Source organism: Equus caballus, chromosome 15 (assembly GCF_041296265.1).
Source record: "Equus caballus isolate H_3958 breed thoroughbred chromosome 15, TB-T2T, whole genome shotgun sequence".
Classification (NCBI taxonomy): Eukaryota; Metazoa; Chordata; class Mammalia; order Perissodactyla; family Equidae; genus Equus; species Equus caballus.
Genome location: NC_091698.1, coordinates 27,628,394 through 27,746,672, shown reverse-complemented (window position 1 = coordinate 27,746,672; position 118,279 = coordinate 27,628,394). Strand labels below are relative to the sequence as shown.

At 45.6% G+C, this 118,279-nt stretch overlaps 4 protein-coding genes and 1 long non-coding RNA gene across 6 annotated transcripts; 2 read left to right on the top strand and 3 right to left on the bottom strand.

The window, feature by feature from the left end:
- Positions 1-17,038: 17,038 nt before the first annotated feature.
- STARD7 (StAR related lipid transfer domain containing 7) lies at positions 17,039-47,099 on the bottom strand. The gene is made up of 8 exons (XM_005600263.4): positions 40,346-47,099; positions 28,463-28,671; positions 28,069-28,118; positions 26,404-26,514; positions 26,241-26,323; positions 25,478-25,577; positions 19,813-19,897; positions 17,039-18,974 (listed from the first exon to the last, which is right to left on the bottom strand). The coding sequence occupies exons 1-8, from the start codon at positions 40,648-40,650 to the stop codon at positions 18,790-18,792; spliced, it is 1,128 nt and encodes a 375-aa protein (XP_005600320.2). The 5' UTR covers positions 40,651-47,099; the 3' UTR covers positions 17,039-18,789.
- On the top strand, positions 41,093-47,410 carry LOC138917645 (uncharacterized). The gene is made up of 2 exons (XR_011425929.1): positions 41,093-41,217; positions 47,090-47,410. It is a non-coding gene; the product is annotated as an uncharacterized lncRNA (long non-coding RNA).
- A 5,892-nt stretch (positions 47,411-53,302) lies between these two features.
- TMEM127 (transmembrane protein 127) lies at positions 53,303-65,355 on the bottom strand. Of its 2 annotated transcripts, XM_023618677.2 has the most exons (4): positions 65,046-65,355; positions 64,317-64,634; positions 56,516-56,680; positions 53,303-55,732 (listed from the first exon to the last, which is right to left on the bottom strand). In XM_023618677.2, exons 2-4 carry the CDS (start codon positions 64,558-64,560, stop codon positions 55,425-55,427), a joined length of 717 nt encoding a protein of 238 aa, XP_023474445.1. In that variant the 5' UTR covers positions 64,561-64,634; positions 65,046-65,355; the 3' UTR covers positions 53,303-55,424. The 2 variants fall into 2 exon arrangements, with proteins under 2 accessions (XP_023474445.1, XP_070091225.1); XM_070235124.1 differs by lacking the exon at positions 64,317-64,634 and having other exon boundaries at positions 65,046-65,280.
- CIAO1 (cytosolic iron-sulfur assembly component 1) lies at positions 65,258-71,155 on the top strand. Its single transcript, XM_001492911.6, has 7 exons — positions 65,258-65,638; positions 66,184-66,332; positions 66,508-66,619; positions 66,734-66,822; positions 67,065-67,266; positions 67,931-68,018; positions 68,866-71,155. Exons 1-7 carry the CDS (start codon positions 65,272-65,274, stop codon positions 69,104-69,106), a joined length of 1,248 nt encoding a protein of 415 aa, XP_001492961.2. The 5' UTR covers positions 65,258-65,271; the 3' UTR covers positions 69,107-71,155.
- Positions 71,156-71,854: 699 nt separating this feature from the next.
- SNRNP200 (small nuclear ribonucleoprotein U5 subunit 200) lies at positions 71,855-99,845 on the bottom strand. The gene is made up of 45 exons (NM_001308369.2): positions 99,684-99,845; positions 99,009-99,172; positions 97,555-97,726; positions 96,618-96,810; positions 96,078-96,133; positions 94,622-94,720; positions 94,102-94,254; positions 93,902-94,001; positions 93,588-93,724; positions 92,659-92,742; positions 92,389-92,562; positions 91,952-92,089; positions 91,561-91,716; positions 90,807-90,977; positions 89,417-89,610; positions 89,100-89,223; positions 86,593-86,742; positions 86,240-86,350; positions 85,543-85,674; positions 85,185-85,373; positions 84,629-84,826; positions 84,064-84,216; positions 83,870-83,950; positions 83,503-83,586; positions 82,740-82,846; positions 82,278-82,396; positions 81,818-81,972; positions 81,517-81,706; positions 81,138-81,311; positions 79,970-80,130; positions 79,425-79,652; positions 78,881-79,072; positions 78,615-78,793; positions 78,261-78,412; positions 77,292-77,400; positions 76,362-76,470; positions 75,430-75,619; positions 75,168-75,332; positions 74,817-74,938; positions 74,400-74,543; positions 74,128-74,304; positions 73,681-73,841; positions 73,499-73,580; positions 72,402-72,494; positions 71,855-72,297 (listed from the first exon to the last, which is right to left on the bottom strand). The coding sequence occupies exons 1-45, from the start codon at positions 99,726-99,728 to the stop codon at positions 72,154-72,156; spliced, it is 6,411 nt and encodes a 2,136-aa protein (NP_001295298.1). The 5' UTR covers positions 99,729-99,845; the 3' UTR covers positions 71,855-72,153.
- Between the last annotated feature and the right edge of the window lie 18,434 nt (positions 99,846-118,279).

Below are 118,279 nucleotides of genomic sequence, written 5' to 3'. Positions count from 1 at the left end.
TGGCATAGTGAGTTAAGTTCGTGTACTCTGCTTTGGCAACCCAGGGTTTAAGGGTTCAGATCCTGGTGCGGACCTACACACTGCTCATCAAGCTATGCTGTGGCAGTGACCCACATACAGAAATAGAGAAAGACTGGCACAGATGTCAGCTCAGTGACAATCTTCCTCAGCAAAATCAGGAAGACTGGCAACAACTGTTAGCTCAGGGCCAATCTTCCTCACACACACACACACAAAGAAGATTTATGTTTCCATAACAGAGTTAACAGATAGGTGATAGATTGGGAGAAAATGTTTGCAACGTCTAAAACTCACAATAGTTATTGTATATATGTATTCATTTAATTTCATAAATAAAATAAACTATTAAGGAATTCTAATTTAGCATATCCCAGGAATTTTTGCAAATCAAGAAGAAAATAGAGGAATTACAGAAAAATATCAACAGTAAAATGGATATAGCCATAAAAGGCAATTTATATAAGGGAAATCTGAATGATTGACAGGTGTGTGGAGAAATACTGAAACTCCATAGCAATTAGAGAAATCAAAAATAAAACTATGAGATATCCATTTACACCATCAAGATTGGCAGAAAATAAATAAAAATTTAAAAAGCCAGATAATACCAAGTGTTGACAAGAATGTAGGGTAAGCAACGTGGCAGTATTGAGTCGAAAAAGTATGCTCCATATTAGCAAAATCTCTCTGCATCTTTACTCTCAAAATAAGAAAAAGCAAAAACCTTCCCTCTAAGGGGTGTGAGACACGGTGAGGACGAAGGACTCAGAGAAGAAGGGGAGTGACACTCCCATCCTGCCTCATATGAAATATGAGACAATATGCAATGAGGAAACACGTGTAAAATCCTCGTATGAAATATGAGACAATATGCAATGAGGAAACACGTGTAAAATCCTCGTATGAAATATGAGACAATATGCAATGAGGAGACACGTGTAAAATCCTCGTATGAAATATGAGACAATATGCAATGAGGAGACACGTGTAAAATCCTCGTATGAAATATGAGACAATATGCAATGAGGAGACACGTGTAAAATCCTCATATGAAATATGAGACAATATGCAATGAGGAGACACGTGTAAAATCCTCATATGAAATATGAGACAATATGCAATGAGGAGACACGTGTAAAATCCTCATATGAAATATGAGACAATATGCAATGAGGAGACACGTGTAAAATGTAGAACGAGGAACAATTGGAAATATCTTCAATGTCAAACATGACTCTTACCTCACACCACATATAAAAATTAAGTTGAACAGATCACTCACCTAAATGTAAAACCTAAAACTATAAAATGTCTAGAAGAAAACATAGGGGGAAAATCTCTGTGTCCTTGAGTTAGGCAAAGGTTTTTTGTAGAACATAGAAGCACAAAACATAAAAGAAAAAAATTCATAAATTAGGCTTCATCAAAATTATAAACTTGTGTTCTTTGAAAGATACCATTAAAAAAAAACCCCAGCAAACCACAGACAGGGAGAAAATATTCCCAACACACATATCGGTCAAAGGAGTTGCGTCTAAAATATATAAATACACAACTCAACCATAAAATGACAATCCAATTTAAAAGTGAGCAAGGTTTTGAATAGACATTCCTCCAAAGAAGATACACAAATGGCCAATATGTGCATGAAAAGATGGTCAACATCATTCGTCACGGGGGAAATGCAACTCATAACCAGAATGAGATACCACTTCACACCCGATGAGACGGCTAGAGTGACAAAACAATAACAAATGTTGTTGCGGATGTGCAGAAATTGGAACCCTCATAAGTTGCTAGTGTGAATGTCAATGGTGCAGCTGCTTTGGAAAAGAGTCTGGCACCTCCTCAAAAAGTTAAACATAGAGTTTCCACCTAACCCAGCAATTCCACCACCAGGTATGTATGTACTCAGGAGAATTATAAACACATGTCCATACAAAAACTGGGACATGAATGTTCATAATGGCACTATTCACAGTAGCCAAAAAGTGGAAAAATCTCAAATGTCCAGCAACTGATAAACAAAATGTGGTGTTATCCATACAGTGGAATATTATTCAGTCATAAAAAGGAATGAAGTACTGATTCATTTTATGGCATGGATGAACCTTGAAAACATTATACTAAGAAGCCAGTCACAAACAACCACATATTGTGTGATTCCATTTACATCGAATGTTCCATAGACACAGAAAGCAGATTAGTGGTCGCCAGGGGCTATGGGGCAGGGATGGGGGAGCGATTGCTAATGGGTCTGAGGATTTGGAGGAGAGGGGTAATGAAAATGCTTGGAATTAGATAGTGCTGACGGTTGCACACCTTTGAGAATATGCTCAAAACCACTGAACTGCACTCTTTAATAGGGTGAATTTTTAGTATGTGAATTATAACTCAATTTTTAAAAAGAAGAGAAAAAGTTTTTACTGTAATAAATTCTTATTACAGTATAAGACAAACAACCCAATAAAAAATGAGCAAATGATTTCAAATGACACTTCACAGAAGATTTATAAATGCTAATAAGCACATAAAAAGATGCTAAACATCATTAGTCATTAGGGAAATGCAAATTAAAAGTGCAATAAGAAGACTGGCCATAGCAAGTTTTGGCAAGGAGATGGAGCAACTGGAGCTCATACAGTGCTGGTGGGAACATAAAATGTTACAACCACTTGGAAAACAGTTTGGCAGTTACTTAAAAATATTTAAACAGGGGCCAGCCTAGTGGCGTAGCAGTTAAGTTCCTGTGCTCTGATCTGGGGTTTGTGGGGGATCCCAGGCGCAGACCTACGCACCACTTATCAAGGCCTGCTGTGGCAGGCATCCCACATATAAAGGAGAGCAATGTGGGCACAGATGTTAGCTGAGGTTAGCTCAGTCCTGTTCAGCAAAATGAGGAGGATTGGCGGTGGATGTTAGCTCAAGGTGAATCTTCCATTAAAAAAAAAAAAAATTAAACATACACCTACGGTATGACTCAGCCATTCCACTCCTAGGTATTTACCTTTAAAAAAAACCTCGAAAACATATTCACACAAAGACTTGTACATAGATGTTTATAGCAGCCTTATTTGTAATAGTGAAAAACTATTGTTCCAAATGCCCTCAACGTGAATGAATAAACAAACTGTGGTACATCCACTCAGTGGATACAGTCCTGCGTCGCTTGCTGATGGGGATACGTTCTGAGAAATGCGTCGTTAGGTGATTCTGTCCTTGTGCGAACATCACAGTGTCCTTACACCAACCCAGATGGTCTAGCCCACTGCTCACCCAGGCTCTACGGTTCAGCCTATGGCTCCTCGACGACAAACCTGCACAGCACGTCTCTGTACTGAATACTGGAGGCACTTGTAACACAACGCTAAGTGTTTGTGTGTCTAAACGTAGAAAAGGTACAGTAAAAATACAGTGTAAAAGATAAGAAATGGTACACCTGTCTAGGGCACTTACCACGAATGGAGCCTGCGGGACTGGAAGTTGCTCGCGGTGAGTCAGTGGGCGAGTGGTGAGTGAGTGTGAGGCCGGGGACCCTACTGCGCACTCCTGGAGACTCGACAACACCGTACACTTAGGCCACGCTAAATTTGTTTTAAAAAGCTTTTCTTTCTTCATAATGAATTAACCTTAGCTTACTGTAACTTTTTTACTTTATAAACTTTTTCATGTTTTTAAACTTTTTGACTCTTTTGTAATAACACTTAGCTCAAAACACAAACACATTGTACAGCTGTACAAAAATATGTTCTTTATATCCTTATTCTCAGCTTTTCCTATTTTTAAAATTTTTAATTTTTGTTTACTTTTTAGGCTTTTTTGTTAAAAACTTAGACAGAAATACACACATTAGCCTAGGCCTACGCAGGAGCAGGATCATCAACATCGCTGTCTTCTGCCTCCACATCTTCTCCCACTGGAAGGTCTCCAGGGGCAGTAACACACATGGAGCCGTCATCTCCTCTGATAACAGTGCCTCTTCTGGAACACCTCCTGAAGGACCTGCCTGAGGCTCTTCTTGAGGAGGTGCCACTCTTTTCAGAAATATGTCCTCAGGGGCTGGCCCCGTGGCCGAGTGGTTACGTTCGCGTGCTCTGCTGCAGGCGGCCCAGTGTTTCGTTGGTTCGAATCCTGGGCAAGGACATGGCACTGCTCATCAAACCACGCTGAGGCAGCGTCCCACATGCCACAACTAGAAGGACCCACAACGAAGAATATACAACTATGTATATGGGGGGCTTTGGGGAGAAAAAGGAAAAATAAAATCTTAAAAAAAAAAAAGAAATATGTCCCTGGTGGTTGGCTTGGTTTGTTCTTTTTTTCATTACAGAGTTACTTGTAAGCAGATAATGGACCACGAACATTTCTCTCTGTTAATGAAAACCTTTCAGGGTTGGGGTCCATGTTTTCAAACTTTTTAAGCAGATGGTTAAGATCTGCAAAGGCTTCTGCTAAGACTTTCGCTATGAATTTTCTTGGGGGTTCGTCTTCTCCTCCTGCAGTTTCCTTCTCTCTCGCCTCTTCTTCAGCCGAGTGCTTCTGTTCTGGTTCCATCAACTCATTCGTCAGTTTCTCAGAAACCACCTCAGAGTCCTCCTCAGCCACAGCCAGGGTCAAGTTGTCTGCCCTCTCAGCCACAGCCTTGTCGCCTTCTGCAGCCTCCTCATCTTTGGCAAATCCTTTGAGTCATGGACAAACCTCTTGAGTGTCTCCTTCCAGATGCCATTCATGCACTCCTTGGTGACATCACCCCAAGCCCAAGCAAGGTGCTTGATGCAGTCACAGATGTTGTCATCCTTCCAGAATTGCATCAGTGTCCTCTCAGTTGCAGCAATAGCCTGGGCAAAGGTCCTCCTCAGGTCGTAGGCCTAAAAAGCTGCGGTAACTCCTTGATCCATAGGTTGGATCAAAGCGGTGGTGTTTGAAGGGAGAAACACCTCTTTGATATTGGGATGAAGATCACCAATAAAAAGGGGATGTCTGGGAGCATTATCAACAATAAGCAAAATCTTGAAAGGTATGTTATTCTCCAAACAGTACTTCTCCATTTTGCTGGCACAGCAATTCAGGAGGGCATCTTGGAAGAGGCGCTGGGTCACCCATGACTTCTTATTGCTCCTGTAGCGCACTGGCAGTGCATGTTTACTGATATGCTTGAAGGCCCTGGGGTTCTCACTGAGCCAGATCACAAAGGGTTTCAATTTGTAGCCCGCCACATTGCCTCCAAGCAAGACTGTTATCATGTCCTTAAAAGCCTTGAAACCTGGGAGCAGGCCCGGTGGCGCAGTGATTAAGTTCACACATTCCCCTTCTCAGTGGCCCAGGAGCCCGGGGTTCGCCAGTTTGGATCCCCGGTGTGAACATGGCACCACTTGGCACGCCATGCTGTGGCAGGTGTCCCACATATAAAGTAGAGGAAGAAGGGCATGGATGTTAGCTTAGGGCCAGTCTTCCTCAGCAAAAAAAGAGGAGGATTGGCAGTAGTTAGCTCAGGGCTAATCTTCCTCAAAAAAAATTAAAAAAAAAGAAAAAGCCTTGAAACCTGGCACTGACTTGGCCTCCTTACAGCTGAAAGTCCTTTCAGGCATCTGTTTCCAGAATAGGGAGGTTTCATTCGTATCGAATATTTGCTCTGACAAGTAATTTTCCTCCACAACCAGATTATGTAGAGTTTCCAAAAATTCTTCAGCTGCCGTCACATCAGCACTCGCAGACTCACCGCTCACTTTCACATGATGTAATGAGCAATGATTCTTGAATTGTTTAAGCCACCCAGAGCCGCAGTAAATTCAACATCGTAGTTGGGTCCAGTCTTTTCTTTCAACATCACAAACTTTCTGCTTTGGCCATGATCGTCATAGCACTGAGAGGGGTACACTTCTGTGTCTGGTCTTCAATCCAGGTCATCAGAAGTTTCTCCATGTCTTATATAGACCCTTCTCTAATTTTTTTTTTACATTTTATGTATTTATTTTTAATTCCTTTTTTATTGTGGTAATAGTGGTTTATAACATATAAATTTCAGGTGTACATCATTACATATTTCGATTTCTGTGTAGATTACAACATGTTCAACACCCAAAGACTAATTACAATCCATCACCACACACATGTGCCTAACAACCGCTTTCGCCCTCCTCCCTCCCCTCTTCCCCTCTGGTAATCAGCAATCTAATCTGTGTTTCCACGTGTTCAAATTTTTGTTATTCTCGTTGCCTTCAATAAAGCAGATCCTTTAACAACTTTTGTCACTTTGTTCTTGTTCTTTTCTTTTTTTTTTTTTTAAAGATTTTATTTTTTCCTTTTTCTCCCCAAAGCCCCCCAGTACATAGTTGTGTATTCTTCGTTGTGGGTTCCTCCAGTTGTGGCATGTGGGACGCCGCCTCAGCGTGGTCCGACGAGCAGTGCCATGTCCGCGCCCAGGACTCGAACCGACGAAACACCGGGCCGCCTGCAGCGGAGCGCGCGAACCCAACCACACGGCCACAGGGCCAGCCCCACTTTGTTCTTGTTCTTTAAGATTGTAACTATGGTGGAATGGGACATGCCTGACTGGCGAGCAATAACCATCACAGATTTTCCACCTTGTAGTCCTTAATCACTTTTTTCCCCCAGGGGAAGATTTGCCCTAAAGCTAACATCTGTTACCAATTTTCCTCCTTTCTCTTCCTTTTTCCCCCTAAAGCCCCAGTACATAGTTGTGTATAGTTGTAAATTCTTTAGCTCCTCTATGTGAGCTGCCACCACTGCATGGCTACTAACAGAAGAGTGGTCTGGTTCTACACCCGGGAACCAAACCCAGGGAACTGAACCCAGGCCACTGAAGTAGAGTGCACTGATCTTTAACCACTAGGCCATCAGGGCTGGCTCCTTAATCACTTTTAATTTCATTTGCAGGTCAATCACTCCACGTGGGCTCCTACTGGCAACATTAGCAGTGGATTTTGTACACTTAGGGGCCATGCTGAACAAAACAACGTGAGGTTAAATCAAGCACAAGAGAAATGATGCAATCAAGAGACGTGGTAAAGATGAGACGTGACGCTGCTACCAGCGTAACACGGCATCCTGCTTCACAGAGAACTTTTTTTATAAGTAGAAAGAGTACGTTCTAAAATAATGATGAAAAGGATAATATATTAAATACACAAACCAGTAACATAGTTATTTATTATTATCAAGTATTATGTACTGTACATGACTGTATGTGCTACACTTTTATACGACTGCCAGCACGGTAGGTTTGTGTACACCAGCATCGCCACAAACACGTGAGTAATGTGTTGCCCTAGGATGTTAAGATGGCTACGATGTCACTAGGCGATAGAAACTTTTCAGCTCCACTATAATCTTGCGGGACCACTGTCATACACGCGGTCTGCTGTTGACTGAAACATTGTTATATGGCGCGTAACTGTAATAGCAATATAAAGGAATGAACCATTGATAAATGCACCATGGACGAATCTCAGAATCATGCTGAATGAAAGAAGCCATAGAAAAAATAGCACGTACTGTATGATTCCATTGATATAAAATCCTAGAAAACGTAGGCTATTTTATGGAGACAGAAAGCAGATCAGTGCTTGCCTGAGAACAGGGCTCTGGTAGAATCACAAAGTGCCACAAGGTAACCTTTGTGGAGGATAAAATCTTCATTATCTTAGTTGTGATAATGATGTCACAGGTGTATATACACGTAAAAATTGATTCAATTGTGTTTGTTTTTTTTTTGAGGAAGATTAGCCCTGAGCTAACTACTGCCAATCCTCCTATTTTTTTGCTGAGGAAGACTGGTCCTGAGCTAACATCCATGCCCATCTTCCTCTGCTTTATACGTGGGACGCCTACCACAGCATGGCTTTTGCCAAGCAGTGCCATGTCCGCACCTGGGATCTAAACCGGCAAACCCCGGGCCACCGAGAAGCAGAACATGCAAACTTAACTACTGCACCACCAGGGTGGCCCCCTCGATTGTGCATTTTAAATACATGCAGCTAAATGTATTTTGATTACACTTCAATAAAATTGGAGGAATAAACTACATAAAGAAACAAACAAGAACAGAGCTGGGTAAAAATGTTGGATTGAAGAAACACATTTACTTCTGCTCCTTCCTAAAATCCCACTTCAACAACAGCAAAGGAAACAAAATTTAAGGCAAACCCCACACAATCAAAGAGAAAGGAGAGGAACAACAGGAAAAATGTTTTGGAGACTGGAAAGCAGTGCACCAAATGGTAAATGGCTTAGGGGAAACAAAAAATTGAATTCTTAACCAGTAGTGGGGACAAGAGCCAATCCAATTTACAAAACAAAATCCTCAAAAGGCTCAGGATAAGTGAGGCACCAAGTGGATTAAAGAGAGGGGCTAGAATCAGAACCAGTTGAAAGTCTGTGTAATACACAGTCAGCCCACCCTACAGTGAAGTTCATAGCCAGCCGCGAACACGTACACGCTCAGAGCCCCCAGTCCGAGTTTCTTCATATGAACAAACCACCAGTGGCTTTTAGCCATCCAAGCAAAGCCTCCATCATGCAGGAGAGGGACCCAATAGGAAAAAGCAGCTTGGACAAAACAAACGATGCAGGAAGAAGAAAACATTAACAAAAATCACTAACATCCTTAGAAGGGGAAGATACTGCACCCATGGAACAAGGAGAGCTACCACAAAAAGGGAACATTCAGAAAACAGATCTCTTGGGTAAGAAAAACAAGAAAGCAGAAATTAAAAACTCAGTATCAGGATTGGAAGATAAAGATGAGAGAAACTGTCAGAAAGTAGAGTGAGAAGACAAACGGTTGAAAAACAGGAGAAAAACGTTAAGAAGATGAGAGGACAAGTCCAGGTGATTGAACATCTGAGTGACATGAGGGCCAAAAGAGAGAAAAGGGAGAATGAAATAATTCAAGAAAATTCTCCAGAACTGAAAGATGTGACTTTACAAATGACGTCCCAACGACAGCACAATAGATAAAAACAACTCAGACAGAAGACCAGGAGCAAAGAGAAGATCTCAAGCTTGGAGGCTGGAGGATGGGGGAGGCTACACCTCAGATCAAAGATCAGGAATCAAAACATCTTCTGCCTTCGCCAAAATTCTAAAGGAAAAGTATTTTCAACTAGTTTTTCTCTACTTGGCTGAATTATCCAACATGTGAGGATCTGAAAAATTTTACCTCCTGTGTACCCTTTCTCCTTTGACAATCGAAGAGGAAATAAACCAAGCCGGAGGAAGAATGCAGTACAGAGAACACGGGATGGACATGCAAGGAATCGCAGGCGGAAGGAGCAGGGAGCTCTCAGGCGCCAGGTGGGCACCCAGCGCAGCACCATCTGCCCAGATCTCCTCAGGGAGGAGAAACTGTTAATACCTGATGTGGCTGAAGATCAAGAGATCACAACCGACACAGAGGGTGGGGTTAAATTTGTGACAAGAACATGGAAAATGAAGCAAACAAAAAACCAAGTACTCACTTTGGGAAAATAAAAAGGTGTTCAAGAAAGAAGTAGTCGTGGTGTCTTATCTTGTCCCCGAAAAATATTTCCAAGCTCCTAACAACATAAATGCTAAATAATGCTGCAACTGAAATTCGATATAACCACTTTGGGAGGATGAGAGGATGGGAAGAGTACAGGAGGGGGAAGGAAGAGAAGAATTTTCAGATAATGCCTAAGATGAAAAGTCAAGGTGTGGTAATACGAGCACATTATTTAGAGACCTGGAGGAAAATACCAACACGATCCCCCGTGAGAGGTGAACCTGGCTGTCCGTGAGAAGGGAAATGGTAGGGAAGAGGGTTCCACAACAAACCTTATAAGAACTATTGGACTTTTTCAACTATGTGCATGGATGCTTAGATAAGACTACAAAAAGAAAGAAAGAAAGAAAAATGTTATATACAGACATAAGTATAGAAAAAAGATACTGATTCTCTGGCTTGCAAGGATTACAGATAACTTTTCTTTATATGTTTATGTATAAAATAAATGCATTACCTTTTTAATCACATAATTATTACTTTAGAAAACAAAAGACTATGAAGGCAAAATCCAAGAGTATCAAGAATGCTCTCCTATATCAAATTAAAAAGCTTCTGCACAGCAAAAGTAACCATCAACAAAATGAAAAGACAACCCACCAACTGGGAGAAAATATTTGCAAATAATATATCCAATAAGGGTTAATTTCCAAAATATATAAAGAAGTCATACAACTCAACAATAAAAAAACAAACAACTTGATCAAAAAATAGGCAGAGGCTCTGAACAGGCATTTTTCCAGAGAAGATATACAGATGGCCAACAGGCACATGAAAAGATGTTCATCATCACTAATTATTAGGGAAAAGCAAATCAAAACTCCAATGAGATATCGCCTCACACCTGTCAGAAGGGCAATTATTAACAAGACAAGAAATAACAAGTATTGGAGAGGATGTGGAGAAAAGGGAACCCTCATACACTCCTGGTGGGAATGCAAACTGGTGCAGCCACTATAGAAAATCATATGGAGATTCCTTAAAAAAATTAAAAATACAAATAGCATATGATCCAGCTATTCTACTTCCAGGTACTTATCCAAAGAACATGAAAACACTTATTTGAAAAGATACTTGCTCCTCTATGTTGACCACAGCATTCATTATTCATAATAGCCAGGAGGTAGAAGCAACCCAAGTGTCCATCAAGGGATGAATGGATAAGGAAGATGTGGTGTATATATACACAACGGAATGCTACTCAGCCACAAAAAAAGATGACATCGTGCCATCTGTGACAACATGGATGGACCGTGAGGGTATTATGCTAAGTGAAATGTCAGACAGAGAAAGACAAATACCACATATGAGTGACAATAACCACATATGAGTGACTTCACTCATATGTGGAAGATAAACACACACACAGATATGCAGACCAGAGGGAGATGGGGCATGGGGAGGATGAATGGGGTAAAGGGACACATTTGTATCCTGATGGATGGAAACTAGACTTTTGGTGGTGGGCATGATTGCAGTTTATACAGAAGTTGAAATATAATGATGCACATCTGAAATTTATATAATGTTATAAACCAACGTGACCTCAATAAAGTAAATTTTTAAAAAAGAATGTTCTCAGTGATGAATCAACACGACACTATCTTAAATATATTCCAGACTGCTCGCTGGTCTTGTGAATGGAGAGTTCCACTTCACACCGGCCTGCCCTATCCTCGCCACACACAAGTGACATTCTGTTTGTCCTCACTGCTGTGTTGTTTAATTCTGTCCTCTTCAGTGTTGTCTCCCCAGCTGCTTCGTAATTCTTTTGAAAGTCATGAGGCACATAGTGGGCCTTCCTTGCTGAATATCATCATCATGCTTTCTTTCCTAGACACAAAAGTACAGCAAACAAAAAAAAGAATTACAAGAGGAAATGCGGGAATTGTAATAGGAGGATTGGAACATCAAACAGCTGGGTCCTCCACTTAGCCTACCAGTCCTGGCTGGATCTGGCGGGGGCAGACCCACCTCCCTGGACTGGGAACTGGATTGGCCACCAGGAGCCTCCTGCTGCGAGGGAGGAAGCAGCAAATCACAGCTGCTACCTCCTTATCTCCATCTCTCTCTCCCACGCACACACTCCTGGTCACCCGGCCGGGGGCCTGTGACTCTCCCACTTGCCCTCGCCTCCTCTTCCCACCAACCTACTATATACGCCCACACAGGCTGTGGTCGTCTGACCCATTTCCTCTCTTGTTTATTCATAGGTCTTGATGCCACTTAAGGCTTTGAGGAAGAGTTGGTGGTGCCCAAATAACCACACTGAACTCTCAGTTTTGTGAGCTGTAAAATCCTTCCAGCAGCCAAGGGCGGCCTGAGGAGAAGAGGCTCCTAGCAGGTGGCGCAGCCCTGCCCCCTGCTGCTGCCACACAGAAGCTACAGGACAGGCGCCTGCGGCCAGGCAGGAAAGTCTTTCCAGACTCTGTAAGGAGCCATTTCCTTTGGAAAGTCATTCTCAAATTGAGTTCTCTGTGATCTCCTCTTGTTACAGTTCGAATTGTGTCCCCTCAAAATTCATATGTTGAAGTCCTAGCCCCCAGAACCACAGAATGTGGCCTTACTTGGACAGAGTGCCATTGCAGATATAATTAGTTAAGTGAAGAGAGGTTAGTAGAACAGAGTGGGCTCTGACCCAATGACTGGCGTTCTTACAGAAGGTGGAAATTTGGACACAGACACACGCTCACAAGGAGAAGCCATGTGAACTCGAAGGCAGAGATCTGGGTGATGCATCTACAAGCTGAGCAACGCCAAAGATGGCTGCCAATCACCAGGAGCTGGGGGAGGCGTGGAACAGTCTCTCCCTCGCAGCCCTCAGGAGCAACCAACCCTGCTGATACCTTGATCTCAGACTTCTAGCCTCCACAACTGTGAGACAATGTTTCTGATGTTCAAGCCACTCAGTTTGTGGTGCTGTTACGGCAGGCCTAGAAAACAAATATCTACTGGCATCTTTGCCTTTTTAACTGAACCCAGAGCCCCTGAAGTGATGCTTTTTAAGTTGTAGGTGAGTATGTTTTAGCTATAATTTGGCAAAGCCAGCCTGTGGCCCTCTATTTCCATTCTTCCTCAGCAAAACTACCTCTGAATTTTAACTGGGCACACGGCTGCTCAAAGTATAGACTATTTCTCAGAGGCTGGATGTGGTCTTTTGACTGAGTTCTGGCCACTGGGCTGTAAGCAGAAATGGTGACCATTCTGGAAAGTGTCCTCAAGGGGAGAGTCATTCTTTTCCCCTTTGCTCCTGCCCCCTGGCAGAATACAGACATGATGGCTGGAGGTGGAGCTGGCCCCACCTGTGAACAGACACAGTCCCTGTCCTCACAGTGCTCACTGCCATGGAACAGAGTTGGGGCCAGCCCTGGGCCCCACATTTTAGGAAGAGCATTGACAAACTACAGTATATCCAGAAATATAACACAATGCTTGAGCCTCATCCTGAGATCCTGATGTAACTGTGATTCCACCTACGTGTGACGAAGTCAAGACCAGAGCAGGAGCCTGGGTCTTGGAGAACTGAGGAGCTACCACACCAGCCCCGGATTGGCTACATTCACAAGAGAACATCAGTGTTAGCCTTGTTTCAGCCATATTGTGGGTTTCTGTCCCTCCAGGCTGAACATAATTCTATCTCACGTACACACCAGTTTTGTTTGTTTGTTTGTTTTTGAGGAAGATTAGCCCTGAGCTAACTGCTGCCAATCCTCCTTTTTTTGCCGAGGAAGACTGGCCCTGAGCTAACATCCGTGCCCATCTTCCTCCACTTTATATGTGGGACGCCTACCACAGCATGGCTTGCCAAGCGGTGCCATGTCTGCACCGGGATCGGAACTAGGAAACCCCAGGCCGCCAAAGCGGAACGTGCACACTTAACCACTGTGCTGCTGGGGCCGGCCCCCACACCAGTTTTAAGATATGATAAAATGCATTAACCATAAAAACACCCAAATATTACTACTTTCCAACATTCACCCTATCTTTCTAGTTGTGGTTAGGCTCTTTAAAAGTAGATGATGAAGTTAGGTCATTTATAAGTTAGCCGTTTGAAAATCTTTTGAAGTGTATTTGTGGATCAGAATCAACCATGAGGTTATTAAAGCAATGTGACAGTGTGTGGCCTGGGGGTTCTTTTCGAATGATGCTCTATCAAACTGAGGTTTGTAGGAACAAGCACATTTTACATTAAGATCACTTCCATTCACACACTATAGTTTATTTATTCATTTTGCTGAGGAAGATTAGCCCAAGCGTCTGTGTCAATCTTCTTCCACTTTATACATGGGTTGCTGCCACAGCATGGCTGACAAATGGTGTAGGTCCACGCCTGGGATCCAAACCCATGAACCTGGGCCACCAAAGTGGAGCGCACCAAACTTAACCAGTACACCACAGGGCTGGCCTCTAGTTTAATTTTTTAGACACTTTCAAGTTTATTTGTTAGAAATCAGAATTCTCAAATTTTATGAAGAGTACTTTCATTTTGAAAAGAATTTCCAAACTCCCATCCTATCATGCTGGTACAGAGACTGGTTACTTTGTAATTAAACACTTTTAGAAAATGCTACCTCAAGATGTCCCCAAGAATACTACCCCCTCCCTTTGTATTAACCCACGCCATGCTAGTGGTGTACATCCTTAAGTTTTCTGGAAAGAAGTGATCTTTATGCTTCCAATACTCACAGAGCCCCATCAAACAACTGGCAATTGGATGACAGGACTAGGGGATGGGGAGGTTTAACCACATAAAAATTAACAAGGATGGATAAAAAGAAAGCCTATGATCCAGGTTCCAAAATAAGTCCACCTCCCTGGGAAGGAACCTAGCCTAACAGCATTTATGAGAAACTAACCTGAGGTTGAAGCCATGCTGCCAGAGGTGTCTTTGGAGAGGTCAAAATTAGGTCTTTGTCCTGGCTCCATCACTTCCTGTCACCTTGAGCAAGAAAATTACCTAACCTCTGAGGCCATTTCCTGGCCCATAAAACAACGACAGCTACTCACAGGGCTGTTGTAGGATTAGATGAGATCCTGCATGAAAGCACGTACTGGTGCACAGCCCAGCAAGTACTCAGTAACAGTGGCCATACTCGCTGACCCCAAGCCCAACTAAGCCAACAGTGTGACAAGAGTGGTGACAAATTAATGACACCTTAGCTTCTATCAGTAGTATGCAGATCAAGGGAGACTGCAGCCTATTCCATATCCTTGTGATTGCATTACCATTCACTACTTTCACCCCCAGCAATTCTGACATAATTGGTCTGGGGTGGGGCCCAGGCAGGGGAGTTTTCAAAGCTCCCAGGTGCAGCCAAGTGTGAGGATCACTGCACTCCCCTCCACAACCTGAAGCACCCATGGAGCCACACGACAAACAAAGGGCAGCCTACCGCTGACTTAGTTACTCAGCTGCTGTTGACCAAGACACAAATGCAACACACGCTTAATTGGATCCTGGATCGGGGTGGGGGCAACAGTGGAACTTGTAATATAGATTGAATTATTAAATTAGATACATAACATTATTTGTCTGTGTGCTAATGGTAGAGTGGTTACACAGACCATCCTTAGTACAAAAAAGCATGCTCAAGTGTTTAGGGGTAAAATATCACGTTTGCAACTTACTTTCAAATGGTCACGAACAAGTGTATTAGCCCACTCAGGCTGCCATGACAAAATACCAGAGACTGGGCGGCTGAAACAACAGGAATTAATTTCTCCCAGTTCTGGAGGCTAGAAGTCCAAGCTCCAGGTGCCAGCCGATCCTGTTCCTGGTGAGAGCTCTCTCCCTGGCCTGCCCTCAGCTGCCTTCAGCGTCCTCACATGGCGGGGGTGGAGAACAAGCCAGCCTCTGGTGTCTCTTCTTCTAAGGACACTAATGCCATCCTGGGGCCCCACTTTCACTACCTCATCTAAACCTAATCACCGCCCCAAGGCCGCCCCTTCCAAACACCACCACACGGGGGTGAGGGCTTCAGCATACTCACTTTAGGGAGAGAGTCCCATCAACAGCCAAATGTATACAGACAGAAAAAGATAAAGAACACACTACAGCAAGTTGTTAACAACCAGCAAGGGGAGGGAAGGGTATACAAGGTTTTATTGTCATCACTCTTGCAACTTCTCCATATGAAAATTTTCAAAATAAAAAGCTAGGGGGTTTTTGAAGTTGCTAGTGCCATAAAGCCTAGGAAAAGCTTAGGGTCACATGAATTCTGCCTTCAAGAACATGAAGTGCTATCCCATAGAAGTGTTTCCCGGGGGCCGGCCCGGTGGTGCAGCGATTAAGTGTGCACGTTCCACTTCAGCAGCCCGGGGTTCGCCAGTTCAGATCCCAGGTGTAGACATGGCACCACCTGGCACACTATGCTGTGGTAGGCATCCCACGTATAACGTAGAGGAAGATGGGCACAGATGTTAGCTCAGGGCCAGTCTTCCTCAGCAAAAAGAGGAGGATTGGCAGCAGCTGGCTCAGGGCTAATCTTCCTCCAAAAAAAAAACAAAAAAAAAAGAAGTGTTTTCCCTGTGTCACTCCGAGGACAGGGCTGGACCCACGGGTAGACGTTGTCAGGAGGCACATTTAGTCTCAACGTAAAGAACTTCCTGAAAGCCAGAGCTGTCCAACGACAGAGATGTCGCTTTCAGTTAAGAACTCAGGTGCTTCTCAGCGGAAGTGTTCGCACAGAGCCTGGAGAACCACGTCAGGGATGCTGTGCAGGGGCCTCTGCAGCAGGGCAGAGGCTGGCACAACCAACTCTCCACTTTGAGACGATACAGACACACACGCACTCACAACACACAGCCTCTCACAAGCAGTCTGTAAGTCTCTCCAGTGATCAGCTCAGAGCAATTTGGAGGAACAGTGGTGACAGTTTGGATGTGTATTTGTGTTTACCTACTGTTTCCCACAGGCAAAATCAGGCAAACTCAAAATTCACGTTATGCTCCAAGTATCTCTAACACATCAATTACCTGAGACAAATGTGCGTTCTAGCAGAACTGCCTCTAAGTGTGACCCAACTTCCCACCATGGCGAGTGGGTTGAGCTCACAGCCCTCACTCTCCAACCAGGGTGCTGAATTGCCCTCCACAACTCCAGACCTAGGCTGGCTCCAGCTCCCTCCTCTCCTCACTCCCTCCCAAGTTTTACCATCAGCATAGCTCTAACAGTTTCCTCAAGTTGATCCTTCTTTAAAAGCCAAGGACATGGGTTAATAGATCAAGATGAGGAAGTAGAATAGACAATTTGTTTTCAGTTGCCAAACTGGTCACCTGGAAAGGGCTCGCAGTCTCGACCAGGTGGTTAGCTGTGTGTCAGCACTACCAAGAAAGCCCAGGCCCTGCTACTGCCACGCACCAATGCCAGGGGTAGAAACACTCTTCTTCACACCGGTATCATCAGGAAGAAATGACAAGCCCAATAGGCAAGATTTCCCCACCACCATCTGTCCAAAGACAAACACTCTCTCGTACCAATCTTTATGTATTTATTCACACATTTGATAAAAATGTCACAGTTAGGAGTGAAATCATTACAATGACATAAGTAACCACAGATCAACCCCAAGTGCAGAGTCAAATTGCCAAAAATCAGAACATGAGCAACACACAGCTCCTTAACACCTGTGCACTCATACACACTCCTGCCCACACCCATCCACATCCCAACAATCACAGGCCCTAAGTTCAGACACAACCCAGGGACTCTTCCCTGGCTTCTGTCAGGTCCTGGGGATGAGAAGGGAGAAATGAGCAATGGTTAGAAGCCGGGACTGTTCAGTGCAACTCTCTACTCTGCCGACGACTCAGAGAAGACAAGACATGAAACACCGGGCCAGTTACTTCGTTGGCACAAAACTTAACAGGCAATGAAAAGGCCAGGGGCTTAAGTTAGTCTCAGGTTTAGATACCTTTTTCGACAAGACAAAAAGGTAGCAGGTAAGGAAAAAAGGGAAAAATCCAGCCGTTTAAATTCTAGGAAAAAAGAGAAGGAAGGAGGATTTAAAACTTGATCCCTATTCTCCCGTCACATTGCACCATGACCATAAGCAAAATCAGCTAGGCCAAACTGCTGTCATCTGATGGTGACTTCATCCAAACGGCATGGTTTGCTTTTATTTCAGCTCTGAAGAGAGGAGGAAAAACTTTTCAGAACAAGAGGGTGACATAAACCACATCCCCACTGTATCAGTACTTGAGGCAAGATTACATCTGTTTGTTCACACAGCTTGTCTACACCTCTGAGAGCTCCGGAGTGGCCCAACCCCCATTCCTCTGCCTTTAGCCTTCCAAGACGGACAAGTCCTCAGCATCCAGTCAAACCTGAAGTGTGGAAAGTAATGCCTGAATCAAAATGGTGTTTTCTACACAGTGGGACTATGGAGAAATCCTATTCAGCTCCCCTAATTCCTACTTTTAGACACAAAGGTTAAAAAAAACCGTGCAGTGTGATGTTTTGAGCATCTCCACTGACGCTATCAAAACACTGATGATACAGAAAGCTGTCTAAAAGGATTTACTTCCCAGTGTTCTTGGTAAATATGCTAAGGAAGGAGCTGATGATCCAAATTAATGCAGTGCATGAATACAGAAGGACTGGCCAATTCAAAGGAAACTGCTTTGGATAGGGTGAGTCAATTGGGTGATATCTGGGAGGCAAAGAGAGAAATTTCTTGGTACAAACTTTACATCCTAAAGATAGAAGCAAGGGGAGGACAAGGCACTTACACTGCCAAGCAACAGTTCACATCCCTCCAACACTAGGACTGTTACCAAGAACACTCCCAGTGACCCTCACTGAAGACTCAACCAGCGCAATGCACTTTCCAGTTGGACCTTCAGAACTGAAGGGAATCCAAAGGGCTGCAGAACCGATGATGGGAACTGGAATGTTGGCAGAGGAAACAACTCAGAGGAAGCAAAAGGAAGTCATCTCCTTCTGGCCTGAGGTGAGAGGTTTGTTCCAGATTAGCTCAGTGAAATACCGAATTTCAAAATGCTTGGCCTGAGAATATGACACGCCCCCATGGATGCCTCTTTCTTCTCTCTGTTTTGATAAAGAGCGATAAGGGCTCTGAATGAATTCGGACACCAGACATTGAATTATCTTGCACTGGTGGTTACAGCAGATGCCTTCTAATACACGTTTCCGTTCTGTAGCAGAGTGATAAGGGACCAAGACAGGGCCAGAAGTGACCTGTCCCTTCTTATCCCAAAGCCCTTCAAGCGTACTCGATCCGGGCAGGGCCACAACTACCCTCATTCTTCCGCTCAGAAGATGAGGTGGTGGCCTTGGCTTCACTGCTCATTTCCAGAGGCTTAGATGAGATATAGTCCTTAACTTTGATCTCCATGTTCTTGGCTTTCAGAGTGGCCATGTGCAGCTTCTCCAGGAAATCCGGCATGCCTGTTGGGAGAGAGGGAAATTTGGGTAGGGCTAACATACAAACCAATAGCAGTCTCAAAATTAGAAGGCCCTATTTCTTTTATGGTAGGGAGCCAACTCCTCCTTATCGAGATCAGAGCCTGGGCAACAACCTGGGACAGTTGCCCCCCAAAATGCGTAAGGCATGAAAACAACCACTCTTTGAGAAGGGGTACTGATCAAGCCACATAAGCCCCAAAAGGCTTTCTTTCAGGTGATTAAACCATCACTTATCAGTAGCACAGCCTAAATATCTGCCAATTTTATTTAGACAAATGTCAAACATAAACACCTAATGTCCTCTCCATTCTCCCCCTGAAGTGAGAAGAAGCTGCCTATGGAGGACTAGAAGAAAATCACATGAAGATGCTTCTTAAGGCAAGCAATTGGAAGGGAAAGGTGCAGATACAGCCATGATGTACAGCCTTTGTTAAGATAGTTGGTGGCCCCTTTCTCCAGGCAACTGTCCTATAACCACATTTTCTACGCCCTATTTTATGGCCTCCAACACTAAGAAGAAATTTTTTTTTAATGCATTAATGTACACAGTCCATATTTAAGAGATTAAGCATATGTCCTTCTCAAAACTCCCCTCTGGGCACAAGTTCCTTTCTGGGGCTCCATAACTCTCACTCCTCCAAACCCCAGCTGCAAGCTTCAATATCTTCACAGTCTTCGAGAAAGAACTTGGAAGGCTGTTTAATTCCCCCAGTAGGGCTCCAGTGAGACAAGTACTGATTTTCTTGCTGCCATTAGAAAGCTAGAGAAAAACACAATGCTCGACCCAGGTTCCAGACCCTGTTAACAAGGGCTCACTCACCACTGGAAACCATCCAACTAACGCAGTAACGAGGAAACACAGTCTGGGGATTGTCACTGTATGTCAACAAGTAGTCAAAGCCATTCTGGAAAAGAAAAACAGTAAAGATGAAGGGATTGGAATTACCCACCAGAGCCTCATATCCAGTACCACAGAATAACCATGATCTGATTCTGACGCAGAGAGGGGCATTTTTTTGACCCTGTGCAGAAAACAGTTAACACTGAAGACCTGAGAGGCTGCTGTCCGCAGAAGGGCCTGCGTGCAAGGTCGCAGCTAGGCTGCTATCTGGGACCTCAGCTCCCGGAGTGCCTCAGTCAACAGTTAACTGCTAAGAGTAGCTCCCTGTGTCTCTCTGTGCGAGCCACATGGTTTATGCTGAACACCTGCTTTCCTTCTGCGGATGTGCAATTTTGGTATGTGCTAGGCAGAGGGTGCCTATGTGACCAGCCCCCAATAAAAATCTTGGGTGCTTCCCTGGGCAGAAACATCACACACACGCTGCTGTATTTTTGTTGCTGGGAGAAGAACATGCTCTGTGTGACCCCTCACGGGAGGGAGAGAGCATGAGGACACCTGCATGTGGATTCCTCCAGACCCCACCTGTGTCTTTTCCCTTATGATCCAGCTGTATATCCTTACTACACCACTGTAGAAAATCTTAGCCATGAGTACAACTACATGCTGAGTCCTGTGAGTCCTTCCAGTGAATCTTCTAATGTGGGGTGGTCTCGAGGACCCAAACACATACCCCCAATGTTTAAAGATCTTAATCTTTACCAAAATAGTATTAACTCTACCACTAATAACAACAGCAAACATTTATATAGCACTTAACTATGTGCCAAGAACCGCTTCAACTCCTCACAACAATCCTGTAATAAAGGTACTGTTATCCCTCATTTTTACAGATGAGGAAACTGGGCACAAAGAGACTGAGTAACTTTGCCCAAGGTCACCCACATCTCAGCAAGAGCCACGATGAAGCCAGAATTTTGAGTGCAGGGCCCGTGCACCCACTCTTTCTGGCTCTGATACGGTGAAGAACATTTACAGGGGTCCTGCTCCTAGGAGAGGTCTGAACCAATTACGCTCCACCCAAAGGGGTAAGAGAACCACTACTACATCTGCACTTTGTAAAGCAGACTGGCCACAACTCCGGGTGGCAGAGCTAACGACTTTAAACTCTCATGCCTCTAAACCAAAAGCCATCTTCTTTCTTCCCTGAGTGAACTGTTTAATCTTTTATTCATTTACTCAACATATATTTGATTGTCCGCTATGTGTCTGGTACTGTGCTAGGTGCTATAGAGGAAACAAAAACGTGCTAGTCCTTGCTCTCCGGAGCTTCCAATTAATAGGAGAAACAGGTGCCATACCAGAGATACAGACTGAACATCATAGGAGCAAAGAGGAAGGAGAGGTACAGCCTCTAATGGGAACAGTGACAATACCCACCACAAGGCTGGTTATACAACTAAATGAGTTAATGCATGTAAAAGACTATTCTTCTCATAAAACACCTGGAGTGGGAAGTCAAAAGACCTGGGTTCTCATCCGCTACTGCTTATACAAAAAAAAAGAAGCCCAAACCCAAAACAACAGTTACCTATAGAAAGAAGGAAGTGGACAGAGCAAAGGGGATATGAGCTAAATTATTCCAAATACTTATAAATCTGACTTTGGAAACATAAATTTTTTTTCATAATTTAACAAAACAAAACTAAATTTAAAAAGCAGTATCTAAAAATCAAAAGTAAAGTGGAAAACAAGGAACCTTACTATGAACTGAGTTGGTAGGAAAAACCACAAAGAGGGGATTTATTTCAACTATTTTGTACACAGTGCACATACCCTAAGAACAAAAAGACAGACAAATTTTTAGTTATCACTTATTGGTGATCTTGTTGGTATTATTCTGAGGCTGGTGTGTGTGTATTTCAGGCTAAAGCAAATGAACAGTTATGTTGAGGGGTATGAGAAGTGAGCTTTTTAGCACAGAAAAAGATGATAGACATAAGATATAGAATATAACTAAAAACACTACAACCCTGAATTTGAATTAAAAGTATTAGCATGCACCCAGGATTTACCTTTGAAATAAACAAACAAAACTTATTACTTAGTTTTATCTTCTGAAGGGGCCTAAAAGCAACAAGTACGCCAGTAGCTATTAAGTACTCCTAGAAGCCAAATTGTGGTATTTAAATGACATTTCCTTAAAAGGAACCAGGGTTCCCTGAAGAAATGCTAATTTCCAGGTTTAGAACAAAAACTACACAAGATGAACCTGGAACATCATCTAACACCAGAAAACAAGAGAGCTCCTGAGGTCAAGTCAAAAGGACTCAAGCCAGTAAGATGAGGCTCCTAATGGCCAAAAATGAGATAATTTGAGAATCAGTAAGAATAACTGTAATGGATTAAAGCTAACCAAATGTTTAAACGTGTGAGTTTCTAATGGTATTCCTTTAAAAAATAAAAATAAAAACAAAACCTTTACCTTTGGAGGATCCCTAGTTGAAAAAACCAATTCATTATTTTGAAAACTAATAAATAAAGGAAATGAATCAAGCGTTTCTCTTATTTCCCTTTCAAATATAAACTACAGGAAACCAAACAGGTGATGAGGAAAATTTTCCCTAAAGTATTTCAACTAACAAATGGAAATAAATGAAGGAAAAAGGAACTACAAAATCAGCATTTTGTAACCTATAACGAAATAATGGAGCCGAGCAATAGTCATCGATTGCTTCTAAATTCACAAAGAAAGGGACCATCAGACATTATTTGCCTTCTAATCAAGTGATCTTCCCCAAAACAAACAACCTCAAGTTATTCAAGTCTCTAGATCTAACTACCAACGTGCAGGAGATACAGGGCACAGAGGAACTGACACTGTGGACACTGTGGGGATACAATCAGCAAGGTCTAGGATCAAGAACCCTGCTCTTCAAATACAACTGCAAGAAAAAAAGAGGGAGAACTTACTGATTTCAAGAGACTCAAGAGATAGTAGGAATAAATTTCAATGTCCGAATCTTGTTTGGATCCTGATTCAAATAAACCAACTACAAAAATTCATGGACAATCAGGAAAATCGGAACACTGACCAGATATTTGATATTAGGGATTATTATGATATTGAGGTTATATTTTCAAAAATGTCTTTTCCTTTTGAGATAAATACTAGAATATCTATAGAAGAATTCTTCTATGGGTTCTTCTACAGCAAAGCTAAAATCTGCTTCAAAATAACCAGGAGAGTGGGAAAGGGTACAGATAAAACAAGTTTGGCCATGAGCTAGGGATGGATACACAGGGCTAATTATACTATTCTACCTTTTTTTTTTTTTTAAGATTGTCACCTGAGCTAACATCTGTTACCAATCTTCTTTTTTCTTCTTCTTCTCCCGAAAGCCCCCAGTACACAGTTGTATATTCCAGCTGTTGGTCCTTCTGGTTGTGCTATCCTCTCTACTTCTTTATCTTTTTTATACATTTCAAATTCTCCATGGCAAAAAGTAAAACAAACAAAAACCATACCGTGACTCAAAGATCTACTTTCCATCTGGCAAATCCAAACTTAGCTGCCTGGTTTTCAAGTACCCTCTGTACACGGTCAATGTAATTTACACTCGTCCCGAACCTCCCCCTTCCTTTCCAGGCAGTGTGACTCTGAACGGAACCGTGGCTCCCTGCCATCTCCATCCTTGTCTTTGGTTGAAGCATGTCTTCCACCTCCAGTGCCCTTCCTCTCCTCCTCTATCCACAGCCTGTCTTTTCACGAGAACCAACTCAAGTCTTACCTTTTTCATAAGCGCTTGCCACAAATATACTAAAAGAATTATACAGATTATTCATATCGGTCCCCCACCCACCACAAGTGAAAGAAATTATTTATTGGGTGCCTACTAAACGCAACACACTCTGCTAGGTGCTAAACTACGCCTTGGCAGTCTCATGGTCACAGTTTCTAAAGGCAGCAATGCTGGAACTCCAGTTGCTTTTTTTCAAATAGGAAATACATCGGCACAGTTCAAATTTCAAAAGGAACGCAAAGGAAAAAGAGTGAGGCATTAAGCCTGCCTCCCACTCTGTCCCGGGCCGGCCCAGGCTCCCCTTCCTAAAGGTAACTAACCATCCACAGCAGCCTTCCTTGTCCCCCCCCCCATCTTCTCAAGCAGGGGCTTTCAAACATTTCTAACTACAACACACTGTAAATAACCCTTTTCACATTGCAACCCAGTTCTGTCTCTCATACACACATATTCATACATGCTTATGGAACCAAACAAAAGTCTCATGAAATACACTTACACTCAGTTTCTATTCTGTTCTATTTACTCTTTTTTTTTTAAGTTGGTCATAATGCACTAAATTAATTTTGTCTTCCACTAATGGGTAGTAACCCATGGTTTGAAAAATACTGCTCTAAAAATAGAACAGATGTAAACACACAGATCATCTAGTAAAAGAGTCAACCACACACTGGCTGAGGTGAACCACCATTTCTCTATCATAGTTAAAGTACTGCTTCAGGTGGTATGAAGAAAACAACTTGAGGAAAACAACAAAACCATACTAAAGAACACAGTTCATACAGCTCTAAAACAAACAAAAGTGATAGCGCGAAACAAAGCCATCATAAAGAGAAAGAGAGCCAAAAGCAGCAACTACTGGAATCGATATGTACGCTCATCGGAGATTTGGCTAAAAAACAAAAATTAAACACCCCACTAAGTCAAAGACAATATTCTTCTCCAAGAAAGGTCACAGAATTTCAAAGAGGCAGACAGCATTAGTCTAAGCCTCTCCTTTTACAGACAAAGAAAGAGAAGTCCAGAAAAGTTTTAAGTGCTCTGCCCATTGTAGTGAAATTTTTTTTTTTCCTTTTTCTCCCCAAAGCCCCCCATATACATAGTTGTATATTCTTCGTTGTGGGTCCTTCTAGTTGTGGCATGTGGGACGCTGCCTCAGCGTGGTCTAATGAGCAGTGCCATGTCCGCGCCCAGGATTCGAACCAACGAAACACTGGGCCACCTGCAGCAGAGCACGCGAACTTAACCACTCGGCCACGGGGCCAGCCCCTGTAGTGAAATTTTGACGGGAAAAGTACTCGCTCTAGTTCCTAAAGAATGCTGCTGGGGGGTTGCCGGTTCGGATCCTGGGCGCAGACATGCACTGCTCATCAGGCCACAATTAGAAGGACCCACAACTATGTACTGGGGGGGATTTGGGGAGAAAAAGCAAAAAACAAAAAGATTGGCAACAGTTGTTAGCTCAGGTGCCAATCTTACAAAAAAAAGAATGTTGCTAATGATAAGCTGATGTGTCAGAGGCTATCATCTCTCAGATAAACGGGGGCCAACAGGTAATCACTACTTTGTCGCGGGGGATCTTCTAGGTACATCACACTACAGCAGGGGTTCCCAAAGTATGGTTCCCGGCAGCTTGAGCCTCACCTGGGAATTTCTTAAAAATGCAAATTCTCAGGCCATACCTCAGCACTGTATTTTAACAAGCTCCAGTGGATTCGGACCGTGCCAATTTTGAGAACCACTGCCAGAGACCAACTCACGCCTTCCCCAGATCAGAAAAAAGGTATTCCCTGAGAAAATTCCAAAGCCACTACACATCACCTCTTGGATGATGTAAAACTCACCTCATCAAACGACTTGTGGGGACGGATAACCATTTGGGATTCGTATGATCTGACCCTTACAAATTCTGGAGACTCTGGCACACTAGGGTGCTCCACAGCACTGGTAAGGAGAAAAGTTAAGGAAACTCTTAGTAATGTCTATGTAAAACAGCACAGGAGCTAAAGTCGAGGGAAATCCAAAAAGCTGGCTCTAATTTTTTAAATAAAACAGAGTCGTCACTAAGATGAACGAATACAAACTAAGTTTTAAAAACAAAGAGAGGAGCCGGCCTGGTGGCGGCAGCGGTTAAGTTCATGTGCTCTGCTTCCGCAGCCCCAGGGTCCACGGGTTTGGATTTGAGGCCGGGACCTACGCACCACTTATCAAGCTATGCTGTTGTAGGCATCCCACATATAAAATAGAGGAAGATGGACAGAGATGTTAGCTCAGGGCCAATCTTCCTCCAAAAAAAACACAAAAAAACAAAGTGAGTTCCCTGGGTGATTCCTGGCTCACTAGGCTTTGTGAAGAAGAAGAGAACACTTTTTTATTAAATTATCAACATTGAGGAACTGAAAAAACGGCATAATGAAAAGCTTATATCCATCCCATCTTCCCAGACAGTCATTAGTCACAGCTCACCCACGTTCTAGCTGGGATGGATGGGGCCCTGGCCTCACATATAAGGGCACTGCAAACGTGCAAACTCCCACCAGACAAAAACGAATGAAGGACACAGCTAAAGGGACCCAGCAGGGGCCACAGGTAATGATACGTACGTACCGTGACACCAACACCATCACGTTGTTTTCCTGATCCACGCTATACCGCCGAACATAAACATAATCCCGTGAGTACATTGGATACTAAGGAAAAGAAGGGGCAGGATTAGTGTTCTGCCTCACATGGACATGACAAAAGTAACATCAGAAGTAAAAATACTCACAGGAAAATGGGTTACCCAGTGAAGAACCTCAGAACCACTAACCACATCCCTCTCAATCACTTCCAGCTTGATTACCAGGGCATCCCACTTTTTTCTGTACTCTGTATCCAGCTGCACAAAGAGAAAAGACCATGAACACCCAAGAGATCCAAAACGAAGCTGCAGACGCTTCTCCAGATGCTTGGCCCTCTGACCCAAGGACCTTATTCTGAAACAGTGATCCGACCTAAAAGACAGTGCCAGAGGCCAGCCTAAGTGGTATACCAGTTAAGTTCATGCGCTCCGCTTCAGCAGCCTGGGGTTCACGAGTTCAGATCTGGGCATGGACCTACATGCCACTCACCAAAGTATGCTGTGGCAGCATCCCACATACAAAACAGAAGAGGACTGGCAATGATGTTAGCTCAGGGACAATCTTTCTCAAGCAACAAGAGGAAGACTGGCAACAGATGTTAGCTCAGGGCCAATTTCCCTCACCAAATAATTAAATAAAAATAACAGATCGTGTCAAAGTATGAAAGACATGGCTGTGTTTACTACAGATGAGTTTTTTTAAATCCCTTCTTATAGGCCAATACCATTACCTTGAAAGTGAATCTTAACAAGAAAAAGACAAACCAAACAAAAGTGTGAGAAAAAATATCATAACAGACACGTCTGGGGAAGATACAATAGATAGTGATATAAATGTCTAACGGTGAAACAATTCTAAAAAGTTTTTTTGGGGGGGGTTTCTTTCTTCTTTCTTTTTTTGCTGAGGAAGATTGCCCCTGAGCTAAGATTTGTTGCCAATCTTCCTCTTTTTCTATGGAAGCTGCCACTACAGCATGATCACCGACAGAAAAGTGGTGTAGGTCTACCCCTGGGAAGCGAACCCGGACCACTGAAGGGGAGCACACCGAACTTAACCACTAGGCCACCAGGGCTGGCCCTCTAAAAAGTTTTAAACAGACAAAAAGTCCAAAAGTATAAGTCCGGCAAAACAAATGAAAAATCCAGGAAGGAAAAAATTTTTTGACTAACTCTGGGTGATCCCACCTCCCCCTTTCACGCGTTTCCCCCAAAGGAGGAAGGCAGCCTTTGAACAGATACTCTTCATCTTTATTAAATAAACACCTTCACTATGGAAATGTTCCAGATTACTAAATCCTAACTGGCTCTGTACTGAAGGGGAAAACGCTATAAAGCATTTTAGGCCCAACAGATAAAAGTGGAATATAAACAGAAGATACAAGTCCCACATCAATGTTAAATTTACTGACTTCGATAACGGTACCATGGTTAGTTAAGAGAATATGTCTAGTTGTAGGAAATACACATTGAAGGATTTTGGAATAAAGGGCCATGTATGTAATTTACCCTCAAATTGTTTAGGGAAAAAAAATGATACAGTCTTATAAAACATACTAAAGCACTCAAATCCATTCCTCTATTTGATCTTCCCAACAGCCTGCGAGAGTGTAGAATCGGTTTCATCCCCACTGCACACAGAAATTCTAAGTCAAATATTTATCCAGACGCTATTTAACGTGAGATGAGAGGTACAGAGATAGATGGATGTACTGAAGTCAATGTCTTCTGAGTCAAAGAAATTATTCATGTGGACAGCGGTAAGTGGATTTCTAGGCTTAGAGACTCCAAATCTGGGAAGAAAAATTTACTCACCTGGACGTTGAAGAACTGCCGGGGTGTCACATCTGTGTAGGTGCCGAAAACTAGAATGACAAGAAAGAATAAGGGGTGTTTGCCACACTCTCATCATTCACCTTACTCCTGTCTCCTCATTTCAATTATTGAGTCCTGATAGATCTTAAAGGCAGATTCAGCAATTGGAAGTCATACTGGGGCAGCAAAGTAAGATAAAGACGACCTATAGCAGAGTACAGCAAAAAAGACACTGAGACTCGTCAACTGGGAGACGAAAAATAACAAACAGTAAACGGTGGCAAATTTTCTGAGAAACCACCAGAACAGACCAGATTAGAGAGTCTAAGGAACAGAAGCCCTGTGCAGCTAGGCAACCATAGACCACATAACCAGGGAGCCAAGCAGGGCTCACCTCTGTACTGGTAAAGGTGGGTGCCTGTGATAGGGCGCCGCCACAGCTTAAAGTGTTTCTTATCCATCACCATTTCCCAGGGTTGCTCTTTGCCCCCTGAATCTTCACTCCCTTCTGTTTGGGATTTTGGTTCTGGAGGGTGGCGTTCAACTCCAGAGCTCTGAAACATGTTTGACATTTCTTCCAACCGTTTCATCTCATCAATGGATCTGGAAAGGAGAAAAACAACAAGCATGGCACAGGTGGTCGGAGTCAGCCCTGTGAAAAGAAATGTCCACACAGACTTGCGTAAGAATGGTATTAAAACAATACAGAGTGTAGTGAACAAAAACATGAGTTCCCGAGTCTGAACCCAGTCCAACATTCATTAACTAGAGTACTAAATTACTTAATTGGTCCCTATTTCTTAATCTGTGAAATGGCAATAATAATAGTACCTACCTCAAAGCTTGATTGCAAAAATTAAATAAATTTCTATGTAAAGTGCTTAGTACCTGGCACATGTTTAGCCCTCAAACATTAACTATTCAGGTTTATGACTGTGAAATGTCATTTGGTATCTTTTTTTTTAAAGATTTGCACCTGAGCTAACAACTGTTGCCAATTTTCCCCCCCTACTTTTTCTCCCCAAGTCGCCTCCCGTATATAGTTGTATATTTTAGTTGAGTCCTTCTAGTTGTGGTACATGGGACGCCGCCTCACTGTGGCAACGAGTGGTGCCATGTCTGCGCCCAAGATCTGAACCAGCGAAACCCTGGGCCACGGAAGCACAGTGCCAACTCAACCACTCGGCCACGGGGCCGGCCCCTCATTTGATATCTTTTGTCCATCTTTTACTGGGTTGTTTGTCTTCCTACTACATTATAAAAGTATTCATATATTTCTCCTCTGCTTTTAAAGAGAGATAATTCGCATCCCATAAGAATCATCCTTTTACAGCATACAATTCAATGCTTTTTAGCACAGTCACAAGGTTGTGTAACCATCATCAATTCCAGAACATTTTCACCACCCCCAAAATAAACCTATACCCATCAGCAATCACTCTTCATAGCCCCTGACAACCACCAATCTACTTTCTGTCTCTATGGATCTGCCTATTCTGGACATTTCATATAAATGGAATTATACAATACATGGTCTCTTGTGTCCGGCTTTTTTCTTTTCTCTTTGAAGACTGGCGCTGAGCTAACATCTGTTGCCAATCTTCCTCTGTTTTATGTGGGATGCTGCCACAGCGTGGCTTGATGAGCAGCACCAGGTCTGTGCCCAGGATCTGAACCTGCAAACCCTGGGCCACCGAAGCAGGGCGCGCAAACCTAGCCACTATGCCACGGGACTGGCCCCACGTCTGGCTTTTTTTCACTTCGCATGTTTTCAAGGTTCATTCCTGCTTTATTACTTTTTTGGCTACGTAATATTCCACTGTATAAAGATATCACATTTTGCTTATCCATTCATCAGGTGATGGACATTTAGGTTGCTTCTACTTTTTGGCTACTATGAATAAGACTGCTATGAACATCTGAGTGCAAGCTTTTGTGTAGACATGTGTTTTCAGTTCTCTTGGGCAGATTCCTCGGAGTGCATTTGCTAGGTCACGGCAACTCTGTTTAACTTTTTGAGGAAGGGCCAAATTATTTTCCAAAGCAGCTGCACCATTTTGTATTCATACCAACAATGCATGACGGTTCCAACTGCTTCACATCCCTGCCAACACTTGTTACTGTCCATCTTGATTCTAGCAATCCTAGTGGGTGGGAAGTGATATCTCACCGTGGTCTTCGATTTGTATTTCCCTAATGACTAGGGATGATAAGCATATTTTCATGTGCTTATTGGCCATTTGTGTACCTTTTTTGGAGAACTATCTATTGAAATCTTTGCCTATTTTTAAGTTGGGTTGTCTCTTTATTGTAGAATTCTAACATTCTTTATATATTCTGGAGACTAGTCCCTTATCAAACATATAATTTATAACGATCTTCTCACATTCTGCGGGTTGTCTTTCCAGTTTTTTGATAGTGATCTTTGATGAACTAAAATTTTTAATTTTCATGAAATCCAATTAATCTGCTTTTTCTTTGTGTATGTTTTGGGTGTTATATCTAAGAAATCACTGCCTAATCCAAGGTCATAAGGACTCATGCCTATATTTTCTTCTAAGAGTTTCAGTTTTAGCTTGCATTTAAGTCTTTGATCCATTTTGAGTTAATTTTTATGTAGGGTGTGAGATAGGGAGTCTAAATTCATTCTTATGCGTGTACATCTCCAGTGATCCCAGCATCATCTGTTTAAGACTATTCTCTCCCATTGAATTCTCTTGGCAGCTTTGGTGAAATCAACTGACCACAAATAGAATTTATTTCTAAACTCTCAATTTTATTCCAACAATTTATATATCTATCTTTGTGCCAATACATTATCATCTTAATTACTGTAGCTTTGCAGTTAAGTTTTGAAATCAGGAAGGGTGAGTCCTCCAACTTTCTCCTTCTTTTCCAAGATTGTTTTGACTATTCTCGGTCTCTTTCATTTCCATATAAGTATCAGGATTAGCTTGTCGATCTCCACAAAACAGCAAGCTATGATTCTGATAGGGATTGTATATTGCCATCTTAACAATATTAAGTCTTTTAATCCACGAACACAGTAAATCTTCCCATTTATGTCTTTTAAAACTTCTTTCAATAATCTTTTGTAGTTTTCAGTGTGTCCTGCACTGTGTTTGTTAAATTTACTCCTTAGTATTTTGTTCTTTTTGATGCTATGTAAATAGAATTGGTTTCTTAATTTTATTTTCAGACTGCTCATTGCTAGTATATAGAAATATGCTTTTTGTATCTTGATCTTATATCCTGCAACCTTGCTGAACTCATTTATTAGCTCTACTAGGTTCCTGTGGATTCCTTAGAATTTTCTACATACAAGATCGTGGCAGGGGCCAGCCTGGAGGCACAGCGGTTAAGTTCCCATGTTCCGCCTTTCAGCCACCCGGGGTTTGCTAGTTCGGATCCTTGGTGCGGACATGGCACCGCGTGGCAAAAGCCATGCTGTGGTAGGCATCCCATATATAAAGTAGAGGAAGATGGGCATGGATGTTAGCTCAGGGCCAGTCTTCCTCAGCAAAAAGAGGAGGACTGGCAGTAGTTGCCTCAGGGCTAATCTTCCTCAAAAAAAAAAAAAAAAAGGAAAAAAGAAAAAGATCATGGCAGCTGCAAATAGAAACAGTTTTACTTCTTCTTTTCCAATCCGGATGCCTTTCATTTCTTTGTCTTGCCTAATTTCCCTGGCAAGAACATGCAGCACACTGTTGATTAGACATGGGAGCAGACATCTTTGTCCTTTTCCTGATCTTAGGGGAAATGCTTTCAGTCTTTCGCCATTAACTATGCTATTAGCTGTGTTTTCCGTAGGTGCCCTTTATCAGGCTGAAGAAGTTTCCTTCTATTCCTAGTCTGTTGAATGTGTTTTTATCATGAAAGAAGGCTGGATTTTGTCAAATGCTTTTTCTGCATCTACTGAGATGATCAGGTGGTTTCTGACCTTTACTCTATTAATGTGGTGTGTTAAATTGATTTTATATGATGAACTAACCTTGTCAGTAATTTGTTTAGGACTGCATAAAGCTTTAAAACATTCAAAACAATACCATATATCATACTATGTGTCATTATATACCATTTAGGGATGTACACATATGTGTAAAGACAGAGATGGGAATGAAACACAACCAGCTGGATAAACTTGGGGAGAGGAGATTTTAATTGGAAAAGGGTAGAGAGGAGGTTTAAATTGTATTTATAATATTTTACTCCTTAAATATAACTGTATTTGTAACATTCATGTTATTCTTTAAAACTTTTTATAAACATTTTATAATACTTTTTTAAAAAATGGCTTGTATTTTCCCCTTCACCTTCAAACAGCAGATCAGAAAGGTTGCTAGCTGTCTATGTCATATACAAGTCTCCTGTGAGCCAAGACTGAAGAAGACACCAACTACAGATACACTCTGAAACGCCCTTTCACTCCTCTTCAACCTTCAAAACCACACGAGGTTCAAGGTTAACTTCTAGGCAGAGTTAACCACGTACATTGACTTTTATTCCTCTACAGAAACACATCACACTATATTATAATTAATCTATCTTTGTGTCTGCCTCCCTTACAGAACTATGAATTCTCTAATGGCCCAGAATCAGTCTTTTTCATGTTTCTATTTCCAGCTCCTAGCAAGTGCCTGGTCAACATTAGACGCTCAACACATGTTTACTGAATAAGCCAAGTAAATCAATAAATACAGAAGTAGGCCTCAGCAATTCAAATTCTTATTAAAAGATTATACTAATACATTGCTTAATTAAAAGCCAAAAATTCAGTGTTATACTGGTAATGCAAGATTAAAAGTTTAGAGCAATCCAAAGTGGTGGTAAGTGTAGAGATCTGTGTTCTCATCTGGCTCTGCCAGCTAGCTGTGCGATCTTATGCAAGTCATTTTACCTGTACAGCCCTCCCTGTTTCCACGTGTAAAGTGAGGACATTATTTCTTGCAGGCTTCTATTAGCTTTAAAATTCCAATTTTCTGAATTTTAAACTTTGGACTTAAACAAAAATACTTATATAGGGAGACACTTGCTATTTTGACTGCTTGAAATCTTTTCTTATTTGGGGAGAATCCCAAAATAGGTGGGATGCAGTAAGCCCTAGTAGTTAGAGCACAGCTCCTAATTTAAGAGAGGTTAATTAGAGACTTCTGGTAGCAGTTCTGAATCTTGAGAAAATAATGCAAGGCACAGGATCTTTTAGAAATTATTCTCTGTGATCTTGGGAGAGCGTAGAGTCCAGCAGGGCAACTGATCCAGGGGAAACAAAACCAGCAACACTGCCCAAAGAAGATTACTCCCGTAGCAAGTCTTGGCTGTTCTCTTGGCCAACCTGTACTCTGGCCTTCTCGTCAATGCTTTGTGACCTAACATCTTTCTAATTAATTCCTTTCTGGCTTAAGTTAACCAATATCAGTTTCTTTATTTGTAACCAAGAACCCTAGCCAGTAGAATTTATAGTGCTGTTCTGATGAAAAATGTTTAACCATTTTTTGAAAGTTTTAATTTGAATTAGAAGTGAGAAAACAGGATTGCCTGCTACCACTGCCAACAGTATAGAAACAGGGAAGGAACTTCAGAGTAAGCAAGAAGATCTCACAGGAGAAAGCAAAAGCAAAACCAGCCAAACCAATCCTGAGAAAAAGGAACAAAGCTGGAGGCATCACACTCCCTGAATTCAAAATACACTACAGAGCTACAGTAATCAGGACAGCATGGTACTGGCAGAAAAAACAGACACACAGATCAATGGAACAGGACTGAGAGCCCAGAAATAAGACCACACACCTACGGACAAAGCTAATCTTCAACAAAGGAGCCAAGAACATACAATAGAAAAAGGAAAGTCTCTTCAATAAATGGTGTTGGGAAAACTGGATGGCCACATGCAAAAGAATGAAAGTTGACCATTATCTTACACCTTACACAAAAATTAACTCAAAGTGGCTTAAAGACTTGAAGGTAAGACCTGAAACCATGAAACTCCTAGAAGAAATTATAGGCAGTACACTCTCTGACATCGGTCTTAGCAGCATCTTTTCAATTACCATGCCTATTCAGGCAAGGGAAACAAAAGAAAAAATAAACAAATGGGAAATCAGACTAAAAAGCTTCTGCAAGGCAAAGGAAGCCATGAACAAAATAAAAAGACAACCCACCAACTGGGAGAAAATATTGGCAAATCATATATCCGACAAGGGGTTAATCTCCAAAATATATGAAGAACTTGTACACACACAACAACAAAAAAACAAACAACCCCATCACAAAATGGGCAGAGGATATGAACATTTTTCCTTAGACAATATACAGATGGCCAACAGGCACATGAAAAAGATGTTCAAGATCACTAATTATTAGGGAAATGCAAATCAAAACTACAATGAGATGCCACCTCACACCCATCAGAATGGTTATAATTAACAAGAAGAGAAATAACAAGTGTTAGAGACGACGTGGAGAAAAAGGAACCCTCATACACTCCTGGTGGGAATGCAAACTGGTGCAGCCATTATGGAAAACAGTATGAAGAATTCTCAAAAAATTAAAAACAGAAATACCATGTGATCCAGCTATCCCACTACTGGGTATTTATCCAAAGAACATGAAAATCAACAATTCAAAAAGATTTGTGCATCCCTGTGTTCAATATGCAGCATTATTCACAATAGCCAAGATGTGGAAGCAACCCAAATATCCATTAACGGATGAATGGATAAAGAAGATGTGGTATATATAATACACAACGGAACACTAGTCAGCCATAAAAAAGGTGAAATCATGCCATTTGCAACAACATGGCTGGATCTTGAGGGTATTATGCTAAGCAAAATAAGTCAGACAGAGAAAGACAAATACCATATGATTTCACTCATATGTGGAAGATAAACACAGAGAAAAGGAGAACAGATCACTGGTTACCAGAGGGGAAGGGAGTGGGGCAGGGCAAAAGGGGTAAACGGGCACATATATATGGTGACAGATAAAAACTAGACTTTCCGTGCTGAACACAATGCGGTTTACACAGAAACTGAAATATAATAATGCACACCCAAAATTTACACAATGTTATAAGCCACTATGACCTCAATAAAATAATTTTTTTAAAAAAGAAGTAAAACCAAAACCACAGCTAGACTTGCTCAGAGAACAATTCAGGCATCATGTGGCACCAATTATGGCACTTTTCAGCGCTAGGAAACATCATTCAATAAAAATTAAGCACCACTCCTGAATGTCATTCTTATCACATAATGAAGAGGGGCAAGAATGTCTTATTGAGGGGCTGGCCCCGTGGCCAAGTGGTTAAGTTCGCGAGCTCTGCTGCAGGCGGCCCAGTGTTTTGTTGGTTCAAATCCAGGCGCGGACATGGCACTGCTCATCAAACCACGCTGAGGCAGCGTCCCACATGCCACAACTAGAAGGACCCACAACGAAGAATATACAACTATGTACCGGGGGGGGGGGGGGGGGGGGGCGCTTTGGGGAGAAAAAGGAAAAAAATAAAATCTTAAAAAAAAAAAAAAAAAAAGAATGTCTTATTGAAAGCACATCACAGCCAGCCCTGTGGCCAAGTGGTTAAGTTCACCCATTCTGCTTCAGCAGCCCAGGGTTTCTCTGGTTTGGATCCTGGGCACAGATCTAGCACCACGCATGAAGCCATGCTGAGGTGGCATCCCACATAGCAGAGTCAGAAAGATCACTGGTGGGCTTTGGGAAGAAGAAGAAAAAAAAAAGAGATTGGCAACAGATGTTAGCTCAGGTGCCAATCTTCACCAAAAAAAAAAGGACATCAGAGGCTCATAAAATTACCTAGTAATAATGTTTTAAGAAAATTAAACTATATGACTACAGGTAATATTTTTAATGGCCTTCTGAAACCCAAGAGCTTCTGATTCACTGCTTAATCAGTCTCTCCTATATAATTAAAAGTCACTAGGTGGCCTTGTTAAAATTATGAAACAAAGTCCCTAGAAGGGGATAGAAATGTCTTGTGAAGTTACAACATTCATTCTTTGAATAGCACCATATGAATGCTGGAGCAAGACTGCATCATGATAATGCAGGTTCAAGAATCTCTGAAGGGTCTCAACCTCTAAAGCTGACATGGAGACATAATCAGCACACAGGTACACAGAGTCACTATCATATGTGTGGAGGAAGGAAAAACCTATCACCATGGATCTCTCTACACTGCTGTGCCAAATCTTGTCTGGACGGGATGGGTGTCTAAACCTTATCATCTTGTTATCTAAGTCTTAAACAAGTAATAAGAGCAGAGGAAAGGACAAAGGAGATTATTCCCAAAATAGTAACAGAAGCAGATTAGTAAGAGGATCAAGGAAAGACAGTCAATGCTTCCCTTTCTCCAAAACTAAACTTATTTCAATATTTGAGAAAGGCTAGACTGAGAGCTACAGCTACTGAAGCCACAAAACCATGAAAACAGAGTAAGAAGTATAATCACGTTTGGCTCCTCCATGGGTCCTCCCCTCCGCGTAGAGCTTGATATAAGGCTCCAAAACGATTCAAATGAAGCCATCCTTGTACTTAGTAATTTCAGTAAACAATTGCCTCATTTCACACAATCCCCTGTCAAATTCCAAATTACTGTCAAACTTAGAGACGCTGAAGTACAACAGCTATGGGACACACCTAGAAATAAAAGACATCAACCGGCTCACTGCAATTCTGGGCCAACTGGTTAATGGTAAAATAATGAAGACAATCTCAAAAACTTCAAGTCAGCTTTCACGTAGTTCTCAGGCTCTAAGAAGGGCATATCAGTAAAACACCCTCAAGTGACAGTGGGGAAGAAAAAAGTTCCTTTAGGCCAAAAGGATTTCTTGTTGAGCATTTATCTAGTTGGTAGCATACTGAAAAGGTGAAAGTATTCTGAATGCCCCGAAAGACAGAAATGGGAAAATGGCCAATTTTCTTTATGAAACTTTACTGGCACTTTATTTACTCAAACTTCCAGAGCAATGAACTATGACTTTATAAAAAAGAGGGGAGGTTAATGGAACATTTCCCCCTAGCATTTCATATTTCTTAACTTCCTTCCTCTTTTTGCTCCTATAATTTTTTTTAATGTTCCAGGGCAATCAAAAACAACTACTGTATTTTTCCATAAGATTTGCCCTCGGCTCAAGAATGCCAGCTAGCACCAAGAATAGTGATTGAAAGTCCTTTTGTTTGACTGTTTAATTGAAGACAATTGGGTAAGAATACTAGACCAAGCATTAAAAGACCCGATTTCTACACCTGGTCCCATCAGTGAGTCAAAGTCACTTTGTACAAGTTACTTCTTTTCTCAAATTTTCTTGCTATTGCTAGATTAATGAGATCCTACTTGTCAAGCACAAGAGAATATAAAGCAAGGTTATTCTTTTTCATTCTGACTAGACCCCCAAATAATATAAGAAAAAATGCATGCCACTTCAAAGTACACATTCAAAGAGATATCCTGCACACCCCATCACTGTTTAACCAAGACAGCAGTATCAGAAGTAGTTTGTACCAGGACAAGTTGGTACAGAAACACCACAGAAGAGTCAAAGGCTGTAATTTAGGGGCCATGGGACAATCATGCTCTTCTTCCACTAGTAAGAAATGCACTTGTCCCGAGGCACACTCAACTGTGCTCCATTATGGAAGCCACTTGAAATCTTCTCACTAGAACAAACAAAATCTAAGACATCTTCAGCAGCACCTCCTTTAAAGCAAATACGTAAACACCCAGCAAAAACAGTTAACCTGTACTCAGAATATTTTATTCAATAAAATATAAACGTAACAAGCCATCAGAACAAAGACCTATGGAACCACTGTACAATCAAGATAGTTGAATAGCATATTATTTGCCTCCCTATCAAGATAACAAATATATTTTTAAAAATCCTCAAAATGGACAACTTCATCAAATTTTAAGCACATGACTGATTTCAAGCATGAACTGGACAATGAAGTGTTAAATGAGGGCCTTCACTGTAACAACCCTGGAGAGGGTCAAAAAAGGCCTTCATCTGGCCTACTACTTCAGCTGGCCTTCATCTAAGCTTCTGAAATTCCCAGAAGCTTCTCTGGCAGATTAAGCCCGAGCAACACCTCTCCAGGAGTTGGATTAGAACCAAGAGTGTTTCAACTGCCCCCAGGGCTCAAAGACAGCCCAGAGAGAGGGAAATAGAATGGATACTGGGTCAGTTCATCAAGGGGTCTGATCTCTTTCCGCCACAGTGGGTAGTGACTACTGACTCCAATATTTACCACATTCATTTCCTATCTTGTTTTCCCCTCTAACTCCTGCAAGTGGGAGACCTATTAAACAGAGGCTCCAGGCCATAGTGTCCACAGCAATACATGAAGTAAGCCAAAGAATGTCATCCACCACCTAGGCCTCAACACTATTCAACTCCCACCCCCAAAACATCTTCCCTCTCTTTTGCACCCAGGAGCCCTTTTCTGGTCTTTCTCCTCTTCCCCAAACAGATCCAACTGGGAATTTTCCCTTCAAAGTTCATCAATGTGGAACCTAGGTATTTCATCGTTAAAAACAGAATGAGGGGCCAGCCCCGTGCCAGAGTGGTTAAGTTCAGGCGCTTTGCTTCGGTGGACCAGGGTTTCACCAGTTCGGATCCTGGGCGCAGACATGGCACTGCTCATCAGGCCACGTTCAGGTGGCGTCCCACATGCCACAACTAAAAGGACCCACAACTAAAATATACAACTCTCTACTGGGGGATTTGGGGAGAAAAAAAAGAAACACACAGAAGGAAAATTCAAATAGTTATTTCTCAACTTACAAGTTTCCCTCCCATAAATTCTTTTATTTCTCACACCTGAGACTGCTTCATTAGAACAAAATGAATAGCAAAAGAACACTAACAGAAACTAGACAAACTACCTATCATGTTTTGACATCTTAACTTTTTTGTGAGTAAGGTTGTTTGTGAATATGATGTTAAATTGCATTTATAAAGTATTAGAGTATTAGCAGTTCTTAAAATACACCTGCATTTCCCCCCAATCCAAAGTATGGCACAAACAGCTGCCTGGCATCTGGGTGCTACATCTCCAAACAAGTCACAGGGTTAATTTTTTTTTTTTTTTTAAGATTTTATTATTTCCTTTTTCTCCCCAAAGCCCCCCGGTACATAGTTGTATATTCTTCGTTGTGGATTCTTCTAGTTGTGGCATGTGGGACGCTGCCTCAGCGTGGTCTGATGAGCAGTGCCATGTCCGCGCCCAGGATTCGAACCAATGAAACACTGGGCTGCCTGCAGCGGAGCGCGCGAACTTAACCACTCGGCCACGGGGCCAGCCCCCAACAAGTCACAGTGTTAATTTTATTGAAGCATTTCTAATTTTCACCTAACTAAAATTAAGGAACAAGAAATATCTAGAATAAATAGATTTGTGTGGCATTTATGAGGGAGAGGGGACTGTCCCAGGTTCCTGAAATCAGTTTCAGAGTTTAGGGGACAGAGTTTGTGTGGAGAGAGAGCAGAGTTTAAGAATATCTATTAAAAAGAAAATACAGAGACAATATAAACAGTAAAGCATTGTTTCTCCAGATTACATATCAGGGCTGATTCAGAACCACAGATAAACAAATTCCATCAATGGTACTGCACTTTTCACACAAAAGGTTTTGATGATAACAAGAGTGATTTCAGAGCTTACTGAAACAGCACCCCCAAAGTTCTAGTTAAAGTAGCAAAACAGTGACCTAATTCTTATAGGTTAAACTGTCTGGGCTACTGGTTTGAAGGACGAGAGGAAAATCCCTTCCAGCCTAATTCTGCCACAAGAGTCACAATGACAAAGAGAGCTTTCCTGGTATTTGTTACGAAGTCCCATTTGGAATGAAGTAATTTTGCAAATTGCATAACTATACCTGTAAGTCAAGTTAAAACCCGTTTTGAATTTGACCTTTCTGGATGTATTAAAGATTACCTGCATAATGGCCTACATGCCTTCAACATCGTATGTGTTTTTCACAATGTAATTTCTGTAGTGTCATGCTCCCCATTCAAAGTCGCCCTGCTAGACTAACCTACACTTCCAGTTATTTCTAACCCGACAAACGAAATTAACAGAGACAATAAACAACGTGGTTTGCTGAAACAGGATCAAGCTGGTGCATCGCCAAGTCAAGTAGCCCCGGGGAAACGGGAGACATCGGCTGCACAGGCAGGCCCCTGGGTCCGATGTCCCAACCTCCCCACCCGATCGGCCCCCACCCCGGGGCACAGGAACGGCCTCGCCCCGGGCCCACCTCTGCAACTCCTCCTCCTGGATCCTCTCCTCGTCCCACACGAAGACGCCGGCGAGCGCCGCCATCAAGGCAGAAGCATGGCCCGGGCGGCCGCGCAGCCGGCGCCAGAGGCGGCCGAGGAGGACGCGGCGGGAGCTCTCCGAGTACAGGCGGCCGTAGAGCTGCGCGATCTGCTGCGCGCGCCGCACGCGCAGGCCCGTCACGAAGCGGCACTGATTGGCCAGCAGGGCGAGCAGGCCCCCGCCCCGCGCCCCTGCGCCCGCCAGCCAGGCTGCCAGGGCGGCCGGCGGCCTCCGCGGGAACATGCCGCCCGCGCCCCGCCCAGGCCCCTGCCCCCCTGCGCCCGGAGGCGAGCGAGGCCTCCCTCACGCGGCGAAAAGAACGAGCCCGGGAGGGCGCAGGCGGCCCTAACAGGTCCCCCTAATTGGCCGGCCCCGAACTTGTCTCACTGTCCAGCAGGCCCTTCATCTCTCTGCAGCAACCGCCGAGGAGGAGTCCCCTTTGCGGAGAATGTGGGTCATGCCACCAGCCGCGGACGCTGCAAGACGCGCTCCTGGGCTCCGGCCGCGGGCGGGCGCGTGGGCGGCCGGTCGGCACCGTCGGCCGCCTGCCCCCTCGGCGTCCTCACGCCGGCGCCAGGGGCCGCGGTGCACAGCGCGCGGGAAACGACGAGGCGGCCCGCTCCGTTCCGGCAGCCGGCGAGGTCCCAAGCGTTCGGCGTCCGCCACATGCACAGCCCGCCTGCAACCTACTCCTGTTTCGGCCTTCCGGGCCCTCATTGGGCACGGCCCGGGCTCCTCGATGCTGATTGGCGCCGCCAAGTGCTTGTCACCGCCCCCTCGCGCCGCGCGCCGGGGCCCTTCGCTAGCAAGGTAGGTGGAGCGGCGGCGAGAGCCAGTCAAGGGCGCCTCGGAAAGTGACCATAGGACCCCGCCGCCTCCGCCGCCGCCATCTTCAGGCCCCCCCCCGACCCCGCCCCCCAAAGGGGCGCGGCCAGGTGCGTGTTAAGAATCCAGCGCAGTGCTCACTTGTCCTGAGAGGCGGGGACCGTCGCCTCCTGCAGTAATTTGAGTCTAGGGTGCGATGGGGTCTCGGCTTTGCGCCTGCGGGGCCCTGAGGGCGTCCAGGTGGGGCGGGGCGGGACAGGTAGCCCCCGGGGTAAAGAGAGACCACGTAGGCCTGGCGGCTGCTGCCATCAAAGCTTCCTCGGCCTCCCAGGCTGGCTCTCCCGGGTGCGCCCTGGAATATCCGGGCGCCAAGACGGTCCCCGAGACTCGGAATCTGAGCAACTCGTCTTCTCTCTGCGAACCCCGCGACGCGAGAGTGGACCCGTGTGACATCCTTCAGCCCGGGACACTTTCTAGAGAGCTACGTGAGCAGGTGGCCCTCGGTAAAAGGGCAGCAGAGTGGAGTTCCTTGGGGCAGATATCGTAGTTCGAGCAGTAGCTGTCCCTCTCCCTTTGACCACAAGGTGACAGCGTGAGAAGGTAAACAGGTTTGCACCGCCCACGAACAGCCTGGCTAAATGATCTCAAATAGCATTAAATTACTACTCTGTGCCCAGCCTCGTTAAAACGAAACTGCTGGAGGTCCGACGGGAAAACTTTACACTAAATGGTTTCCCTTTTTTACGCTTATGTTAAGTACCTTACTGAAAAACAAAAAAATATTGTGGAAGGCCGTCTTGATGAAAGGGGCCGTGCTCATTCCAAGGCAGTGCATTTAGATTCTTACTGTAGATTCCATTCTTACTGTAGCTATTTGAGCAATTTTCGATGTTCTTAATAAAAGATGTTTCTCCAAAAAGAGAGAAAATTATGCTTTACTGGGAGCTGAAATTTAGATCTATGTAAGCCAGACTGTCTGATTTTACTTTGGGGATTGTTTCTGATGTTTATTTTCCTTCAAAAGCAGGTAAGGAAAAATAGGTATATAACAGAAGATAGTATTTGACACGTTGTTGAGCAGGCTTTTCTCAGTGATGGTAGGATGGCCAGGGAGGGGTGGGGGGAGAGGTTGAAATTTCCTACTGTTCTGCTTTCCTTGATTAAAAGGAGCTTAGCACTTCTGCTTGGTTTTTTGGTTTTGTTTTGTGTAACAAAATGAGTTCTCAGAAACTCCAGCAGAGCCCCTCTAATCAGGCCATTTTTCCCCATCACTACTTCCTCTTTCCCCTCAGTACATAAACATAAGTCCATCTTCAAAAAAGCTATGGGAAAAAAAAAGAGGCTTTAACTCTTCGTATTTCCAGGTACTACCCCTTTCTCCTTCCTTTCACAATGATTCTGTTTTTAAAAGGATGGCATAAATATGCTTGCTGTCTCCATTTCTTTACCCACCTATCAATTCTTCCTCTTTAGAATTTTAAAAATCAACTTCTTCTCCACCATTCTCTCTACCACTTTTTTGCTCAGTACTCTCTAGTCTAACTTCCTTTCCAATCCATTATTAAGAAACTTTTTTCACTTGTGTATCCCCAGAACAATGTTGAAAAACTTTATTCCCTTTGTATATTTGTAAGTTGCTCCAAAATTCTTCATTATGAGTTTGTCTTATGTAAGTTTGGTTCTGGCTATCACACCCACCAAAATTTAAAGCTGAGTAGGCCCAGCAATAATCCATAGTAAGACAGAAATGGTACATCCAGAATGGGACATGAGCAGGGCCAGGGGCACAAGTAAGCTAGAGAAGTAGGTGGTCTAGACATCCGTGTCACCTACCATTTGTGCACCAATGCCTCTCCCTCAGCTCATACCTATGGCTGCATAGGAGGGGGGTCCCTTTATGACCAGCTGACAAAGGCAGGAAAAAAAGCAAAGTTTGATTCACAGATAGATCAGAATGGTTTGCGGGTACAAGCTGAAGATGAAATGTGGCTGCACTATAGCCCCACCCTGGGGTGATCTTGAAAGACAGTGGCCAGGGAAATTCTCCCAAGGGATAAATCCTCTCACTGGTACACCTGGCCATTCACTTTGTGTGGACAGAAATGTAGCCACGGTTAGAATATATATAGACTCATGGCACTAGCACTTGGCTAGCTGGTTGATCAAGGGCCTGGGAGGAGAAAGATCAGGGACAAGGAGATCTGGGATAGAGGCATGTGGATGGATTATGTGAGTGGGCAAGCAGTATGCAGATGCCCACCAGAGAGCATCTACCATGAAAGGGGCACTGAAGAACCAGGTAGAGAGAATGACTCGCCAAGTGATGTCAGCCAGATGCTATCAGCCACCTCAGTACTGGCACAATGGCCACGCGAATGGAGTAGCCATGGTTGCAGGAATGGGAGCAATACAGGGACCCAAGAACATGGGCTCCCATTCACAAAGGCTGCTGTAGCTACTGCCATGCTGAATGTCCAACCTGCCAGCAATGATTTCAGTGTTGAGCCCCCAAAATGGCAGTATTCTCCAAGGAGAGCAACAAGCCACTTGATGAAAAGCTAACTACATTGGATACCTTCCATCCTGGAAATGGTGGTAATTAATTTTGACTGGAATTACTACATTCTGGGTATAGTTTACCTTTTCTGCCTGCAGAGCCTCAGCCAGCACCATCTTCAGTGTTTATTGAGTGTCTGACCCATTGACATAGGATCTCACACAATGTCCCATCAGACCAAAGGACCCATTTCACAGCAAAGGAGACATGACAGTGGCACATGATCATGGGATCCACTGGCTTTATCACGTTTTGTACCATCCAGAAGATGCCAGCATGAAAAGAATGGCCTGTGAAGGCAGAGCTGAGATGTAGCACAGAGATGCTGCCAACTAAGGATGGGACACCATCTTCCAGGACTCAATAGACACTCTTATCAACAATCAGGATGGTGCTATGTACCAAAAGGAAGAAGGGATAGGTCCAGGAACCAAGGAGTTGAAGTAGGAGTGGCTCCACTTACCGTTAATCCCAGTGATGCCATTGGGGTATCTCTGTCCCCACAACTCTGAGCTTTGAGGGTTTTAAGGTCCTGATTCCCAAAGAGGAAATATTTCCATCAGGGGATATAGCAAAGTCCCACTGAACTTTAATTTACAGTTTCCACTAGGTACTTTGAGCTCCTTGTACCCAGGGACCAGCAGGCAAGAAGCAGGAGTCACCATCCTGGCAGCCAGAATTGACCCTGATCATCAGGAGGAGGCAGGGCTGCAGTTATACAATGGGAACAAAAAGGAAGATGTTTGGTACCCAGGCGATGCAGCTGGGTGCCTGTTACACTCTTGCTCAATTTTGATGGTAAATAGATAGGAACATGGCCTAAAAAGGGCATGGTGACCAGGGGCTCAACAGAGGTGCTTCCTGAGGGTGTTAAGAATCTAAAATGCACAGTAGAGGAGAGAGATGATGAGTATCATTTGGGGCCTCAAGACCAGATGCAGGAGTAGGGACTGTGGTTTGTCCCATTAACTATCAGTTTCCCCCAGGAAAAGTAGAGCTGCTCCCAGAACTTATACAAAGAAGTGGATCTGAGTAGCATTAGGAGTAGCAGGACCTGCCACCCAGGTCCACCTTCATGACTGAAGGGCTTGGCCTCTACCTGCTGGCTAACAGCCCTCAGTTATCAGCCCTCTTCAGGAATTGCCCCCCAGGGAAGAGAGCTTCCTTACCCAAGGTCACATTCTCCTCTCTGAGAACAGCATGCATCCAGTGATTGGCTGAAGCTGCGGTATAAAGGCCTGGTTCCCTCACCCCGACTCAAGACAACTTGAAAGGCCATCCCTGCTTCAGAACTCTCTGTGGGGTCAGCTGAGGCCTTTGTTGAGACTACTTTGCACCACACCTTCTCCCTCTGACCAAGGCTGCTTCCTTCCCTTCCTCCGTAAGTGTTGAACCTGAAAGCACCCTGAGTACCACATGCTAATCATCTCAAAGTCTGCTGCCCAGGGAACCCAACCTGTAGCAGACTCTGTCATTGAGCTCAGTAGAATATGCCTGTCCAGAGCTGGTACTGGGAGTGAGGACATGAGCTCTCTCTCTCTGCCTGGAAAGTGTTAGGGGCACTGCACACTCCCCTCTCCAGCCATCCTTCTCTGGTGTCCCTTAGCAGATGCACTTGCCCTCTGTCCTCCCCTTCCTCTTGGCCTGCAGGTTCCAGGTCCTAGACTGGACATCAGCTCTCCCAGTTTGGGGATCTGACAGGGTTAGGAAGCACCGATTTGTTGGCTTAGCAGTGGCATGTGTAGAAATTATTTCTCAGGCATTACACCTGTGGATAGGTATTCCCCAGAGGGTTACATGGCTCTACTCTAAGTTAATCAGGGTTAGCTTTGATGCCTATGCTTTGGTCCTTTTTCCCCAAGTACTTGGAAAGTAAGTTGTCTGAGTCTGATGCAACCCACGGTCTCCAACTGTCAGGCCAAAAGGCAGCAGTAATTGCCTTCTCTTCCCTTCTAAGTGGTATGTAACCCAAAGCTCTATTTATCTATTATTCAGAATGGAAAGTGTTTACAATATTCATCCACTTACTCATCAGTACGTGAAGTCTCCTCATAGCAGTCAATTGCCCACTAATTCATAACCTAAAAACAAGTCATGAAAGCATCTGTTGTGTCATCAAGGATGGAGCTATACATGGAACTTTCAGGCCAAAGGCACCTCTTCTCAGAATCAGATCAAAATCTGTGGTGAAAATCATATTCAGGCAGACTCCACCAACACCCCGCTTCCAGAGAGCAAGGCTTTCCTGCCTCATGTAGGCAAGAATTGCCCCTGTTTTTCCAACTGGGCAGTAGAGCACCTGGAGCCCAGGGAGTGAAGTAGTGCACATGACTCCTACTGCTTCCTTCCTTCCCTGTGGTAAGTGCTTTTCTGGCTCAGCTTAGGTTACTATCATATCTTCAGCCTGGCCCAGTTCAGAATGGGAAGAAGCCCAACAGCAGGAGCTGCTGCATCTGGAAATGGACCCGCTCAATGCAGTGTAGCAGATGCAGAGGAACCAACCCAGCTGCAGCAGGGAGAGGGTCTTAGGGTACAGAGATGCACAACCACGTATGAGCAAGTTGAGACCCAAGTACCAGGGTCTAGAGGTACTACAACCCAGGCCGGGAGGCAAGCAGGACAGCCATTAGAGCCATGAGACAAGGGTAGGGCCACAGTGGGGGTGACAAGAAGCTGCATCTAAGAGTGTTAGCCTGAGGCCTCTTCAATCCCTCCTACTTAGGACCTAGGTAGACCCATCTTAAATGCCACCTTCCATAAACCTTTGGAAACCTTACCTGTTTCCTTCCATTTACAAGGAGCTCCACTAGGGGTAACACTCCTATCCTCTCTCTACCCCTTTATTTACTTTGCCTCCTGGAAAGTAAAAGATGACTACTCTGGTGGGGTAGGAGGACTGGTCATGCATGGAAGTGTCAGCTGCCTGCAGGTACAGAATCCTACTGCTCTTGCTGAGGTGGGTTCTACCCCATAGGGATCAAGGGTCAGGGGAGGCTTTCTCTGGTCTAGTGCTGTCTTGACTAGGTGGGTTAGTCAGCCTCATTATAGGATTGTATTAGCAGTCTACTTAGCAACAGACCTAAAACTACGTCCTCCAACCCAGCCTCTCTATCAATAGTAAAGGAGACACTTCGGCCTCTGGCTGCTACTCCTTTATTTCTCAGGGCCTCAGAGACCCTACAAGAGCTTTCCTCACCCCTTCAATCTTACCCTTCTTTGAATTCCCATTGTGGCTTTTGGTATATCCTTAGTAGGATGGTTCATAATTTGGGTAACTACCTTATTTCCTTCCCTTACTAGTTGCAAAGATCTAAGAGAAGACACTCTGGAGGTCAGCTGAATAGACAAAGATGAATGAAGAAACTAACTTGAGGAGACAGACATGGAAACAAACAATGACTACGCCATGTGATGAGCTTGCTAATGGGGGTTGCAGGCAAGGCTCTGTTAGTAGCACCAGTGAGGGGAGCCCACCTCTGCAGGGGAGGGGAAAGCTTAGCATGTGTGACAGCTTCACCAGCCCAGTGTCCTCTCCATTTCTGGGAGACATTTGTATTTCAGCTGCTTAGCATCCATACCTCCCTGTTTTAATAAAAATACTTTGCTTTCCTTTTCATGGAACCCTCCTTTGTCTCATCCATGTGATTCGATTGCCAGCATCAGGGGGAAACAAGGGACCCTAGACCAAGCCAATCAGGGCATTGAATCCTTATGGCTGCAGGGACTCATTCAGGAACAAGGTCAATCCCAAGTTGGTCAAATCAGAGTGAACCCTGGAACCTTTGTAAACTGCAAGGAAAGAGAGCTCGCTTTGTTTTCTGCTGAACTTAGTGCTCTGACGAAAGCCTGGAGCTAAGCAGCCCTTTTGCCACCATTAGGGAACAGCCTGGATAGGAAATGGAGCCAGCATCCAGGAATGGAGCTGAAAGAGAGTAAACAGGTCCAGATAGCACCTCTGGAGCCCCTGAATTCACTGCAGCATTTGACTTTTCTAGTACCCAGCCAATAAATGCCTTTCTTGCATGACCAATTTTGGGTTTTTAGTCATTTTGCAACTAAAGTGTACTGACTAATACCCTCTTAGGTAAGATCAGAAAAGAGGTTTCAACATGTTTCCTTAACCCTAAGGTTTGGTGAGGGTACCTAAAGTTCTATTTGTTAAAAAAAAAAAAAGAAGAAGAAGAAGAAAAACGTTCTATTGCAATGGAAAGTAGCAAGCCATATTTTTCTATTTCTCCAAATTGTTTTAAATGTGTATCTCTTGGGCACAGATTTTAGATCCCCTGCCACAGTCACTCTGCCACCTTGATAAGGGTCTAGTATCCAGAATATATAAAGAACTCTTACAACTCGACAATAAAGACAAATAACCCAATTAAAAAATGGGCAAAGAAATTTCAATAGATATTTCTCCAAAGAAGATACATAAATGGGTAATAGGCACCTGAGAAGGTGCTCAACATCTTTAGTCATCAGGGAAAGGCAAATCAAAACTACAATGAGATACCACTTCACACCCACTAGGATGACTAGAATCAAAAAGAAGGACAATAACAAGTGCTGGTGAGAATGTGGAGAAATTGGAACCCTTACACATTGCCGACAGGAATGTAAAATGATGCAGCTGCTTTGGAAAACAGTCTGGCAGTTCCTCAAACTATTAAACATAGAGTCACCATGACTCAGCAATTCCATTCCTAGGTATATAGCCAAGAGGACTGAAAACTTATGTTCACACAAAAAGTTGTACACAAATGTTCATAGCAGCATTACTCATAATAGCCAAAACATGGAAACAACCCAAATGTCCATCACCTGATGAATGGGTAAACAAAATGTGGTATATACCTACAATGGAATATTATTCAGCCATAAAAAATAATGAAGTACTGATATATGATGCAACATGGATGAGCCTTGGAAACATTATGCCAAGTGGCAGAAGACAGATACAAAAGGCCACATATCCCACTTATATGAAATGTCCAGAATAGGCAAATCCATTGAGACAGAAAATATATTAGTGATTGCCAAGGGGTCTGGGGGAAGCAGGAATGGAGAGTGACTACTGATTGGTACGTGTTTCTTTTGGGGGTGATAAAAATGTTCTGGAGTTATTGGTGATGGTTGAACAACCTTGTGAATATACTAAAAACCAGTGAATTATACTTTACAAGGGTACATTTTATGGTATGTGAATTGTACCTTAATAAAAAGAAATGTAGCAAAAATGTTAGCAATTGGGAAACCTAGCTGAAAGGTGTATGGGAACTCGTTGTCCTATTCGTGCGACTTTTCAGCTAGTACAAAATTTTTTCTAAACAAAGTTGTCTTTTAAATGCTTAAAATAAATTCAAAGTCATTCCTTCTTGATCCCCCAGAGTGAAGGGTGGCATTCCCCACTCAGGAAGTCAGATGGCAGAACTTTCAAGTTATCTAGTTCAGCTTCTCAGTTACAAATGAGGAAACTGAGTCCCAGAGAGAGATGTCTGCCAACGCATCTAGTTGGTAACTAATTATCCTCTCACACATTTCAGATTGCTATTCCGTCCTTTTCTCTAGAGCTGTTTATTTTTCTTCCACTTAGAATGCTCATCTGGACGCTCTCCAATTTCTCAACATCTTTCTGAAGTATGTAGGTTGGGGAAGAAAACCCACCATAAAGACATATGTTAGATATTGAACGTGTGTAAGACATCATTCCAAGATCAGAAGAAATTTCAGTATGGAGGAATTAATGCAAAAATGTACCCAAATGGTGGCACATGGCATCAGCCCCACTGCCTTCTGCTCGTCTGCTGCTGCCCGCTCCCTCCTCATCCCATTGGGCTGACTTCAGAATGGAGACGTGGGGATGGGACTGGAGTTAGGTAGGCGGTTCCCCAAAACAGCCAGGATGTGTGCAAGCTGTGTCTTCAGGAGTGCCAAGCACTACCCAAGCAAAGCACTGAGCTCAGAGTGGGAAAGAAAAACAAAATCGGGGAAGTCAGAAGCTGGGCGGGCATTGGAATGGAGCTGGAAGAAAGGGGCAAGCAAAAGAAACAATTTCCAAGGATAGGGCCAGTGTAATGAAGGCCCAGTTTGCCTATTTGAAAGTGGGCAAAACTGATTTCAAGGCTCAGCCCTGTTCAAAGATAGGACACACACAACTTCTGTGAGAAAGCAGAGCTGGTCAGTGGCCGATTGCCCTATTATCACAGTAAGGAGGGCTGAGGGAGAGACTATGGGAGTCTCATCTCCATTTCATAGGCTCATGCCAGCAAAGATCTCTGATTGGTGTAGGCCTTGCCCTTGTGCTCCCACATCCCAGTCACCATTAGTGGCACCATCTCTGAATCCAAGACCACACATGTAACCAACCTCATCCTGGGCCATGGTATGAAGCTGCAAGTTCTTGGCCACAGTTCAGGGAAAGGGACATGATCTAAGTTGAGCCAAAGTGACTCATCTCAGGCCTTAAACAATAGGTTAGTGTGAGCCTGGGGCTGCTGGTGGCCATCTTCACTACCTTGAGGGAGACTGCCTGAGCCCATGAGTGGAACAGACAGATGGAGAGAAATCCTGTCTTCACATCATCATTTGAGTCCCTGGATCCAGCCAAGTTGCCTTTTCAGTTACATGAACCAATAAATTCCCTTTAATTAAGACAGTTCTATGTTGAGTTCTGTATCTTGCAGCTCTAAGTGTTCTGACAATAACCCTGGCATTCCAGGCCCTCACAGGCTGGGCCCATCCACCCAAGCACTCCCCTCTAGTGGGTATCACCACTGCTCAAAATACTGACTCAGTGTTCCCCAAAGCCCATCCCTTTCTTTCGTGCTTTCACACCATTGATTACACCATTCTCTCATGAAAGCCTACCCATTTTTCAAGACCCATATAAAGTCTCTCCTCCTTCATGAAGCCTTCCTGGACCATTACAGTCTTGAGGGGCATCAAGTGCCCCTTGTCAGGTTTCCTCTTTCCTGACAGTTGGATCGTTAGGCCCTTGACGGCAAGGACTGTATGCATTAATATCTTTGCATCCTTCACAAAGCACATTGTGTTCAGTGTATTTGGTGAGTGAACACTGCATAAGAAAGCATGACTCCCTGGCCCAAATGAACTTCTAATGTAAAAAACAAGAAAGACATAAAACCTGTCAACATAATAGAAATAGTATGTATGTGTATCTGAGTGCACACACACGCAAATTTCCCTCACCACTCTGCCAGAGCACAAAGAGGCAAACAGGTGGGAAAGGATGAATAAGGGACACCCTCCCTCTTATTAAAACAAAACCCACCCACCACCCCAAGGTTATTCCAGAAGGAAACCCCCCACCAATAGTGGTGGCACTAGAAAGCTAGGTGAGAACCCCAAGAGGAAGGTAAAGCCAAACTGGGGAACTGGGCTACAGGGTCTAGCCAGACGTCACCACGAAGAAAAGGTCTTTTACTGGATGCTACTGCTATTTTGCTAGAGAGACAGAAAACAGGAAGCTTCCAAACAGGCACACCTTCAGGCCCTGTTCTCATAGTGCCGTACAAGCCCTTAAACAAGATGGAACCACAGACACCTCTTTGAAAGTTCTTTCATGACTGAACTCTTCAGACTCATGGTTGGGCTGAGAGAGAGATCTCTCCTTGAACACCTTACGGAGGCCCTCATCCTCCACTGTGTTGTTTTCCCACTCAGCTGAGTGGGCTGACCAGGCCAACAGAAATCCTTCCTGAGGAAACCGCCCCTCCCTCTGGCCCCAGCAACAAAGCCAAGCATTTTCTCCAAAGCTTACTGTGAGGAACTGGTATTTTAATTCTCAAACTGTGTCCCTAATAGAGTGTCTTCACTTCAGGTGGACCCACTCAAAGAGGAGACATGTTCTCCCCTAAATGCACCTCTCAACCCCTGTTAAAATGCCATTCCCACAGAAAACACAGGGGAGGAGGAAAGGTTCCTGGCTATTTGAAAACAAGGGCCACAAAGTTTATTAATTCCTTTGTGTGGTCTCACAAAACCTTGTGACCCATTAATTTAGTGGCTGTGTGTGTGGACATTTAAGGGTGAGATGTCAGCTGAAAGGATTCTCATCTTAAGATAACTTCTCTCTCCCAAGACACAACCACCTCTTCCTCTGTTCCCAAGGCTCTCTCCTTCTGCCCTTCACATCCCACATCTCATGCAGGAGCTCCTCTAGGCCTGTACCACTGGCTCCTCATCCATCACGTGGCAGGCACCGGGGCTCCCAGCTTCCCTACTCCAACACCTGGCTGAGACACACCAGGTCCAGAGGACCAACTATGACTGCTCTCTCCTTCCTCTTCTGCCAGGTCCCAGGTCCTCCACACCATTTCCCATCTGTCCCCCACTTCCCACGCCCTCAGACTCTTCCACTTACCTCCAGGCTGACCCTCCTTTATACTGTCATGAGTCATTAAAATAAACCTGGGTCCCTCTTTTCTCAAAATCCTCCCGGGGCTCCCCACTGCTTTTAGTGCCTTAAATGGGCCCCTGTCACCTTTCTAACCTCTTTTCTCACCACGTCCTGGCCACCAGTTGTGCTTCTGCTCTTGCTATTCCCTCAGCAGGAAGTCCCTCCACCCCACCTCCAAATACTCTCACATAAACCAGCTCAAGCTGCTTCCTCCATGAAGCCTTTCAGAATCACTCCAGTCAGAACCAGCCACCCCTCTTGGCACAGCACTTTTCCCAGCTGTCCATCAGACCACTCACTTCACTGTGCCTTTTCATGGACAAGTCCCTCTCCTGAACTAAGAATATAAAATCCTTGGAGACAGGAACCCTGAAGGACATTCCTCTCATGGTGCCGAACAGTGCTTTGTACCCAACACAAGGCACCTTTCATAAATGTCTGAAATGAAGTGAAATGAGAGAGAACACATTCCTAGCACCCAAGACATATGCTCTTCCCAGGAATAAAAAAAGAACACTGAAATGGGCTGCTCCTCAAAGGGAGCTCCAAGCTCTTACCACAATACATTTGGGGCCCGGTGAGACGACTCAATGTATGAATGAATGAACGAAGGGAATGTGTGTAACCGTTCGAGGCACTGACACTGAAAAGTTCTTCTACAAGTTATACTCCCAGAACTGCTTCCACTCACAGGCCTCTCCCCGTAAGTAATCATTCCCTGTGGTTTCAAAAGAAAGTGCGGTTTCTTCTGCTAGCCCTAGCCCTAAAGAAGTCTGCTTTTTCCCACGCAATGGCTAGTGCTCCGAAGCAGCTCTCTTTTCTGCAGCTAACCAGCAGATGTAGAGAGAGAAGCTCAGGGTGAGGTCAAAGGCCTGGGCAGGAAGCGTCCATGGCTCCTAGCTGTGGCCCTTGGTGTGGAAGTGGTCAGGATTAGGAGGATCGTACAGGTGGGAATGCCTTGCATGGAGTAGGCACATGCAAGTCCCTTCTAACTTTTTTTAAAATTACATACTTCATCATTTTCTCCTGCTTCTCTAAGAGGAAGGGAACAAACCAAATCAGGGAAACTGCAACAAAAAAACGACAGGGAGCCATTGGCATTTACATTCTTATTTGCGGTTTCTGGTTTTTTGTTTTGTTTTGCTTTTTAATTTTTTTTCTAGAAAAAAAAACACAACCAGGGGAATTTATATGACAAACTATCAGTGTCAGGATGGCAGGGGAAAAGAGAAAGAAAGGCCAGAGGCATGGGAAGCTAATAAAAACCGGGCTCCAAATCATGTGGAACGGCCCACAGGGTCACGTCCGGGTCCTCATGAGATGACCGGTCACATGGCATGCTTGTTCAGTGCCCGGTCTCCTGGTCTGCCCGCTCAGACACCCATGGTCAGAGAGAGCTGACCACACCCTGGAAATCTCACATAGACAAACTCAGGCTTTACAGAAAGACAAGACTTAATTTAGCTCCTTGGCTTTGTGCTCAGGTATCATATGGCAGTCTTTCTTGCCTAAGAAGAGAGTCTGGAAGAGTGTGAGAGTCAGCATGGGACACACTTTGGCATAACAATGAACTCCAGGCAGCCGCTCACTCATGTGTGGATATGCTCTTCACTACCCACACACCTATCTGTCCAGACATCCCCAGGCAGTCTGCCAAAGAAGGACAAGGGAAATGACAGTCGCTTTCTAGCCACAGTTCAACAGTGATGTCCATTCTCCAGTCTTGCTCTATCACCTGGGGGAGGAGACTGGGATCCATCTGCTTTTCAACCCAGCACTGGACACTGATTCCAAAGAAACTTGGCCATCTGGATCCACACTGAACGTCTCAAGTTTTCCCTCTTTATGCCCCAGATGTCAGGGCAGAAAATTCAGCCAGATCCAGAGCCACACATGTGGCAAACAGGATAGCCAGAGTGATGGCTAGGCAAGAAAGAGCCAGTAGCACACTGCGAGACCAGAGTACATTCAAGAAGGGGAAAGGGGCATGCAGCAAGCTGTTGCCCCAAGTCATGGTCTAGGGGACACACTGAGCCTGAGGGACACAGGCAGGTCCACTAGTCTGGCAGGGTGGTTCTGACACCTCACGCAATGGGGCCCCACTGGTTGGGGTTCCTATGTGGAGAGTGGTGGGTTTCCCGCCCTGCTGTGGCCCCTGTTCCTGCACGGAGGCCAGGTTACATCTCAGTGCCACAGTCCTGAGGAGCACCACGCTGGCCAGCCAGCCAGGCAACAGTCCTCAGCCCCTTGGGCTGACAGGGCTCTGGGTTCCACAGGAAGGCCCCAGGGAGCCGTGGTCACTGGGAGGGAGGGAGCAAGGGGATAGGGCTGCATTCTGCAGGGAGAGATTCAGAGAAGAACTACCATGGGCTGGAAGGAGCTGCGGCCCAAAACACTGCAGAGCCAAAGGGAACAGGATAAATATCTGAAAAATGACAACAGTCTTGTCGCTAGTTTAAAAAGAGAGTATTGTTGCTGTTGCTTGGTTGTTTTTTTTTTCCTTTTAAAACCACTCACATTTTAAAAGGTGAAGGGGCTGGGGAGATTCAGCCCCCTTCACTCTGATCCTTTATGGGCACCAGGTGCTGCTCTCCTTGCCTGGGCTCCAGACACCCAAGCAAGGGCAGGACGGGAAGAGCACCAGCTCTGCCTCCCAGCAGCAATTCCTTCTCCCCGTAAAACCAGAACACACTCAATGGGAAGTCCAAAGACTAAAGTGCAGAGAATTCCACAGAGTGCGCGGCCTGGTACTCGGCACTCCAAGAAGGAATGGGGGGGGCCGGGGTCAGTCCAGAGCCACAGCTGTGGAACACACCGTGACTATTATGAAGCATGCCTGCAGGGCACAGTCCCTGTTCCCTTGGGCCCTGTTGACACTTCTTCTATCTGGGACTGTCCACTGTCAGCAGCTCCCCAAGGAAAGTCCTGGTCTCAATGAAGGGAGAAAACTCGTAAGACCATCCCTGGTTGGTAATGTAGTGACTGTGAAGGGAGGGGAAGGTGGCAAGAGGGGAAACAGTGCATTATATAAAATCAGTGAATCCCAGGTTTCGAGAGCAGGGATCATGAACAACCCTAAAGGCAGAGTCTCTCCTGGGGAAGGTTTGGTAAAGATGGTCAGGATCCTACCAGTGAGGCCTGCTGGGGAAAGGAGCTCCTCAGGGTGTGAGAGGCGCTGCAGAGTGGGGGAGGGGTTGCAGAGGAAGAAAGCCCAGGCTGGCATTAGGGTGTGTAGGCCGGAGGCGGCTGGAATTGGTTGATGACTTCATACTCTGCTGGGTAGGGCTCATTCTCCTCCATCTCGGACAGCAGCTCCAGCGCCTGCTCCTCTTCCTCCGTGGGGTAGTGGCGCAGGAGGTTGGCTGCTGTAGCCAGGATTGAGGCTCCACCAGCTCCTGCCACCAGGTAGAAGCTAACAGCAAAGGTGACATAAACCTGGGAACCATGGTACTTCTTATGTTGCTGTTGCTGGGCCAGGATGAGTTCGGAAGCCCAGTAAGAAAAACCGATGACAGTGGCACACTGCAGGACTGGGGGACAGAAGAACAACACAAAAAGGGGGTTAGCAGGCACCCTGCAGCCGGGATGCTTAAGGAACCAATTGCAGCCTCGCTACTCAAACCCCATTCTCAGAGAACCTGCCTGGCCCCAGGCCCTGCAAGGGGGAGCTCTCTTGGCCATAGGATTCTCAGGCTGGGGCTAGGGACGGATACCTGACCCTGTCTGGGCCAGGCAGATTCTGTCTGTCTTAAGAATCTGGAATTGGGCTGCTAGAAGTCACGGGTGCTTGAAAGGAAGAGACAAGGTCATGCAGTTTGGGAGGGCAGTTGGCACCACCGTAGTCAAATCAACACACCCGCCCAGTCCTGAGCGAGGAGAGAAGCCATGTACAAGCAAAGACAGCTGGTCTGCAGGGAAAGAGGAAGGGGGAGGAGAGAGAATCCACTGAGAGCAGGCTTTCCAGGGGAGATACAGTGAGATACTCTGGTTCCTTCCTTGCTCGTTCCAGGACCCACGAGCCCGGCTGAGCTTCAAATCCAGTTCTTAGAGAGCCATGAGATTTCTTGTGCACTTCTAACAATATTCCCTCCCTACAGCTGGGCCAAGTGGGTTTGTGGTCCTGGCAGGCGTACATGCAAATGACGGAAGCAAGCTGCTATCACGCCCCAATGCTCTGTGAAAGGCTAGAGCTGAAACGAGCATCTGGAACTGTGTCTGCTCATAGAAACGCCTTCATCCCCAACTGCAACTCCAGGCAGGATGCCCCCACCCTGGGGTAGTTCCTCCCCCATTGAGAGCAGGCCCGGGTTTACCTGTGAGGATGTGAGCGAAGGCATAGCGACGGGTGATCTTCAGGGCTGGGTGCTTGGGCCCAAAGACATCCAGAAGGAACGCGGAGAGACTACACAGGATGCCCAGGAAGCAGAAGGCAGCAATGACCCGCAGGAGCAGTACTGTCTGAGGATTCATGCAGAAATCTGTATAGGGAGAACCAAATCTTCAGGGCCTCAAGCAACAGCCTAGTGTAGGAAGTCCTCACCTGGGAGAAGTTTGTCTCCCTCTGCCACAGTCCTAGGGAGCCAGGGAGGCCCGGAGGGCGCAGTCTTAGCGCCTGCTCCCAGCTGCAGGAGGAGGTGGAACAGCCTCCGTATTAGCAGACAGGAACCCTGGGTGGCTGCTCCCACGTGCCTCAAGTCCTTCTCCCCTTCCAAACAAGACAACTCTAAGTGCACGATTCCACTTCATTGTACTTGCCACACTCTTCTAACCATTTTTAAAGACCCTGACGATCAAGCCAACATGTTAACCCATTTTGCTAAAGCATGCTTTGGGCTAGCAGAAAAAGTCCATTGACTTCTGAGCTGAGGCAGCCAAAGAGGCTAAGGGCAGAGGCTGATTAACGCCAATTCTCTATCCAGTCACTCATTCATTCACTTTTTGTTCAAAAAGAAGCTGAAGCAGTTTAGAGAAATGTGTAATTACAAGAGAGTACTAACTAAATTAGGAAAGGTGGCAGACTGGACCTTCACATTTATTTTTGCTCCCTACCTAAACTCTACGAAAACCAAAGAAAAAAAAATTTTAAGGCATAAACCCATACCAAGAGGAGAAAAGCAAAACAAAATTCTGGAAACTGGAAAGTAAAGGGACTTAGAACTACTTAGAACTGACTTAACAGACTAGAGACGCTGAAGTGTACGCGAGAAGTAGGAAAAGCGAAGAAGCAACTAGATTTACACCAGAAAAGCCTGAAAGGCTCAGAAATTGACAGTACCAAATACCTTCTAAAATGAGGGCAAAGCCATTAAGGGGTGTGTGTTCTACCAAAATGAGGGAGTCAAGCAAGGGAAAGGAAGATGCTCAAACAGGGCACTCAACATTCAAAGAGTCCCCAGGGTCATGGTGAAGGGAGGTCCCAGGACAACAACTGTACACCCGATACCTAGAGCAACCTATATTTCCTTCTAGGACTTAATACCATTTTTGTTTTTTTAAAATTTCATCTAAACAACACTGTCAGTTCCCTCTAATATCTATGCAAACTGCCATAGTTCCCAGAAACACACAGACAGAATAAAGGCTGATCCAAAAAGAAACCACTTCAAGCTTTAATAAAAAGTAGGCAACGGGCCTTAACTTCCTCTCCTTCCTCTCTTCCAGCCAGTGGCAAGCTCTTCTTTCATTTAGGCCATTGGTCACCAAGTGATTTAGGAAAATTTGGAAAGGGCTGGCAAGAGTTAGACTATAGGCTCCTTCCCTGAGTCTTGATCTCAGGCTGAGAGGCTGTGGGATGGTAGGCATCTCTCTCTAGTGCACATCCAGAATCACTGGGGTGCTGGTTGAAAGCATGTTTCCAGGCCCCAGAGATTCTAAGCTCTCAGTCTGGAGCAGAGTCTAAGAATCTGGATTTTAACAAGCAGCCCAGTTAATTTCCACGCAGGTGGCTCAAGCCTTACACTCCAAGAAACACTGATCCTGGACCCAGGGGAAGGTGGGTCCAAGAACCTGGGGAGGGGGGACCTGGACCCCACAAAGCAGACTCAAACCAACAGACATTGGCATCATGGGGTCTTGGGCAGAGGGCCCGGCCTCGCACACCAAAAGAACCAGACATCAAGAGGCCCTGGGCCTTTGTGACAGCATGCATTCCCTGCCTCAGGCTCCGAATTCACCAGGCAGATGTTGGCTGAGCCCGCACAAGACTCATATGCTTCAGTCTGGCTTCAAGTCAACCACTATGCTGCCCTCAGAGCTGCTCTCTGTCACTCTCTTGTCAACTGACCGTTTTGGGCCCAATCATCCAGCCTGGGTGAAAGCGTACAGCCAGGAGGCTTGCCTGTGCTTTAGCTCTGCCAGCAACCAAGACCAGCCTTCACTGAACCCGGCCCTGCCCAGCCTAAGACAGCACTGGGCACCTGAAAGAGTCTAGAAACCCACGGGGCTCCCAAAGACGGGGGCTGTCTCCTGACTTTATTTTGAATATTGCTAAAAGCTCTCTGTGATAGTTCTTCTTGACGTCCACAGGGCATGTAGCAGGGACGGGGCAGGACGAAAGTGTTCTTTTAGTGCTTGCAAGAATAACCTGGGAGCAGCAGAGCGTGAGGGCTTACATCACAGTGCACTCTGCAGCAGGCTGTGTGCAGATTCCACCCGCGTTACTCACAGTGGCCAGGCACTGGGGCGGTGCTTTAATTGTGGTTCTGAAAAATCAACTCAGTTTTAACTGAAAAAAGTACTACATGAGGGCTTCAAAGATACTTTCTTCAGCTGCACTGTGAGTACAAGATTTCCATTCTATTAGCATCCTTAAAAATGTACATCTTTCGGGGCTGGCCCCGTGGCCGAGTGGTTAAGTTCGCGCGCTCCGCTGCAGGCGGCCCAGTGTTTCGTTGGTTCGAATCCTGGGCGCGGACATGGCACTGCTCATCAGACCACGCTGAGGCAGCGTCCCACATGCCACAACTAGAAGGACCCACAACGAAGAATATACAACTATGTACCGGGGGGCTTTGGGGAGAAAAAGAAAAAAATAAAATCTTAAAAAAAAAAATGTACATCTTTCATATACACTATGTGTCTGATGTTTCATAATACACTTATTTGAATAATAAAGACTTGCATATGATACAAAGCTTCAGAGAGGACGTCCTTCCCCTTCCAGATGTCCAACCACCCTTCTTAAGAGACAATCATTGTTGGCAGTTTCTTTTGTACCCCTCCAGAATAGCCTGTGCACGCAGATGGGTCAAATGTTATTTTAGTCAAGCCTCACTCCGCTCTGGGGGCTTCATCACACAGCTCAGATGAGAAATCGGAGGCTCCTGGAGGTTAAGTGACTTCCTCCAGGTCACACAGCACAGAGCCAGACCCCAAACTTGGGTCAGGCTCCCTTGCATCATGATGCTAGGAATTACCAAGCACCAGAGTTAGCTATTTTATTTTTCCCTGATGGAGATAATCAATCAAATTCTGAAGAGGTGTACTTGAATGAAGGGTCAAAAGCTAATACGAATGCTGTCAGAGCCACCCTCAGAGCCAGCAGCTGCTGAGCTCACCAAGGGAACAGCTGGAAGCATGAAATCTTTTAGGCAAAAGTTTTAGGTCATTAAGCGATGAAAAGGGCTCATACTGGGAATTATTGGGCAAAACCTGCTTGGTGTGGTCTAAGTTTCTGCAGGCATCAGAATCTGGCTCTTAGAAACAGGGGGGACACCAGAAAGGCACCAGACTTGGCATCAAATCTTAGACCTACCACAGACTACATTACCTTGAGCAAGTCACTTAATTGCCCTTGGCCTCTGCCCTCTCATCTATCAAATGAAAGCAGTAACACCTGACCCTTCTACACAGGGGCACACGGGGAGAGTCAACTCAACTGGGCCACAAATGAGCAGCCACTTGTACTGTTACTGCCCCACTACCTTTGCATGGGGCTGTTTCAGCTGGGCCACAGCAGTGTCACCCATGGTGTGCCTTTCCTCCTTGCACCGAGACTCCCTCATCCACACATCAGTCAGTGTGGGCCAGAGAAAGAGCCCACTAGAGCCAGACTAAGGATGTGCCCCACCAGAGTGATGACGCAATACAGAGAAGGGGCTTTTGACCCCAAATTCAAACAGGTTTTGTTTCAAAGTGACTGCCTTTCTTGACTCCAAAGCTGTGAGTAAACCCTCAGGCTTGGTGGGGAAACCAAATGTAAACTTCCACGGAGTGATGCTAATAGACACCCCAGAAGCCTGCCCCACATCCTAGGCGCTCTTTCATCAGAGGGTCTCGGAGCACACAGAGAGGACAGCCAGGGCTATCCCACACACGCTCAGAACCCAGCGCTGACTCTCCTGGGGGCAGGATCTCAATGTCTCCTCCTCTCCTGCCCTGCCGGACATCAGCATGACAGGCAGGGCAACAAATATCTGCTCCCTTGAGAGAGCTGCTAAAGAGAAACAAAATTCTCAAATGTTATGTATGTATTATTTTATTTGTGGAGAGAAATGGCACCTGGGGCAGGGTCCTAATTTGAAATTCAAACCAGTGGTGCAGTCCACTACACTCTGGTAAGACGGCAAGCACATCCTATCCTCCAATTGTGCTGTGGCCTGTTTATTTTGGTAAGTATTGCTTGACTGTCCCCTTCAGTCACCAGGGAAGAAGGCAGCTGCTGTGTAATAGGATCCCAAGAAACTGACTTTGCCCAAGGTCACTGGTGAGTCACTGGGCTGGATTTGTTTTGAAGGCCCTGGCTCTTCCTGTGTACCTGCCCATCGCCTCACCGCCTCCTGACCCAGACAGGCTGCAGGCAGGAAGGTTAAAGTGGCTTCTGGCCAGTTTCCTTCTTCTGTCCCATCCCCCCTCCCTTCCCCCACTCAATGGAGTTTCTGTGAATTAGAGGAACTTCCACAGCCCCAGTCCTTCTCAGAGCTCATCGTCCCCACTGTGACTCTTTAGCTTCCAGATAGGTTCTGCCACAGGACTCCGACAGGGCCCTCTACTGCCCGGCTGGGTCTTCACCACAGATACCAATGGTCTTGGCTGAGCTGCCTCTGAGGACAGGCCCCACAGGATGCGGAAGTGCCACGTGCCTCAGTCACCACCCTTCAGGCATACCAGCCCTCCCTGGAAGGCCCTTGATCTTCCAGTGGCTTGCTGTCAATCATGCTTCACCTGACTTCAAATCCCAAACTTCCTCATTCTCCAAAGATGCTTCCTGAGGCTGTTGTCAGTGCTGCCCTTTGCTGGCCATACTTGAGAGGCAGAGAGGGATTGGGGCTCCCCCTCTTGGGGCCACTAAATGTCTGAGGATGTCTCTGGACTTGGGCCAGGCCAAAGAGCTATGTAAGAAGCAGGCACCCCCTGGGGAGTGGAAGAATTCAGGACAGGATCTTTTGAGCTGGCCTGCATTTGCTACAGGCTCTGGGGCTCTGCAAATGGCAGAGGGAGATGAGTGGCTTTGCCTTAGGATCACCAACTTGAAAAAGCACAGCTTTGGCTAGGCTTGTGGAAAAACCTCAACTAAAATGGGGAAATAAGCCTTGGACAGCTCTGACAGAAGGAAAAAGAAACACAGAGCGCACTAAGGTGTGGTAGTAAGAGTGGAGTCAATGCCACACAGATCAGCTGTGTGCCCCTGAGCAAGTTAACTGACCTCCCTGAACCTGAGACCTTTGTAAAGTGGGGCTGATGACAGTGTCTGCCAAGTAGAGATATTGCTTAGGAGAAATTAAGCCAGGCAGGGAGTGTGCTTAGCACAATGCCCGGCACTCAGGCAGAAGGCTGAGAAACGGGAAGGCACTACTGCAAAGCCCGCTGGCCCTGCCCACTGCCCCACTCCCCATCACCTGCAGAGACCTGGCAGTGTCTGTTCTCCCTCTGGATGCATCTAGAGGCACCAGATCTGTGCCCCACAGCTCTGCTCCCTCCTGAGATGGGGAATACGCCAGGCTTCCACGCTAGGACATGTTAGGTCCTGAGGATCGGCATAATCGCACAGGATAGCATATGTCTGAAGGCCCACTGGGTACCAAAAAACAACAGGTACAGAGAAGCAACCAGGGACCTCCTGATTCTTCCCTTCTGTGACAGCTCTTGAGGTACCACTGTCAACTCTCCTATTAATGGACAGCAAGTGTTCCTAGCTTGCAACGGCCAAGAGATGGCCACAGGAAAGCAGGTTGAAACCATCCATGGATTAAGATCCGTAAACACATGTGCAAACGTGATGTAAAGGTTAAGGCAATCTGCTTTATAAAAGACAAAACCTGGCTTGAATAATTTCTCAGAAAGGATAAATATATATGTGAACAAAGGAGAACCGGCACCAAGAATTCATTTTTATTTTTTACACGCCTTTGACGAGAATGCACACTAAAGTGGTATCATTGTGAGCTCATTCCTTATAACAGCTGAAGTAAAATAAAGGTTAAGAAACATAACATCATTGTAAAACGACAGCATCATTTTATACTGGAGTCAACAGATGTGACCTAGACTCAGCTGTGTCACCCCCAGCTGTGTGGCCCTGGAGAGAGCACTTCACTTCTCTGAGACACAGCTTGCTGGACCTCTGAAATAAGGACATGGGATCAGCTTGCCTCTCCCTCCATCACACGAATTTTATGAGCCTCCCCAGCATGATCTGAAAGGGAGAAGCATCGTGGACTCTCTCCCAGTTTGTAGGAGACACCAAGCTCTTGAAACACTGAAACACCAGCGCATCAACTATAAAGTCTAGATGAAGTGGTGGAAAAGTAGCAGCTGTGCTTCAAATAAAGCAAAGGCAGGGGGATGCGCTGAGGGAAAAACCACCCAGACTCAACTCAAGCTTGATAGCCTTTCTGCCATCAGCTACACGCCAGTGAAAAAGTGGCATGTCCCAAGGCCTCCATCGTGTGTATAATTTGGTCTTAATGAGGCAACCCAGAAAAGGCTATCATCACAGTGAAACCTGGAGACAAACCAGAATGTTTCTCTACAAAAGCATCCTAAAGCCTCAGAAACTCCAGAGAGACGCAAAACAGTACGAGAACTCTCCGAGAAAGACAACATTAGGCTACAGGATAAGGCTTTTCAGCCTAGACCTGCAGAAATGGTACATGATCCAAGGCACAGAGGAGAACTTGACCTTTTTACCAAATCCCAGGGCCTGAATCCTTAAAGAGGCAATGTGAAGATACCCAACAGAAAGGGCTTCTGCTATGTGGGGCTTTAAACATCTGGAAGGCATCACAGCCGGGGAGTAGCACAGGGAGAAAATATGAAGACCTTCAAGACTGGTTCAAAAGACCTTGGCAGTGATGAACTGTGCTGTTACTAAGGGCTGTCTGGGGTCTGCTGACAATTTTTTGGGTAAAAGCCAGGCAGTGCAGTCCTGCCCTCACACCACACAGCCCTTATCACTGGAGACAGGGCTGCGCATGATAAGCTTCGGGGCTCCCTGGGACAGGCCCCCCTATAGGCCTTGGCCTCCCCTGTGTCCAGTAAAGAGAGCAGTCCTTTTCTCCTTTCCTCTGTCTACCTGGGTGGGAAGCACGACGATGAACAAAGCAACCTCACCTCAGTCCAGCAAACCTCTAATGGCTCCAGGAGCCACATTCCGATTGTTTTACCGAGGGTGGCAAAGGATCTGACTGCTGGTTACAGAAAATGCCATAGACTCCCTTTTTCTCTAATGAAAATCCGACTACTATAGAACTAGAAAATATCTCTTAAAATCTAGCCATATTAAAAGTTCCTTTTTCTCTATCAATCAGGCTGCCCCAAAGAAACTTTCCTATATCCCACAGGCTGCCTAGAAGGGGACAGCTAATTGTGATGCCTAGCACCCCATCTTCTCTGGATATACAGCGCCCTTCCTCCGGCAGAATCCTAAAATAGCAGCAGTTCAGATTAGCATGGCGTGAGGAGTAGGTGCTTGGCTGAATAACATCAGAATTAATGAGAGGCCGGACCCCAAACAGAGCCACCTGGTGGGCAAGAACACCAGGCAGGAATGGGGCTGTTTCCTTCAACTAAGTGCCTGCCCCCGGCTATCTCAGCTCCAGCCCGGACTACATCCTGCTCCCCGCCAAGGAGGCCCTGTCGCACAGAAGGAAGAGGGCCAGCGCGCAGCGCCCTCACCTTTCAGCAGATCCGGGTGCACGTAGCCCAGCACGTCGGAGACCCCCAGCTCCTGGCGGGAACAGGTGCCACCGTGGATGTGCAGCCAGGCAGGCTCGGCGAGGGCGGTGCACAGCGCCGTGATGGACAGGGCGCCTGGCAGCGCCGAGGCCAGGCTACGCTCCGGCTGCTTGGGCAGAGCGCTGCCTCCCGGGCTCCTCCGCCGGCGCCCGCCGGGCAGCCCTGCGCCTCCGGGGGCGTACATACCCGGGGCCGCCCGCCGTTGCTCCGCGGTCGCTGCTGGTCGCCGCCGACCTCCGCGGGGCGCACAGAGCCTGCCTGTCCCGGGGAGGAGAGCAACGCGCTGGGTTCGCGGCAGGTGAGGACAACGCAGTGCTGTCAGGGCCGACCCCGGAGGATTGGGGGTGGGACCTGGGGCCGACAGGGACTGGAGGGCTGCAGGGATTCGGGGGGGGCGGGGACGGGGTCCTTGAAATGGGGCTGCGGAGATGCGGGATGAGGACTCGGAGAGGACTGGGGGCCGGCTGGGATCTAGGTAGACTCAAAGGGGAGGGGGGCGGAGGTATCGGCTACTGGTAGCGGAGAGAGCGGGGGTCTCGGCCATCCGGTGCCGAGGGGCGGAGGAACAGGCTGGGCCGCGGGGATCGGGGACCTGGCATCTGGGAACTAGATCTGGGGTGCGACTTGTGCCCAGAAAGGACCCTCCCCACACTGACTCCTGTTCCTCACCAGTCAGCAGGCCTCAGGGCCGGGATGGCGCCGCTCCGTCCCGTCACGGGCTCCTCAGCTGCCCCAGGCAGAGTGATCCCAGGCCCCAAACCCGCAACGCCCGGACCGACCGGGCCCCGATCCACTTCCGGCTTCCTCCACCTCTACCTCCGCATCCTCCGGTTCCCCGCCCCGTCGCGTCACAGCGCAGGGCCTCACGGGACTGGTAGTTCAAGGCGGTCCCAAGATGCTTTCCGCTGGGTGTGGGTTAGGAGGCCGACTACAACTCCCAGAGGGCAGCGCGGCCACATCAGCGGGCGCTTCAGTTCCCCGCACGAGCTGGGCCTCCGGGAGGAAGGGGCTGAACCCGACAGCAGCGGAAGGCCGGAGGGGCGTCGCGGGGGTCTGCGTGGGGGCACCCGCGGTCGGCGCGGCTGACTCTGCCTGGCTCCTCCACACCCTGCGCCAGGCCGCCATGAAGGACTCGCTGGTGCTGCTGGGCCGTGTCCCGGCGCACCCGGACTCTCGCTGCTGGTTCCTGGCCTGGAACCCCGCGGGAACCCTGCTGGCCTCGTGCGGTGGCGACCGTAGAGTCCGCATCTGGGGCACAGAAGGTCAGGCCTGGCCTCGCTGCGAGACCCCTGCCGCCGAGGGTTCCGCGTGCGCATGGTGTGGGGGGCAGGCGGGCAAAGGAGAGGAGGGAGAGGCTTCCCTCCAGTTGAACGTTGGCCGCTCTGAGAAAGACTTTTCAGGCAAAAGTGTAGGCAAGTGCTAGAAGCAAAAACGTCAATGGATAGGCTGGAACTGTTGAGGAAATTGTGATAGTTTCTACAGGAAAATGAGGAGAGAAGGGTGGTAGGAAAGTAGCCTGCAGAGTAATTTGCTGCGTGATGGTCAAGTTTGAATTTTATTCCGAGGGCATTTGGGAGCCATAGACAGTTTTAAATCAGGAGGGTGACTCCTCAGATTTATTTTAGAATGATGCTTCCAGAGGAAGTGGAGTCAGTTACCTCTTTCTAAAAGCATGTTCAATATGAGGCTGGAGCGTGGTCCCCCAGCTTGGCTCCAGTACTAGCCCCCGTTATCGAATGACGTTAGTAGTGCTTCAGCACCTTCTTGTGCATCCAGCTCCAGAGCCTGGCCTGTCCTCTGTTTTTAGGTGACAGCTGGATCTGCAAATCCGTCCTTTCTGAAGGCCACCAGCGCACTGTGCGCAAGGTGGCCTGGTCCCCCTGCGGGAATTACCTGGCCTCTGCTAGCTTTGATGCTACCACTTGCATTTGGAAGAAGAACCAGGATGACTTTGAGGTAACTAGCTTGGATGGGACCAGGATCACTGCCTGTGTCATCCCCATCCCCATCCCCACCCCTACCCGGGCTGGTTCAGGAACCTTAACCAACCCAGGCCAGTTTGGCTGTACCCATGAAAAGGACCCCAGGGGTCTTAGCTGCTGTTATTCTTGTCTGTCTTACCTTTTCACAGTGTGTAACCACTCTGGAGGGCCATGAAAATGAGGTCAAATCAGTGGCCTGGGCCCCATCTGGCAACCTCCTTGCCACCTGCAGCCGAGATAAGAGTGTGTGGGTCTGGGAAGGTGAGTCTGGGTCCCTCCAGGTAAAGTTGGGAGCCAGCAGATGGACATCGCCCTGTGTGTCCCTCAGTCCCTTACAGGATCAGCTCATGGGCTCCTTTCTTTTTTCTCCCACAGTTGATGAAGAAGATGAGTATGAATGTGTCAGTGTCCTCAACTCCCATACACAGGATGTCAAGCATGTGGTTTGGCATCCGAACCAGGAGGTAAGAATCAGGCAAAGTGTCTTGGTGGAAAGGAATTCTGGTGTGGAGGGTTGTACCTAGCCTTCCTCCACTTTTCAGCCTCAGCCTGACTTTTAAAGGGATCTCTGTCTGTGACCAAAGGACATTAATCCCTTTATAAAAGCAGACCTCTGGGACTGTCCTGTTCTAGCAAGGAGAGATACTGGAATCACAGGCACTTCCTGGGCCATACAGACAGGTGCTGTGTTTTCCCTCCCCCCCAGCTGTTAGCCTCTGCCAGCTATGATGACACAGTGAAGCTCTACCGAGAGGAAGAGGATGACTGGGTGTGCTGTGCCACCCTTGAGGGCCACGAATCCACTGTGTGGAGCTTGGCCTTTGATCCCAGTGGTCAGCGCCTGGCGTCTTGCAGTGATGACCGTACTGTGCGCATCTGGCGACAGTATCCACCAGGCAACGAGCAAGGTGAGGGGCGAGTTGGAGAGCTAAAGGAGACTCATCTCTCATGAGCTTTACAGTCTACTAAGGGGCCAAGACACCTACATGATTCACGGCAAATTGGGGTAGAAAGGGAGATGTGTCACAAGAGGGCTCCAGAGAGAGTGCTGGAAGAATGAGGGACACCTGTGTGGAAGAGAGGCCATTTCATCCAAATGTGAAAGGGTGCGTAGGATTTTAACACAAGAAGAATTGAACCTGAGAAGAGAATTCTGAATGAAAACAGAACAGCGTGAGCAAAGGCAGTGAAGATGGGAAAGCCTAGACTTAGACCAGGAGCAGTGATTCATTTAGATGGAGCATAGGGTCTAAAGGGGTTGGGGACAAATAAGGTGGGTTGGGCTGCTGGTGGGTGGCCTTGAAAGGCAGGCTAGTCAGACATAGACTGCAGCAAAAAGTTTTTTAGGGAATGGGACATTTCCTTCTCAGAATTCTGCTGTAAAAATACCAGTCTGGCCAGTGTGTAAGGCAGATGGGCAAGGATGGGGACAGAGGCGTGAAGATGAGACTCATGATTGAAGGTGGGGGCGAGGGTGGACAAGTTAGGATCTCCTCTGCAGTGGGGCAGTTACTCCCCTGAGCTGCCCAGGACACAGACACGTGTTAGGCTCAAGAGAAGTCTGTCGTGCAGGGGTGGCATGCAGCGGCTCTGACCCCAGCTGGAAATGTATCTGCACCTTGTCGGGCTTCCACTCCAGGACCATTTATGACGTCGCTTGGTAAGACCTCCATCTCCCCCCCCACCCCCCCACCGCCACCAGTTTGGAGAGATTTTAGAGAAGGCAAGACCCTGTGCTGCTCTCTGCCACCTTTGGGAGTACATGGGAATGGAGAGCAGCCACCTCATGTCTTCAGTCAGGCCCGACTCCTATGCTGGCTTAGAGCTGGCAGGTCTGGGCTTCACAAGAGCAGGGAACAGACTTAAACCCAGGCCTGCACCTGCGTGAAGATCCCAGGCTGTGAGGGCAGCACCTGCCTTTGGGGCTCACAGAGCACCATACCATCCAGAAATATTATTCAAACTGTGGCTTCGTGGTTGGGTTTTTTATGGTTTGGTAACACTGACTCTACCCTTATGCAGTCTAGAAAAACCACACTATTTATATAGGAGAGTCAGGCATAGGAAATAATCCTAAATAATGAAAAAAGTTGATGTGCATCTAAACTTTATATTAGCAAACATTTGGGAATAACAAAAAACAGACTTAAGGATGGTAAAATTCAATGGCCTACTATATCACTGTGTAAAAAAATGGTGACGAATACTTCGTGACAAGGGAAACTGTTTATGCTAAGTGAGAACAGTGCAATTCAGAATCATATGTAGTTTTCTAGGTTAATTATATTGGGGGAAAACCTAGATGGCAGCACTTGAAGTCTCAGGGGGCTCATGCTTATGGCTGTATATTATTTAGGGAAGCTCTTCAGTAAGAGGCTTTTAGCTGAGGCCTGAAGTTTGGGAAGAGAGCAGGCCAGCAACTGTAGAACCAGTGTCTTCTACCTAATTTGCCAGGTTGGGGAGGGAGGAGCCACCTGCATACACATTGATGCACGTGTTCCTCCCAGGTGTCAGCTGACAGGGGCCCTGGCTACAGCTTGTGGGGATGATGCCATCCGAGTGTTTGAGGAGGATCCCAGCTCAGATCCGCAGCAGCCCACCTTCTCCCTGACAGCCCACTTGCCTCAGGCCCATTCCCAGGATGTCAACTGTGTGGCCTGGAACCCCAAGGAGCCGGGGCTTCTGGCTTCCTGCAGTGATGATGGGGAGGTGGCCTTCTGGAAGTATCAGCGGCCTGAAGGCCTCTGAGCCACCTCAACTTTGGACAGCATCATGGTTCCCCAGAAAATGTCATAAGACTTTTCCAGCCCCTGAGAGGACCTGGGGGAGCATCCTTGACCTTCGTTGCACTTGGCTCTCTTCCATTCAGACTTGGGTAGAAGGGCAGAGCCACAGAACCACTCGCTCTTCCCCTCCTTTGACACAGGGCCCTTGGTAAAGAGCTACAGAACATCAGCACATTGTAGTTATGCCACAGATTTTGCTTGCTTTAGGGCACAGAGTTAAATTTTGGAGAGTGAATATACTATTTATAATCACAGCATCTATATGTAGGAGGAGTGTATCTCAGACCTTTCTGAAATTGTAAGCTTTTAGAAATAATCCATCTGAGTCCCAAGTCCTGTTTTATATTATAAGGACATTCACAGTTTAAAAGAATTCCATAGTGAGTCTTTTCTGAAATAGGTTCTGCCTTCCCACTGTTTGGGTAAATCCTTGCATTTAAGACATTCAATCAACATTGAAGGAAACTTTTTAATGTAGGCTGGTTTAAAGTAAGAGACACCTCTGCTTTCCCTTAGAAACCCTCATGTATCTTGTGTGCCATTATGCTGTGAAGGCAACTGGGGAATGCTGGAAAATAAATGTGGAAGGACATGAACCCTAAAAGGGAGAGTTATTATTGGCCACAGGCCATACATTGTCAGTGGGGATGAAACTGGGTTCTTGGGTAAAGGGAAGAAATCTTGGAGACAGTAATTTGTGGCACTCTAAAGGACCACAGTACATAAACACACAGTATGACCATGGTATTAAATTTTCATGGTGGGAGCGAGTAGGACAAAGATGTCTAGCAAGGCTCCTTAGGGGAGTGATAATGGGAAAAGGTTGTGGTAGGCAATCAGTTCTTCAGCCCCACTCAAGTTGTCTTCTGACACTCCCTTCCAAATGGGTTTCGACTTCAAGTGAAGGCTGCAGCTTTAGGAATAGCCCTCTAAGTTTTCACATCACAGAAATCATGACCTTAGATTTTGGAAAGACAGCTGGGACAGTACCTAGAGCAGTGGTTCTCAAAATGTGGTCTGCAGATCCTGGAAGTCCTGAGAGCCTCTCGGGGGCATCTGAGATCAGCCGTTCGCACCTTGGCAGGAATCAAGGCAGTGGCACCAAATACTAGTAGTCGTCACTGCCTTGATCTCAGTAAAAATATTGCCAACTTCACTTAGAAATGCCTTTGATAGAATTAACATCCTTAATAAAATTAAATTGTATTAAATCTTGACCTTTGAGATTGCTAAGATCCTGTGACAATGGGAAGCATGTATTCATCATTTCTGCTGAATGATGGAGTAATGCTGTCTTGAGGAAAAAAAGTTGTGCGATTGAGTTGCAAACTGAATTAGCTGTGTTCTTCATGGCATACCATCTTTACTTGAAAGAACTAGCAAACTCTGGTATTTAGACTTGGCTATTTGGCAGACATTTTCTGGAAAACGAGTGGAATGAGTCTTTCACTTCAAGGGAAACTGAGTGTTGCCAATGATAAAATGAAAGCTTTCAAACAAAAATTAGTTTTTGAAAACCTGTATTGCCACCACAAGCTTGACATCTTCTGAGTGGACTTTTCTGAGGAGATTGGTGGTGATATTAACAAATGTGATTTGTATGATGATATACATGCATTTGGAAAGTCTGCATAATTCAGTGAACCAACATTTCCCAAATGACTAATGCAAGATGTTACAAAATCATTCATGGGCAAGAGACTCATTCCAAGTGTGAGACAGACCAGTGGATTTTAATGTAGCAGAGTACAAAAAGCTTATTGATAAGGTTTCAGATTCCACACTGCCTGTAAGAAACAACCACTTGTGGAGTCTCAGTGTAGTATCAAATAGCCACAATTACCTGAAAAGTCTATTTAAAAGCTCCTCCCTTTTCCAGCTCCGTATGTGTGTGAAGTCAGCTTTACGTAATTTTACTTCAACTCAATATTCAACAGATTATAGAAGCAGCTGTGAGACTCCAACTGTCTTCTATTAAGCAAAACATTAAAGAGATTTGCAAAATGTAAAATACCACTCTTCTCCCTGGATGTTTTGGAAGTTATTTTTCATAAAAAGTTAACATAATTAAGTTACTGTTTCTTTAAAATGCATTTAAATTGTTTTAATTTTTAATATAGTAAATATCAATGGATATAACTTAGATAATAAAAGCTCTTTGGGGTCCTCAATTGTTTGTAGTATAAAGGGGTCAAAAGACCAACAAATCATTTGAAAACTGCTGGCCTCAGGAAATTATTCTTCAGAATTATCTTCCAAATGTATGCATATTCCTAAAGAACACAGAGGGCAAGAATTTGAAGAGGAAAATTTGTAGATCTGGATTGCAAAATTGGTTTACCAAACTCAGCTGGTGCATTTTAATCCCCCTTCTGGTGCTGCCTCCTTATGGGAGGAGACCCTGCGGATCTTGAGAAAGTTGCTCTCTACCAAAGTTCAGTCTTAGTTCCTGCAGTAGTGCTGATCTCTGCATTATATACAGAAGAGGTGGACCAAGGGAATAAGCCCGACTGCAGAGAAGCTGCCGAACACCTTCCTTCCTCCACACTGACTGCAATGGCTACAGATGACAGCCCAACTAAAAAGCAGCCTTGTCCTCTAGAAGTGTTTATTATACCCAAGTTCAAAGGCTAAAAAACCCAAATCTTTTTTGGCCACAGGCCTTAGGTTGAAGAAAGGAAACATAATTTGGAATCATTGCAAAGACAAATGGTTTCTCCAAGTTATTTTATTAGAACGTCTGACAAAAGGAACTACAAACGACATGCCTAAAAATGCTATGGACAGTTTATGCTTGACAACTACATGACACCTGCAGACACAAGATCCAAAGTTTGGATGGCAAGGTAACAAGAGGGAAAAGTAGTGGAGGTGGGGTGGGACAGCACCTGCACTGACCAGCCAGACCTCACACCAACAGACCTGGTCTTTCACAACTGAGATCCCGCAGACCTGTGCATCTTCCTAATTCAGGTTCAACTCCTCTACATGAGAGTAAATCCTCTGGACTCAATCCGAGTCACTGTCTGTCTCAGCTTCTTTCACATCCACGCTGAATTTGTATTCCTGGTCACATCCCATGTAAGCATCACTCATGAAGTACAGAGTGTAGTTGTGGGCGCCAGTGGCTGGGGCCACAAAGTCAAGCTTCACCTAGAAAAAGCAGGCAGAAGTCAGGGTGAGCACAGACACAAGGGCAAGAGTTCTCACTCTGCCCCCGTCTCAGAACAAATGCTGGGGCCAGTGGACACACTCACCTTGGCCTTCTGCTGCAGGGTCAGCCTCTTGATGGAGATGAGGCTATTGGACTTGGCATCTCCAATCACCACCCACCAGCCCTCTTCACGTTTCTGCAGTGACCAAAAGCCAAGAATTTCAGCATGTAAAACTTGATGGCCAAATGAGACCATGAGAATGGTCATAAAAGTAGGAAAACAAAAACCAGATAGAAGGGTTTCTAAAATTTCTTCCTGAAATGCAACTTGATATAACTGAGATTTTCAACTGTCGATGGTGTCTCAGATGAACTCAGTTTTTAAGTAGGTAGATGAACTCATTTGTTGGTTCTGGTTCATCTCCTTATCCCAGAGTACCTTCTCCTATTTAGTACCTGCCACTGAATCTAAGCTTTCACTATTAGAGATCTAGTCTTTGGGGCCTGGCAGTGTTGGATTCCTCAGAGACCCTTTTAAGTAAAAGGCATATATGCCAGATGAGAAAAACATGTTAACAGGCCAGGAGAGAATATCCAAAGTAGGCCTTGCCTCTATCAAGAACTCCTCTCTACTGGCCACTCCACTCTCAGAAAGCCCAAGTATTCCAGTTTAAAGTGCTCTTTCCTCAGAGCCTATTAAACAACTAGTTTGTAAAATTAAACATTATAGTGTATGTAATTTCTGCTTTCAACCTTCAATTATTCTCCCACGTATCAGATTTTCTTTCTGGTGGTAAAGAACCAAGCAACTGGAAGCAGAGTAAGTGACAGTGAGAAACAAGAGAGAAGAAACACCAACTAGAAAAGCCCAACTGTCCTGGGGCCACTTAGGGTTACAGAGAAATGCATCCTAAACAGTCACAGTTACAGACATACTGCACAACTGAACTGATGTTTTCACCCATCAACTGGATGGTTTTGTGTGTGTGTGAGGAAGATCAGCCCTGAGCTAACATCCATGCCAGTCTTCCTGGGTTTGCGGGTTCACATCCTGGGTGCAGACCTATACCACTCATCAGCCACACTGTGGTGGCATCCCACATATGAAGTAGAGGAAGACAATGTGCCCCTGTACCCCAACTCTAGCCAATGAACAGGGCCTCAAGTAAACAACAAGTAAAGGCAGCTAGCAGGACATACCTGTGGAAAGAGAGGTGCAATCACGGGGCCTGTGACTTCCTCCTCTCGCTCTAGCTGCACCAGCACCACAACTGGCCCACCACTGTGGGGGAGAAAAGCAGGGCAGCACATTAGTGATGTGGCAGTGGGGTCACAAATCACACCAGCATGCTGTACCCAGAAGGGACCCCTCTCCGGCTCACCTGCGGATGCTGTCCTTATCCACCACTTCGTAAGACAGCTCGATATTAGGGTAGCGGTTACAGAAGCGGGCCACATCCGCAATCTGGCTGTCAGACAACTGAAGCAATGCATTTCGTTCTTCGTCCTCCATCTCCATGATGTCGAAAACACTCTCCACTCCCTGCAATGGGTATTCAGAGGTCAGAAGAAAACACATACTAATAGGAAATGAAACTGGCTCCAAACAGCTGCTACTTTTACTTCCTCCCTAGAAGACAAGGCTCCAGAAAGAACACAGCCCACAATCATCAAGCTCGCTAGCATCTCAGTATCTCAACAGCACCTCCACCTTCAGAGGAACCAGAAGTTTCCCTTACTGTGACTCACCTCCCACAAGCCATCCCCAATCTAGGACACTCGGCTCTCAGGCTCAGCCACTCAACACTCTAGGTCCAGACCCAGCTCACCTTGTCTGTGCAACGTTTGATATGCTCTGAGGTGAAGTGTGGCAGCTGTTTCAGGTAGGAGTCCTTGGACCACATGGCTTGGGTGACCATCTGGGCCAGTTCCATAGCTGCCAGAGCAGGACTGAGCCACCCATTGCTGGAGAGGACATCTACGCAGGCCTGGATGAGCCGGATTGCCTGCACAGGGACAGGAGTGCAAAAACAGGCAGGGTTGGAACTACTTCATAGGCCACCACTGGCCCCTCCACCCCATACCCACACCCACACCATACCTTGCTAAGGATTTCCTCTGTATCTGACTGCAGCTCAGCACTCAGCTGCATGCGGGACAGGTGAGCCTGCAGAAGCAGGTTGGTCTTGACGTGCGGATCGTTGAACTTAGGGTTATTCAGCTTGTGGGGCACCTTCTGAGCCAACTGCAGAGTGGAAGAAAAACAGCTGGTGACTAACAGGTGACCCTGCCTAAGATGAGCTCTCAGGCTAACAGCACCACCTGTCCAAGGCTAACAACCCTTCAAAATGCAGAGAGGTGTGGGTGGTGGGGGTAGAGATGTGTGTGGAGGTGAGGGAGGTATGGAGGTGTTGGGAGGGGATTGGGGTTGTCCTGTGGTGACAGGGATACCACGTGCTCTTGGCACAGGCCACATTTGAACTCCAAGGATGTTCTCCTGAAGCCCAGACGTCCGCACCTGCCGCAAGAGGTTGTCTTCATGGTGCCGGATGGGAATGTTCTCATACTCTGCTGCATTGGAGATGATCTCGATAAGCCCACGCACCTTGGTCTTGGCATTCAGGGACATGCTGAAGAGCTCTGACAAAAAACGAGAAGGAGATTTAGGAGGAGTCAAAAGCAGGCAGGAAAGAAGCAGGGAGGAGACTGCCTGGGCTACCCTAGCTCCACCCTGCAATATGTCCCTCTCACAAACATGGGGGCTCTGGAATCCCCATCATCTCTCATCCCTGTGGGCCGCAGACCCCTGTAAGATTCCTTTAGCTTAGGCTCCCCACAGACACAAACCTAGCCCCTGCCAGCCCCTTACCAATGGTGGTATAGTTGATATAATAATAGGCAGCAATCATGCCCAGGTTCAGAGGTGCCACATCCATCTCATCCTCAATGCTGATGCACTTGGACTGCTCCAGGTCACTCAGGGTCTGCTCCACGAGCTCTGACAGGTGGTCAGACAGGTGACGATGGGAGATGCCTGTGAAGGTGAGAGGTAAGTGGGGAGTCACAGGGAGATGACCAGCAAGGGCTGTGAAAACCACAAAAGGATAGTGTGTACTCCAAAGTCCACTGACCCTGCAGGTTGTAATAATTGGGGTTCTGTGTCATGCGGCGGTACAGAAAGGTCCAGGTGAGGTAGTCCACAGCGTCCTGCTTATTCTCAATGGTCTTGGTGACAATCTCAGCATTGAAGTGGTCATGCATACAGTGGTCCAGATGAGACTCTACTGGCAAGGGCTCATATAGGAACTTTTTGAAGAAATCCTATGGATTAGGGGAGGGGAGACAGTAATAAAGTTCATGACAACATAATCACAAATAAGGGTCAAGGGCAAATTAAAAGGGGATGGCCCTTGTGTGACAGCTAACACACAAATAGAAGAAACCAGGTGCAGAGACAAGGTGAGGTAGTCTGGACCTGGAATGTTGGGTGTGTATCTTGTTCCCACTGGCATCACTGTCATTTTTAAAGTGGGATCAGGGTACACCGCGTCCCACAGGCAGAGCAGTGCATGAGGAAAGACAGAACCAGCCAGAAGGCGAGGAGCTCAAGGCATAGAGTCAACAGAGAAGCAATACAAAATCCCATGTGGCTGAGAGGCTTATTACAAAAGCAATGTGGAAAATAAGAGAGGCAGAAGTTGACAGAAAGAACACAAAAAAGTAACTGAAGACATCTATCAAAAGTGAGATCTGGGGCTGGCTCTGTGGCCAAGTGGTTAAGTTCGCCCGCTCCGCTGCAGCGGCCCAGGGTTCAGATCCTGGGCGCGAACATGGCACTGCTTGTCAGGCCACGTTGAGGCGGTGTCCCACATCCCACAACTAGAAGGACCTGAAACTAAGATATACAACTGTGTACAGGGTGGGTTGGGGGAGATAAAGAAGAAAAAACAAAAAAAAAGATTGGCAATAGTTGATAGCCCAGGTGCCAATCCTTAAAAAAAAAAAAAGTGAGATCTGTTCGGAGACCCAGGATCTCTAGGTGGTGCAAGAAGCCAGGACTGACCTTTTTGGAGCCCTGACACATGATAACGCAGCGCCCCTCATCATCCTGCAAAGGGCGGTTGGCATGCCCCACCATCTGCAGCACGTCATAGATGGGGTAATCCACATACCTGGTGAGAGAGGGGAAAGGAGGCAAAGGTGCGTCAGCACGGAGACCGCACTCCCTAAACGTCCACGGATAAAATGCAAATATTGGGAGATATGGGCGAATCGCAGCAAAACTCTGTGTTTATGAGCACCTGTGCTTAGGCACTAGTTTCACTTGCTTATCTATTCATCACTGTCATTTTCAAGTGTAAGAGTCGTCACTTTGTTGCTCTGGGTCCTTGAACCAAAGCTATAAACCCACCTAATGCCAAAAGCAAAATCACCCCCGATTAAAGGATCAAATATCTAAGTCAAGCTGCCTAACCTTAACAACTGCATATTTCATGAGTTAGCAAGTCACCTAACTTAAATCCAAACCTAGAAGCAGGTTCAGACATTAAAAATAAGCCCATAATATAAAAACTCATTTGAAAATAATCTGCATTTTGGAAAAACAATTATTTTTAAGAGTTAAATTATTCTAGCTTTTTCTAGAAAAACCGAACCTTCTACTTCGTGTCACCACAAAGGTATGTGACCTGGACCAAGTCACTTCTCCAGTCTGTAAAATAAACAGGTTGACCATGTAACCTCTAAGGTTCCCTCGGGCTCAAACTTCCTGCTTCTCCAACTTGCTGAAATATGGGAGGACGACTATAAAAGCAGGTGTGAGCCCAGGTCCTGAGACTAAAAACTCTCTCGAATACCTGGCTGTGGTGGAATCTCAGCTAGCTGTTTACTTCCCTGACACCTTTTCTTCATAGTAGCTAATTTCTGGATTTTCAGACAATATGTTCATTTTAGGAGGGAGGTTCCCGTTAAGGCAGAGCACAGCTAGACTCACGCGTGGATTTTGCCATTGTAGTACTGAGTATCCATGATGATCACCAGGTGGGCGGCCACATTCATGCCCCAGCAGAGACTCCGAGAAGCTACTACCACTTGGATAGCCCCTGAGAAGCAGAGGGGAGAAGACGACTGAGTGCAGGGCTCCCTGGGTGAGGCAGGATTTTCTGTCTCCTGGGCAGGCAGGGGCTTATCTTGTGCTACATTTCAGAACTCAGAGCAAAGCTTACTAGGAACAAGGTCTAATGTGACTAAGAGGACTGATGTGGAAATGTAAGAGGTGGCTCCATGCCACTGTTGCCCTGCTTGGGGGACTATCCTAGAGGAAGCGAGGTAATGCTGGAACAGAATGCCAAACCCAGGGAAAGCTAAGGTTAGACACCTGCCTGACAGACCAGCCTTGCTGACTGGAAAGTGCTAACGCCAAGTCAGCCATGGGCTGGCTCAGTACATGGCAGGAAAATCGAGCTCTCTCTGAGTGTGCCCCAAACCCAACAGATTCAAGGGTCAAAGAGTGACAGTAAGTAATTCTGGCGGGAGCATCTCCATTGTAGCACCACCAAGCAGTGTCAAAATGATAATACTCCACGTGAAATGCCACGGGTCAACACGACCACCCAAGGGAGGCTCACGGTTCTACCATTTCTACTCATCTCTAAAGTCTAACAACATGGAAAACCAGGTCCTAGTGGCCAAAGGTCCTGGTCTAGAAAACCAGGTTCTGAAATAATACAACCTTTTATGTGCCTGCCTGTTTTCTCACCTAAGAAGTAGTGATATTTGTCCCACCTATATCACAAAGTCATTGGGAAGATTCAAATGAGACAAAAGATAAAATAATCAGAAAAGTATTTTCAAAATGACTACTGTGCTATAGAGAAATACCACCAACACCCTAAAGTTTAAGACATAGCAGCTGTGATATCCTTGGATATAATCTCACGCTGTGCCACAAGTTACTTTTTACCTGAGCTGAAGAGCTGTTCCACTAGGCGTCGCTCCATGGGGCTGAGCCCCTCATGCAGGTAGCCCACCCCATTCAACAGTGTTTCCTTGAGTGTGCTGTCACTTAGTTTCTCCAGGTATGGGATCAGATCCTTCTCGGTGCAGTGCAAGAACCTGGGTGGCACAAGCACTGATTCAGCTCAGAGCAGTTCCAGTCCCTGGCAAATACCCCTCAAACTGCAGTTGCCCAGTCCCTAGCCAGATGGGGGCCAACCCCCACCCTCAGAAACAGAACACCATTCAGGGTGGGCCAACCTCACTTGAGCTAACTCCCCCTCACATCCACCCCCAGAAGCCAGGCCCCACCCCACCCCACCTCTGCCGCTGGATGTCTGCTGCACATGTGGTGAGGATGTCAATCGCAGTGAGGCGGGTCTGCTTGCGAGATGGAACAAAAACAATGACAGGCTTCTTAGGAGAGTGCTTGGTGATAGCATGGTATACCGGCTTGGCCATGGACAGCAGGCGAGTCTGTGTATGGCTAATGTTGAAGCCCTGAAGACAGAGGAAGAAGAGAGACACAGGTTACAAGACCTGGTACTGTGCATAGGAGGCCACACAGGACTGAGGAATGGGTCCTACCTGGATGTGCAGCTCCAAGGGTACGGGACGCACGTTAGGGTGGAAGTTGAAAGTGGAGGTGGCACTGCACCCAAGCCAGTGGGCTACATCCTTAGCATTTGAGAGCGAGGAGCTAAGTGCCACAATGCGAATGGGTCGCTCAATCTGGGAGGAGATGTAGCGCATACGGGAGCAGATCACTTCTAAGACAGGCTTGGAAAGACAGAGGAGGGAATAACTACAGGCCCACGTGCCCCATCCTCTGCCCTGAGTTACCCTTCATGTATAGGCCCAACAGGCTCGAATGATCTCCTAATTCTTCCTTCTAACTGGGGGCTCTCCTGTCTTTGGCTCCACCTCCTCCATAGCAGCCAATCTCCACGAAGCAATGCTATTTTCCCAGAGCACTACACACAAGTCTCACATCAGCCTTTGGGAATTAGGGAAAACCAGAATCCTCTTGGAGGAAGCCCCTAATCTCTGGCCTCAGACCCAAACATAAAGCCCAAAGCCAGGTCACCTGGCCAGTCACAGACCCTCTTCTGTGCACAAGATCAAGCCATACCCCATTCTCGCCCCCGATAAGGTGGACCTCATCCACCACAAAGAGGTTGATGTTCTGGACATTCTTGCGCTGCTTCCACCGCCGGGAAAGGATGTCCCACTTCTCAGGGGTGCTGATGATGATATTGCCTTTGCCCAGAAGCTTCAGGTCCGTGCTGGTCTCCCCCGTCAGGAGCACCACTTTCTTGTTCAGCCTATCCTGGAACTTCTCATACCAGTCCATGTAAACCTGGCAGGCAGGGAGACGGAGGGCAGAAAAATATCAGGCTATGCCAGGCATCATTTATCATGAGAAAAACCTGAGAATCCAAACAAAGAGACCTATTGATCTGTAGATCTCAAGCTACTTGACAATCCCACACCAACCTTTAAGTGATGGGAGTGCTTTTCTTTACTACACAAACTCAGGAAACTACCAAGGGAAAGCAAACAGTCTTGCCCCAGTTGACCCGGCAAATTTCACCGCATAGAAAACCTTGTTCTGGACTCACAGATAAAAACTGCTTCTAGGAAAATTCACATGTGACACACCACCACATCACACACCTGCTCTGCCAGAGCCTCCATGGGGGTGATGTAGACACAGCGCCCCTCCGAGTTCTGCAGCAGCATCCTCAGGATGGCAAACTCTGCACAGATGGTCTTCCCGCTGCCCGTGGGGGCCCCCACAAACACGTTGTCATCACTGTTGTACACAGTATTAAACACTGAAAACAGACAGAGAAGCAGCATGAATATCGAGGAGAGAAGAGACTCAAACCGCTCATCAGAACAGAGGACAACCTGAGAAACTCAGCCAGTCAGCCATGGAGTGCCAACAACCAAGGGGTGATGGCATGAGGGCCTCCAACTGCAGCTGGGCCTGCTACATCTCCCCCTCCTCATTTTCTCCCTCCCACACAAAGGGAAGAGGGGAAGAAATCAAGATCAAGAGTTCAGGTCCCATGGGGATCTGTGGGATGACAACAGAAGCAAAAGAGACCAAGCCTTCTTTGCTTCTCTGCCGGTCTTCTCAGAGACCAGGATGCAGAACAAAGGGGAAATGGCGACCTTCCTCTGCCCCTCCAACACTCTCTTATGTTTCTTGGGAAAAGTCTAATATAGACAGAAAGTGAAAACCTAAGCCCTGGCATCAAGACTAGGATAAAGTCCAAGTTCTATTTATTAGCTGCTTCAACTGGGATGCCTCTCTACGCCTCAGTTTCCTCATCCATAAAATACGACGCTAATAGTAGTATTTTAAGTAGTAAATCCCTCATCGGATTGGCAGGAGGAATAAAAGAGAAAACATCCAGGATGTCCTCAGCGAAAAGCACACAGAGAACAGGGTGTGCTCTGTGAATGTGCAGTCATTTAAAATGATGAGGGGGAGGAGGCCTCAGTCAACGCCGCACACTCCGGTTCAACGCTTGAGCATCAGGGGCAGGCAACCGGCCTCCTGAGCCTGAGAAGGACAGTGCGCTGTGATAAGACCTTGCTCTACTGACCCTCCCCAGGGGGACATGAGAAGAAGCAAGGCAAATCTAACAGTAACCGAGGACATCCAAGAAAGGAAAATGCCCCAGTGTGCTCCAACAGTTGGGCTCAAGGAGCTCCCATGCCTGTCAAGCACCTGAGCAACCCTACTTCCCTTCCTGCCACAGAACGTATCTACCTCTAGGTGACCTTAAAAGGCCTCCACAGGAACCGACCACATGGGAATGGAAACACCTACCTTGGGTCTGGATGGGATTGAAGAAGGGAAATTTATCTTGGTAAAGGCTCTCAAAGGCACTGTTTCTCAGGGCCGACACGGGCAAGGGCTGCAGGTCCAGAAGCTCGGTTGGAGGGGGGTACTTCTCTGGTAGGATCAGATGCCGGAAAGAGACAGGCAGCTGGGTCTCACAAGCTGTGAGAAGAGAAATGGGAGCATAGTGAGCAGTCTTCTCTTTACCTAACAAACCTCCAGAGCCCCTCCGTGCACACTGGAAACCCCAAGGCAGCGTACGTATCACTCCCCAACAAAGTCTGGCCCAGTACAAAGTGCAAGACATTCTTATAATTGCACTGGGAGGACCTGTTCCCAGGGGACCATGCAGAGGAGACACACTCACAGAGCCAGCGGTCAGACACCACACGGATGAAGTACTGAGGAGGCAGCGGTTCAAAGACAGGCACGAAGAACGTAATGAGGTGCTCGTCCTGGGCATACTTGGCCTTGAGTAGAAAATACTCATGGTGCAGTATCACCTCGCTGTCCACATCCTCCACCAGAATCCAGAATGCCTCTGACGAACCATGGACCTGCCAACACAAGCACAAATAAAAGGAATGTGAGCCAGAGAGTGAATTTAGCACCTCCAATCCAGCGCTCACCGAGATCACTCTGAACCCAGGCCCTCCGCAAAAGCTTACTTTTTCATCCCACTGGAAATCTGGTGTGATGGTCAGCTCCACTTTCAGGGTGGAGCGTGTGATGGGCTGCAGGTGCACTGACAACTCCAACTTGGGAAACAAGTGGACATATTTGTGGATGGTCTTCCCCATCTTCGGCATGCGGATAAGCTCCCCTATGAGGACACAAGAGAGGACAAGGGGCTGCAGCCCAGCCTGCCTAACAGATCTGCAAACTGGGCTCTGAGGGCCACCAGAGGAAACCGGCCGATTCGACTCCAGTGGGGCAGGTTCTTCCCTTCACTCTCAGGGAAGCCCAGAGGATTCAAAGTCTCAAGACCAAGAGCTGGCCTAGTACTTCAGTGGGACACGAGAAATGAACACAAGCTATTAGGGCCCAGGGCCCAGGAAGGGGAAAGTGTAAAGGCTCAGAAAGGCAGCTGAGCTGTAAGGACACGAAGAATGATAGCGTCCCACACACCTATCTCGTTATGATTCAAGTCATATAGACGCTCAAAGGGGAAGTTTTTCTTCTCAATCTTCTTCACTACTTCCTCAGGGAGTTTCCGGAACTGGCGCAGAGGACACATGGACTGCCACCTATCCAGGAAGGAAACAAAACTAGTCCCTTGTACAGGGCCTGTAACAAACTGCCCTCTTTATGGCTTCCAACAGATTAGCCGTGACCACACAAGACTCAGTCATTAAAGACTTTCGAAACTGTACCAGCAGTGAGACGTGAGAGCCAACACTCGCCACCACCCTCCCGTCACTCCCCGGCTCCACCCCAAGGGACCTTCCTTCTTCTCAACTTTCACTGAGGTACAGGTTACATTTCATTTTCCAGGACCAGAAATAACATGCACTCTAAGGCTTTCCCTCTACACTCTCAGCCTGGGAACCCAACTCATGGCGATCAGCCTCCAGCTCAATGCACCCTTACATGCGTTTGTCGATCATCTTGCAGAGGTTCAGGGTCTTGTCTGTAAGCTGTGCCCAACCTCGGTTCAGGACAATTTCAAAGATGGCACGCATTAACCGGCCCGCCGACTGGGGAAAGATGGAGCATGCCCGCTGTTAAGTCCCCACTATCTCCAGACCTAACGAAGCCACTCTATACATGCTTCACCTACCTCACGCTCCGATGCAATCAGCCGCACCAACTCAAAAAAACAAAGTCCCACTGTAACTACTTTCTCCCCGCTCTATAGTGTCGACATTTGCTTAACGCATAATAGAAAAGTGCAGCTCGAGTACACTGCACATTTTAACCTAACGCTCACTGCATGATTTTAAAGCTTTTGGCTCATTTAGCATTTAGGGTTCTCACAAGAGTGAGGATGTGTACCCTCAGAGATAAAGACAAAGAATAGTTACTACATCCTTTCGCCATTTCTGGATTTATTTGAGCCACACAGCCATAATAGGAAGTCACTCTCTGTAGGGAAGCAGACACTGTGTCTTGCGGATCTCCCTGTGGAGCCTCCCCAGCGCTCTCTCTCAAGGCCTTACCTTCTCCACACGCTCAAGATCAGTAAAACAAGTGCCTACACCATACATGCATCAACTGATAAGCCAACTTGGGCAAAACTCAGCATTCCTTCTCCGCCACTAGCATCAGGCCTGCCTTCTCCAAGACACACACAGCACACAAGGATTGGAACGGTGTAGGCCCCCTTCTCCCAGCAGCACAACCCTGCCCTCACCTGTGTAACATATACCATGTCGGCCATCAGTGCAAAGCCCTCCAATTTCAGCTGTGAGATGAAGGCTTGGAGAAGCACATTGATCTGGAAAAAAACAAAGTCAGCCAGAAGTAGGCTAACCATTGAGCAGTCCAAGAAAGTGAACCATATCTCTGCTCTGGGCATAAATCCTGGGTAAGATCTTCCATAGCTCTTGATTTACAGACATTAAACAATTGTTATTCCATACAAAAACAACATATGAGAAGGACGCAAAAACTAGGAGAACTGCTCAGGTTAAAGTATAAACTCAAATTCGAGATTCATCTTCTAAAAGGTTATGAAAACTACCTGGTCCTTATTCCAAGCAGAGAGGAGGTGCACTCACCTTTGCACTGGGTTCCTCAATGCTCTCCTTCACAGGGATGGGCACCCTCTCCAGCAACTTCTGCAGCTCCAGCTTCTCCTCCTGCCACAAGAGGTTAACAGATCAAGGAAAAGCCAGGGAGCCAGGGAGAGAATCCATCCAGAGACTTGGTGATGAGTTCCAACTCACTGTCCCAATACGCTGTGTGGACTTACCTCTCTCACGGTGATGTTCTTGAACTCTGAGGACAGTGAGAAGACTCTGAAAAGCTCAATCTCACTCAGCGTGGGCTTGAGCAGCTGGTTGTAGGTTTGTACTGTATCATTGGTGATGTAGTAGTGGCTAGCTATACGGCCCAGTTCTGTCACCTACAAAGATGTAGCACTCAATCCAATGCCAATCATTAACAAGCTGCAACCTCTCACTGTGGACAATAGATGCCCACTGGATGAACTCAGCAATACAAGTGCCTGGCCCAAGTACATGAGGAAAGATGGTACAATAAATTGACCAACAGTGAACTGATGCCCGCACAGAAAAGATAACTGAATTAGCCACCTTAACTCAAGTTATGGAAAGGAGGCATTGTCAGGTTTTATTATACCATTTTACAAGTTCCTAGGTTCAAAGGGCACATTCCAATCCCATTTGTTTTTCTACTCTTGCAAGCAATGGGCGATTAGCCAGGCAGTACTCAAATCAAGACAGCAACTTGAAAAATTGTCTCCTGGGGCTACAACTTTTGCTGAGAACTTCGCCTCAATCCCTCAGCCCGCTCACCTGGAAGTTGCCTGTCTTCTTGTCATACTTGACCAGATTGTTCTTATCCAGCATCAAGGCAGCAGTATGAACCAGATCCAGTCGGCGCTGGTCCAGGAGGGGATCTCCCTTGAGGTCATCATGAGAGATGCCATAGAGGGTTGGGGATCGGAGCATTCGGATATACAGGTAGGCATAGCCCAGCCAGTTCACTGCATCCTACAAGACACAGCTTAGGTCTTAGCATACAGAACTGATGTCCAAATGAAAAGTTCCCATGGATCACTTAGAAATTAATTCCCAACATAAGGATGTATATTGTATTGTCTTCTGAATATTTATAATATTTCATTTTTAAAAAGACAGAGTCCTTTCTAAGATCTTGGTAACAAGGGGAACTGTCAGCCATAGATCTAAGAAGCTTATGAGAAACTGCTTACACTGAAGATGTCGGGTGCAGGGCTGGAGGACCCTGGATGCTGGTGGCCCACTGCACCACAACAGAGACCATCCCACTCCTGGTACTTTGGCCTCTCTGGAGAAGGCAAGAAGCGCCAAGAGCAGAGCCCTTCCCTACCTTTGCATTCTGGACGTTCCCCAGCACGATTTCCGCATTGAGCATGTCAGGCAGCTTTGACACCATCTGGCTCTCGATAGGAAGCTGCTGATTGAGGAGGGACAGATAGTACTGCAGCTCCCCGTGAGACGTGATGAGTATGCCTTCGCCCTTGGTATCATACTGGGGTCTTCCAGCACGTCCCAGCATCTAGGTCAGAGACAGCAAACCAAGAGGCCTATGGCCACAGAGGTTCTGGGTTTGATTCTGGGCTTCCACTTTACAGAACCTTGCTTTCCATCTGCCAGCTTTTTTGCACCCTTGCATTTTATACACAGGATACTTTTTCCCAAGGAGGATAAACTCAAAGGCTCTGTACCTGCAGAATGTCCAGTGCCCCCAATTCTGTCCAGCGCCCCTTCTCTGGACTGTACACCTGGGTGCCCTTGATGATGACTGTATGTGCAGGGAGATTCACACCCCAAGCCAGAGTTGCTGTGGAAACTAAAACCTGCAGAAGCAAGGGAAGGTAATAAGGAAAATGGATGTTACTACCAGAGGGTTAATATCCCCAATTTCTCTAAGCAACTCGCCTCAGAGCTTCAAAAGGACTGAGGTGGGTCCCACACTTGTCAACCTAACCGTGGAATAAAGGAGGAGTCCTTAGGTTCCCCATCTATTCAAGAATTAACATTTCAAGGCTCTAGAGACACCTAAGAGGCAGAACTGCAGACCTATATTAACCAACTTAAGGTTACTAGACAATTAAAAATACAGGCAACCCTGAGACAGGGAATGAACAAAGTCCCAACCCTGTGAGGCCTTGTTTGGCAATATCTGGAGTGACCAACGTGCTTGCTTCGCCATGCTTCTCAGACACTTTCCTAAACTCACTCATCTGCCCTCATGCGGCATGTGGAGAGTTGGGAGAGGTGGCACGAAGTTATATTTACTGTACCTACCACCACTCTGACCTGGCTTACTTGAGCCAGAAACAATAAAGTACCAGGTGCAAAGATATAGCACAACCTTTGACATTTCGTGTCTTCTGAAGTCTGCACTTGGAGGACCCTCACCTGAATGTGTTTATCGGCAAAAAGATCCTCTACGAGTGTCCGGTCAACTCTGGTCATGCCTGCATGATGAATAGCAAAGCCATAGGGCAGAAGATCCTTCAGTTCCAGATTCTGTGGAACAGAAAAAGAACAGGTGATGAGCTGAGGCTTCCTGTGGGAACTCTCCCAGAGACTAAGTAAATCTTTTCACGTGACACCCGACCCCTTCCTTATTCCACATAACCACATCCAGACAATCAACTTTAACCTGTGTGAAACCACAGCACCATGATGCAGTCCTAGAGTGTCTGGACAACCTCCAATGGAGCCAGTTACCAGGTAGGAATGAGAGAACAGGATCTGTCTTTCCTCACCTTGCACTGCTCAGCTTCTGTCCGAAGGACTTCTGTGGAGGCTGAGCCCTCTCTCAGAAACAGACCCAGAGTATCCTTCTCTAGGCACATGTCCCGGATGGCCCTGGCCGTCTTCCCAGTCTCCTTCCGGGAGTGGACAAACACCAGCACCTAAGTAGAAACCACACTTTGCCACAGTCCCAACAGCTGCTCCAACAGCCCCGGGGCACCAGCAGCAGGAAGCAGAGGCTGTACCACTGTAAGGCCAAAAGCCAAGGTCTTAAAGAGGAGCAATGGCAGGAATGTGTACTGGTTCAGAAGCCTGAACAAGGCCAGCAAGACCCTAAGTGAATGAATTTACCGAGTACAATGATAGAGTCCTGTAACTGGAAAACTCAACTCACTCTTACCACCCTATCTTTAATAGCAAGTTTAATATGGATGCAAATTCAGGAATCTCAATTAAGAATTTGTGTCTATGGGGCTGGCCCCATGGCCAAGTGGTTAAGTTCACATGCTCCACTTCGGCAGTCCAGGGTTTCGCTGCTTCGGATCCTGGGCGTGGACATGGCACCACTCGTTAAGCCATACTGAGGCGGCGTTCCACATGCTACAACTAGAAGAACCCACAACTAAAAACATACAACTATGTAGCTGGGGGCTTTGGGGAGAAAAAGGAAAAAATAAAATCTTTAAAAAAAAAAGAAAAAAGAACTTGTGTCTAGGCACCTGACAAGATGCTAAGCCACCTGAAGAATGTGTCTTCAAAATAACAGCAAAAATTTTACATGAAATAACGGGCACTGGCCTTTATAAAAGGACTTAGGAAATAACTCTCAGTATGAGACTAGCACCATTTTGTAGGAAATAAAGTCTTCCAAGTATCTAGTTGCAATGAAAGATTTGTCTCTTCATCTAAACTCATATGCGTTTTGGTTTTTTTTTTTTTTGCTGAGAAAGATTTGCCCTGAGCTAACACCTGCTTCCCATCTTTCTCTTTTTGTTTGAGGAAGATTCGCCCTGACCTAACACCCATGCCAATCTTCCTCTATTTTGTATGTGGATTGCCACCACAGCATAGCCACTGAAGAGTGGTGTACATCCACGCTGGGGACTGAACCTGGGCCACCAAAGCAGAGCACACCAAACTTTAACTAGGCCACAGGGCTGGCCCCTCATATGCTGTATCAGAGAAAAATAAACACATAACCTGTTACTTTTCCTTAGCTTTTGTCTTGGTTAACATGGCTAAACTCAGTGTTCAATTAAAAAATACTATCATACTTTCTAGTAAAATGCCCTCTTCCACTAGTTTTTTTGTTTTGTTTTGTTTTTTAAGATTTTATTTTTTCCTTTTTCTCTCCAAAGCCCCCCCAGTACATAGTTGTATCTTCTTCGTTGTGGGTCTTTCTAGTTGTGGTATGTGGGACGCTGCCTCAGCGTGGTTTGATGAGCAGTGCCATGTCCGCGCCCAGGATTCGAACCAACGAAACACTGGGCCGCCTGCAGCAGAGCGCACGAACTTAACCACTCGGCCACGGGGCCAGCCCCTGTTTTGTTTTGTTTTTTAAGATTTAATTTTTTTCCTTTTTCTCCCCAAAGCCCCCCGGTGCATAGTTGCATATTCTTCATTGTGGGTCCTTCTAGTTGTGGCATGTGGGACGCTGCCTCAGCGTGGTTTGATGAGCAGTGCCATGTCCGCGCCCAGGATTCGAACCAACAAAACACTGGGCCGCCTGCAGCAGAGTGCGTGAACTTAACCACTCGGCCACAGGGCCAGCCCTCTTTCACTAGTTTTTAATTTTCATCTGTATTTTTACTGTGTTATATTTTTAGTGTAAGCCACCCAAATCTCTTATGGAAGGACCCTTGATAATGTAGATAGAGAGCATGATTATCTGTGCCTGGGGATTTCTCTTTTGCTAGTTTTTTTTTTTTTTTTTTTTTAAGATTTTATTTTTTCCTTTTTCACCCCAAAGCCCCTCTGGTACATAGTTGTATATTCTTCGTTGTGGATCCTTCTAGTTGTGGCATGTGGGACGCTGCCTCAGCGTGGTTTGATGAGCAGTGCCATGTCCGCGCCCAGGATTCGAACCAACGAAACACTGGGCCGCCTGCAGCGGAGAGCGCAAACTTAACCACTCGGCCACGGGGCCAGCCCCTTTTTTTTTTTTTTTTTTTAAGATTTTATTTTTTGCTAGTTTTTAAACGACAAATTCAATTTCTTTAATGGTTATAGGACTGTTCAGATTATCTGTTTCACCTAGGCGGAGTTTTGGTAGTTGGTGGTTTTTGTGGAATTGGTCCATTTCTTCTAGGCTGTCAAATTTACGTGTAAAGTTGTTCATAATATTCCTTTATTATCCTTTCGATGGCTATAGGTTCTGTGGTAATACCCCATTTCATTCCCGATGTTGGTGATTTGTGTTTTGTCTTCTCTCTTTCTCTCTGCCAGCCTTGCCTAATGATCAGTAAGTCAGAAATTCAAAAGAATAGAGTTAAAGAATAACAAGAAACCATGGACAGACCTGATTTTTTCCAGCATGTTCCATGATTTTCTCATAGACTATTTCATTCATGATCTGGAAACGCTTGATAGCTTTTTTCTCTGTGATGCCCACGTAAGTCTGTTCCAGAGGCACTGGGCGGAAGCTAGAAGTTCAACAGTTAGACAAATGAGGTTTTTTGGGCACAGAATACTGAGGAAATAACCAGTCCTCTTTTTGGATTCACACGTCAAAACCCAAAGGCCCTTCTAAAACCCAATCCAACAGAGCTCCTTGGAAAAGGAGGAGGACAGCAGGAAGGTCACCCTGGCTAAACTTCTCCTTGTCTTTTTTTATACCTGTTATCAAAGTAGAAGAGGCCCTTGGCAGGATCAACACGCAGAAAGGTGGCCACATCTTCATAGTTGGGGAGAGTGGCACTAAGACCAATGAGTCGGACATCTTCTTGGGTCATCTCAATGTTTCGGATGGCCCTGGCCACCAAAGCTTCTAAGACAGGACCTCTGTCGTCGTGGAGAAGATGGATCTCATCCTAAGGAAGGAGAGGGCAGCAAATTACCTCTATGACTAGAGGAATGTAGCCCCCTTTCCTGAGAGTAGTCCCATTTTGTAGGTACACACCTAATATGCCAAATAAAGAAGACAAGAAAACGGATCCCAAGCCAGAGAAACCCAAAGGATGAGACAATATTCACCGTGAAATACTCCAGGAAAAAACGCTCTCTGACCATGAGCTGCTTTGCTACAGTTCAGTGAAACATAGTGCTTTGTGGCAAGAAAATCTGATACTTCAGGTAAATGAGTTCATAACTTCACTCAAAGGTAAATTTCTTTACTAAAAATGAAGCTTCTGACCAGAGCATATTTCTGTCAAATAAAGCTTCACCTCTGGGTAACTATCCTTACCAAGAATAAGATGTCAGGCATCAAAGGACAGTTCACATAGCCTAAGGCAGTGCTTCTCAAATTGTAGCAGCAGGGGATCTTATTAAAATGCAGATTGTATTTCAGTGGGTATTCCATAGACTCCACATTTCTAACAAGATTTTGAGAAGAAAGGCTCTAAAGCAAGGGTTAGCAAACTTTTTCTTAAAGGGCCAGACAGTCAATATTTTAGGCTTGTGGGCCAGCCGGATCTTGTTTACAAATACTCAATTCTGTCATCGCAGCACAAAAGCAGCTGCAAACAATACATAAACAGGTATGGCTGTGCTCCAATAAAACAAAAGCCAGCAGCCACAGCTTGCCAACCCCTGCTCTAGAACACTAAAGATCAGTGTGTGAGGTCTCCTTTCTGCTTTCCCAGACAACTTAAAGAAACTACACTCAGACTCGAAGTCATTCCTCCCTGGATGCTTCTGTGTATATGGAACACAATATCCTGACTCTTTACTCATTCTCTCTGAGAAGAGACTATTTATTTATAAAGGCCTTTAATTTAATGTTCTGGGAAAACACAATTAGTTCTTTTGCCTGTTTATATTTATTTCAAGATATTTCAGACATAAGAAAGATATAAAGAATAATATGGCAAACGCTATGCACCTACTGGAAAAGTCCAGATTCTCATTTAACAGTAACAGCAATGCTGACAGTAGCTGCCATTAGAAAGGCCAGTGACCAGAGAAAAGGCACTGAAGAAATGTTCAGCGCTGAAACTCAGCCAACTCTCCTTGACGAGGCCGGGGCTCACATTCCCACTACGTTTCCCGAGCACTCCCTGCTCACCAGAATGATGAGCCGCACCAGCTGGGTGTAGGTGCGCTCTCCACCCTTGCGGGTAATAATGTCCCACTTCTCCGGGGTGCAGACAATGATCTGAGTGGCACTGATCTCCTCTTTGCACAGCTGGTGGTCACCAGTCAGTTCTGCAACAGTGATGCCATATGTGGCCAGGCGCTGGGTGGAAGAAAGGCATGTCAGGCAGGAATACTTGAAGGGGGCCCTGATACCACACTTTCTGTCTGGGAAGTCTGAGCGTAGGGTTTTGAAAATAGGTACCAGCCCATCAGGGAGATATCAGGCAAATTAGATCAATCATCTGAGATATTTCTACAACAAACTCAAGTTTACACTCAGACAAATGAAGCAGACAAAGGATCTCTGGGAGCTCTGCACACAAGACAGGGAAATGGAAACTTGTCGATAACAGGACCTAGGATAACACCTCTAGGTCTCTTATCAACCATATCCATGTGAGTGTTTCATAAACACTCCAATAATGCACATGACAACAACTGCAGAAAACTGCTATGGAAAGGATGAAATAAAGTAAACCTTTGCTAAAGCCTTTCACTGTAGACAGCTCAGTGTTTCTACACTTAGGAACACTGTACCTGGGTCAAGTTCCATCTTTGAAGTGGAAAAGAAACACCATATGAGGCATTCCAGAGATGCTCCAATACAAAAAGCAGTGATGTGCCAGGCCTGGTCCCAATACTCTGACAGCTGCACCCAATATATTCTGGAGAAAAGCTCTAACCTTTCCAAAGCTGCCCACCATCTCCTGCACCAAAGACCGCATGGGAGCGATGTAGATGATCTTGAAGTCATCCACGTTGATCGTGCCGTCCATGTTAATGTGTTTCCCTATCTCTCGGAGCATACACATCAGGGCCACGTTGGTCTTACCAGCACCCTACGACAGAGGTCAAGGATGAGACGGTCTGTTTACCTGGATATACTCACTGCCCAACTTCCATGGACTTATCACCAAAAGAAAATAGAGCATGTCCTGGGAATTTGATCTTACCATTTAATCTCTTCCATCAAAGAATAAAGAATTGGAGGGGGGCATGTGCGGAGATGAGCTATCTTTTCACCAAAAACATACAACACATTCTACAAGAAAAAAGCAGCAGGGCAGTGCTTACGGTAGGTGCACACAGCAGCAGATTCTCATCTGTCTCCAGAGCAGCACGGTAGAGTTTACTCTGGATCCGATTCAGTGTTTTGAAGCCCTCAAATCCAGCCTGGGCGTACTTGGGCAGCTTCTCTACTGGAAGCAGTTGCTAGAAGGAAGAAATGCCATTCACATCACACTGGCAGCACCTTGAGCAGACTGTGTTTTTGCAGGATTTCCAGGATTGCATTTCCTGGCAACCTCCCTATGTAACTCTCCACTGAAGGCCAGAGCAAAAAGATCAATATTGTCCCCTAGGCTCCAAATCAAAATGGGAAAACTGTGAAGCAGTGTCTACTTCTGGAATAAACTATTTATGAGACAAGGCCACATTCTGGTCAATGGGTTGAAATCCAAACTGGAAGGGAGGTGAACTAAGCAAAAAACTGAGAAAAGCAATTTACTCACTTCCTCTGAGCCGAAGGGCTTGGGCTTCAGAGCAGGCACATGCACCTCTTCATAGCCCTTGCGCTGGCGACGAAAGGATCCATCAGGAAGCTGACAGCGTTTATTGGCCATGAAGTGGCTCCCCTGGGTAAAAACCAGGTCCTCCAAGTCCAGAACCTGCCGTGGAGCCAGTGCCTGGGAGTATGAAAAACAAACATACAAAAGAGGTGAGCGAGCTGAGCCAAGGAGTTTTCCATCCATCACAGCCTTGGAAAGGACCCCGATACCCACCTCTCCACCCTGGTCCAGATCCATGGTTTCCAGATCTGTGTCCATTCGGGACTGACGCACTCGCTCTCTCCTGGACCTTTCCTCCTTTAACAGGGAAAGATAAAAAGAAAAACAATAAGTCATCATCATTCTAAGTTTTTGTCCTTTTCAGTCTCTGCTTAGCTGAGCTGGATTCATGGGTGCTGACTAGCTAAGTCTCATAACAGAAAGACATCCCCTTACATTCAGACACTTGCTATGGGGACAACCAGAATGATAAAAAGCAAGCAAACACCTTTAAAGGGACAGTGCGCAGTGTAGGATTTCAAAAGTAGTCGTTCAGCAAGTCAACATCAAAGGCTATCCCTGAGGGGCAGAAGTATGGGTTCTGTGTTCAGCAAACATGTGTCCTGTGCCTGTATTTTCAGTAGATACCATGACACACCGTATAAACAAACAGTAAAGGCCCACAGTGCTGGTGAAGACAGCAGCAGGTCAGTGGTCTCTCAACCACACCAATGTGAATGTGTTGATTCTAATCTATACCACTGAGAAACCTCAAAGAATTTAGAGAAATATTTGACTTCTTCAACTTCCTCTTTTAATAGGAATTTAGCTTTATGCTGCAATCTTCTAGCCAATGTCTCTTTTTAAAGATTTTTATTTTTTTCCTTTTTCTCCCCAAAGCCCCCCGGTACATAGTTGTATATTCTTTGTTGTGGGTCCTTCTAGTTGTGGCATGTGGGACGCTGCCTCAGCGTGGTTTGATGAGCAGTGTCATGTCCGCGCCCAGGATTCGAACCAACGAAACACTGGGCCGCCTGCAGCGGAGCACGCGAACTTAACCGCTCGGCCACGGGGCCAGCCCCTAGCCAATGTCTCTTTTGCAAAGCAGATGAAGCAAACACTATAGTTCAGGAATCAGACAGATAAACCAAGCCAGCCCTTACCCGGATCAGATCCTCCTTCTCAGTTTCATGGAGCTGGTAGAGGAACTTCGATAGCTCTGGATCAGCTTCCATCTTTCCCATGATCCTTTCCTTTTCAGGTTCACTCTGTGCGCTAGCCAGCAAAGTACAGTATAAAACTGCCAACAGCAAAAGGAAGAAAGGGAAGGTGAGAAGGAGGGGGTGAGATAAAACCAAACTTCAACCTTGGGATAGAAAGAAAAATAAATGACACAAGTGCTGAAGTTGTGAAAGCAACAGCACTTCCAGCACACGTGCGCGTGCATACACTACAGGAGGGTCCGCTATATACTCACTCATCATCCTGTGCTGCCGCAGCACTTTAATAAAATCGAAAGTGTTGAAACCAAGGAGCAGAACCAGCTGGTTCTCACATTCCCGATCATCACTGGCCGTCTGCAGAGAAGGTAACACCATAATTAAGAACGCAACCAGCTGCTTCATACGCTGTCCCATCTGCTCAGATCCACTGAACACAACGTTATCCTGGCCATACCTTCAAAATCTCCAACACTTCATCTGCCTTCTTCTGCGACACAATGGCATCATCATAGAAGCGACTGAGCTGCCGCTGTAGCCAAAACGCATCAATATCCCGAGGGTGCAGATCCTTCTTCTTGGAACTCATCAGTTCACCTGAGGCTACAAGCTACAAAGGCAACCAGCAACTTAGCTCACCTGTCTGTTCGCCCCAATTGCTTTCTCATCACCTTGCAACAAAGTTCTATTCGCCCCCATAGCCTTCCCTCTTTTGAGGACTTTCCAGAGGGGGAAAAAACTCTGCTATGTTGAGTTCAGGAGCACACCAAACTAAGATTTCATAATCCATGCCTTTGGGAAGGAGGATGACTGACTGAAAGCTTAAGAAAATCAAGGCACTAAATGTTTTCTATGGCTCACCCTATAAAAAGGTAGGTCAATAAACAACACTTAACAGGATCTAGGTATGGGAAAGAAGTGCTACCCTCAGAAATAACCTGGCCTTGCAGCAATGGGCAAGAGCAAACTGTACTTACATTAGCCGAGAGGGTGCAGCGCACCACAGCCTCATCCCCTTCCATGTCATCATCAGACGCCTCTTCGCGAACCTCCCCATACACATCCTCGTCACCTTCCTGTGGAAACAGTCCCAACCCCAACTCATCATTTGAAGCTGACCCTGACATCACCGCAGAACCTCCCCTTTGAGTCATTTAAAATTAGCTCCACGGTTAGAGCAATGGCTTTGGGGTGAAACGAAACAGCTTACTGGGATCCAGGATCGGCCTTATTCCAGAGTGCATTTAACAGAATGACCTCCCCACTCTAAGTTTACTTGGTATAGTGAAGTTCACTTGGCATGCTTTTCTTCTCTATTCTGCTTCTCACCTTAGGCTACCACAATGGCAACCAACTGGATCACAGTCTCTCTCATATACACACAACCAATAAATGAAAAACAGAGCTATCAGATAACAGGAGAGAAGAGCTACACAGAAGGCTGCCTGGGAAAGCATACAGTGATCTAGAAATGCAGACATACACACAGCTTGCTCACCACTGTCTTCACTCCCACACTTGCTCCCCCTGTACTGTGTACTCAGCAGTGTCATGCTGAAAGCAGGCAATTAATAATAAGGATTTGTTAAATGAATGAACACTATGAGCAAAGCATTCTTTTAGTTTGTTGCTACTTAAAAGTATAAATCCTACTAACCACGCTGCAGGAGGGGGCTTAGCAGTCACCTACTTCAATCATCTCATTTGATAGATGGATAAGCTAAAGCAAAATCATGTGCGCAAGATACAGGACCGAAATTCAGACCTCTTGGCTCCCCATTTGGTGCTCTTTCCTCTGACTCTCCCGTGCTACCCCTTCTTCCTGTCCTAGTATATGATATTCCAAGGCTGGCAAGGGCCAAACTCGCCCACTGAGAACTCTAAGGCAAGTCTGCAAATTTTTTCAAGCGGCCCACTAGTTCCTATTTAGTTATATTCAAGAAATTCTGATTAGATGGCAAACCTCAGTGGCTGCTGCAACTGTTACTTAAACAATCATGTACAAAATACGCCCATGATCTTGGGCAATGTGTATTCTACTGAAACTGGCAATAGAACACAGTACCGAAAAGTGGGAAATTATCACAATACGGTTAAAATGCAATAAAACGTGGCGGCATACACCCTCAATGCAGGTATACACTGTACTTATCTTTTGTCTTTCTTTTTGCTGACCCCCTTGGTTTATTTTAAATTATTTTTTCTATATTTCTATTTCTACTTTTGTATTTCTAGGTTTAAATCTGCTTTATAAAACCTCGATAACTGTAACAATTTTTTAGCAAAATAACATTTACATCCATGTTTGGCACCCACACAACATCATAAAATTTATCTGGGTTAAGCTAGGGAACTTCTTTACATTAGAAGTGGTCCCCTCACCTTAACAATCTCAAAAAACAATAGACTGGGTCCATTTGCTTTATCACTCACCTCCTCATCAGACTCAAACTGTACATTCACACCATATGTCTCATCAATATTGTCATCTGAAACAACAAGGGAGTGAGAAAAAAAAGACAGTGAACAAGGTTAGTCACAATGCACTATGGAACTAATTGCTTCCCCCAATTGCCTGACCTACGTTCCTCGAGACAGATCTAAGGTCTAAGGACACACAAAGACACTTAGCGATCACCACAGGAGAGCCATCTGTACTGCCACCACTGAGGCATTCTCCAACCTGCCAACCTGGATTAGGCCCTGCTCTGCCTTCTCAACCACTTGAGCCCCCTAGGCTCTGCCCAGGTTTTCTCCCACGTGTTCTATACAAAAAAGGGTCTCAGGGTAAGAAAGGCCTGCCGTAATCTAGGGATTCTGGAGTCCATCAATCATAACTCCACAATAAGCACCAAATAGGTTATGGGAACTGACTGACACGGTCAGGTGCTTTAATGACTGAGGCCAGAAGATCACATTTAGGGGTCAAGAAGCAACCAGTTAATACGATCAGAATATAAAAAGCTCAGTTACCCATATTCTGGATTTCCTTGTCTCCACCGTAGTCTGTGATCTTTTTGCCCAGGTTCACTAGCACATGGTATCTCGTATCATCTGTCTGACCCAGCAGCAGGTCAATCTCCTTTCTCCTTTCCTTGTCCCGAAGCTTTTCATTCTTTAGGACAGCTAGAACTTCATCAGCTGCCCCACAAAGGATATCACGTGGCTGGTAGCAAAAAAAAAAACCCAACAACAAACATTTAGAACAATGAGACATAGCACATCACTGACAAGCTTTATGTGACAACAGGATGTGAAGAGCCATACCTCTTTACAACCTGCATAGCAGGTTTTATTTTCATTTATGTTAATAAAAAATGCCACCAAGAATCACACAACTGAAGGAAGACCCATCTGTTTTAAAAAAGACTAGCTGGTGGTCTAAGGAAACAGGACACAGCTTCCACAACAGTTGGCCACATTTCTCCAGGTGGCAGAGGCTCCGAAGTCCTCTAACCTGCCAACTTTGGTAATTCTTTGTCCTCACCTTCTCTAGCACCCCCCTCACCAGAGCCTCTGAGACTTTTAAAGGTCCTTAATCTAATCACACACGCATAATGGTCAAAAGTACAGACACCGGATATAGACTACCGAGGCTTATATCCTGGCTCTGCCAAATACTACCTCTGTAACTTGAGAAAATTACTTAACTATTCTTTGCCTCGCATCTCTCTTCTGTAAAATGGAAAAATGAATATTAATAGCACCTAGTTACAGAGCTCATGTGAGGGTTGAAAGAGAGAAGATACATAAAGTTCTTTCGCACATAAGTAAGTGCTCAGTAAATATTAGCCACTTCTACAAACTGCTATGGCTTACACAGGAAAATCCACACACGGTTCTTCTGGTGCCCCCGAGTAGTAACCCTCTCCCACTCCAAAAACATGGCTTCACCCTCTGGGTGTCTCACCTGGTCTCCAAGGGCAGCCTGGATGAAACTGAGCAGCACCTCATAGGTCTCTCGGGTCTCTTTAGTTTTGGGCTTATAGATGATGCCCACCATCTCATCAATGCCCTCCGAGAGCAGAGTATAGCCCTTCATCTTGTTGATGTCATGCCGGTCCTCATCACGCTTTCTTCGCCTGATGAACACATAGTGTTATGTTGAACAGGCAGAACCTTCCGTCCCAAAGGCAAGACTAAATCAAGCCCACTCTACTCTCCTCAGCTTCACGGCACACAGGTAATATTTAAAAACATGAACGTGTGGGGCCAGCAGGTGGCTGGGTGCTTAAGTTCACGCACTCGGCTTCAGCGACCCGGAGTTTTGCTGGTTCAGATCCTGGGCGTGGACATGGCACTATTCATCAAGTCATGCTGAGGCGGCATCCCACTGAGCACAACTAGAAGGACCCACAACTAAAATACACGACTATGTACTGAGGGCTTTGGGGAGAAGAAGGAAAAATTTCTAAAATAACAAAAAATACTCATGAATCTGTACCTCAGCAAATAATTCCCAATTGGCCTTAGTCACTTGAAGGAATGTTTTTTAATGGAAACGCAGTAACAGAAAGGGACTCTTCTGGCATTCTCTCCCTAGATGCACTATACATTACAATGAGACATCCTCCTCACTTTTTTAAAAAAGATCGCCTTTTACTTTGTATGACATTATACAATTGGATTTTGACTAGTTTTTCACCCCTCAGACACATTTGCATCTTCTAGCCAGAGAAACTGAAGCTCCAAAGCAATCTACTACCACTGATTCCCAACAAATTATAACAAAACTGGAAAAGAAGTCACACTCTGCAAAGTGGAGGACCAATGATGTATTAACACATTTCAAATATAACTAATCAAACCTGGCCCTACAAATTTTTGAGACTTCATCAAGGGAAAGGAGGAAGACAGATGATCAGAGACAAAAGATAACGGTGAGATAAAGTTCAAAAGTTTTTAAGTTTTGAAATAAATCCCCCAAAAAGTAAAAAAACAAAACAAAAAAAACCACCTGCCATTCATATTACAGATGCTTAAATGTTAGCTTGTAACAAAAGTAGGAAATGGGTAACAGGAGAGGAAAGAAGTAGGGGTGGGAAATTAGTAATGGAAGAAAGAAACGAGTTGCTGAGACAAAGGAATAGCAAGGGTCTTGAAAATACCATGAAGAAAATTAGGATCTCTCTAGAGACCAGAAACACACGTTGGACGAAGGTCTAAAGTTTGTTTTCCACTTCAGGTACCCCTGATACAGCCAAAGAACCTTTTAACTCTAATGTTCTGTTTTTACCTTCACTCAGTTGTTTTAATGCCACTGATGTCTCCTCCTGCACGAAGCATTTCAGCAAAAACACTGCTCAAATGCTCCAGGGCAGACAGCCTTTGATCTGAAGAAAAGTCATTTTCCCAGGTACTCACTTCGCTCTTCTTTCCTCCTGCATCTGTGGTTTGGTCCGTTGAGCCTTGTCTCCCATCCGGGTGCCCTCCAGCTTCCCAACCAGGGATAGCACCTCTCCTGTGGGTTCATCCCGGCGGGTCCGGTCAATGAGAGAGCGGTCAGCTTGGAGGACAAGATTTGAGTTCTGAAAAGATCACAAAATTACTGAAGCTCTGACATGAGCAGGGCTAATTCACACATCACAGGGATTCCAGCTGATGATAAAGGAAGGAAGAATCGGAGCAACTAAGCGCTAAGCACGGGCGGGAATAAAGAGAAACAGCTTCGTATAACTGCGCGTGAGCAAAGGGCAATCAGATCAGCTGAACAATCCTTGCTTCTCACACTGCCCACAACCACCCATACCTGGGAAAGGTGCTGGGCACCTTGGGGGTGACATGTGGAAGTGGGCGGGTATAGCGCCGAGCGGACAGGCACAAACACTGCTGGCAGAGCTCTCAGCCCATCCCGCCCGCGCCAGACCCCCGTGGGCTTATTCATACACCCCCACCTCGTGTACCCGCCCTTCGCCGCGATCTGACTTCCCCTCGGCTGCCGCGGTTCTCCTGTAGGCCTTCAGACCCAGACTCCCTTCCTCAGCCTCCCGCTCCCCGCTGGGCTCCCTGAGCCGGGCTCCTCCCCGAGCCCACACGCACCGCCTTGTACTCGTACTGCAGGCTCCGGGCAGTCACATCCGCCATGGCGGCGGCTGCTCCGGGGCCTGAGAGCTCAGCTCGCCCTCACCGCACGCTACAAACCGCCGCCGCTCTCCGCTCCCGTCCGGCCGAGCGACGCAGGGAAGACGCACCGGAGGCAGGAAAATACGGGCCACCTTCCGTTTCCGGGTCGCGTACCGGAAGTGCGCGCGGGGCGTGTCTCCGGCCGGTGCCCGCCGAGTCCCTGCGGCCTTCTGGGCGGGGTGAGCGGGACCAACGCGCCCAGGCCCCGAATCCGGAACACGCCCCCTCGCACTTAGGACCTAGGGCGAGTGTTTTCCCCGCGGTTCTGCCCGGCTTTGGGTCCCTAAGACCGGCACATTATAACCATGGATGCAAAATAACCAATAACTGTTCTATAAATAAGTGAAATATTGTGTTTTACTTGAGCCGGAGTGAAGATTATAACGGGGGAAGGCCTTTCCTAGAAAGGAAGCGTTCCAGAGAAGCATGGTTTTCAGTACAGTCATATCTTTTTAGAACAAAGAACATACATTAAATGAGCCAAAGATACACATTCATCAAAGTTTCAGAGAGGTATTCAGTTGCAAATTAGCAGGTCGGTGTCACCGAGATGCCAGGAAAGGGACTGATACAGGGGTTGCCAATAGGGCGTAGGAGGGGAAGTATGCATTTTTATCTTGAGAGTGCATTCTTTAATGGTTAAAGCAGATGTATAATGTATGTTTGATAGGTCATAAGTCAAGCTTCTTTAGTTCAAGCTTTTATTTTTTTAAAGGTATGCTTTTTTTTTGGTAGGAAGCTTGGCCCTATACTAACATCTGTTGCCAATCTTCCTCTTTATTTTTCCCTCCCCAAAGCCCCAGGACATAGCTGTATATCCTAGTTGTAGGCCCTTCTAGTTCTTCTATGTGGGATGCCACCACAGCATGGCTTGATGAACCATGCAAACCCCAGGCTGCAGTAGCGGAATCTGTTTTGAACCCTAATAGTTACCCCATATACCACAATATGTGAAAATCTCTTGTCATAATGAAACGTATGCCTGCTTAGTTCTCCATCCTATCCCAAGCACTTTTCCACCAGCTTCTTCCTTTGGCTTGTGACAAATAGAAATGACAAGCAATAGGATACATTGGAGTATGTGAGGAAGCCATTTGATGTAAACCTAATTTGGCGGGACTTGTTTCTCCAAAAGGGCCTGATACGGCCGTTGAGCATGCATTGTATATCCACTTTAAGCATTTCCTATGGCAAGAATAAATGCCTTTGAGATAAAGGTGCAACTTCCCCCACACTGGCGTTTCCTTAAGGATAAGCATCTCTCCCTAGGCTAGGAACTGATTGCTGCGCTCACCTGTGACCACCCAGCTTGAGACAACAGACCTGCCTCCCTGCTGTGTCCCCCTAGACAGCAGACCTACTACCTGCTGTGTCCATCAATGGCCGTGCAGACAGAGCAGTCTCCTGACTCTTGTAAAAGGGACATTTCAATCATATGTGAAACATGCTCTTTGAGGGTATAGAACCATTCTGTACCCCCCACTTCTTTGGTACCCTTCCTTCTGAAACTGGCTCAATGCAAGGTTGACATAACAGAAGCCATATTGTAGACAAGATACCATGTCATAACTTTGAATGACCTCTAACTAACCCAGCTGGATTTGCACCCTCCAGGAGATCTACCTGTTCTGTAGTTTTTCTGAGGCCTGCTAGTGCATATACCTCCCAATTGCAATAAGACGATAACTTCGTTCTTTTGAGTTCCTTAGGAATGTGATGACCCCCCAAAATGAGAGTCTATGCTGATAGCCATCATCAATGAAGACTGAGAGATCTGGCGTGGCAACTCCCAGTCTGTAATACCAGAGGGTAAACATTCCTATCCCCCTCCCCTATAACCCACTGGCCTATATAACTGCTTCAAGTTTCTGTGCCCCTCTTAGGATGGTTCTTTCGGACATTAGTCGGCCATCTTCCCTCTTGCTAGCAAGCTGTAATAAAATGTCTTTTCTCTGCCACCATCTTGCCTCTTGGCAATTGGCTTTTGTCTTGTAGCGAGCAGATCGTGCCCTTTGTAGGGTAACACTTCCCTGGGGAAGGAAGGCCCCAGTCCTCACATTTTGGCTCAGAATAAACTCACCCAAATTTTCATTTATAGATCAGTTATGGATCATTTGCATCAACACTTAGCTACAGTCTGGTGAGCTATGCAGGCAAGGAGGGGCTAATTAGCCCCATTTCTGGATGAGAAAGGTGAAGCACCCGTGGAGTGTGGAGCGAGCATTGTGTGTGTGTGTTTAGAGAGAGAATGACTGCTTTCTTCCTGTGAGTTTCTCATATATTTAACAATTGAAAGAAAACTCTGTCCTCCACCTGTCCCACCTGAAGGGCATTCTTTCAAGACCCTGGTTCTGGGTCAGACAGGGCCCCTCTATTTGCTCCCAAATGCTTGTCGCGTTCCACTGCAGGCCCGTCTCCACAGCCCAAGGAACTCTGGTAAAGGTCGCTGCTCTCCTGGTAGGCCCAGCTCCTTGAAGATAGTGACTTAATTTCTTCCCTAACGACAAAGCCCCGGGAGGCGCCCCCCTACCCCCACTCCAATCAAGCACTTCTCACCTGTGGAATGGCAACTAATAGCTGAATGGTTACCGCACCAATAGCCTCTTTGCTTTTGAAAGGTGAATGAAAGGGAAGATGGCTATTAAGCCACAGGAATTCGTCCTCAATGGCACTCTCCTGAGCCAAATTTGACCTGCAGGGTTTTGTTGCTGTTTTTTTGGTTCACTATTGGCTCCTTATTTAAAAATTGGGATAGTTGACACATCTAGATTTCCAGCATCTATGGAGAAATCAGTACACCGGCCACATGAGAACCGTGTTGCTACATGGCATACTTGCCCCTTGCTAATCAGCAACTGCCGCCCTTGGAGGATGCACATGCTCCCCCACGGCTCCTATTTTCTCATACCTGGCCTCCTCACTCCTTGGTGTTACCTGCCTGGCCCCTCTAGCACGGAGTTGCAGCCCTGACAGTGTTTTTGTATATCTAACTGGGCCTTCCAAGGGGCAGTGAATTCCTCGTGGCAGCTTTGCTCCTCAGTGACTGTGCGACTTTAAGCTAGCTACCTGGTCTCTCTAGGTGAGTGTCATTTTGTCATCCTTAAAATTGAGGCAATAAAACATTTTTCATAAGACTGTTGTGATCAAATGAAGTAGTATGTTTAAAAGCACCAATGAAGTGCTGGACTCAAGGTGGGGGCTCACTGAAGGTTATTTAAATCTGAATCCTCAAGACTGAGTTTTATTCCATGGCCCTGCTGTGGTTCATCCACCTGACACAAAATGGTCTGAAAGGTATTTCAGGGATTCTGCTCTGCATTTCCGTAAGAGTGGTACTCATGTTCACAGCTGAGCCCAAGCCACAGGCAAATCTGCAAAGCAGGAGAAAAAAGAGAATTCTCCCATCTCCCCTTTTCCTCTCTAAGCAGTCTCTACCAAATATAATCCTCCATTTAGCAATTTCCGTGGATTTGCAAATTTCCATAGACCATCAGAACTGGAAGTGATGCGGGGTCGGTGAGCCGAGGAGTCGAAAGAAAGATTTCTTAGACTCTCAAGATCTGGCAGTAGTGCTCTTTTATTCAGAGAATAGTGTGGAATAGCATGGGGACAGGACCCATGGGCAGTCAGAGCTTCTGCTGCTGCCCCCACTGGCATGGGGACAGGACCCATGGGCAGGCAGAGCTGGTGCGTGGGGACAGGACCCACGGGCGGTCAGAGCTCCTGCTGCTGCTGCATGGGGACAGGACCCATGAGCAGTCAGAGCTCCTGCTGCTGCCCCGAGTTGAGGGTTATGGCTAATTTTATAAGACATGGGTACGTGACTTATTTTTACTGGAGAAAAGAAAAGATGATGTAAAAAGTCATTAAATGATTTCAGTGCAGATGGGGTCTGGTTATTGTGCGGTCATATAACTTTAGATACGAATCTGGCCATATAGATCGGCATGTAGGTGAGGATGCCCTGGGCTTCTCTCCCTGGGGCAGTCCTAATTCATATCATAAAAAAAGTCCACTGGGTCATGTAGTTTGGCATGTAGGCCAGGTCACCTTGGGCTTCTCTAGCTGGGGCAGCCTTAATCCACATCAGAAGGAGCTTTAGAGACGGAGTGGTTCAGCTTCCCACACTGAGAAGACTGCAGCCAAGAGAGGATTGTCACACTGAAATGTATGTGCAGGAAGAAAAAAAATGCGATTTAGAAAACAAAACGACAGCTATGCTTCCTCACTCTGGGAAGGGGCAGAGCTTACATCAGAGATGGGAGTTCTCCTATTGGGGGAAATGCATGGCGCGGGGAGGAGGGGCGCTGGAGGCAGGCACGGAGACAGAGGAACAGAAAGGTATCCAGGAAGCAAGCGAGCCCAGGAAGATGACAGTCAGCTGGGACCTGAAGGAGCCACAAGCAAAGAAAAACTTCCCATCACACAGATTGGCTGATGTACTTTTAGGCAGTGATGTTTAAATTGTTTTTAAATTTATACCCATATGAGCTTTGCAGGATTCTCCATTCATTTAGTCAAGTCTCGAGTAGGAGTTTGCCACGCACTGTTGTGTTCGTGGTACTCTAGGGGATGAAGGAATGGAGGTGGGAAAGTGGAAATGGAGTGGGAGGGGCTAGATTATAGAAGACCCAGAGCTGAGAGAATTCAGTGAAAGCAAGGAATTGTGTAATTCCATTTATATGAAATGTCAAAAATAGGCAAATCTGTGGAGACAGAAAGTAGACTAGCAGTTGTCTGGAGGGGGTGTGTAGGAGAGGAGGGATAGGAAGCTACTACTGATGGGAACAAGTTTTCTTGTTGGGGTGATTAAAGTGTTCTAAAATTAGACTACCGTGATCGGCACACTACTCTGAATGCAGATTAAAAACCATTGAACTGTACATTTTAAATGGAAGAATTATATGGTATTTATATCTCAATAAAGTTATTTAAAAAGAAAATTTTAAACAGGATTATCCCCAAGAAGCTGAGTGACCTGGGAGCACCCTGACAGGCACAAACCCTTGGGGTACATTAGTTACCAAGTTGGGCTCAGCTTTAGCTTTGTTCCCGTCTACGTGTGCCCCCTTGTACTGCCTCTCTCCAAAGATGACCTTCAGAATTCACTCCTCCCTAGCCCCAGACCTGGACACAGGGTTACTCAGGCTCCTGGGCCCTGAATTTCTGTACCTTGAGACCTCTCACTTCATTTAGTTACCTCTCAAATATTTATATGTGCACTAAACTCTGTGAGGACTTTTAGGGACTCAGAGAAAAACAAGATGCAATTAGAACCCTTGAGAAATTAGTCTTGAAGGAGAAATTGAAACATACAAATAAAAAGCTGAATGCCACTCACAACTAGAATATACAGCTATGTACTGGGGTACTTTGGGGAGAAGAAGAAAAAAAAAGATTGGCAACAGATGTTAGCGCACGTGCTAACCTTTAAAAAAAAAGCTGAATGCTGTCATTGCCACAAGGGGGCACTGTGGGGAATCAGAGAAGTTGCTTCTGATTTAGGAGACCAGGGGAGGCTTTGCAGGTATCATGTAAAGGCTGGCTAGGAGTAGAGGCAGGGGGTGGGGAAGATTTCAAAGGATACAGAAAAAGCAAAACCATGAAGATGGAAGACAGAGGCATGTCCCAGGGAACAGCTAAGAGCTCAATTCAGCTGAGTATGGGGCAAATGTTAGAAATGGAACAATGTGATATAATTTGGATAGATATATTTAGAATCTCTTGAAAAAATACTGCCATTGTAAAGAGTGTTTACTTCATCCTAGGAGACAATAGGAAGCCATAGCAGGTGGCCGGTTTGGGGGTTTTTGTTTGTTTGTGGCAGCTTTATAGCAGGTGTTTGATTAGAGGGACCAACATTTAGATTAAGCAAACATTTACTGTTTATCACGTGGCAAGCATTTGCAAAGTGCCACCTTAGCATCCATTATCTCATTTAATCTTCATAAAGCCCTATGAAATATACTGACTTCCTTCCATTTTACCAACGAAGAAATCAAGGCCCAGAGAAGATAACGGACTTGCCTGGCCTCACCTGCCTCAAAGCCAGGCCATCTCGTTCCAGACGCTCTGTCGAGAGGCTTCCTCACAGAGCCGGGCTTCAGAAAGGTGATTCTCACAGTGCTGTGTAAGATGGAGGAGGGGCAGGGGACAGAAGAGAGACAGAGTACAGCTGGGAGGCTGTTGCAGGGGGTAGAACAAGAGGTTAGGTGTGCCGATGGAGGTACGACGGGCAGAGGGTACGGAATGTTAGAAATGATAGCGACACCCGAAAGGACTTGGTGATTGTCTTTTGTGTGTCCAGGAAGCCCTTAGGTTGTCTGAACTCTTGAGGCTGGGACAGAGGAGCGCTGGGTGACCAAAACCTCCCTGGTAACTTGCATATTGGATGGTGACATGCCTCCTGACCTAGGACTAAACATACACCTTACAGGCTATGAGTGAGGCTAAATCGAATGACTCCAGTAAACACAATGCCCCACATGGAGAAGGGAGTCAAGAAATGGTAGTTCCCTCTCTGTTTGCCTAGAACATCAGGTCACCTAGTAATGCACACTTTTGAACTACTTTGTTCATTCATTCACTTCTTCACTTAGCAAAATTTTATTGTCTCCTATGTGCCAGTCACTGCACTAGGTTCCAGGGCTGCACAGTAAACAAGGCAGATATATGAAGACATGTGTAAGATTTGGGGCTGGCCCCATGGCCAAGTGGCTAAGTTCGCACACTCCACTTCGGCAGCCCAGGGTTTTGCCGGTTCGAATCCTGGGCGCGGACATGGCACTGCTCATCAAGCCATACTGGGGCAGCATCCCACATGCCACAACTAAAAATACACAACTATGTACCAGGGGGCTTTGGGGAGAAAAAGGAAAAATAAAATCTTAAAAAAAAAAAAGATATATGTAAGATTTAACTATGTGGTGACAAAATTGATTTTCTAATGAATTCATCTGGAGTTTGTCTCTAAACAGGCTTTGTTCCCTTCCAGGTCTCCACATTAGGAGCAATGCCCTTGTTTTAACCAAAAGGGAGTTTGATGTAGTGATTAAAAGCACGGACTCTTGTGTCCGACTTCCTGGGTTCGAATCCCAGCTTCACCTTACTAGTCGTGCAGGCTTGGGTAAGTTCTTAGGGACTCTGTGCCTCAGGTGCATCACCTGTTTAACGGGGATAGTTTTACCTACTCATAGGTTTGCTGGGCACCTGAAACTACGCCAGGAAATCACAAGTGTAGGGTATTGTCCAACAGAGCTGCATTTCTCAAAAGCATTTATAAAACACTTTGTGTGTGGAGGCGGTTTGTGACTCAAACAGGAACACTGCCTCACTCTTTGTCATATCCTTCCTTTCTTATCCCAAATGGTCTTATCAATCCTGATGGCCTTTCTCCCCAGCCAACTTGGTTATGACTGACTGTAGGCTCTTCCCCAAACTCCGGGCCTCACACAGAAGATAACAGTTTGCCAGCATTAGATGTATCCCAGGAGCGTGGCTGTAGGTTGGGTGGCTGTCCCAGAATGCTGTGCGCCGGGCCACACTGTTAGTCTAAGTATGTGGCCTCCCAGGTGACTGATCTGCAGGGATTGAGAACTCATTTTGGTATGCAGCTTGCCACATGCTTGTTTAAAAATGAAATAACATCATAACTGTATATGAATGTAGCTCTTTTCAAAGGCATGTGTCAAGGCGTGGCTCACACTGGTTCCCAGATGGATCCATTCCTAGCCAGGCAGCCGGTGGCTTGCAGAGTTTCGAGGACTGGCTTCTGCCACAGATAGAGGACAGATTTGTGAGTAGGTGCTGAGTCTCCTGCTTTTACTGAGCAGCTCCTCTGTTAGGCTTCCCCCTCCCTACCATCTCGTTCTCTCTGATTTCTATTGCAGAGCGGCGCTTACAGGTCATACCTACACTGCATCTCCCTGTGCTCCTGCCTACCTTCCTCTTTGGGCTCTGATTTTCATTCGTCTTGGTAGCTCCAAGTCCCTACCTATTCATCCTCCCAGCCCCAGACTGCTAGCTGGGATGAAATCCAATCCTACGCCCTAATCACTTTTTCCTGATACACTGTAGCCTTCCCAACTGTGTATCCAGCCAACTTTTTAATAAGCCAATATGCATGGATGTAGTGTCCACCATGCACTCAAGACAGTGCCAAGCATAAGCTCTTCTCAGAGGCAGACACAGGCAGCCGAGGGCAGGCTTAGTGAAGGTTTGGACTGCTACTTCCTGCAGAGACCAGTGTGACAAAGAAATGGGAAACACCAATGCGCTGATCACCCCAGTACCTCAGAAACCCCTGAGGAGCCCTCCCTAATTGTTCTTCCCATGCTACTACTCTCACCAGAGGTAACCACTTCCCTGACTTTTATTTGCAGGAGAAGATTTGCCCTAAGCTAACATCTGTTGCCAATCTTCCTCCTTTTTTTGTTCTTTTGCCTCTGCAAAGCCCCAGTACATAGTTGTATATAGTTGTAAGTTCTTTGTTTCTTCTATGTGAGCTGCCCCCACAGTATGGCTACTGACAGACCAGTGGTGTGGTTCTGCCCCCAGGAGCCCAACCTGGGTCACCAAAGCAGAGTGAGCTGAACTTTAACTGCTAAGCCATCAGGGCTGGCTCACCACTTTCCTGATTTTTATGTTAAGCATTCTCTTACTTTTCTTTATAGTTTTAATACTTATATATGCTCTGTAAATAATATATTGCTCGGCTTTGAGAAAATGAGTAGCAAGCACAAACCCAGCTCTGCAAAGAAAGGACAACATGGTCCCAGTAGACGGAGGCCCCAAGAGAAGGACAGGTGAGGTGGAATGTCTGTATCACAGGCTAGCCTCAGCTTCTGTGAGCGTCTGCCAGGTCACTCGGGCCATGAGTGGGTGAGGCCACAAAGGAGGCCAGAAGTACAGGGTTCAGGGCAGTCAGGTATCCAGCAGGATTGTGGAATGGACCGGTACAGCTTCCTGAAAAGGTGTGGGAGGTTTGTTTTTTTTTAAACTTGCATCGCCAAAACTATATTCTACTCTCACATTTGTTTCATAGTTTGGCTGAGTATAAAATTCTAGACTTAGAAACCCTTTTCCTTCAGAATTTGGAAGGATTGCTCTTTCATCTTCTTGCTTCTAGCACTGTGCTGAAAAGTCTGACACCATTCTTTATGATCTTCTGTATGTGATTTGTTTCTCTCCAGAAGCTTGTAGAATCTTCTGTTTGTCCTGAGTGTTCTGAAATTTTCTGACAAGGTACCTTGGTATGGGTTTATTTTCATCCATGTGCTGGACGCTCAGTTTCAGTCTGAAAACTCCGTCCTCTAGTTTTGGGATACTTGTTTCATTATTTCTTTGACAAGCTCTCCTCCCTTCCATTTTCTGTTCTTTCTGGGGCCCCTAATTGTCATATATTGGACCTACCTGTCTGACCCTTGTAATTTTTCTCTACTCTTTTCCAGCCCTTTGTATTGTCACTCTAATTTTAGGAGATTTCTTCTGTTTTATTGTTCAGTTTCTCTATGGGGTTTTTCATTTCTATTATCAAGTTTTTAATTTCCAAGAACTCCTTCTGGACTCTAATTTTTTAAAGAGTATCTTGTTCTAGTTTCACGGATGAAATATCTTCTCTTAAGTCTTTGAGGGTATTAATGATAGTTCTTTTGTGAAGTATCCTTCTCACTGCATAGTCTCTATTTCCTTCAAATTGCTTTGTAATGAATTCAGAATCAATTGAAATATGTAATAGTGGTTTAGTTAATGATGCTAACATATTGAATAGAATGTTATAATTATTACATTTATGGAAAAGACTAATAACCGAATTGTCACACATTTTAGAGTAAAAACAATTAAGTTAAACGGCATTACAATATTATATGTTATTTTCCCCATATCTCCTATTTTTTAATGAAAAATTTTAATCACCCGGAAAAGATGAAGGAATTTTATGATGAGCGCTACCTCAATTCTAACACTAACATTTTACTAAACTTGCTTTATCACATATCTATCCACCCTCTATTTTTATGGATTTCAAAGTAAATTACAGACATCAATACCCTTTCCCTTAAGTCCTTTAGCATGAACATCATTAGCAATATTTCAATATTTATTTACAGTTCTTTTTGTACTTTTGAAATAAAATTTACATACAATGAAATACACAGACTTCAAGTGTAAAATTCTCAGAGTTTGACAAACACATATACCTGTGTAAACTCAAACCCCACCGAGGTGTAAAATGTTATTATTACCCCAGAAATTCCCATGCCCTTCTTAATCAGTCTCTCTCCCCAGGGGCCATCACTGTTGTGATTTTTTCTACTATAGATTAGTTTTGCCTATTATGATATTTCAGTTTAAAAAAAAGAAAATTTAGGGGCTGGCTCCGTGGCCGAGTGGTTAAGTTCACGCGGTTAAGTTCCCGCGCTCTGCTGCAGCGGCCCAGGGTTCAGATCCTGGGCGTGGACATGGCACCGCTCGTCAGGCCATGTTGAGGCGGCATCCCACAACTAGAAGGACCTGCAACTAAGATATACAGCTGTGTACAGGGGGGTTTGGGGAGATAAAGCAGAAAAAAAAAAAGAAAATTTATGTAACATGTGTGTTGTTTTGCCATATCCCAGGCATTGTTCTAAGTGATTTATAAATATTAACTCACTCCTCATATCGACCATTTGAGCAAGGTAGTGTTTTCTCTATTTCATGGATGGAGACATTGAGACATAAAGTGGTCAAATAGCTTGCCCAAGACCTCACAAATGAAAACAGTGGAGCAGGGCCCCAGAGCCCACACTGTTAACCATTCTTTGGCCTCTGTGTGGACATCTTTCCAACCTATGTAAACTCCAGAAAGCCGACGGCAGGCAACTTGGGTGATGGAGTGATGGACGATTTTTGTTTTCTTCCTTTTGCTTACCTGGATTTTCTAAGATTTCTTCAATGAACACATATTACATCTCTTGCTTGTACACCTAAAACTTCAACAGTTGTTTTAAAATATTCCTGACATAGCCCAACACTACTGCTCTCTAAGGCACAGCACCACTCTGGCCCGAACTCTCTCCACACTCACAGCCAAACCCTTGAACACTGCCAGGCATGGTCACATTCTGTGTCACAGTGTCTTTTCCCAAGGCTTACCTTCGTGTGATATTCATGTGATCGATCACTTCAACCAAATAACATGCAAGTATCATATGAGAACCATGTCTGTTAGTTGACGGAAGGGTAACGTTTGCTCACAATGTGCTCTGTATTGTGGAATTAATAGACTAAGTTGTTAGCACAGATAAATTTCATTTTTCTTTTTAAAAATTTTATTTTGAAGTAATTTCAAACTTATCTGTATGCTTTATCCACATGAAACAATTGTTAACTTTTTGCCACGTTTGTTTTTACCATTCTCTATTTCTCTAATGTTTTCTTCTGAAATAGTTCAAAGTTGCATATGTTATGCCCCTTTACTCCTTAATATTTCAGTGTGAGTTTTTGAAGAATAAGGACATTTTCTTCCCTAACAGTAGTATAATAATATTTCCATATTCCAATTTTGACAGTTATCTCAATCATGTCTTTCATAATATTTTTCCAGCTTCCAAGATCCAATGCAGGATTATCCATTGCATTAACTGTCTTCTGTCTTTAGTCTCCTTAAATCTGGAGCTATTTCTCCCCACCTTTTTTTTTTTGGTCTTTCCTGACACTGTCATTTTGAAGGGTATACACCAGTTATTTTGTAAAATGTCTTTCGATTTGATTTTATATTTCCCCACAGCATGGCTTATACAGGTTATGCATTTCGGTCAAGAATATTATCCAGGCGATGTTGTGTCCTTCTCAGTGCATCCTACCAGGAAGCACGTAATAGTGATGCAAATTTTGATCTCTTGGTTATGATGGTGACTGCCAGGTCTCTCTGCTATGAAGCTACCATTTTTCCTTTTGTAATTAATAATCAATTTGCAGGGAGACAGAATGCATTTCTGACCATGTGTTTACTCGATAAAAATGTTTATGCATTTTTTAATGTTTATTTTACTCAAAAGCTTAAATATTTAACAAATGTATAAATGGCTGAAAATCTGTGTAAGAACTCTAAAAACCTTTGGGAAAAATGCTAATGAAACACAAGAAGAAAAAGTAAATAGACCAGACTATGGAAAGAAAACTCCATAACGAGAGAACGGAACATTAAGGAGAGAGAAGAATGGTAATTAGCAAACCAAGAGCAAAATGGGAGAACAAACGGGAAATTTGTGCATATAACTGAGATCTCTGCTGAGAATTTTGACCCTGTTCTCATACCTCTCATTGTATCTGGTCCCAATATACCTTCCATAGTTATTAAAAAAAATGTTCAAATAAATATTTGTTGAATGAATGAACAATTCATCAAAACAGACTTTCAGGCCGGCCCCATGGCCCAGTGGTTAAGTTCGCGTGCTCCGCTTCGGTGGCCCAGGGTTTCGTCTGTTCGGATCCTGGGCGCAGACATGGCACCACTCATCAGGCCATGGTGAGGCAGCATCCCACATGCCACAACTGGAAGGACCCACAACTAAAAATACACAACTATGTACTGGGGAGCTTTGGGGAGAAAAAGAAAAAAATAAAAAATCTTTAAAAAAAACAAAACAGACTTTGGACAGAATCTGCTTATATCTTTAAAATCCCTACTTAATCAAAAGCATCTATTTGTTGTCCTCCCAACAATACAACAATTAACAGAGACTGTTCATTGTTTTTCTGAATATATGAGAAGTAAATAACATGCATTGATATGTTATTCAGATTTATTAAGCAAGAGTGGTGCATGTTATGGACACGTAGCAGCTCCTTCATTAATAATTCTCCTCCACAGAACATTCCTGGCTGATTGAAAACAAGGCAGCAATTTTCTACTCTCCCCTTACATTCAAAAGCATTAGCAACAGACAAGTGTGTCCACATAGGCCTTCATTGTACAGCAAGCTTCACAAAATGTTTGTCACCAGAGCCAGGTAAGTTTTTGAGCTTGTGATAAGAAATTGGTTTGATGAAAATCTTGAGTCGTAAAAAAAAAAAGGATTTTTTGAAATTTGTGGTTGAAAGAAACGGCTTGTCATGTACTTGTTTATTGCATCACAGCTATATTGCCTGGTTACCCTGATCGGCTGTCTCTAGCCCCAAACCCAAATATTTATTTAAGATCTAAATGGTTTTTGCTTATCTGATTCTTGGCCATAGACTCAGTTTCTTCACCCTTTTGGTCAGAATTCTGTGTGGATCCTAGGGTTGCTCCCTGTAAGGTATCCTCAACTTCCAAACAACCTGTACAAAGAAGGTACAGTCCCTACCCCACCCCAAACACTCTCCTGCTCTTCATGGCTGGAACACCCTGTGTCATTGATTCATTCAAAAACACTTAGCTGTTGCACAACGAGAATTTTGGTCCCTGTCCTTAAGGGTCTCAGAATTTCATTAGCGAAACCAACAGATAACCAACTAACCAGGATGCAGTTTTTAAGTGCCATGGTTTTTCTGGGTTTTTCCCCCTGCTTTTTCCCCCCAAAACCCCCAGTATATAGTTGTATATTTTAGTTGTGGCTCCTTCTTGTTGCGGCATGTGGGACACCGCCTCATCGGGCCTGATGAGCCTACGATGTCCACGCCCAGGATCCGAACCCCGTGAAACCCTGGGCCACCTAAGCGGAGCTCGCGGACTTAACCACTCGGCCTGGGGCCGGCCCCCAGTGCCAAGTTTTGTAACGTGAACACAGATGACAGACCCCGTCTACGGGGTTTTCCTTTGTGGGGGTAGGTCCCTCCAAGGAAGGATCAGCCCCGGCTGCAACAGCTGCCCCGTCGGAAAGCACGCCTTTTTCATCCTAAAATGCAATTTGTAATTAGTTAAAATGATGCTCATGGCCAGTTTTTAAACGAAACGCTAATTGTAACACAAATAAAAATAAAAGGAAAGAAATTTATAACACGACAACGGGGCTTCACTGCGTCCCGGCCGGAGGCCAAGCGCCTCCGAGGGCGTAGGGGCGGGGGTCGCGCGTTTCCAGGAAAGCCCGTGGACGTTCAAACTGTGCACAAGCACTCTGTTTGTGAAATGGAGCGGAGTTGTGGCTCAGATCCTCATTCATGGGCTCTCCACTTTCGGGAAGGTAGCGAGCTGCTCGCAACCACGCTCCAGCGTCATTATGATCCACACCCCCGCCCCCCAAACTCGCCCGCCGTGACCGATGTGTCCCCGGGGGGCCGTCCCGCGGCCGAGAGCCTGGAGGGGGCAGGAAAGGCGCGTGGGAGGGAGAGGCGCCTCCGTGGCTGCTGGGACAGAGGCAGGATGAGGGGCGCAGGGAGGCGTGGGCGGTCCGGGCCTGGGGAGGGCGCTCGTGGGGCCCATCCGACCGACCTGGAGGAGGAAGCCGCTTCCCCTTGTGTCCGGAGCCTCAAGGACGCCGCCCCTGCACAAAGCGTCACCCGAGGTTACGCTCCTGGTTAAATACGCCGGCGTGGGCGCACCTGTTTTTTCAGAAAACGCATTTTGAGCTCCAGCCAACCCAGACACACTAGAGCTTTGGGCACACGGCCCATTCATTCATCAACTGGGCGCTGGATGTTACTTTTATGTTGTGAAAATTGTACCTTATAATTGTTAAATAGTTCGAAATAGGCATAGAAAGAGGTAAAAGTCACATGTAATGGATCCCTCCAGCCTGAGAAAATCACTTCAGACATTTTAGAATCCACCCTTTGAAGCTTTTTTCCTAGGCATATAGCGGACACACAGATAGTGGGATTAAACCATAGCATGCTTTCTGTAACCTGCTTTTTTCCGTTTCATATGTTATGGTCTATTTTCCATGTTAATGTAGATTTACACATTCTATTTTTTATATATACAGTATATTTCTGTATTTTTTTTTTTTTGAGGAAGATTGGTCCTGAGCTAACATCTGCTGCTAATCTTCTTCTTTTTTTTGCTGAGGAAGACTGGCCCTGAGCTAACATCCGAGCCCGTCTTCCTCTAGTTTATATGTGGGACACCTGCTACCACATGGCTTGCCAAGCAGTGGCATGTCCGCACTGGGATTGGAAGAGGCGAACCCAGGGCCACGGAAGCAGAATGTGCTAACTTAACTGCTGGGCTGCAGGGCAAGCCCCTATTTGTGTATTTTTTTTTTTTTTTTAAAGATTTTATTTTTTCCTTTTTCTCCCCAAAGCCCCCCGGTACATAGTTGTGTATTCTTCGTTGCGGGTTCTTCTAGTTGTGGCATGTGGGACGCTGCCTCAGCGTGGTCTGATGAGCAATGCCATGTCCGCGCCCAGGATTCGAACTAACGAAACACTGGGCCGCCTGCAGCGGAGCGCGCGAACTTAACCACTCGGCCACGGGGCCAGCCCCCCTATTTGTGTATTTTTATAGGTATATTGTGTAATGACCAGAACATGAGTGTAAGGTTTATGTAGCAGTTTGATTAATTTTGGTAAAAATATTGGAAACGTGTGGGTGCACCAGAAAAATCTGCTACAAAAACTTTACGGTTTGTGTATCATTTAAAAATATCTTCACAGAGCCGTTACATCTTTCCCAATGATTATAATTTTTTCATGCATAGTCTGCCATTCACTCCATCAGTGGGAGTCCTCTCTGTGTAGCCTCTTCCCACTTTTTTTTTTTTTTTTTTGGTGAGGAAGACTGTCACTGAGCTAATATCTGCGCCAGTCTTCCTCGATTTTGTATGTGGGGCACTGCCACAGCACGGCTTGATGAGCGATGTCTTCACACCTTTTTTAACATCACCTGAGATGGGTCTAATCATGGCTCCCTCACTTTCAAACATCAGCAAGATGTTCTAGGCTCACCTGACTTTTTGGATGTCCTGACATGTTGTGCTGTCACCCTCCAAGGACTTCTGATTCCTTTTAGAGGAGAATAGCACAGTGAGCCCAAATCTGGTCTTAAGAGTGGGGATCCAAATGTATTTGAACATAGCTGAAGCAGTGTTGTCTCCAGTGTGAACTCATAGACTGGCATTTGTTGGAGACAAGCTTGGGTACCTTCAGCAGTGACATGTGCATCTTCTCTGTACCTGAAGGTCCTCTCTGCACTTTCTCCTCCCTGCTCTGTGCCCTGGGGCACTGACCTAGAAGGTCTGCATCAACATCAAGGGGCTCCCTTGTTCTTCGGCTTCCAGTTGGTTTTGACCAATGGGAGGCATCAGCAGGAAATGAGTCTTGAGAAACTCAGCTCACTTCCTGTGGGGGTCCCAGAGGGTTGACTTGTCTTCTCAAGTGAAGACCAACTTTTCTTTTTTTGTTTTTTTTTTGGTTTTTTTTCTTGAGGAAGATTAGCCTTGAGCTAACTGCTGCCAATCCTCCTCTCTTTGCTGAGGAAGACTGGCCCTGAGCTCACATCCGTGCCCATCTTCCTCTACTTTATATGTGGGATGCCTACCACAGCATGGCTGGCCAAGCAGTGCCATGTCCGCACCCGGGATCCCAACTGCCGAGAAGAGGAACATGTGAACTTAACTGCTGTGCCACTGGGCCAGCCTCGAAGATCACCTTTTCTTATCAGACATCCTGTCCACACAGCCACCCTCTCCAAGTTCTGGTAACAAATCACTCCCTCCTCCTCACCCTCACCCCGAAGTGGGCTCCGCATTGGACTGGGTCCAGGAATGATGACCATCCCTTTTAGTTTTTCCTAAACTCTGAAACCCTTTTGTACCTTTATTAAACTCTCCTCAGTTCCCCGGTTTGAGTGTGCCATCAAATGCTGCTGGGAATCCTTTCTCATATCACGGGGTTAAGGGTGATTTTTTAAAAGCCGATTTTTAATACTTTATTTCCCAAACTTTTCACAATGATCATGTTTTGCATTTATGAGTTTTTAAAATGTTATCAAGAAACATATAAATCCTCTTGTTGAAAGCCATCTTGAGCAACTAGTGTCCCAAGGGGCACATTTTTGGAAATACTGGCAGAAATCATGTCTCGAAGGTGCTCCCCAAACTTGTAATACTTCCCTCTGGGTGGCGGGGTGTGAGTTATCTCTAGGTAGCTTCTTTCTTCTATTCCTTCTATAAAGTATGCATTTTTACAATGAGCATGTATCATTTTTAGATAAAGATAAAACTTTAAAAATAAATTTCTGGGGAAATGTGCACATTTTAATGCTTAAAAGCCAAGATCTGTTAACTTTTTCTGTAAATGGCCAGATAGTAAATGTTTCAGTGTTTGCCAGCGAGGAGAGAGAATTGAGGATATCATATGGGTACTTACATAACAAGAGAGAAAATAAATTTCCACAAAATTTTTATTGACAAAATTCAAAATATAATAATAATTGTAATATGGGTCTAACTAATGAGAAAATGAAATTTTTTTTTTTTTTTTTGGCTGAGGAACAGTCACCCTGAGATAACATCTGTTGCCAATCTTCCTCTTTTTGTATGTGAGCTGCCACCAGGGCAAGGCCACTGACAGATAAGTAGTGTAGGGCTGTGCCTGGGAACCGAACCTGAAGGGAAGCACACCGAACTTAACCACTCAGCCAGAGGGGCTGGCCCTAGAATTCCTTTTTTCATTTTGGAAATAACATGTCACTTAATCAGGATTCAAAGTTAGTGTTTCCCATCATCTAAATTAATTGCAGGGGCCGGCCCTGAGGCTGAATGGTTAAGTTTGCGTGCTCTGCTTCAGCGGTCTAGGGTTTTGCCAGTTTGGATCCTGGGTGCAGACAAGGCACTGCTCATCAAGCCATGCTGAGGTGGCGTCCCACATAGCACAACCAGAGGGAGCTACAACTAGAATACACAACCATGTACTGGGGGGCTTTGGGGAGGAGAAGAAGGAGGGAAAAAAAAAAAAGATTGGCAACAGATGTTAGGTCAGGTGCCAATCTTTAAAAAATAAAAATAAAAAAATAAATTGCAAATGTTCATCTGTTAATGCAGATGTGTAACGAGCTATTACATATTGCTTCTCTGAAAATGTCTTTTCATACAGATAGGTACTGCCAAATACTGAGATATTAACCTGCAAGCATATGATTTTAATCGAGCATGTTCATTGCTTGGAAAGCATTGATATAATTTGATTCTTCTCTCCATATTTGCCTCTGAGTATGTCATCACATTGCAGATTAATCACTTCTAATTGAAGATAATTTGGGAAATCCTTGGTTGCAAAGTTAAATGGATTTTGAAATATGGAACTATCCTTTCCACTTGCACTGACGTCTAATAACCTGCTGGAACTGTAGTTTGAACTCAGAAAATATATCTGCTGCAAATTTATGTGGGAATGGACATCTTGCTTCTTGTTTTATTTTTTGACAGCAAGAGAAGCTGCTTAATGCAGCTTGTTATTACTTGTGATTCAAAGTTGTTGAAATGATATCATCACAGTATAAATTTCACATATAGATGTCATTTTGCCTTGTGCTTTTAGGTTCAATTCATTAAGTATCAAGTCTGCCACAAAAGCTAATTTCGAAAGTCATTCAGTGTTTGATAATAGTAGTT

Excerpts from the sequence above, each read along its gene's own strand:
- STARD7 (XM_005600263.4), bottom strand. The coding sequence starts at position 40,650 with ATGTTCCCGCGGAGGCCGCCGGCCGCCCTGGCAGCCTGGCTGGCGGGC. Across the intron at positions 19,898-25,477 it reads CCCACAAGTCGTTTGATGAG|AATGGCTTTGACTACTTGTT; the intron begins GTGAGTTTTACA and ends TTTCTTTTCCAG. Across the intron at positions 18,975-19,812 it reads TAGTTGGATGGTTTCCAGTG|GCATGCCGGATTTCCTGGAG; the intron begins GTGAGTGAGCCC and ends CTCTCCCAACAG.
- TMEM127 (XM_023618677.2), bottom strand. The coding sequence starts at position 64,560 with ATGTACGCCCCCGGAGGCGCAGGGCTGCCCGGCGGGCGCCGGCGGAGG. Across the intron at positions 56,681-64,316 it reads GCACCCGGATCTGCTGAAAG|ATTTCTGCATGAATCCTCAG; the intron begins GTGAGGGCGCTG and ends CTCCCTATACAG. Across the intron at positions 55,733-56,515 it reads CTTCGCTCACATCCTCACAG|TCCTGCAGTGTGCCACTGTC; the intron begins GTAAACCCGGGC and ends TCTGTCCCCCAG.
- CIAO1 (XM_001492911.6), top strand. The coding sequence starts at position 65,272 with ATGCTTTCCGCTGGGTGTGGGTTAGGAGGCCGACTACAACTCCCAGAG. Across the intron at positions 65,639-66,183 it reads CCGCATCTGGGGCACAGAAG|GTGACAGCTGGATCTGCAAA; the intron begins GTCAGGCCTGGC and ends CTCTGTTTTTAG. Across the intron at positions 67,267-67,930 it reads TCCACCAGGCAACGAGCAAG|GGGTGGCATGCAGCGGCTCT; the intron begins GTGAGGGGCGAG and ends TCTGTCGTGCAG.
- SNRNP200 (NM_001308369.2), bottom strand. The coding sequence starts at position 99,728 with ATGGCGGATGTGACTGCCCGGAGCCTGCAGTACGAGTACAAGGCG. Across the intron at positions 75,333-75,429 it reads CAATTATTACAACCTGCAGG|GCATCTCCCATCGTCACCTG; the intron begins GTCAGTGGACTT and ends TCACCTTCACAG. Across the intron at positions 74,939-75,167 it reads TATCAACTATACCACCATTG|AGCTCTTCAGCATGTCCCTG; the intron begins GTAAGGGGCTGG and ends GTTTTTTGTCAG.